This window comes from Melospiza melodia, chromosome 10, assembly GCF_035770615.1.
Source record: "Melospiza melodia melodia isolate bMelMel2 chromosome 10, bMelMel2.pri, whole genome shotgun sequence".
Lineage (NCBI taxonomy): Eukaryota > Metazoa > Chordata > Aves > Passeriformes > Passerellidae > Melospiza > Melospiza melodia.
Genome location: NC_086203.1, coordinates 30,161,587 through 30,304,183, shown reverse-complemented (window position 1 = coordinate 30,304,183; position 142,597 = coordinate 30,161,587). Strand labels below are relative to the sequence as shown.

The following is a 142,597-nucleotide window of genomic DNA, read 5'->3' as shown; positions in this document are numbered from 1 at the left end:
CATGTGCGTCCCACTTACACCATCAGAGTCTGATCACCACAGGAGAAATCCTGCAGCACCTCTGATGCTCTGCTTCAGCGGCACGTGCCTCCGGGCCTCAAACTGTGATGTGCTAACTCAGAACCATGGAATCACACACTGCCTTGGGTTAGGAGGGACCTTAAATCCCACCCAGTGCCAGCCCTGCCATGGCAGGGACACCTCCCACTGTCCCAGGTGGATGTGCAACCCGGCCTTGGGGATTCAGTGGCAGCCCCAGCTGCTCTGGGCACCTGTGTCAGGCCTCCCCACCCTCACAGAGAACAATTCCTGCCCAATATCCCATTTAAATGTACCCTCCTTCAGCTTAAAGCCGTTATTTGTTACTTCCTAAGAACCCTTTTCTGTTTGAACACCTCCTTTCCATTCTGCCTCACTGCATGGAGTCAGAGAGCTGTGATCCCCCTGCAACAGCCATTCCTTTCCTTGCTCTGGCCTCTCATGCAGAGCAATTTTTTATCTCCATTATTTAGCACTTACAGCATCAGATATTGTTTTCCAACACAGAAGAGGAACAAAACTGGTGAAACGGGAAAGAAAGGAAAAAAGAGAATTCCAGGTCTGGGTTATTATATGCCAAATTTCTACCCAGAATAAATTTTCACAATGGATCACATTGCAAATGCTGACAGACTCTTAATTGGAGCTCCACAGAGCTCACGCACGGCTACAGAGCAGCCATTTGGAAATGTCTTGTTTAAAATACATTGAGGTTATTCAAAGCAGATATTGATATTCTCGTGTAGTACGAGATGCCAACAACGCCTCGCAGGCATCGCGGAGCAGCAGAATCCTTTCCAGCAGCAGGTGGGATGAAATGCTGACAAATGGGGTGGAAGCAGCACACAGGAATAAACTCTATAATATCCTATTTGTTTCCCCAGCCTGGCTGCTGCTGCTGTTATTTGTCAGGGGCTGGCAGCTGAGAGCAGCCGGAGCTCAGCCCATTCCCGCAGCTCCGTCCCAAGGGAGCTCGGCAGCGATCTGGGCTCGCTGTGCTCTCCCCAGGAAAGCACAGAGTGTCCCTGGGGCCACTGCTGCTGAACAGAGCTCTGCTCTTCCTCCAGAGCAGCTTTATTACCCACAGCACCTCTGCCATCCCGACAGGGACAGGCTGCCAGCTCCCACCCTGCACTGCCCCGCCGTCCCTTGTGTTGGCTGGCACACGAGGGACAAACAGCTCCTGTCGTGCCCAGCCTCACAGGGCAGCAAAACCCCTCCTCTGGGCATGGGCTCAGACTCTGTCAGGTGTACTTACATCTTGGGAAGAGCCAAGATATAAAATCCTCACTCAAGCAGAATGAAATAGCAAATGGAAAACAAAAAATCGACACCAGGTTTTCAAAGCCTGTAAATTACCAAAAAAATTAGTTATTTTGTTCTATGAATCTTGTTTGGGACCCATGCAGGGAGGGCTTAAAACACCTAGAGAGAACCTCTTGAGGAGCACGAGCTCTTTGCAGAGCTCTGATTCTGCACAGTTTGGGCTCAGTGGGAGCCTCGCCAGTTCCTTGGCTTGGCCGGATTCTGGCCAGGCACCACGGCAGGTTTGCTCATCATTTATCATTGTGTTGTCTCAGCTCGTGTTGCCTTAGCCATGAAATGAGACAATAAATATTTGCCTGCCTCCCACAGCTGGGGGGAGGTTTAATGAGCTCAGGCCTGCTCGCTGTCTGTGGGAATGCCAAGCGTGGAATTGTCTTGGAGTGGGGGAGCAGCACAGCAGGAAATGCAAAGGTCGGGCAAACTGTGCTCCAAATGACCTCTGAGGGGTTCCCTAATCCAGGAGTGTTCCATCGTGGAAAAGGGGTTTGGGGCTGTCATCCCACACAGCAAACACAGGAGAATTGCCCACAGTACAGACACAGGAGTCAAGGGCACCTTGCCCTGGGTGCCAAACGTCCTTGAATGGAAGGGAAGCTCTATATTGGGATTTATTTTTTTAAATTCAGAAATCACAGCATCCCAGAATCACTGAGGCTGGCACAGCCCTCCCAGCCCATGGAGTGCCAGCTGTGCCCAATGCCCACCTTGTCCGCAGCCCAGGGCACTGAGTGCCACCTCCAGGGATGGGCACTGCAAACCCCCCTGGGCAGTGCCAAGGCTGACCCTCCTTTCCATGGAGGAATTCCTGCTGCTGGCCAGCCTGACCCTCCCCTGGCACAGCCTGAAGCCTTTCCCTCTTGCTCCTGGTGGCAGGAATGCTGCTCCCTGCCAACACAGGGGTGTAAAGTCAGACCAGAATCCTCATAAACAGCATTCTGCCTTCTTTAGTAAAATGGTTTCAATTTTTTTCTCTAAGCTGTCCATCTAAGCCTTCTTGGCACCCCATTTCTGCACTGCAGCAGCTCCTCACAAACACTGTCCGTGGAGAGGAACCTGGATTTGCTCAGTCTGAGCTAACACAGCATTTGTTACAGATCCCTGAGGGAATGTTCCTCCTCCCAGGTTTGGGGAGGGATGGGGGGCACAGGACACAATGGACATTGAGCATCCTCTCTCTTTCTCTACATAGAGCAAAATAAATTAAGCTGAGGAAAAAATGGAGCCTTTTTTGGTGAATTTCCAGAAGGGGGTTATGAATAATGCTCTTTGAATTCCAGGATGAAAAGTGACTGAGCACAAGAATCAGGGTTCTTCTGTCAAGCTGATTCTTCCAGGAAAGGAAGCACAGAACATTCATCCTCTCTGTGCTGGATGCACTGCAAGCCTCATCTTTAGGGAAAACATGGGTACATTTTCACCTTGCTAGAGAAATATTAAAGAGAAAACAACTCTCAGTGTCCTCTGTAGTGCTCCTCAAAGCCAGGGGCTGCCACAGCTCAGAAAACCCACCAGGCACCCACAGGCTCTGCCCTCCTGGAACCACTTCACTCCAAGTGCTTCTCCAGCATTCTACAGCAATTAAATTGAGATTTATCACTCAGATGTCCAGAAAAGCTGTTTCATGAGTGATTTAAACTCTGGTTTAAGCACAAACACTCAGAACCTTCCCAGACCCTTGTATTTAGCGTGCCACAGTGCAACCAACACACAGCCCAGAATAATGCAGTCAGATCCAGTTAATGCACTGAGATTCAGCTCGTGGGCTGAAGGGTTAAAGTGCCTTCAGCCTCTGCTTTACTCAAGCACAGAATTTTAATGCTGCCTCAGAGCAAACATCACTTATCTTGTCTTTTACTATTGCAGTTTTTAAGTCTCACCACAATCATTTGATTACACTACAAGATGTGCATTTAATGCTCAATATTACCTGTGGGTTTCTGAAACAAAAATCACATTTTATGCATTTTTACATCTATAAATTGCTCTTTTTTTGTCGCTGTGGTAGAAATCCTACTCACTCAGAAGCAGTTTGCCTTTGAGTGGAGCAAGGACAGATTATTCCCCAATGTTGGTGTGCCCTTGCACAAAATTCAACTCAAAAGTTTCCCAAATATTTGGGGTCAACTTCAGAGAAGTGTTTTCTACTTTGCAGGATAATAAAGTCCTTTGCAGTAACAACCATGGGACTAAGTGACAAATACAACTTAATCAAGGAAAAATCTATTTCAAACAGAAGACAAATTGCCTCAGGCCTTGGTAATTATCTCTCCGGGATTAATAATCAACTCTAATTTAATAATTAGCTTAATATTTCCTTTTTCAAGTTTTCAATAATTAACCTGCAGTCTCTCAAAAATAATATTCCCAGGCACTTCACAGAATCATGTTATTTAATGAAAATAAAGTTAGATAAGCTGTCACTGGATTAAAAATCAAAGGGTAAATTCTGAGCCTTAGAAGGCTTTCACAACCCACAGATGTGCAGGGAACAGGCACCAGGAGTGCTGCCATTCCATGTGTGTGGGGGCAGCAGGAGGAGGTGCTGGATGCCTAAAGCCAGGCTTGAAAAGCAAGGCAGGTGAACCTCCAGGAATGCTGGAATGCCCAAAGCCGGGCTTGAAAAGCAAGGCAGGTGAACCTCTGAAGGTGCTGAATGCCCAAAGCCAGGCTTTAGAGCAAGGCAGGTGAACCTCTAGGAATGCCCAAAGCCAGGCTTTAGAGCAAGGCAGGTTCACCTCCAGGAGCAGCGAGGCAAGGTGCAGTCCCACATCCCAAACCCCATTCCCACAGAGCACCCACCTGGCACGTCCTGCATGGATCTGAAGTTTGTTTGCCATCAGAGCCCCCTCAGTGTTCTCTCCTGGCCAGCTAAGGCAGTGCATCACAAACAGCTGAATTTATAAAATCTTTTCACACCAGAGCAGCGCAGGGGCTGCCAAAGGTCAGGAAATAATCAGATGGTGTTGGGAAGGTGCTGGCCCCTCTGCAGTGGGGTCTGGCCATTTTAAATACATTTGTGGCTGAACTGCTGAAGGTCATCCCTGGATATTTCAGGATTTTCTTTTCTTGCATGGGAACTTGAAGCCTCACAGTATCTCCTATGTGGAACAAGATTTGATAAAGCATTTAAAGATGCTCAGCTCAAGGCACAGCCAGAGCAGAGGCAGGCAGGGCACACCCTCAGCCTGTGGGGGCTGATCTGCTGCAAGCCCTGGGGCTTCTCCAGCATTTCCAGCCTCCCTCATGGCTCCTGACACTTGTGGAGGTGCCCATCTGAAGGGCTTTTCATTCTCCAGCTTTGATATCTCCTCGTGTTTACTAGAAAATCCCATTCTGAAAGCAAATCACAATGCAGAACTTCACATGGCTTTTCAGGTGTCACACATTAGCTCTAATTCTGCTGAGAAATGGGTTTTCCTTTCATGAAATCCCAATCCCCTCCAGCAGCATGACACAGAGTGCTCTGATTTCACGTGGCCCTTTCATTGCCGGAGCAGGGAGAGCTCCCACGCTGCTCTGAGGAGATTGGGATTGGAGCTCAGCATCCCCAGGCGTGGCACGGGGGCTGCTCAGTTCACTCCGTGTGCTTCTCTCACACTGGCATCAAGTAATTGCAAATCTGAAAAGCTGAGCTACAAATAACAGGCTGAAATAACACCGAGATCTCTGACCAAACTCACCCACAGGACTGAATTATTCCCTCCTTCAGCTTTGTGAAATCAGCCCAGATGAGGTATTTCAGAGCAGAGCGGCTGGATCCTGTTAGCTTTTTGTCATGGCTCATTTCAGGGAAGTTGGGTCTCAAGTCAGCCTCAATTTGGAACTTTGGCAGTACCTGCAAAGTTAAAATGCGCTGGGCAGAGAAAGTCTGTTCATTTATTTTCTAATATCATTATGGATCCAGAAATCAGTTACCACTGATTTTATACATAGAGAAGAATAATAAAAATAGTTTAAAAATCAGTCTCCTAGCCTCTTGGGATTTCTAGGTGTTTTTTTAAACCTGTTTTCTTTTCATAATCCTCTTTCACCCAAACACAGCACTCCCTTTGAAGGCAGCAGAGAAAGAGCTGTTCTCACACTGCTCCAAAGTCACCTTCCCCCTTCAGTTTGCCTGTTTACCACTTTATTACTCTTCTTACTCAAAGTTTTCTACCTTATTATTACCTGATTTTAAACAGAGCTAATCCAGAGCTGGAAATCAGATTCAGCTGATGTGGGGGCAGCTGCAGCCATTCCTTAAAAACCGCCCCCATCCCCATGACCAGCTTACCTGGTCCAACACCAAAACCTCTATCACTTTTCCCAGCTCACAAAAATCAGGGGAAAGCAGGATTTCAACCCATTACAAATCCAGATAACTCAGGGTCCAGCAGTCATTCCTTAATCTGCTTTAAACTCCATTTCCCTTCTGAGCTGTTCCTATCACAGTGCTCCCTTTGCCCAAACACAGCTGGTATTTCAGGATTCCTCACAGAAATGTGTTGCTTTTCCATTTTTTTACCTGTTTATGTTAATTTTCCCCTTGATTTGCAGCCTCTGAAGGGAAAAAGCATGCAGAAAAAAAGCTGAAAATGTTTTGAAGACCTCTAGCAATCAATAAAGGCAGGGCTCCAGAAAGCAGAGTGCTCCCTCCTGCACTGCCTGCCCTGGAAATATTGATAGTGTTGTGGGAGAGCTTTTCTCCTTCCTGCTGCCTTTTGAAAATACTGATAATATGAATGTTCCCATTAGCAAGAAATATGTCACATCAACATTAATGGCATCCAGCCAATAACAATGAGACTCTGGCTGTCACGTTAACTCAATTCCAGGACAGAGCAGTCCTGCCGTGCAGAGCTCACTCAGAGGCAGAGACGGATGCAGGTGATTCTGCAGGCTGCAGAGCCTCGAGGAGAGTGCCCATGTGCCAACGATGAACTGCAGCCTTCACAAAACCCTTTTACTGCTGCTGGGCACCGTCCTGACCCCACACCTGCAGCAGCCCCAGGGCAAGGAGGGAAGGGGGAATGCTGTCACTTCGCCTCCTCACAGCTAGGAAGGGTCAGACCTGCTCTGGGTGTTTGACCATCTTGCTTTGCTCAGTTTCAGGTCTTAAAAGCAGACCGGTGTCCTCTGCATAATATTTGACTCCTTTTTATTGAAATATTCAACAGCAAGTTAAACACTTGTAAAGACAACTGAGATAAAAGATTTCTTTGCTTGCTTTTCTTATTCAAAAAGGACTCTCAAAAGATAAAAATGTGTTAACAGCTTAGCTAAGCTGCAGCAGAACCAGACTGGAGGTATCTGCCACAGCCTCCAAGACTGACATTAAATCTTTATTCTGCAGAAGGTTATGGACAGATCAATGCTCCGGGGTGATTAAGTGACTAAATCATTTCAGATGAGCAGCAGATGTTTCACTGGCAGGCAGTGGACAAAGGGAATCTGAAATGAGGTTGCAGACTGAGGGGCCCACAATGACACTGGCACAAACCTTAAATATTCCAGGTACAACAAGAATGTGACATTGTGACAAATTAGCAATGCCAGCAGCTCCTGTGGTATGAAATTGAGCATTAATGACAATAAAAACACAGCTACCCATGCCCCAGACACTTTAACTGTTTCCTGGCATTCCCAGTGGTATTTTGAGAAATACCCAAGCATTTATCCTGTTGATATGATTAGATAAACACTTCTGAAAATTATATTTGGTGCCTTTAAGAACAAGTCTGCCAGAGCTGGTTTGATGAATGCAATAACTTTTAACTCAATCTGAATTTCCTCCCAGACTAAATTGCTCCTCACCAGGACTAACCTGGTTTAAATATTACAGCTTAAATTCAGAATTTATACCTGGAAAAAATCCTTCTGTGCTTAGCAAACAGGTTTTCTCTTCTAGCTCCAAATCCTGTGGCATCCCAGCCTAACTGTGGCCAGAGTTTCCTGCAGATCTCATTGCACTAGGCATTCTTGATGATTTCCTTTAAATTCCCATCAGCAATGTTTGGTATGGGCTGGGCCATGTCAGAAAAGATGTTTTCTCAGTTTCACTGCCAGTGACCAACACTGGTTCCCGTTCTCCACCCAGGCAGAATTCACAGGGCAAGCACAGCACTAAACCCCAAGGAGGCAGCCTGGCACAGCAAACACAGCTGAAATCACCTTGTCTGAGGATCCCTGGGGCTCTGGCTGGTTTAAATCAGGACACCCTGAATGCCACCTTGGAGGGGATGGAGAGCTGACCCCCCCAGCAAACACAACAAGCTCCCACAAGAGCCTGCTCAGGACCCATCACCTCACAAAGCAAAGTTGCATCATGTTATTAACAGGCAATATAACGAATTAATAACAAGAAATCTGAGAGCAACAGCTTCAAAGCAAAGACTGAGAGCATCCCCTTGGTGTTCTGTGAGCGTGTCCCCCCCAGAGCTCCTGCCCAAGGCCCCCAGGGTGTCAGAGCAGGCTCTGGAGATCAAACCTGCCCTGCCGCTCTCCCTTCCCCTCCATCCCTCTGTTGTGTCAGGGAAAACGCCTCCACCGGGCCCTGCAAGCCAGGCTGAAAACACGGGGAAAACAAACAGTAAATTGTTATGAGGAGAGCACAGAATTAGATGTAAAATTGCTGTGGACTCGCTGCACTTTCAAAAACCTATTTGGCTGCTACCACTAGAGAGTGATCTTCCAATATTTCCCTTGCTTTAGAACAAGCACGGTTTGTTTTGCAGTATTTCTGCAGAAAGAAAATTACTCCTGATTATACTCTCTGCAGGAATCTATTTTTGAATCTATTTCTTCTTTTTCCCCCCTCGACTCTTTTTTTCAAGTTCAGATATGCTCTTTTCAGGCTGACAGTAAAATCAGGAACTGATTGGAGCCGCTCTGAACAACAAAATCATCTCAGAAGCCAAGAGGTGATGGGAGAGGTATGAATGTAAACTAAGGAGCTCCTGGTTTTCACCTGTAGCACAGCACAAAACATCCAAACGAATCAAATGAGAATTTCATTTCTTCAATCAGTCAAATATATTTGTTTTTATACCAAGTGCTTGAGGTTTTTTGAGCTGCATTTGTTTCATGAGCCATAAAGAACAACTGTTTGCCATCTGAGAATAAGATTAAAACAAACAGATATTTAATCTATTTATTATATTTAACCACAAGCATTTCTTGAGTAATTGTTCACTATTTAGGATCTGTTTGACTGCTCTTTGACCCCACACTCAAATACAAATTAACTTCACTCACAGATGTCACTGGGATTGTTAGAACTGAGTGAAGGGATCAGGGCAATGCTTTGGAAGGTGTCAGAAATTATGGAATTATTAAGATTGGAAGAGACCTTTAGGATCATGAGTCCATCTCCAGAACAATGGAGTAAGTACTACAACAATATCAAAGTTGTAATATGCAAGAACTAACTACTGCTGTTGCTTCATGAATAGTTGATGGTAATATTAAAATATTATAATCACCTTTTCTAAACCCAGCTCTGCTGAAATGCCAATGAGATCAAGGTGATTAAAGGCACCACAATATTCATTAAGGCTCAAATACCAGCACCAATGGTTTCTTTTCCATCACAATTACACTGAATTATTAAAATATGTATTCCATATGTTGTACATCAAAGTTTTACCTGTGGAGACTTTGCTGGCATGAAAATGCAGATCTTAATGTTGGTTAACAGCACAAATGAGGGAAAAGCCCCATCAGAGAATGTGATCATTCAAAACATTTTTTCATTGCCATATTAAAACTTGGAATGAAGCTGCAAAGCAGCTCCACTTGCTCTTAAGCACAGCAGCCAAAATCCTCCATGGAGAGAGAGCAGGAACTGTCCAGAACAGTGTTCAGGGCACCACCTCCACACTGAGACATTATCTCCATGTATTTTCATTTGAAGTAGCCACAATTTTCAGACTTATTTTGTGCATGTGAACATCCCCTAATTTCAAAGAAAAAAAAAAAGGTCAGTTAAATTTACAGGAAAACCTTGTAAATATATATAAATTATTTATAAATTTATAAAGATATTTATGTAATCCATAAACAGATTTTGAAGCTTTTGGAAGCCTCAGCTCTGCAATGTTCTCGGGCAGCTCTGAGTTACAGACATTCCTGAAGGAATTTGCCGCTCCAGATCAATATTGGTGTAGGAGGCGTCTCCATTTCCCTGGGTCTGACACCCTCTATTGCAGGTGAATCCTGAGCCCGTGCTGTTACCACAGTGACTGCTCCAGACCCCTCCTGGCTCCTGCAGCTCCAGGGGATTTTGGACAGCTGAGTCTGATACAGCTCCTGGCTCACGGGTGGCAATTCCATCCTCCAATCCATGGTCACTTCTCAAAGTCTACAAATATTGGAGTTTGGAAACAAACTGCCCTCTTCTCACCTTGGACATCTCAGCTTGTGCCCGCTGTTCATTTTGTGTCCTATTGTGACCCAGCCCGAGCCCAGTGAGTGGCTGTGGAGCTCCAGCCAGCCTGGCCAGCTCCTCAGGGCTGCAGGGAGTCCCAGGCTGCCCTGGAGCAGAAGTGTCCCAGGTTGGTCACGTTTTCACTGGGGGAAAGGCTCCAGCTGGGATAAAAGGCTCCATCCTCTTGCTGAGCTCTGTGAGCTTTAATGCCTCTGTGTGGTGGTGCTCTTCCTTTGATCTTAAGCACGTCTTTTATCCCACAGCTGCCCAGGGGAGATGAAAGGAGGAGACAGGAGGGTAATCAGAGCTGACAGACTTGGTGGCGTTCTGGGAGGGAGCCCTGGTGTGGTGGAGAAGGGAGGAGCTGGGCTTGTACCAGCACTGGGTGCTGCCCACATGCCAGCCTTGTCTCCAGAGTGGACACTGGGCCTGGAGGGGTGTCACCCTGATTTTTAAGATTTTTTAAGCTTTCTGATGTTTACATTCTTGTAAGGAACTTTCTCACACTTTCTGTAAATAACTCATTGGTTTGCATTCCTTTATGGAAGAAGAGAAATTTGATGGACTGTTGGTTTGTGCAGTGTCATTGGAGAGGTGGCACCGTCACCCTCCAATCCACTGCCACTTCTGGAAATCTATAAATGTTGGAGTCAGAAAAGAAAAGTCCCTTTTTTTACCTTGGAAAAAGCAGCGAGTCCGCGTCATGTTGTTTTGTGTCCTACAGTGACAGAGGGACAGCTCAGGATGAGGAACTGTCTGCTCCAGGAGCTCCATGTCCATGCAGGGAGAGCAGAGGGCAAGGATGGCACTGGCACTGACACTGTGTGTGTCACACTGACACTGTGTGTGTCACCCTGACACAGGCAGGGGGATTGGAACACTCTCTCCAGGTGTCCCAAGACACCACAGTGGGTGCTGCTGGAGGGAAGGGATGCATCCAGAGGGATCTGCTGGAGGAAAGGATGGATCTAGAGGGATCTGCTGGAGGAAAGGATGGATCCAGAGGGATCTGGCCTCGCTCCCTGCAGCAGAGCTTTGTCTGCTCAGACATAACCCAGCAGAGACAATAGAAATGTCCTGGACTGTCACTCACTGACGTGCCACAATTCCACCCATTCCCACGGGGAACACTCTCCCTGCTGCCTTGAGCCTCCTTTTGTGTTGGAGTGTAAGGCAGAAAAAGTGAAGGCCATTCATAATTCAGAGCTGCAGAAACAAAAACATCCTGAGGGCTGCAAAGTCTAGACAGACAACAAACCAAGTTTGGGCACACCATCTTTTCTCTGAGCTCTCTTTAGGGACTCAAACATCCCACTTTTCCACAGAAATCCTTTTGACCTTAGTTTTGTACATCTTTAGCTCAGTTTCTGGAGACTTTTCCACAACTGTGCCTGTCTCAGGAATGAGACAAGTGCCAGAATTGTGCTGGGATGGGCCTGGAATATTTTAAATGGAAAAATTCAAAGGGGAAAATGTGGTCAATCTAAGGGGCACCAGGGCAGAACACCCCAAAGGGCCTTGGGTACTTCACACCCAGCAGTATCAGGCTTGAGTAGACAGAAAATCACCCAATTATATCCCTAGATCAGAAAAATCCTAGGCACAGCTAAAAATCACTTTAACCCCCACTGTGGGCACTCAGAGCTCCATAGAATTTTAGGCTTTGCTTTTTTAATTGCCTTTAGGGACACCTCCAAAAACCTGCACTAAAATGAGCTTTTTACTCCAAGCAAGTTCCCAGAGAATGGGGCCTTTCTACAACTGTATCAGCTACAACTTGTGCTTTAAGGCAAAAATGTTTTCTGAACAAAAATAAAGAGTTTAGTGCAGTGCATAAACGGCTGAAATACAGCAGCTATTACAGGAATGGAAAGAGGACTACAATGCCTACATAAATTGATGGCTCCATTTCTCAGTGAGATACACAAGCTGGTAAAATAAACCATGTATTACAGTAATGGCAGAGCAGAGGAGCACCTGGAGAGGTCTCTGTGCGTAACAAATGTACATGAACTCGTCTCTGCCATCTCCCAACACACAATTACTGATTTACCGAGGAGTTTCCAAAGGTATCCTCACAAACGGGAGCTGGTGGGGAAGGCTCTGTTAATTCAGTTTTATTTGCACCCGACAGCAAAGCAGTGCTGGGAAGGGCTCAGCTCCTCCCTCAGACTCAGGGCTGGCAGCAAACACGGGGTGAAGGAGCAGCTCCTGCTTCTCTCACCCAGGTAATCATCATTATCATGGGCAGCTACCCACAAGGACATTCCCTCTGATGTGCTGTGCCATGTTTCGCACACTGCTCTCCTCAGGCTTTTCTCCCCTTACAGGATTTCATTTTTTCACATGGCATTAGCCAGACGAGATAAAAATGGGATAATTAACACATCAGCCAGGGTTTTCTCTACAGAAAGCAGCCAGCTGCACTGACTGGGCTCTCTCACATTCCCTGTTTACTCCTGACTACAAATGCACCTGTGGAGCGCTGCAGTTGGGAGCTGGCAGCATCCCTCACTGGTGCCCTGGCAGCCAAAGGTCAGCAGCCAGCCTGGCAGCAGAGACCAGGAGCTCTCTGCCCCCTTCCATCAGAGCACTGCTCAGGAGCCTCAGCTGGGACCAGGGACCTGCCCCAGCTGCCATTTGCAACCCAAAGCAGCTGCATTTCTGCTGTGAATGACCCATTACAGATCATGTACAGCACAAAACGGGAGTGTAAGGGACTGAGGGCATGGCTCAGTGACCCTGTAAGGGACTGAGGGCATGGCTCAGTGACCCTGCAAGGGCCAGCCCCTGATCCTGCACGGTCAGAGCCCGTGGGCAGTGTTGTCTTACATAGCTCAGGAGTTCTATTATCATTATAGTGCAAGGATTCCATACTACCAGTTTTGTACCTGCTCCATGTCTCTCACAGGCAGCCCTCCAAGCACTGACTGCTCCTGGTCCTTGCAGCAGCCACCTGACTCCAGATCCCACCAATCCACTCTTTTATGCCAATGGTTCTTATTGGCTACAGCTGTGGCCTGTTGACATCAGGCCTGCTCCTAATCTTTAGTAGCTGGTCCAGCTGCAACTCGTTGGGGGCTAAGACTACATTCTACATTATCTTCATTTACCCATCCTGTAGGGCAGGGCTGGGAGGGAGCAGAAGCTGTGCAAGGGGCCAGGACCCTCCACCTAACACTGCCTGGGGCAGCCCATTCCAGCAGCCCCCAGGCTGGGCAGGGTCTGGCACCACTCTGGAGATGGTTCAGCATCAGTGACCCCCCAGGCCTGCAGCAGCAGCAGCTCCCACTCCCAAACCCTGCTACAGCCCCCCCAGCCCTGCCCGTGGCAGGCAAACAGGGCCAGCCCTGCACGGTGAGGGCCTATTCAGGTCTGTCCCCAAGGCAGAGCTCACCCACATCAGGGTCAGACTCACCCTGGCTGGGCTGCCCTGCAGGACCACAGTTCTGCCTCTGAGCTCTGCCCATCCTGCAGGATCCAGCTGGGTTTCATTGTCCCCAGGTCCCCAGGGCTTGGCAGGAATGGGGCTGGCTCTCCTATCATCCAAGCTGATTGCAGGGAGATCTGCAAATAAACAAGGCACAGGGTGTTCCAGTTTGCAGGAGTACGCAGAAAGGTGAATTCATGGGGTTTTCCTCCTTTTGCTCTGTTAAAAATGAATGTGAGAACCATAAACTGTTCCATTTGAATACTATTTCCCTTTTAATTTTAAATGCTGTTTTCTCCCTACCCCCAAGAGCCTGCTGTTCTACAGGATATTGTCATGGCTCAGAACTGCTTCTGTGGAAATGGTCTGCAGCTCTTGGCAGTGAGAGCAGAGCCCCAGAGCAGAAAGGCAGCAGCAAAGAGGCTTTGCTGGTTCTGGCAGATCTACCAGCAACCCCGGGCAGACCTGCTCTCATCAGCTGCTTAATTGTGTCCCCAGGGCTCACCCAGTGCCCAGCACTACCCCCAGCACATCCCCACCCCAGCTTTGCCCTCTCTCACCTGTGCCAGGACAAGGAGTGAATTCCTTCAGAGCCCCTTCAGGCACAAACTGGGGTAAATAACCACACACAGTCCTTGGGCTTCGTCCTTTTTCCAGTCAGTTTTGTGCTGTTCAGGATGTTCCAGTGAGTCAGAAGTGGCTGAAAGCACAGGAACATTAAAATGGAGCCTGCCATGGGAGCAGAGTGCCAAATCCCTGCCTGTCAGGAGGCAGTGGTGGGCTGGGAGCCATCCCTGCACACCTGCAGGCTCAGCACAAGGCATCTCCTGGGACCAGGCTCTGTCCTGCTCCCCCTTGTGCCCAGGAAAGGTGGGAAGGGGCAGCAGAGGGGCAGCACCACCTCCCTCCATCTAGGAATGTATAAAAATGAAGATATTTACAGACATCTGCTTTTTAATAGATCATTAAGCCATTTAGGTATTTGTATTTATCCCATGGAGATGCCATAGGACACACATTTAGCCTCAGCTCTGAGCTGTTCCATGCCTTCCTTCTATGTCCTGACCCTGCAGGTACCTGGGAGAGGCAAAGCCCAGCTCCAAACCCAGCATCTCACACACTCACACCACATCTTCTGGGCCAGGTGCTCCTAAACCTGCAAGAAGAGAGGGAAGGGAAAAAAAACTGACCTGAGGGGGCACTTCAGACAGTGACAAGGAAGCCCAAATTCCATAATCATTTGTTTCCAAGACAAAAACTGAAGTAGGAGAAAAAGAAAGCAGCAAATGGGCTTCTTAAAATATAAACTTCTTAAAATAAAATATAATCCTGTCAACTGTTGTCTCACTGAGAGCTCAAGTGCTATGCTAGGGCTGCAAGGTGTATTAAGAGTTGAAGAACCATAAACTGGACCATAACTCTCAGTAATTTATGGCTGCCTGACAGTTCCCTTCTCCTGAGCCATTCACTTGATGTATACCTGACGTCACCTCCAGCGCACATTGAGAGAGAAATACAATGGCAGGGGATAAACAAGTTTGCTTGGGAGACTTTCCAAAGTTGGCCTGGAAACCACACCTGGCTGAGGAACCTTCTCACTCCTCCCCATCCACACATGGCCCTTCCCACACACAGAGCCTGGGCCAACATGCAAATTCTGAATCTCCACTCCTCATCTATTCTAAATATATGTTTGTTTGTTTCCCAGCCAGGGAGAGATTCAAGAGATTTTCACCAGGGTTCTCTGTGAAAGCTGATAAAAACAACTCAAAAGGTGCTGGAAAGGGGAGCCTTGTCCCCATGGAGGGCCCATTGCCTCAGTCCAGCACCCAGACAATTTCCAGCACACAAATAACGTCACTGTAAACAGTGCTGAAAAGCAATTTATAAGACCAAGGCTAGAATATCCACAACCTTTCCTCATGAAGCCTCAAAAGTACAAGGGAGCCTATTAAAGCAGCTTCCTAATAGAACATCTCCCTGAAGAGCTGATCCTGACCCTTTTCCCTCTGCACAGCAAATGTTTATGGAAATCCTCAACAATTAGTGCTGGCAAGGAGGAAACCCTCACTCACGTCACCCTGCAGATAAAACCCTTGTGGCAATGAGCTGCTGCTCAGCACTGCTGCAATGCTCTGCCCTGTCCCTGCCCTGCCAAGGCTCCCAGGGAGGAGCTTGGGTTTCTCCAGGCATCGCCCCTGCTCTGCAGCACCCTGGCAAGGCCCATCCACAACCCCTGGCCAGGCAGGAGCGATGACAAAGGCAATTCCTAACGCTGCCACTGCAAAATCCCTGTCACCAGCAGCACAGTGCCCATTATTGGCTTGTCAGGAATCTCTGATTTAAAGGCCATAAAAGCGGTATTTTTCCTGGATTTTGCTATCCCAAGGAGTTTCTAGCCTGTGTAGGATGAAATTGCCAGGGAAGGAGAACTCTCCAGCCCTACCTGCTGCTGGGCACGTGGCTGTGCAGGCACAGGGTGAGGGAAATGAGACGTCCAGAGAAGCTGGAGTACTTCATTTCAGACACCTCAGTCCCTCCTCCTGCCTGCACCCTCCCTCTGGCACAGGACAATGAATTCCAAGAAGCCCATTGAGGTACACAACAGATTTCTTAGAAATTCAGAAAATGAGGTTAAAAGTGCCTGTTCCTTGTCACGGGCAGTTTTTCCCAAGGAGCTGTTTGCAGCAGATTTTGCAATACTGTTTTCCCATAACGTGGAGGCATCTGCATCCTGTTCTCACTTTGAAATCCAACAGCAGAACTCTCATTTTCCATGTGGCAAGAGAATGACTGCCCAGCTTCCCTTCCAGGAGAGCAGAAATGGCTGGGAGGGAAAGAATCTCACCAATTTGGACAGAGCTGCTTCCACCAGGGAAGAAAAGGGTTATTTCCCTTCTGTCAAATCAACCTGTCCTGAAATGTGCTTCAATTTTCTCACAGAATGGACCAGAAGGGAATGAAAAAAAAAAGCCCATATCAGAAAGACTGCTGAAAAGAGAAAATGCTCTCACTGAAGAATGATAATGTAAGGCAGAAATATTGGGAACTGTTTCAGGGAAAGGAGAGGCCTTGGAGCTGCCTGGTGCAGGCACAACCTTGGAGAAATTTGAATTATAGGACAGAAGCTTAAATCCCACCCAGTGCCACCCCTGCCACGGCAGGGACACCTCCCACTGTCCCAGGTGCTCCAAGTCCCATCCAGCCTGGCCTTGGGCACTGCCAGGGATGCAGGGCAGCCCCAGCTGCTCTGGGCACCTGTGCCAGGGCCTCACCTGACATGAAACACTCGGAGCAGATCAGGAACCCCTCTGAACCACCAAAATCCTTACTGGAACCACCGCTGGTTAATGGGAAGAAACATTCCTTGCTCCTGCTTGCTTGGCAGTGCCAGCCCTGTGGGTGACAGCCCTGGGGTGTCCCTCAGTGCCCCCCAACAGTCCCAGCTTTGCTGGCAATCCTGAGCACTCCAAGCTGAGTTTTCCCACCCTCAAAGTGAAATCCAGTGCTTTGTGCCTCCTGTGACACTCCAAGCACCAAGGAGAAGCCCCAGGACTTCCAGGAGCTCCCCAGCCTTGCAGGAGGAGCTGTGACCCCAGGGAGCTCACACAAGAGTCAGGAAAGGCGTGAAAATCCCTCCCGGGTACAAACATGTTCTGTTTGTGTTTTCTGTTGGGTTTTCTTAAAAATTCATGAGGTCTTGAACGCTGCACAGATCCAGCGAGCACTGAGCTATTAAAAACAACACAGAACATTAAAAAGTACTTGGGTTTTTTTCCCCCTCCATAAAAAAACAGTGCAGTCAAGTGGAAAAAAACCGGGAGCAGATCTCCTGCCTTACGAAGGCTCCTGCAGAGCACAAACCAGCCCTGCTCCTCTCCTTGTCCCCTCTGCAGGCTGGTCCTGCCGTGCCCTGGACCCTGACCTGCCCTTGGGCTGGGTGTCCTGGGAGAGGCTGGAGTTTGTCCCATGGAACACCAGGCACTGGAGCCAGGCACTGAGACACACAGATCTAAAATCCCATTAAGCTGTGAGTCAGCAGAGACAAATCAAACTATTTAAACAAGTATTTCTGCTTGGAAAGGCAGGGTGCTGGCATGCAGGGCTGGGCAGGAGGGGATACTCCCCTGGAGCTCTGTTGATGTGGAAATTCAAGAGTTTCACCAAATGCTCTGAGTTACTGAGTGAATTCCCAGCAGAAGGCAGAAGAGTGGGGAATTTTCATAAATGTAAAAGGAACTCACCACCTTTGGGACACTGATCCATCAGCACTCTGCTAGAAGCAGAGGGGTTCCTGGCACGTCCTGCCCCCTTTTCCCCCATGCCCAGCTGGGCACAGCCTGGTAATGCACAGTGAGAAAGGATTCCCACAGGTGCAATCAAGAGGCTCCTCCTGTCTGAGGCAGCAGCAGCTCCTGCCCATCCCATCTCAGCTGGAGCTTGCAGATCCTATGGGCAGCACAGTCCCACGGCTCTTTATGTGTTTGCTGAATATTTCCCTGAAAGCAATCCACCGGAAATAAATAAATAAAAGTAAACACAACCAGCAGCAGCGCACTGAGCAAACAAGGAGAGCTGAAGAGCACTGCTGCAATGCACTCTGCTGGAGGAGAGCAGAAATCCTGCACACAGGGAGGGCGATGCCAGGGGAGCAGCCCTGAGCCCTCAGGGCTCTGGCACCCCTCAGCTCCGGGTGCTGCCTTCCCAAAGCTCTGCCCTGAACAGGATAAACCTTACCCAACACACAGAGAGGGGCAGGAGCTGGCCAAACACCTCCTCGCCACCAGGATAGTCTCTGAAATATCCCTTCGCCAGGAGTTCTTCTCCTGGGAAGCTGAGAGGCCTCAGAAAAGAATGAAACAAGAATTATCTGATTGCTTGGGAACGTGGGCTGGAGATCGTTCACCAACAGGTGCATCTTTGATTGGTTCCATGTGAATTGGTTTTAATTAACGACCAATCACCATCAGGGTCAGACTCTGAGTCAGTCACAAGCTTTCACTATCATTCCTTTCCAGCCTTCTGATGTCTCCTTTCTCTTTAGTATAGTTTTAGTATAGCATTCTTTTAATATAATATCATAAAATAATAAATCAGCCTTCTGAGAACATGGAGTCAGATTCCCATCTCTCACCTCGTCCTGGGCACCTCAAACACCACACTTCCTGAGTGACAAAAGCCAGCAAGCAGGTGTAAAAGTACGAAAAACCAATTTGTTCCTGTCCCCAGGAGCCTTTAGAGCCCTGTGCTGCTCTGCCCATCAGCACCAGGGACAGCTCCGGGGTCTCGGAGGCCGCTCTGGGCCGCTCCAAGCTCCCGGGCCGGAATTTCAGGAACAGCTCCAGTTCCCAGCAGTGCTCATTTTCCTGCCTCCCAGGAAATTCCACCCAAATCAGGATTTTCTCCTGCAGAAGAGAAACCTCTGGCTGTGTTTGCAGGAGAGCCATGCTGGGGAAGTGGGACAGCATCAACAGCCCAGCATTGCTGCTGGAAAAGGGGATGATGAGCATGACCAAAGCACTGGAACAGCCATTAATAAATAATAGTGATGATAATGGGGGAATAATAACTTATTAACAGCCAGGAATAAAGAAAATTTCCATGCTCTAGGGTGCTACTCAATATGAGGAGCCACTCCAGACATCAGCTCATTAACAAATTGTCTCAGTTGCTCCCTGAAATGATTTGGAGGACGTGGTTTGGGTTTGAAAATGCTGCACTGGGTGATGGCAATCACGAACCTCAGTCATGGCTCCAGGAGAAACGAGCAGGTTTAAAATAAAAGAGCAACAAGCATTCAGGGGTATCACAGCAATGAACAAACCCAACACTGGTGATTTTTGGAGGGGTCCCCACTGCACATGGCAATGGCACAACACCCTTCCACCCCACAGAGGGGACACTTCTGAAGGACATCTGAATAAACCATAAATAAGCTGCAACATGGGAATAAACGCAAGAAATGTCTCAAAACTCCACAAATAAGGAGCTCTATTTCTTAAATAAATTGTTTCCTAAGCATTATAGTTAATAATTATTTCTCCAAATTTCATAATTTTCAATCTGTCCATTAAAAAAAAACAAAACATTTTTACCTGAAATATCCATACTATTTATATTACTTTGACACTCACTCACTATAAAATTCAACCCTTTTGGTGACTGGGCATGCTTATTTGCTGCTTAATAAATAGCATTTATATTTGTCACTATTTTTCTTCTAAATATTAAATCACAGACTGATTTTGTTAAATATACAGTGTGATGAAAAATTATATGTGATACTTAATCAGATCAAAATAAATTCAACCTAGCACTGACATCTCCACGAGATAGAAACATTCTTTTATTTTTATTTTCCAGTTCATTTGAGCTCTATTTATGTCTGTGGAGTAAATACCAGTAAAATTAGGCACTATTTATAATTTCAAATTATAGCTGTGCATATACAGCAGGATAATATTTGTGTTCCCAACAGCTGCTGGGAAGGAGGGGCAAATGGAAGGATGAGGTTTGCTCTGCCCTAATTCCCATGTAAAACAACCCCATTACCCCAGATCCTATGGAATGTGGCATTCTGCAGGAATAAAAACCAAATTTGGATAAATGGAGATTTTAGAATGATTCCCAGATTGGAACCTTTTTTTCAAACCCTGGCTGAGGTTGCTCTGAACCCATCACTGGAGTTACTTCCAACTGGAAATGAGCTTTAGGAAGGGTTTTCAGGCAAGTGTTCCCCAAAGTAATCCTCCCTGGGCACTGGGAAAGATTGAAGGAACTAATCTGGCTCTCCCCTCTGGAGCTCCAAATGTATATCTATTAACAGGAGATAATAAATCATCAAAGCCTGGCACAGCCAGAGACAACAGAATGAGTTGGACAGCGAGGATTAAATAAAGTTTAATAAAAAACTATTATGAAGCAGTGATAAATGGGAACCAATACTTATTGTGCAGTTCTACCATATTTCTCTGACATGAAATATCCCAAAATGTCCAAGTTACTCCCAATATTATCTGGTTTTCAGCTCAGAAAGCATTTCAGGGAGAGTCAGAGACTCTTACTGGGGATCCCAGTAAATGCTGGCTATTAAATAACTGGGAAGGGACAGGTCCTGCCTTGGCTTGTCTGGGGATGGCCACAGCAGCCTTGGGAGAAATTGTATTTACAGCAATCCAGGGAAAAGCAGCAGATGGATTCTCTGGGAATAAAAGAGCCAGGAAAGGGCAGGGGAGGTACCTGGAACCAGGGGAGGGATGGTCAGTCACAGGACACCTGGAACCAGGGGAGGGTCACTCACAGGACACCTGGAACCAGAGGATGGTCACTCACAGGACACCTGGAACCAGGGGATGGTCACTCACAGGACACCTGGAACCAGGGATGGATGGTCACTCACAGGACACCTGGAACCAGGGACAGTCACTCACAGGACACCTGGAACCAGGGACAGTCACTCACAGGACACCTGGAACCAGGGAAGGGATGGTCACTCACAGGACACCTGGAACCAGGGATGGATGGTCACTCACAGGACACCTGGAACCAGAGGATGGTCACTCACAGGACACCTGGAACCAGGGGATGGTCACTCACAGGACACCTGGAACCAGGGATGGATGGTCACTCACAGGACACCTGGAACCAGGGGATGGTCACTCACAGGACACCTGGAACCAGAGGATGGTCACTCACAGGACACCTGGAACCAGGGGATGGTCACTCACAGGACACCTGGAACCAGGGGATGGATGGTCACTCACAGGACACCTGGAACCAGGGATGGATGGTCACTCACAGGACACCGGGAACCAGGGAATGGTCACTCACAGGACACCGGGAACCAGGGGATGGATGGTCACTCCAGGGCTGCTCTCAGCTCCTCTCCCAAGGCTCTGCTCCAGTGAAAGCAGAAGGATCTGTTTAAAACCTTAAACCTGGAATTTAGCACAGCTGGCATCCTCATTTCTCCATCATCTCCAGCCTAGTGAGGGAAAACACAATATTAAACACGATGCATTAAAATTCAAACACAAATGAATATTTTGGGCAATTCTTGCTGAGATTAAAGGGATTAATTAATTATTTCAAGAACTGCCAGGAGGTCCCATACACTGAGCTCCCCCTGGAAAAGCCCAGCTGTTATTTTAGAGAGGATAAACCAATGGGAATGTCACAGGAACTGCTGGTGTCACCCCCCAGGTTCACAGCTCCATCCTGCTGGAGGAGCAGTGGACATGGCCCGAGTTTATTCCTGCACACTGGGAGCAGGCAGGAGGGGAACTGAGAAGCACAATCTCCTGAGGAGTGTTTTGTTGGGATGGATGGATGGCTCGTGTTTAAAGCTTAATAGAGCTCAGGCAATTTCACCTCGCTGCCCGTCCAGATGAGGAAGAGCTCATAAATGAGTGAACTCTGAGACAAAATGAGACCTTTTCCTCCATCCAGGGAGATTGCTGCACCTGAAGTGCAGGAGCCAGGGATATTTCCCGTTTGTAAGGAGCTATTCCCAGTGATCACTGCTGCATTCTGGAGAAAAATGCCTTCAATTTCCACCGCCAGAATGCACCAAGCGATTTGGCCAACTCAGATCCTTCTTTGTTAAACATTCCATTGCTCCTGGCAGAGCAGCGAGAGCCAGGCCTGCTGCTCAGTGGAGCCACAGCCCCTGGATCCAGGCACGGGGGAGATTTCCCTTGGGAATGACCATGGGCAGACAGGGGGTGCAGAGCCCCAGCAGCACCACAACGATTTCTGCCCCTGCCCTAATCCCAAGCACAAGGAGAGTGATGCCCTGTGCAGGCTGCCCTGGAGCAGAGAATGGATGGAGTTCCAGAATAAAGCAGGGATGTATTCAAAGCATCTCCTCCACGGACCCACCTTGGGCAGCACCAGAGCCCAGCCAGGGCTGCACCCAAGATGGACCAAAATGGTCAAAAAATGAATCCAAGATGGACCCAAATGGTCACAAAATGAGCCCAAGATGAACCAAAATGGCCCCAAAATGCACGGCCGGGCACGGGCTCTGTCCCTGGGATCAGTTCTGCTCCATTTGCACCTTGCAGTTCATTGTCCCATTCCAGCTTTAGCCCAGGCAGTCCCACCCTGCTTGTTTTTCTCTCTCCAGCCCACGGGGTTTGTGCTCCTGGGCTGAGATTTGGGTCATTTGTCCTTGGTGCCCAGCTGGAGCAGGAACTGTTTTGTGTCCCTGCTCTGTGCACAGAGCTCACACACTAAAGCAGCACAGAATCTGGAAAATAGAAAAGCCAAACCCGAGGCATCCAGAGGAGCCCACTCCCACTCCCAGCCCATCACTCGCCCCTCATTCCCAGCCCTGCTCCCTGCAATCCCTTTAAGGCTGTCAGGCAGCCCAGGCAGGGTTGGGATAATTCAGCTTCCTCTGCTCACAGCAGATTAGATACCGTGGTCAGTGAGTCTGAAAAGAAGAAATGCACGACTCATTTGCATCAATGCTTTCAATTTGCTCAGAATGTTTTCCCTTTTAATTATTAGCCCAGAGTAAACTACTTATCAATTAATTGCTAGAAAATGGAAGTGAGTGTGTGTTATTGCTTAAATCTCTAATTGGCTAGACTGTTGCTTTCTTGTTAAATGCTAATTAAAGTTTTGAAACAGGCAAACATTACTTAACTTTAAATGGCTTAACGAGACCCACCAAGGTATAAACATTTACATTACACATTAGTTTTATGCCAGATCATGGGAAACCCAAAGCAAAGATGACAAGAGTTGATTTTCACTAATAAATTACACAATTTATATGGATTTTAATTAAATTAAAAAGGTCTTTTTCTTAATCTCATTTGTCAACTAACTGGTAAATATTGCAAATAGGACTTATCCCATCAGTGTTTAGATGTATTTTTTTTCTTCTCAGAACCACAGAACAGTTTGGGATGGAAGGGACCTTAAAGAGCCTCTGGTTGCAGCCCTCTGCCCTGGTCATCTCATTGCCATGAGGATAAATTGGGATTTACCACCAAGTTTATCATGCCACCATAATCACCTCAGCAAGAACTTCATTTTTGACCTCCACACACTTTCTAAACCTATGGAACAATTGAAAACTATTCCTGAAAAAACATCAAACTAGATACTGATGTTAAATTGAGTTTGTGGAACTCAGCCAAAGTTAAGACTATAGGCAGGAGAAGAGCTGCAGCAGCCCCAAATGTTATTTTTAGTGTGGCATTTCAAGCCTCAGATTGAGTTCAGCGACTGGAACCAGAAATGGGAGAGATTAAAGCTCAGCCACTCCCTGAGGCATTGCTCTGTCTGGAAAAGCTTCAGTCAGAAAAGGAAGGTCCCACACGGGCAATGCCACCTTCTCAGGGCAGTCTCTGACCAAAGAGGGAGGTGTTGACGCAAAAAAATGAGATGCAAACAAAGCAGTTTGCAGCCAGCACAAACACTGGGGCTCCTTCTGATGCTTCCAATTTGGGAGTTACAAATTATTTCATTATAACCCCAGATCTCACTGAAAATGTATCAAGGGTTCGTTTTTCACTTCAAGCAGATCTGCAACCTCCATGTTTAATTAGACTTTGGGCAAGGCTGATTTATTTAGATCCTGGAAATCAGACAGCGAATTGAGGCCTTGACAAAGAGGGATGAGGGAATAACACAGAGCTTCACCTCTATGCTCTAGGTTGGTATCAAAATGTGATTTAACCCCCCAAGGTGTGCCCTGAGCACAGCAACCAGAACCTTCCTCACCTTTAGGGGAACAGAGTCAGGCCCAGGTGGAAGCGAGGAGCTGCAAAACCCAACCACAGCCATGAGTACTCCTGGAAATGAGAGACTCATTTAGAGCCCTAAAGATGGGATTTCTGAGAGTGCTTCAGTCATTAGAAGTGTAAAAATCCCATTGATTTTCAGTGGAACTCGATCTCCCTGGGCAGTGACAATCCCGATCTGAATGCCAAATAAAGAGGCCAGCAAGGAGCAAGTTCTGGCTGAGATCTGAGTGCCACAATCCCACCTGGATGTGCCCTGAGCACCTGCAGGGCCATCCAAGCTCCTGGAGCAGTTTCAAGCTGCTCTTTGAAGCAGGAGCCTGTGCCAGAGGGTTTATTAACCTGGAAAGGATGAGCAGGGACTGCTCCAGAGCCGTTCCACACCCCACTCCCAGACAGCTCATAAAGCAAACACTGCCTGCTTACAGCCAATTATTGTCACTGCTCAGCACTCTCTTCCTTTCCTGAAATCAGCAGAAATAGAAAACTCCTTTTTTTTTTTTTTAAATCCCAAATTGTTCTGCAGACTGACTGAGCCATTAGCAGGCCCTGGATGCCCCTTCCCTGCCTGATAATGAGCATTTTCCCAGGTTCAGTCCCAAAGCCAGCCCTCGAGGCTGTGCTTTGCAGGGATTCAGGCGCACGGGGAGGCAGCTGCAGCTCTCACACTCACTCTGGGGGCACCAGGGAATTCAGCTCCATTCCCAGCTCCTTTCATTAACCTGATACACAGCAACAAATTAAAACTTCAATTACCTGCGAGTCAAAATGGAGAAGCTACAGAGACTGAGGAGATAGGGGAAAGCAGTTAGTCTGCTGAAGTGATAGCACTTTTTTCAGCCTTAATTGATTCCTAATTTCAGGCTGTTGCCATGGCAGCCACGCTCCTGCCTGGTCCATGAGCCAGCCGTGTCCCTCTGGATGCAGCAGCACCTCTGGATCAGGAGCACTGTGGTGGCAGGGATGTTGGAGCAAATTCAAATACTGGGCAAAATCACATCCTCCCGTTGAGACTGTCAGCTGCTTGTGGTAAAGCTGCACAGGTACAAAGCAAAGGCTGGAGAGCTCCAGGAGGTGGAAATGTTCTCCATGTCCAGGACACTCAGTCAGTGCATCCATGAGAGGCAGCAGGGACAGAGCTGCTGCAGGCTGAGCTCCAGCATGGGTTAAAAATCCCTCCTCTGGCACAGCTGATCCCTATTTAAGATCATCACTGTGAAAAAATCTCTCCACGTTGAAGGTCCTGCAGGGAGAAAGGAGAAAGTTCATGAGAAAATTGCCTGATAAAATAAGAGGGGGGAAAAAAACCAAAAGAGATTTAGGGAAGAGCTGCCATCCAGGGATATTAGACTGAGCTTGAGAACAGATTCTATCTGATCAAAGCTCATTCCTCTCCTGGAATTTTAATAAGCCTGAGGCTTGTCTGGCTATTTGCATCCCCACCTTTCCCTGGCAGAGAGGGGCTGGGGGTCTCAGCCCCAGGCTGGGGAGAGATAAAGCAAATCCCCGGAGCCCAGGTTAATTAGAGAGAAACCTCTGTTTGCTGTTTAACAGAAATAAACCATCCCATGGGACAAACTGCCCTGTTGGAGGGGAGCACAAACCTTCTGGAGGCTCTCCTCATCCGCACCTTGTGCTGGGCAATGACGAAAAAACATATTGGAGCATTGAGAGGGTGACACTGTCTCAGAGGGACACACTGAGGGCTGGCCCAGCCTGCAGCAAAGCCCCTTTGGCCCCAGCAAAGCCCCTTTGGCACCTGCAGGCAGCCCCACCGAGAGGGCGAGCTGGAAGAGCTGCCATGAGAGGTTCCTGAGCAGAACAGATGTGATTCAGGAACCGGAGCCCAGGCGAACAGGAACCTCGAGTTCAGCTGGTTTAGAGGAAGCTCAAGGGTAACAGCCTCCTGCAATGCAGAGTGATAAACAAAATAAGCACATAAATGAGTGATTTCTGTTACAAACAAGCTCCCCAGCACATTTTGGGACAAGCGCCCAAACCTCCCCCTTAAACACAATTCCAAAAAGAGCCAGTTGTGAGCTGACAGTGTTTGGTGGCATTGTCACATAAATGTTTATGCCCATTTCTACACATATATTTGTTTTGTTTATAGTTCTGGTTATGATTTTACATTTAAAATCCAACTCCTAAATAAAATGACAAAACAAACAGCATCAAGTTCCCACCAATATCCTCCAAAAACATCAAAATACCTCCACCAGCCACACAGCTGCCAGCAAAAAACCACACCATGCTCTTTTCACTAATAGTTCTCATCTCTCCTCCCAGCCAAGGGGATGCAGGGGGAGAGGGGACCTGGTGGCCATCCCTGCCTGGGGAGAGAGATGGCACCTGAAAGGAATTCCCCACCTGCCTGAAGAGCTGAAAAATGGAGCTGCAGTGGATATTGTTCATGTGATATAATATCAATGGGCTGCTAAAAACCACCCTGCCATTGGTAAAAACAATATTTCAATATTAACTTTGTTATTTAGATGGAATGTCTGTGGTGTAACAGCATTGCCCTTACAGCTGTGTGGGTGATGTATTGATGCGCTGCACATTCTGGCTGAAGGAAAAAATAGTTGTGATATTTTTAATAAAAACCTCATTTTCCTGTTCATTTTTGTACACAGCAAACAGATTTCACCGTAGGTGGTTGGATCTAATTCATTAGCTCCATCATCACTGATACCACAGAATAATCTCCCCATCAGCCCAGCTGCCTCCTTGCAGCTCTCCTGAAGGTGCTTGGAAATCCAATTTCCATGTAGAATATCCATCAGCCCGTTGTGACTCGGCCAGGGAGGCACAAAATGGGGTTTTGGACCCTTCCCCTGGGTCTCCCTCTACTTGGGCTGGGACACCCTGGGCTCTCCTTGGCCTCCAAAAACCAAACCCTGTGAAACAAAATGCTGCAGGACTTCCCCCAGTCGTGCAGGGGGATTGCTCCTGGAACAATCACTGAGGCTGGAAAAGCTGCTCCTGGTCATGGAGTAATCACTGAGGATGGAAAAGCTGCTCCTGGTCATGGAGTAATCACTGAGGATGGAAAAGCCCACCAAGGCCAGGGGAGCGGAATTTCCTGGAGTTCAGCTGGTTAACAGGCAGCTCAGGGGTAACATTCTCCTAGAGTGATGAACAAACTAAGCATATAAATAAGTTATTTCTATTAAAAATGAGCTCCCCAGCAAGTTACCAAGGCCATCAGTTCCAGCCACACCCAGCAGTGCCACATCCACAGGAATTTGAAAGCCCAGCAGGGAATCCTGCAGGACGAGCACGGGGATCAGGCAGCTCCCACCCTGCAGGACAAGCACAGGGATCAGCCTGTTCCCAGCCTGCAGGACAAGCACGGGGATCAGGCAGCTCCCACCCTGCAGGACGAGCACAGGGATCTGTTCAGACCCAGCCACTCCGTGCCTTGCTCCCCTCACTCCAGGCACGGAGTGCCACCCAGCCTGTCCCCTCTCCTGGAGGAGCATCACCCCGCAGGGCACCTGGGTCTCTGTCCTTTCCTTTCACCCTCAGATAATTTAGATGGGGGAAACAACTCAACAAAACCACAGCTTTTACAAGTGTATCCTCAGCCCCAAAAAAAAAATATCCCATAACCTTGAGGAGATGAACTTCCCCAGCAGAGATTTCAATGCATATTGCTACAATCAAAAGACAATTTTGTTCCCTGACAGTTATGATATTTCTCAGAGAAAATATGGCCTATCACTTCCATTTTCACTGATTCATAAATCACATTGTTGCATTCTGCAATGCTCTTTCCAAAACATTTCCATGCACTCTGGCTCCACCCTGACTAACCCTTCCAGAAGGGCTTTCAGTGCCCCTGGCATCAGCAGGTTCTACAGAACATCGTGGCAGGAATTCTTTGGCACTGGGCTGTATTTTTAAGGACATTTGCCATTTCAGCCCACATTTCCCACCAGTAAATCCCACCCAACCATGGCACTGATCCACTCTGAACACCCCAAACCTTACCAAAAATGGGTCTGAGTGGTAGAAAGGTCATTAAATAATAACAGGAATTTCATCTCTGAGATAAGCAGCATGGGGAAAGGTGTGTCCTGGGTTTGGGGAGAGGGAGCACTACAGGGAGAGGGCTGAGCCTGAAGGACTCAGGAGAGGAGCAAACCAAACCACATTATTGGGATGTAGCAGCGGCCTTGGAGCCCACATCCCAACAGTTACTGCACCCCCAGGAAAACCTCCTGGCTGGTAAAATATTCTTTCCTGGAATTGCTGCAGCTCACAAGCAAGAACCAACACAAAGAGAGAACAACGGCATTTCAAATTGAAAAAAATAAAATCTCAGGTTCTAAACCAGTTTAGGAAACACTAAACACATCTCCACATTTCTAAATCCCTTCCAAAAGCAGAGATGGAATGCTGGCTGTGGCAGCTGATGGGCTTCCCCAGGGACCAGGAGGGTGTTCCAGCATCAGAACCCAGCCCTGGAGCTCAGGTTCTCCCCCAGCCCCCAGATCTGAGTGCATTTAAGGGAAATTTACAGCACCAGCCTCACGTGCACAGGGGAAAATCCCACCGGAACAAGGGTTTGCCAAGTGTTTTCAACCATCCTGTTTCAAGGGATGAGCCTCAGTGGTTGGTGTGCAGGTCCAGCCCCACAACAGAGGGGAAGTTTGTGAGAGGGAATTTCTCCACAATTCCTGAATCCACGTGGATCCAGCTTTGGCAGTCTCCAAGCTGGAAGTGGCAGCAGGCAGAGAGGTCGGAGCAGGACATGTCTTCCTCTTCTCTCTCAGATCCCACAGGTGGCACTGCCACACCAAAACACAGAACAACCCTTGCAACCCACAGGTGACCCCTGTGGGCACCTCAGAGCTTCCATAAGGAACACAATCCATCCTTCCACCACCCCTGGGGCCTCATTCCCTGTGGGCACCTCAGAGCTCCCATAAGGAACACAATCCATCCTTCCACCACCCCTGGGGCCTCATTCCCTGTGGGCACCTCAGAGCTCCCATAAGGAACACAATCCATCCTTCCACCACCCCTGGAGCCCCATTCCCTGTGGGCACCTCAGAGCTCCCATAAGGAACACGATCCATCCTTCCACCACCCCTGGGGCCTCATTCCCTGTGGGCACCTCAGAGCTCCCATAAGGAACACGATCCATCCTTCCACCACCCCTGGGGCCTCGTTCCCTCCGCGGTGGCCACAGAAGGGCAGCAGTGGAGCTGGTCCCAGCTGAGGGGCCCAGTGCAGAGCCCAGGGGCACTGGGAGCTCTCTGGGGATTTCTCTGTGCCTGGCAGGGGCTGCGGCTCCATCCCCGCAGCGCTGTGCCCGCTCCATGCACCGATCACTGATCCCAGCAGCCACTGATGATCACTTCAGCCCCTGGCCTGCTCAGCAAAAGGGATTTATACCCAGAGCTCCCTGTTATCTATTATTAATGCAAAGTTCTGTGTCCTCAGCAGTGCAGCCCATGTCACCCTGCCACTCTCCTGACCCAAAATGCAACATTTTATTCCTGTTTTACTCTTTCAGTTGATCTCAGAACCCAATCAAGCGCTCAGAAGCTGCCATGTGTGTTGTACAATTTAAATGAGCTATACTCTAAATTACATGATGTACAAAGCACAAGCCCAGCGTACAGAAATGATGTTGAATTTTGGGTTAGCCTCTTTGGGGGATTGTTCCTGTTATTTTATCCCCACCTAGAAATGCAGCTTAGACTAAACTCCAGACACTGATTGGAGCCAGCAACTTCATCCTTTCTCAAGAACTGAAGGAAAAGCTTTGCTAAAAAGGGTTGGAATCAGCTTCATCCAAGCATTTAAAACTGTGAAAAGACAAAGACAGAGCAGGCAATTGTCTATCTGTTAACTCATCGTGGAACAAGGGGACAGAAATAGCAACAACCCCAAATAATCAGCAACCAGCCCCCAATGGCAGAAGAGGAGAATTTGTCTGACATGCACAGAGCTGGGTCTGCCTCCTCCCAAAATCTCAGTCCCTTATTGCAGTCAGGATTCCTCAGGAATGCTGGACTGTCCTGCTTGTGGCTTTGCTGCTGGTTTAGAAATAACTGATATTAAATAAAACAGCTGAACGTTGAACTGCTCTGCCCACCCCAGCCCTGCCAATAACAGCCATGTCCAAACTGCTGGTAAGGTCTGGGCTTTGGGGCTCCCATTTGTTCCCACTTTGGGAATCCAAGGGATTGGGCAGGACAGCAGAGTGGCAAATATTACAGAGCAAGCTAAGGATATAAGAAAATGTAAAAGAAAATAGTCCCTAAGCAATTTAATACTAAATTAAAAATTGAATCCTAAACCAATTCCCCAGTAATGGACTATTTCTAATTAATTACCTTGTGTGTCTATAAAGATTTTTGTGGACCTCCCAGGCACGAGTCATTTTAGCAGGGCTGTTTCTATAGGAACTCGTTTATCTCAGTGAATGGGGCTCAAACCGCATGGAAACAGAGCTGAGCTTCACAAGGGCAGGAACATGTGCTGGGGGAAACTGAGGCACGGGAGGGATCAGAGGGATTTGGGCTCTCCAGACACACAGGACTCTGCTGTGTAAATAAACCCAGGGTAAATCCTGCAAGTCCACAGAGCTGTGCCTGTCTCTGCAGGGCTGGGATTAAAGCCTGCTGCTCAGGAGAGGGAAACTCATCCAAGGCAACAACACCAGTTCCTAAACTTCAGTTTGACTCCAACTCACAGACAGCAACAGTGACCCTGTGCAGTCAGGAACAGCAGGGATCAAACAGCTGAGCAGAATTTCACAGGAATTATTTCTCCACTTCACCTCTGCAGAAGGGCAGGGATGTAACAAAGCCCAAAGATCAGCCAAAATCCTGATGAGAGCACCAGAGCATCCAGGAGAGCTCAGGCCCATGGAAGCAGCAGGAGCAGTTTGCCCCACTGAGAACTTCCCTGAGAGCAATTTCCTGATTGAAAATAAAAAATCCTAGGAATTACATTGTGAGGCATCTGTTAAGCAGTTATAACAGGGCTCTTTTCTCCCTCCTCATGTGCAGGTTTTTCAGGAAAACACCAAATCAGAGATCAATTCCCTGTGATTTCCCTGAAGAGAGAGCAGGTGCTGATCTAACAGCAGAATCCCACTGAACCAGAATTCCAGCCCAGTCAGGAGTGGGCACAGGATAATGGGAACACTGGTGGGTACAACAAGAAATTCTGCTTCTAAAAGGACAATTAGAAGGGCTCAAGTGTTGCCTCAGTGGGTGAGAGCCCCATCCATCCTGCAGCAAAGCAGAATTGAGCAGCACTGAGCTGCACTTTGCAATTATGGCCAAAGTGAACTGATAACTGCATTTGTTTGCCAGCTCCCTGCATGCCAGCTATCCACAGCTGAACAAGGGGCAATTGATATTATTGATATTGATGTTATTGTTGATATTACCATTCCTGACCCCTCTCAGCTGCCCCTTCCATGATCCCAGCCCAGGATATTCCATTTCCCACAGCCCCAGGCCCTGATCCCACCTCCCTGCAGGGCACCAAGCACAGGTGAGGCTGCTTTGGGAAGAACCAGGGAATTAAAAGCTCCAGAAGAGCAGCAGTGATGCTCCTCAGGCTGCTGTAACCCAGCAGGGTTTTATGGACACGTGTCTGAGACAATCCAGGGAGGAATCCATAAAATGCAGGGTTCAGCCTCACTGACACATCACACCAGGCACACAGGGAATAAACAACTCAGAGTAAGCTCCTTTATGATCCTACAGACTCTTCCCTTTCTTTACAATCACTTCTTCTCTTCTAAAAGATGTAACCACAGGTTTTGTTTGCAGGTGCTTTGTGCTTCTGAGCGATTTTCCATTCTTTAACTTATTTATAATTAAAAGGTGTGTGAAATGCCAAGAGATTATTTGCTGTTCCACGAGGGATTTAAAGAACCATCACAATAAATCAATGAAAGGTTCACTATAAAGGGAGGGAGATGGACACTGTCAATATGAAACAGCAGTGAACTGTAAAAATAAGAATTAGGCTGCTGAGCTGTTTGTCAAACATGCGGAGGCACTGACAGGGAAGGCAAGAAATTCTATTAGAATCACAAACAGCTTAGGTGGAAGGGAACTTAGAGCCCATGCAGTGCCACGGCAGGGACACCTCCATGTCCCAGGTGCTCCAATGCCCAGCCTGGCCTTGGGCACTGCCAGGGATCCAGGGCAGCCCCAGCCGTGCCAGGGCTGCCCACCCTGCCAGGGAACCATTCCTTTGGTACACAACCTCCATTTCCCCTCTTCAGTTGCTCTCCAGGCGCCCTGGGTCTCTCTTGCACCCAAAATCCCAGCAAACTCCCCCCCTGCTCCCTCCAAAGCAGGCAGGGCCGGAATTCTGCTCATCCCAGCACAGCACAAGGGCAGGGCTCACATCACTGTCTGCCTTCAGGGCTCACCAAGCTCCCCAACATCCCAGGAACTGCAGGAGGACAATCCCTGCACAGGGTGAGGGCAGGGCTCACATCACTGTCTGCCTTCAGGGCTCACCAAGCTCCCCAACACCCCAGGAACTGCAGGAGGACAATCCCTGCACAGGGTGAGGGCAGGGCTCACCAAACTCCCCAACAGCCCAGGAACTGCAGCAGGACAATCCCTGCACAGGGGCTCCTCTGGGCCAGCAGGCTCTGGGGGCTTTGGGGCAGCCTGTGGGGCTCATGCCAGGCACATCCCTGCCCGAGCAGGGAAATCCAAGCACTGGAGCGCCAAAGAGGCTGCAGGAAATGCAGGGACAGCTCCCTGCAGGCTCCCCTCTCCCAGGGATGGGTCACTGATGGGCAGAGCACTCTGCTCAGGCCAAAGTGAAGCATTTTGGGGTGTCCATCCCCCTCAGGGGCAGGAGGGTCACTGTGAGGAGCAGATGCCACGTGCAGACACACAGACCCAGCCCAGAGTCCCTGAGGAATCCATGATTTACACAGGAACCCAACCTCTGCTGATCCCATGGTCCCACCAGAGGATAAAGGAGCAGTAACAGCCTCAGGAGACTCCTTAGGGCTGTATTTCTGCAGAGGAGAACATCTCCACTGCCTCAGACAGCTCACAAATCACACGGGAGTGAGCTCACTGATCACAGCATCCAAAGACTTGAAAATTCCCTCAGTGGGCACCAGAACCATTCACCAAAAGCTCCACCAAAGAACGAGCCACAATTAACTCCTTGCTAGCCCCTCCTGGATGATCTCCTCATCCCAATAAAAGTCAGTTTTATTCCCTGAGTCAATGCTCCTTCCCTCAGACCTGGCACAAAGGCAGCGAGGCTGGAGTGCAGTAACAATTTATGATGCACGTGAGCCCATTCACATGCACACATCCAGTACTTAAATTATCCTCCCTGCCATCTGCCACTGGGTTTGAGCAGCCCCAGATTGACGGGGATTGTCCCCAGCGTTTCAGATCTGTTATCCAAGCAGAGCCTTCCTTCCTTCCTTCCTTCCCTCCCTGTCCTGCAGCAGCCTCCCCTCTGGTGTTTATCCCTTCCAGGGCTGGATGCAAACCAGAGCTCAGACCCACAGGGCTTCAGAGGGGTTTGCTGCTGATAGAAAAGGGTTTTTTATGGCCTCCAACCCCAAACCCTTTTGGGGTTTTGGGGATGGCAGATTGCTTTATGCTGTCCCACAAACAACACTGAACCTGCTCGCAGTTAGCGCTGATGGAGGCAAGAGCAGCAGGAAGGCTCTCACAAAAAGGAGATTCAGCAGGAGATTTTATTCCAGTTTTGTCTTTTCCAAGACCCCTAAGACAAATGTAAATCACTCCACACGAGCTCACTCCCTTCCCCCACAGTTTATCCCAGATTATTTTTCCCAGCCCTTGAAGGAACATGCCACACCTGTTTAAACCTGAACAATTCAGCAACAGCTCTGATGCTTTACAGAATCTTTCATTTCATTCTTTACTCACAATTAGACTTCACACTAATTCCTGTAGCCCTCAATTACGAGCACAGTTTAACAACATACCTGAAAGAATTTGAGAGACATTTTATCTCCCGATGCAGCCCTGAAAAAAGGCCGTAATTGCTTGTCATTCAAAGGAAATTAAAAATCATTTGGGGAACGATGTGAATGGAATTTGCAATTAATCTCAGGGTTTTTCCCTCTCCGGGAGGAGCCCTGTGCATTGGAGGGCCCTTCAGCAGCCAGATGAAGGACAACGACTGCTCTGGGTGTGGATTCCACCGCACCAAGGGCTCCCAACACAAATTTAGATGTTCAGCTTTACCCTCGGATGACCTGGACCTAATCACGCTGCAATTCTCCTCCCCTGCATGGGAATGAGGCTGTCAGCAGCCTCTGGAAGCTCTGGCAGCCAGCAAAGGGCAGGAGCTCACATGTGGCAGCCGCTCATCCCATCTCCTCCCAGCTGCTGGGAGCCTCAGAGCACTGACCATCATTTCCCTGATGCCACCAGCACAAAATCATGGCCAAATTAATTCATCCTCAAGCAGGTGGGCTTTCAGGCACACCAGGGGATGTTCTCATATTAATAAAAAGAAAACCCAATCAAAAAACCCAGTTTTAGTGCCTGTCTACATTTATTTTTCTCTTTAAAGGTTCAATTGAGAATAAACCATGTATTTTTTTCCTGTAGAACATCTGTCCCTGTAACCCATAACACATTTTCCTATCAGAAACCACCCAGAAATAATAAGAAGATAGAATTTCACAGGGAAATATTTTTCCTAATTGAAATTTAAGTGGTTCATTTTTTTAAATAAAAGTGTTCGTGTTTTTAGTACAAACTCAGGGCAAAACCAGCCAGAACATCTCATTTAAGGCCCTCGATAATTACAGGAATTAGTGACATGGCATAACTTTGTCTTTCCATCCTCAGCCCCACCTGCTCCTTCATTTGCAAGTCTTTAATTACATCATCAGCCCTTCCCACTGCTCTGAGCACACCGAGCTCCATCCTCCCTCCCAAACCAGCCTGGATTTAATATTTTGGGGTTGCCTCATTTCTCAGTGTGTGCCTGAGCCTTATCTGCCGCCGACTGTCCAAACACTGCTCCCAAGAAAGAATTTTTCATTTCCTTTGGGCTTTTCTCGCCTGTTTGTCGCTATCTGAATGCTCCACAACATTAATTAAACTGACAAGGTAAGGCAGCAAAATTATCTCCACTCTGCACACAGGGGGCTGAGGCAGAGAGTTCAAGTTGAAAGGAAAGCTGGCCATAAACTCCACAGAAATATTGTGGCTGAAACAAACTCCAAAAGCAGCATTGCCTTTCCATGAGGGCACGGGAGGAGGACCTGGACAAGCCCAGGTTTCAGGTGAATGCAGAAAAAACCAGCCTGAACACAGAAAATTTCCATCTGGCCTTTGAAGGCTTGGGTTTGCACTTTGAGCCTGAAAACAGAGTTTGGATCAGAGCAGCCCCAACCAGCCCCACACTGGGGGGCAACATTCCAACATTCCATGCTGGGCTTCCCGTGTCAATGCATGGATGGAACTGGAAGTGAAGCAGCCCCAAAATACAACACTAAGGGATCTAAAGGAAAGGTTTCAGAGCTGAGGAACAAGCAAACACCACACTCCAAGTTCAGGTAATGAGGGATCCACACAGCCCCAAAAAGGCAACATTAAGGGAACAACATTAACCTTTCTAAAGGAAAGGCTTCAGTGATGATAAAGAAGCAAACACCACTCTCCAAGTTCAGGTAATGAGGGATCCATGCAGCCCCAAAAAGGCAACATTAAGGGATCTAGAAGAAAGGTTTCAGTGCTGATAAACAATCAAACATCACTCTCCAAGTTCAGGTAATTGGGGATCCCCTGAGCACCTGCACAGCTCCTGCTCTGTGGGGTCAGCACTCACTTTCCCTGTTCTCCACCACCAGAATAAAGCAATAACAGAATACAGGGGCTGCTTGAGCCCCCCCAGCCCTGGGCAGCCCCTGAGAGTCACCCCAAAGCCCCAGCTCTGGCTCCAGATGGATTCTGCTCCTTCTGCACCCACTGACAGCTTGCTCACATCCCAATTCACTGAATCCCATCAGAGCCACCCAAACAAGGCTCAAAGGAGGCATCTAGACAAGGACAGATAATTCTGGATGCTCCTCTTGCTGTGCTCTCCTCTTGGCGAGGCAGAGCTTCGTCAGAGTCCCAACGTGCCAGACACAGCCCCAAAAATAATTTATAGGCTTTCAAAGCCAATATTTTCAAAAAATAAATGACAAATATAAAGACAAAATCATCAAAACACTTGCAGAAAGCAAGGGTTTAAACTGCCAAAGAAATGTCATAACATTTTCTCTGAAAATTATTCATAGCCTTCCAATCAGTTCCAGAATCTTCTGCTTCTTTCCCTCCCTACCAACTGCTATTAAATGCAGCAAGGTACTGACTGCAGGGCTGTGCCTCTGCTAAATCCCTTCCCAGCATGTCAAGTGTATCAATATTTGAACAGGCAATGGCAAATTCCACAGCCTTACAGATATATTTATTAATTTCAATCATCAGGCCGGGGAGGTGTGAATGAGGGCACTGTCATTTAGGGCTGTAATTAATCATCCTGGACACTTCCCTGTCAGGGCCCATAAATCAAGAAGCAAAGTGTTTCTCCTCCTGAGTGATATGGAAGCAGCATTAGCAGGGTGACAAAAATCTAATGCTGTCAGTGAGTGGGAGATATTTTATCTGCCTTTGACACGGGGCTGTTCCACACGGGTGCCCTCCACCTCAGAATTTATTTTCTGCCTGTAGAGCACACATCTTAAAAATATGAACAGAGCAGAACAACAAGGCTGAGGTACGAAGTTGCCAAATGCCAAGACAGAGGAAAGTTCCTGAAGGAAAAGGGGAGAAAAGCCCTGACACATCAATCCAAGGAGCAACAAACACATGTTGGGAATAAGAAGGGACAAGTCCCTGTTAACAGGGTGTGGTGGTGTTCACAGGGGTCCCAGGATGAGGAGAGAGATGAGAATCTTGACTCCATGTTTCAGAAGGATGAATTATTATTTTATGATATATATTATATTAAAAGAAAATGATATATTAAAACTATACTAAAATAATAGAATAAAAGAGTCATCAGAAGGCAGGAAAGGAAAGGAATGATAATAAAATCTTGTGACTGACCACAGAGTCTGAGCCAGCTGACTGTGTTTGGCCATTAATTAGAAACAACTACATGAGACCAATCCCAGATGCACCTGGTGCATTCCACAGCAGCAGATAATCATTGGTTTTCTTTTCCTCTGAGGCTTCTCAGGAGAAAAAAATCCTAACAAAAGGATTTTTCATTAAATATGTCTGTGACAGCAGGGCAGTGCAAGGAATCTCCTGGACTGAACACCCCCTGAGACCTTTCATCTTTAAATATTTGAGATCTCAGCACTTCAATTCTGCCAGTGACAATTCAACCTGCAACTCCTCACCCCACTTATTCGCAGGCTACAAACTTTACAGCCAAAATCAAACCTAAATATACCGATTGCAATCTACCACGGGAAAAGAAATCATAAAATTCCTTATTTAATCACACAATTCTATCACCAATCTGCTGAAAAAATAGATGCACAAGGGCATTACTGCCTGTGCTCTGAGTGCTGAGGTGGAATTCTGCCCACAGGCAGTAACTATAAACCCAGGTCTGAGATAATCCAGCTGTAAACCACTGAGCATAAACCACATGCTTTTAGCCTCTGATGGAAGCATTCTTCTCCAAAGCACAATTTACATTTAAATTGATATTGTAGGGAATCAAATACTCAAAATAAGTGTCAATGTTTTCTTCTTCACCGAGTTGTTTCCTAATTGGATTCAAGTGTTTTGCCTAACCATTTCATAGTCTTATTTTGTTCTGGAAATTAAAAATAAAATCTTTCATTATTCATGATCCCTACCTTCTGGGAAGTGCCTCGGAATGTTTTTGTTAAGAAAATCAGACCAGGCTGTTCCCATTTAACTGCTGACACCCAGCAAGCAGAAGGGAAGCAGCAATTGCTCCTGATGCAGTAACAGCAGCGAGTTCTGACGGGAGCCAGCAGAAACATCCGCACCCAAAATGCCTCTCCTGGCCTTCCACTCCAGGGGGACAGAACCCCTGGCACCTGGGAATGAGGTGCTGGAGTCACCCCTGCCTTTCCCTGGCTCTGCTCCTCTTCACGCCAACCCCAAAATCTCAGGGGAATGGCAAACCCACACTCTGGGCTCCCCTCAGGACAACTACAATGCTTCAAAAGCAAGCTAAAACAAATGTATTTTCAGCAATAAAGCAGCAGTTCCTGAAGGGAGCTTTGTGAATTAATTATACAGCTGAGGAAGCTGAAGAGCATCCGTGAGCAGGGTGAATCTGGTGCCTCCAGGAGCAGGAGGTGCCCACCACACTCTGCATTGCTGCCAGGGCTGGTAGGGAACAGAATCTGCTCAATTCCTCCTCTGCCTCTGCAGGGACAAAGCACAGGTGCTGCCATACAAATAAAACACATTCAGTGGTGAAAGAAACCCCTTGAGCAATTCCCCACCAAATTTTGTTGTTGTTGTTCTGGCAAAAGTCACGGTGGGAACAAAGCTCAGTGAGAAAGTTCTTTGTGGCTAATGTAGAAAACCAATCAAGCACTGAGATCTCCCACAGAAGCCACACGAGGTCAAGGTGGCTGCAATTACAAACCCTCGAGTCACAAAACCCTTCCCAGCCCCAGTTCCTTAATTTCTGTCCCAAGTTTGAGGAATGTTTGAGTGAGCTGGGGCTGTTTAGCCTGGAGCAGGCTCAGAGGTGCCCTCACTGCTCTCTACACCTTCCTGCAGGGAGGCTGCAGACAGGACCAGAGGACACAGCCTCCAGCTACCGCAGGGAAGGGACAGGTTGGATATCAGGGAGAAATTTTTCACCAGAAGAGCAATAAAGCACTGGGATGCTCTGCCCGGAGAGGTGGTGGAATCACCATCTCTGGATGTGTTTATAAAAACACTGGCCATGGCACTTGGTGTTGGGGCACAGGTTGGATGATGCTCTCAGAGGTCTCTTCCACCCTCACCATTCTGTGATTCTGTGTACCCAGGAGCAGCCCCAGACATGGCCTGGCCAGGCTGGGCTGCAGCTCGGAGCTGTTCACAGCCAGGTGTGCTGAACCCCCCGGGCCGGGCAGGTCCATTCCCAATTCCCAAAATCTCCCCCTGCACCCGGCTCCTGCCAAGCTCTGCCTCTGTAATTCCCTCCCAGCCGATAACATCAGCAGGGAAATTCCACTCGTCGCCTCTCCTTAGAGCTAAATGTGCCACTAATTTGTGAAATATTTCACCTGACCCGTCAAACCAACCCGACACTTCCCTGGCCTTCCTTCCCTTAGCGTGATAACCGATTCAAAACCACTTATTCCACTTCATTAAAATCAAAAGTCGACCTGAAAAACAATAGCTGGGGCTTGAATTGAGTCAGCTACACATCAGCAATGCAGCAGGAAAACAACAGCAAAAACCAGAATATTGTTTGTCTCTAAATGGCCATCACCTTGGTAGGGATTTATTTTTTACATAGCTCTTTTGCTGGTTTATATTGGATTTACACACCCATCTCAGCAGGCCTGTCCAAGGGAAGGGAACATCCCATCCCATCCCATCCCCATGGAGCAGCCCCATCTGCAGTGTCTCCAGCTGGGATGGATAAATGGGGTCACATTCAGCCCCCCTAAAAGCAGCCAGACCCTGCACAGCCCCATTCAGCCACCCAAGGCCAAAAGCACAAAGATTCCTTCCCAAAAATTCCAACTCTCCCAGAGGAAAAGGAAGGCTAAAATAATGATTTCTATAAAACCCAACAGGCTCAGCAAGCTGCTAAACACAGTTCCTAAATTAAGGAGTGGAGAGGTGAAAGGAATGAAGAGAATTTACTTTTATTGGCACAAGAAAATCCTTCCCCGTAACCAAAGGGCAACGGCTGGGTGCAGTTAGGTTTTTAAACACATTTATGAAAACCTTTCATTCGGGAGACATCTATATTTTCAACCCAAATTCCCAGCTAATAAATTTTTATCAAATTGCTACAATGCCATCAGGAAAAAAGAAAGTTTTAGGACCTCATTCCCTTTTCCCTAGAGGGTGACCTACACCACAGAGCTGCTTGCAGGGGGGCAGAGCAGGCAAACTCAGGCTACAAAAATGGATTTTGAGAGCACAGAAATTAAATACTACTATTCAGTTTGGGTTAAATAAATTCACCCCAGCACTTGGGTTGGCTGACACAACTTAAGACCTAAAAAATTACCTGTGGAAGGAGCTGGATGAGGTCCTTGGCTGGAGGGAAGCCACAAACAAGGTTCCAGCCCAGAAAAAAACAGTGGAGGAGGAAATTGGGAACCTTAAATTCGCTCTGCCCCCACCCCTGGGAGGGACCATCCCGTGAGGACAACAAGGGAATGGGGAACACCTGGGATGCGCCCAGGATCTGCCAGAGCCGGGCAGGGATTTGTGCCATGAAATGGAATTCTGGAATTCCCAACCCTGCTCACTGATGGGGCTCTGCAATCACAGCGTGTGAGCTCCTGTCACACACATCTTTTATGAAAATCCTTCCCTTAGGATTTCTCCTCCTGAGGAGCTGAGAGGCCTCAGGAACACAATGCAAACAATGGTTATCTGCTGCTGTGGGATGCAACAGGTGCATCTGGGATTGGTCTCATAGAGTTCTAATTTAAAATTAATTTGTAATTAATGGCAAATCACAACCCAGCTGGCTCGGGCTCTCTGTCCAAACCACAAACCTTTGTTATCATTCCATTCTATTCTATTCTATTCTATTCTATTCTATTCTATTCTATTCTATTCTATTCTATTCTATTCTATTCTATTCTATTCTATTCTATTCTATTCTATTCTATTCTTAGCCAGCCTTCTGATGAAATCCTTTCTTCTATTCTTTTAGTATAGTTTTAATGTAATATATATCATAAAATAATAAATCAGCCTTCTGAAGCATGGAGTCAGAGCCTTGTCTCTTCCCTCATCCAAGAACCCCTGTGAACACCACCACAAGCTCCCATGCTCTGAAACAGGGAATTCCCAACCCTGCTCAGTGATGGGGTTTTGCAATCACAGTGTCTGAGCTCCGTGCCAGCTCTGAAATGGAATTCTGGAATTCCCAACCCTGCTCTCAGTGACGGGCTCTGCAGTGACAGTGACACCGTGTGAGCTCCCATGCAGGGCATTCCTGCTTGGAAAACTCCCTTGCAGGACAGAGCAGAACTCTTGAGCTGCCTCTCAGCAGCCCAAGCCAGCAGCAGAGCTTGTTGGAATTGTCATTTACTCGTTTGACAGAGATGAAATAATTCGAATTAAATAAAGGTTTAAATTAAACTGAACCTCTGTGCAAACCCCACCTTCTTGGAGGTGTGGAATTCCACTTGCCCTGGGGCAAAATGTTCTGTTCCAGCTGCCTGGAAGTGAAATAAGTGGCACAAATGGGTCAAGATTTTCTGTGGTCAGGTGTGATCAGATTTATTTCCCTCAAACTGGAAGCTCAGAACTCCTTACATTATTCCTCTGGGAAGGGTAAAGTCAGAGAGGCCTCAGACACTACCAAATTATTCTGCAGTGGTTAAAATATAACAAATGTTATTATGTGTCACTTAAAGAGGAGGCCATCATTATAATAAGTGTACAGCATGCACACATCACATAGATTTTTATTCAATTGTGTTGGAAATTACAGTCACACCTTTCAAACATTGAAGTGACAGATTTCTCTGCCAGCACTGTCTCAGAGACTGTTCAGAAACCCCTACTGTTGTTCATCAACCTGTGCAGAATAATTGGCACTATAATTTTATACCTGTCAGAAATGCAATGTGCAGCATTGACTAATTGCTATTTTGTGTGCTCAGAAAGGTATAAAATCAATGTAACCACTGTGGGAATCAACAAATCCTTTTGTGAAGCTGCAGAACACTAAACAGAATTATGTTTACTAGCGCCAGTCTTTGGGAGCTCCAGACTGGCTTCTATCACACAGAGAGCAATCCTGTAAAGCTCTTAAACCCCCTCCCCCTGGTGAGAGACCTCAAACCTGGCAGGTTCTCCACGAGTTCATGCTTTGCACGGCTGTGGAAATAATGGAAGCTCTCCGAATCCCCAGTGATTCCCTTTCTCCTCTCCTGGCCCTTGTAATGTTGCCTAAATGAATGAGCATCAAAAATCTGAAAAGCCTTTGTAGGTTTGGAATGAGTGGGTACGTGGCAAGGCTTGTGAGATGGAAAAACCCTGCAAAACGCTCCCTGTTCCCTGTGCCTCACGTTAGAGAGCTTCACCCACTGCCTGTGCATGAAATAAATGTTATTTTTTCTCTTGCTGGGCCCCCTGCTCCCACTGAAACAAACAACAGAACTCCTCCTCCAGAAGCCTCTCCCATGAACGCCACTTTTATCAGGCCCTGGAAGGAACTTAATGAAGCTGGAAGTGCTGCCATCAAATTTCATGTCTGTGTGTTGCAGAAAACAAAGGCTCTGTCCTGGTTTTACAGCAGGTTTGGGCAGAGCGTTCTCTCTGTGCAAACAACCTTCAGCCCCACCAGCGGGGTTATTGGCAGCTGGGCTGGGTCCTTGCAGAGGCAATAAAGGCAGAGAAAAAAAAGTTACAGCCCAAATAAAAGGGTTTTAGCAACAGGTAACTGCAGAGGAAGGCAGTGCCAGCCCAATTCCCTCAGCTTGCAGTAATGGATGTGCAGGGAACAAACAAGCAGAGCCCTAACGAGCTGATGGCTGAGCAGGAGAAATGCTATGGACATTAAATAAATCTAATAAATTTAAATGGATTTATTTGGTTTGAAATGCAGCTGTGTATTCCTGCACAGGTTTCTGTTACATCAGTGAATTTCACATGTCCTGCAGGAGCTGGGGTTGGAAGGCAATGACCAGAGGGTGGGGACTCCAAAACCCACCGAGGTCACCAGGTCCACGTCCCCAAGTGCCAAAACCCACCAAGGTCACCAGGTCCACGTCCCCAAGTGCCAAAACCCACCGAGGTCAGCAGGTCCACGTCCCCAAGTGCCAAAACCCACGAGGCTTTTAAGTCCCTGCAGGGATGGGAACTTGGATGCAAGGCATAAAACCATGGAGGCCAAATGGCACCAAATAAAATTGCTTTGCCCAGACCTCCCTCAGCTCAGCTGTGGCCCCACTTTTCAGCAGCCGTCACCTCTTCCAATAGGAAACCACATCCTTCTGATATAACCACAGTGAGTGGCTCTTGCTTTTGCATTTTTTGCATAAAAAAAAGCATTTGCTTTTGCATCTTTGCATTTGCTGTCTTAATACATTTAATTAATCCATAACATGACAGAGGCAGCACGAGAACAGACTTAAGGCTTAGCCTTAATGAGCATTAACTCAGTTGGGCTGGGTTTGGCAGAGCAGCCCCTCCGAATTCTTCTCTTCCCAGATTGCAGCCCTGGAAATTAATGATGTGTCACTGGACTTGCCTGGGCTCTAATGAAACAGTTAGTCAAGTACAAGTAAAGTCAGGTGGAAGAAGCTGCCTCTTCCTGTTTGCAATGAAGCCTTTCCCCCTCTTTTGCTAACAAATTCAATTAGTTGAGAGGAAAAATTTAATTACTCTCATGCACCATCTTCATATTTGTGATCAAAGAAGTGCCAGTCTGGGGAGCTTTGTAGTCCCTGCTCTGCTGGAATGGGAGAGAAGGAGGAGAAACTTGGCTGGATATCAGGATAGATTCAGAATTTGTTTTCTCCAAGTAAAAAAAAATATATATATATATATATATATATATATATATATATATATATATAGGGGAAAAAAAGTTTTATGTCTTCCATTTAAATTAAAAAGTTTATTTTAGCAGAACAGTGAGAGCAGCACTGCTGTCATGTCTAAATGAGAGGAACTTAATTATATCTGTCTGATGCACTGTCCCTAAGCCACAAAGGGACAAACCCCTTCCACCTCCTGCTTCTGAAAATAATTCTTGTTTGATGACAGAAATACAAATGTTCCAATCTTCTCACCAGCTCTGATAGCATCACACAAAATTCTGAAATGCAGAAATGCAGGTGACTGGCACTCCAGTGTAACATGGTTATATCAGAAACTCAGGATTGTCTGAATATTTTCTACTTACTGCACCTTAAAATACATTTCCTTTTCTTCACAATAAAGCCAGGATTTTGCACTCTTTTGTGCCATTTTCTTAGCAAGCTCTCATTTAAAAAAAAAAAAGCCCAAGCAATTCTAAACCCTTCAGTTTCCTGGCCTATAATCCTGTGGCAATGTTTCCCTTAACCTGTTTTCAGTCCTGTTTTCTCCTGAAGAGTGCCTGAGATCTCAGGCAGGATGTGACACAAACACTCCTGTGCCTCCAGGAGCCAGGCTGGGACAGGTGGGAGGATCCATCCTGATCTCCCTGCTCCTTGGATGGGACTTGGATCCTCCAAAGGGATCAGGAGGTTTCTTCCTTGGAAATGCCAGAGTCTCAGGGATGCTGAGCTCAGCTGACCCCCTCAAATGTGTGTGACACCCCCCAGGCTTTCACGGCCCAGAGCAGGGGACAAATTCAGCTGGGCTGGCTTGGATAAGCAGGTTTCGGTCAATAACATGGCAGCAAACCTTCCAGCCCGTGCACAGCTTCCAGGAAAACAGGGAAAACAAAAAGGTCCTTGCTGATAATTGATTCTGGGGCTGCCAAGGTGCCACGCATCAATGAAATCCATGGCTTTGCTCCCCTGGCCACCAGCAGGAGCTCCCCAGCCCTGTTTGAGTTGGGGTCACCCCCAGCCTGGTGCCAGGGCAGGCTCAGCAGGTCCAGCAGGGCACAGAGCAGGGTGGAGTGAGCAGCACAGCTCCCAGCCTGGGAACAAACCCCAGCAAAACCCCCCAAAAAACCCCAACAAAAACCCCAGCACAGCTCCCAGCCTGGGAACAAACCCCAACAAAACCCCCAAACAAAACACCCAAATGAAACCCCAAACAAAACCCCAACAAAACCCCCAACAAAAACCCCAGCACAGCAGCCCCCTCCTGAACCCCCTCTGGGGTTAAGCTTCCCCTGAATTCTGGGGCTGAGCTCCACTGCCCCCAAACCCACAGTCCCTGCCTGCTCCCAGGCAGATCATACATCAAACAAACCCCCAGGGCCACTCCAGACCCCAGCAGCCTCCAAGATGCTCTCTTGCTTTTTGCATCTGTAAGCTGGAAAAAGTTATGCAGTTGTGGGCACTTTCCCTGCTCTGCTGTTAATGATTTCTCTCTTTTTCCCCCAGAATTGATGTTCAGCATCCCTCAAGCCCTCTCTGCAGGAGGAGGAGCTGTTTTCCTTTGGCAGAGCAGAACTGATCCACAACAGAGGGGAAACTTGAGGTGTGCTCTGCTGAAAGGAAGCCTGAAATTTCATTTCTTTGCTTTCTTCATTGTTTGTGCTGGCAGTGGAGAGGATGGGATGAGATTTGTGGGCTCCTCATGGCACTGGCAGTGCCAACACCACCTTCTGTGTGTCCTGATAATTAAAATAAACAGCAAGCAGGCTTTCCCCTCCTGGTCTGTGTAAAAGGAATTTTTCCTTAAACCATGGGTATTTCAATGCTATAAATGAGTTACCAAAGGACCTTTTTGTTCCTAATGTCACACGTGGATTGACCTCTGGAAGCTCCTCAGGACCCCCAAGGGCAGCGGGACCACATCAGCAGCAGAGCTCTGAGGGTTCTGCCCCAACTCTGGTTGGTTTTGGGCACTGAACTCTGCAATGAGCTCTTTGCTCCTGGCCTGCAGCCTGGCTCTGAGGGTTCTGCCCCAGCTCTGGCCAGTCAAACACTGAGTTTTGGGCACTAAACTCTGCAATGAGCTCTTTGCTCCTGGCCTGCAGCCTGGCACTGCCCCTGGGCACACCTGAGCTGCTCAGCTCACCTGCCCTGGCAGCCAAAGTCACAGAGGTGCCAGGTCCTGCTGCTTCCCCAGAGCCCAGCACCTGCTCCAGGGCTGTCCTCTGTCCTGGCCATGCTCTGAACCAGGAATTTCCCTGTGGGCTTCTCCTGGGGCTTCCACCAGGTGATATCTCAGTGCTCCGTCATGGAAATATTTTATGAAAAATCCTTTTGCTCGGATGTTTTCTCCTGAGAACCTGAGAAGCCTCAGAGGAAAAGAAAAACAGTAATTATCTGCTGCTGTGGAATGCAACAGGTGCAGCTTCGATTGGTCCATGTTGATTGTTTGTAATTAATGGCCAACCATAGCCCAGCTGTCTCAGACTCTCTGGTCAGTCACAAGACTTTATTATCATTCCATTCTTTTCCTTTCAAGCCTTCTGATGGATCTTTTCTTCTATTCTTTTAGTATAGTTTTAAGATAGCATTTTAATGTCATATATATCATAAAATAATAAGTCATCCCTCTGAAACATGGAGTCAAGATTCTCATCCCTTCCCTGGTCCTGGGATCCCTGCAAACACCACCACAGCGCTCCATTGCCTTTCCTCATTTATCTGCACACCCACCCTGTGTGGGTTATGGTCCCCAACAGAACCCAGAATGAAAGATCCAAAGTGCCCCCAAAGGTGGCTGATGAGGTCTGAGTGCATTTGCAGAGCATTTCTCATCCTCTGGAGCCCCACAAGCAGAGAGCAGCAGCAGGCGAGGTGAGAGGACAGAGGGAAATGCAGACTCTCAGCACCTCCTCAGAGCCAGCAGCAAAAATTACGGAGAGCAGTTCTAAATGAGCTTCCATCCCTGCAGCTCCTGGGGGAAGCAAACAGTCCAAATCCATCTGTTTGCTAAAAACACCTCTCCCACCTTAAACAAACACCAGTTAATCCCAACAGCACAACAAACACTCGCTGTTTGCACAGCAGCACAAGTGAAGCAGTAGGGAAAAAATGGAATTTGTAATATTCTCCTCCATCTCCAGCAGCAAGAGCACAGCAGTGTATTTTTCAAACTGCTTCTTTGTGAATATGCATGAAACACATGTAGTGGTGTGGAACAGGCTCTTCTTTCAATGGGCAACTCATTTTTCACACACAAAGGGAAAAAAAGAAATAAAAATAGATTTTTAGGGTTTTTTTGAGTAGCCACAGAGCCTGCTGCTTGTCTTTTAAATTCAAGTAGAGCACGGGGCCAAGCAGGAAACTCTGAAATCCTAAAATTCTGAGAGTTTCAGGAAAGTTCTGAGAATTCCAGAGTGGGTCAGGCTGGAAGGGAACATGGGGGTCCCCCACAGCTCCCTGCTCCTGGGAGCTGGGATATATATCATAAAATAATAAATCAGCCTTCTGAAACATGGAGTCAAATTCTCATCCCTTCCCTGGTCCTGGGAGCCCTGCAAACACCACCACACTCACCCCCTCCCACCCAGAGCATGGGGGCAGGCTCTGGTCCCTGACTCCTGAGGAATGGGAGCCAAAGCAGAGCCTGCGGCTGGAAAAACCTGCAGGGACCCCTGCCAAACCCTACTGGGCTCAGGAGGTCACGGCTGAGCTGTGGGATGATGCCAAGATGTTGGATGCTGGATGTTGGGTGTTGGTGAGCTGTGGGATGATGCTGTGATGTTGGGTGTTGGTGAGCTGGTGGATGATGCCAATGATGTTGGATGTTGGTGAGCTGTGGGATGATGCCATGATGTTGGATATTGGATGTTGGTGAGCTGTGGGATGATGCTGTGATGTTGGATATTGGATATTGGATGTTGGTGAGCTGTGGGATGATGCCTGGATGTTGGATATTGGGTGTTGGTGAGCTGTGGGATGATGCCTGGATGTTGGATATTGGGTGTTGGTGAGCTGTGGGATGATGCTGTGATGTTGGGTGTTGGTGAGCTGTGGGATGATGCTGTGATGTTGGATATTGGATATTGGGTGTTGGTGAGCTGTGGGATGATGCCTGGATGTTGGATGTTGGGTGTTGTGTGTTGGTGAGCTGTTGGATGATGTTGAACTGCTGGATGGTGCCATGGGGTCTGATTTGCACAAGCAAACAACCTCAACAGCTTTGTGAAAGTTGTAAAGCCTGTATGCTTATTACAGTGCTGGACACATGTGGAGATTCCTCTCCTTAAAAGACAAGTGTACTTCTGGGAACTCCAGATCCTTTTTTATCCCCCTCTCAAATCCATATGCATGCAATTTCACAATAGGTTAATACATATTCATTTTTACTGATTTTGCCCGACATTTGCTGCTAATTCCTCTTTATCAGAAACAATTCCTAGGTCAGGTTGGCCTGCTCTCACAGCAGTCTGTCTGTCTCTCTGTCTGCTCCTCTCTTATTTCTTGATCTTCAGCTGCAGCAGTTTTTCTGAGCACAGGCTTTTTACCAGAACAAGCAGTCAGACCAAACATCTACGTTTTCAAACCACAGACTTAACTCAAAGACGCACATTTCACCTAAATCAGAGTAGATTTCTACTCTAGAAAACTTGCGCTCTGTCTCAGGTTCCTGCAGCCTTTTGGAGTTGGTGCAGCTGCCCCAGGGTGTCCCCATGCTGCCCTGCAGGAGATGCCACCATGTCACACAGAGCTCTCTCTGCTCCCTCCCTGCAGCAGCAGCTCAGTGCCAGGCTCAGAGCCCTCCCTGTGATTTATGGCACTCATTACAGCCACAGCAAACACTGCCTGGGTGCACACACAAACATCCCATCTCCATCTCAGTTATCTCCCTTGCCCAAAGCCTCCTCCTCTCTGGCATTGCCTCGCCCGTTCTCAAGACTCCTCCATTCAGAATATTCCACAAATTGCTTTTCCCTTGTCTGTTGTCACCCTGAACCAAGCCTGGGGTTATCCTTTCCCTTATATCCTTCCTTCCTCTTCTTCCAAAATGTTGGTTTGGGGGTTCTTTTTGTAAATTAAAATAGCAGTTCACAATAAATTCCAGGTTACCATCACTCAGAAACTCAGACTAAAACCTTTCACCTGTCACAGTGCTGGACTCCACAAAACTTCCTCCTTCATCTGCATTTGGGGTTCCAAACCAAACCTAACCCCAAGGGTCCCAAATCCTCACCCCTGAAGTCTCATGGCATCCTGAAGTTTTTCTGTCTTTAACTTTGGCTTTTTAAGCCTCAAACAAACCCTTCAGCTGTGCCACAGACCAGCTCCAACCACCCATAACAAACTGGGTTCCTTCGAGGGTCCTCCCTCCTCATCCTCACCATCCTCACCCCCTGCTGCCAGCAGGGCAGCTCTCCAAAAGATAAAGGGGGGATTCCTCCTTATCACAGCAATTTCAGAGTTAAGAGAACAAATTACTGATTCCCCGAGTATAGGAGCTGCTTTCCTGAACACTCTTTCATTTTGCCACGTGCCTGAAAGAACCCACAAAAATCAAACAAATAGGGCAGGATTCCAATGACCATGTTTTTAAACCATGTTTTTAAACCCTTCTAGTTTCAAGCAGGTGATTTAACAGGAACTTACACAGCAGAAAGGGCCTTTCAATATTTCACTTCCCATTCCTACAGGGGAGTGCATGGCCCTGATTTTCAGCTGGAGTGATGAGGACAATAAATAGAAAATTTTCAGAAATTTTTCCAGAAATCCCCTCAGAAACTCTGGGAAGTTCCTTGCTGGGAACAGTTTAACTCTGTATTTATCACACGAGGAGCTATTCATGATTTTGGGCTGCACTTCATTTAACCAGTAACCACTGAGAGATGACAAAGCCTCCTGGATCTCGGGATCCCAGAGTGGTTTGGGTTGGAAGGGACCCTCAGGACATCCCATCCCAAACCCCTGGCACAGGGGAAAACTTCCACCCTGCAGAATCCAAAGCAGCCCTTTGGGATCTCGTGTGAGCTCCTCAGCAGGAAAACCAAACACCAAACACTAAACTACAACCATCAGCCAAGCAAAACCAGAAACTCTTCAAAAGGGTATTTTGACATCGTTGTTTAAAGTTAATTATCCGTTTGTTGAGGAAGATGTTCCACCACTTTGTATTTTGTAGGGAACAAACATTCCATGGCGGCTGCTGTTCCTCAGCTGACATGTGACAGCTGTAAAGATTAATTTGTGCCACGTGTGCTCCTCGGGGAGAGGGATGTGGGGGGGAAACATCCTGAAACATTCCAGGCAATTAATTAACAACAGAACGCTCAAATCTAATTAGGAGCCCATCAGCTCGTTTGTGCTGGGGCTTACACGGGGTGGATGAAGGGATCTGCAGCGAGGGGAGCCTGCAGGATCACACCTGGACACTTTTGGGGTGTCCAGCCTCCCCTCAGGCCCTGCTGCCCCACGCTCAGGCACTGGATGCAGAAAAGCAGGGATGAATGCAGGAACAATAATCTGAATTCTTGCTGAGCTGGGGGATAATTCTCAGCCTGGGATGACAGCAAGGCTGTGTTCAGAGCACGGCCAAGCTTTTGGGGAGTTTTACAGCAGAAATGCTGCTTTACAGCAGAATCAGGAGCAGGAATGAAGTCCAGGGACACACATTCCAACCAGGATTGGAGGGATTCAAGGCACCTGCTTTACCCAGGCTCAGCACATCCACAAAACCCTGTGCAAAGCCACAGAAAAGCTTTCCCTGCCTCCTCTGCTCCCAGAGCTGCTCTGGGACTTCCCATCCCGCATTCCTGTCCTGCCCTCCCTGGCTTATCCCCCTCCGTCTGCTGAACACAGACAGATTGCTGAGAATGGGCAGTAAATTTCCAAAAGTGCCTCTTTGCTATCAAAAACCTCTGCCTAAGCACCACAGACAACACTTAAAAAACCTCCTCAGTAAATCTTGGATCTCATCAGAGCAGCCAGAAGTATTTACTGCCTGTGTTTCCAGTGGCAGCCTCAAACCTCCCAGGTCCTTTCAGCCTCACTCCCTTCTTCCCCAGCCTCGGAATTCACATCCTGCAAGAGGAGGCTCCAGCAGCCTGGGGCAGGTGCTCCAGAGGTTCCTCTGCAATATCAGTGCTGTGGGGCTTCTCTGGAGGGTCATTCCTCAGCCTTGGAGGGCTGGTCCCTGCCAGGGGATTCGCTGCTGCCTGCTGGATGGTGCTTGTGCCATGGAATCATGGAATTCCAGAGCGGCCTGGGTGGGAATGGACCTTAAAGATCATCTCATCCCATCCCATCCCAACCCATGGATCCCACTCCATGAATCACATTCCATTCCATCCCATCTCATCCCATCCCATGGATCCCATTCCATTCCATCCCATCCCGTGGATCCCATTCCATTCCATCCCATCCAATCTCATCCCATTGATCCCATTCCATTCCATCCCATGCCATGGATCCCATTCCATTCCATCCCATCCCATCCAATCTCATCCCATGGATCCCATTCCATTCCATCCCATCCAATCTCATCCCATTGATCCCATTCCATTCCATTCCATCCCATGGATCCCATTCCATTCCATTCCATCCCATCCCATGCCATGGATCCCATTCCATTCCATCCCATCCAATCGCATCCCATTGATCCCATTCCATTCCATTCCATCCCATTCCATCCCATGGATCCCATTCCATTCCACCCATGGCAGGGACCCCTCCCACTGTCCCAGGCTGCTCCAGCCCCAGTGTCCAGCCTGGCTCTGGGCATTTCCAGGGATCCAGGGGCAGCCCCAGCTGCTCTGTGCCAGAGCCACCAACAGGCACAGAGGCCATCCATGGATCTGAGAAAAGCTCCAAGGGAAATATGATCAGAGGAGCTTTCTTCTACAAGGGACACAAAAGCTGATTTATGCCCTTAAACAGCAATAATCATGGCATGTAAGGTGATATTCCAGTCAACAGCATTTTTCCAGCGAATATACTGGAAAAATAATTTTTTTCCAGCAGCAAAAATGCTGCTGAGCTGTGTTCAGATCCATGCAGGTTCCACGGAAATGCACAAAATAAGCATCAAATTTAAAGCACATTGGAACTGGACATGACCTCAGCCATGCCTGTAATGAGCACAGCACACAAAGTGGCACCTTGTGCTCCAAAGGAGGATGGAAACAGAGGGAAACAGCAATTCCCACCTCCTCACCCCCGTGGGGATGGTGAAGGTGCTTAGGCACCCCTTTGCACCCCACTTCAACTCCATGGCCTCTGTGGGAGCTGCAGCAATGTCTGGGGGCACACCTGAACCACAGCAATTAAGGAAATTAAATTTAAAAGTTGCTTTTTCACAGGAGCCATGGTTAGTTAGGAACTGTTCTTTTCACTTCTACAAGAATTACATGGCTTTTAATTGAAATATTCCTGCCTAAGTGGTCAAATGTTAATATTTTAATGATCTTTACACGTTTTCCTACTTCCTCTGTGCTTTTTCAAACCCACATTACCATCCATTGGGCCCCTTATTTCTCCTATTTCTTCTCCTAAACATGAGTTGCTCTGAAAGATCGCCAGTAATTTGCATAAAATATAGAGCTGTTACTTTTCTTTTCTTAAAGGAAGCAGAATAATTGCAAGCTGCAACTACTGGAGCTGAAAATAACTCTCCAGACAGTTGCACATGCAGAATTAGATTAAAATGAGCTCATTTCTTTAAATGACCTGATAATTTGTGAAGGGAAAGGAAAAAAACAACCCTATCAAAGTATTTTCATCAGCAGAGAATGTTACAGCCCTCAAACCAAGGAGGAGGCGCCTCCCTGCATGCAGATGAGGCCAAAATGACCTAGAGAGGCCAAATTAACAGAATTTTGTAGATGATGTTGAAATAACCACCAATCCCTTCTTCTGGAAAATGCAGCAGGGGCAGATGTGGGACATTGTGGTGGTTTTGGGGTCTCCCATGGTGGGGAGAAAAGATGGATTTGATTCTATGTTCTTAGAAATTTATATTATATTATATTATATTATATTATATTATATTATATTATATTATATTATATTATATTATATTATATTATATTATATTATATTATATTATATTATATTATATTATATTATATTATATTATATTATATTATATTATATTATTATTACATTACATTATAGACTAGAGAAAGGCTACATACAGAAGGTTTAACAAGATACTAATGAAAAACTCATTATTCTCTCCAGAGTTTCCACATAGCTGTGATTGCTCATTAAGTAAAAACAATTCACATGAAACCAATCAAACGACAACCTGTTGGATAAACAATCTCCAAACTACATTCTAAAGCAGCAAAACACGGGAGAAGCAAATGAGATAATGTTGTTTCCTTTTTTCTCTGAGGCAACAATAAGTTCTGGCTGGGTTTATGGCTGACCTCTAATATTGTCAATATTATTGGAACCCCCTTGAGTGGGCTTTGCAGGTTTATAAATACACCCAATTATCATGTTTTTGATGAGATTTCATTTAAATCCAGCAAAAAATATTCCCAAGTGAATTATCTATTATTCATAACTGAAGATGAATTCAGCCTCCCTATCACAACTTTTCCTCCTCCTCCTTTTTCAGACCCGTTGCTTCGACATAAATTAAATCCTTCACTACATGCATCCCAGTCAGATTTCCTTTTGGAGAGCCATATTTTAGAGAAAGCAATTACATTTGGTCATTGATGTATCACCCAGGCTTTCAGGGCCCCCCAAAACAGGGGAGGGGGCTGAGATGGCAATCTGAACAAACGTTCCACTTTGGTAATAGCTCAGGGAGGAATCAGAAATCATCATCCCGAGGAATGTCACCCACCCCAGGCACTGCCAGGGCAGCTTTGGGCTGGGCTGGAGGTGCCACTGGTCACTGCTCACCAGGGTGGGAGGAATGGGGGCAAAGGGAGAGGAATGGGGACAATTTGTGCCATCAAACCTCCCTGCACTGGGGCTGGACCATCCTCACCACAGAGCTGAGGGGAAAGGAGCAGGAAAAGCTTCTGCTTTGGAGTTAAACCCCACAAAATCCCCACCTTCCTTCTCAGAGCTTTTTCCCCTCGTTTCCTGGTGCTTTCCACATTGATTTGTGATTTTGCTGTTCCTGTGCCTGCCCTGGCCCAGCCCTGCTCAAGTGCTGCTGTTTGCTCTGGGTTTCTCCTGACTGAAGATCCCTTCAGGCTCCAGCACCAGCCCAGAGCAAGTTAATTAACCCCAGTGCCCCGGGCTGGCTGGGGGATAATGCTCAGCTAAGCTGTCCAAGGCAGGCAGCTTGAGAGGATTTTTAAAATTATTATCATTACCATTATTATTATTGTTATTACTATTACCATAATTGTTATTACCGTTATCACTATCACTCCTAATTAAGCAGTGCCTGGCCCTGGAAGGGCAGAATCCCCGAGCACTCCTGCAGCCCTGAGCTCTGTGCAGAGGGCAGCAGAGGCAGAGGAGAGCCCCTCGTGCCCCCAGCCCAGCACTGGTGGGGCTGAGGGGGACAATTCACCCCTCACATGGGGGAACACCTGGCCCTGAGCTTCCACTGCACCCCAAAAGCACATTGCAGGGAGCCAGGGAATGGTGGAGGCTGCAAAACACCTGGATCATCCTGCCCAGACCTCAGTCACCAACCTTTGAGCAACTCTGCTTTAGCTGCTAAACCCAGCACAGATTTAAACAGGGATGCAGGGTCTTTAATTTAATTAAGAACTGCTCAGGGATGGGATTTATCTGCAGCCTGGGCTGCCCAGACCTCCATGTGCTGCTCCAGGGAGCTCCAGCACCTGGGACCTGTGTGGGGCATCCCCACCAAGCACAGCGGGGCTCCAGTGGCTCAGAGACCCCCAGACCATCACAGAGACCCCCAGACCAGCTCAGAAATGCCCCAGACCAGCTCAGAGGCCCCCCAGACCATCACAGAGATGCCCCAAGCCAGCTCAGAAATGCCCCAGACCAGCTCAGAAATGCCCCAGACCAGCACAGAGACCCCCAGACCATCACAGAGATGCCCCAAACCAGCTCAGAAACACCCCAAACCCGCTCAGAGACCCCCAGACCATCACAGAGATGCCCAGACCAACACAGAGACCCCCAGCCCAGCTCCACTTCAACACCTGAGAGCAGGGGCACGTGGATGCCATTAACATTAAATCACAAGTCAATTAAATAAGGCAGCAGCTCTGTGCTTTTTGATGATCCTAAATCAGAGGCAATGATTCACTCTCAGGCCTCTTAAGCGAGGATGTTTAATGACACGGTGGGAAATGGAGCCTCTTTGTAACAGGAGAGGAAACTCTGCTGTCCTTAACAGCACTTACTGAGTAATTAACCTGCACCCCTGTCATTACTTAAGAGTGATTGCCATTAACCCAACAGAAAAACCATCTGAGGCATGAATAGGAGGAATAACAATGAAAATGTACAGCTTAGACCACATTGCTGGGATAACGCCCACATTTCTGTCCGAGCCCAACAGAGGCTGTGCAGTTGAAACCAGTGAGTACAAACAGAAAACATTTGCTCAGTGCTTACTCCAGCTCTGATTCTGGAGCTGAGCCCGACCCTCTCCTGCCATGGCCATAAATCACCCAGAAACAGGTGGCTCTCCCCTCCGCTGGAGTTCAGCTCCTCTGTGCCACACTTGACCAGACACGATTATTCCTTTGTGCTGCCAAGATTGCGACCTTTTCCTGGCCACGGGCTCGGTGAGAATGTCACCAGTGACAGCTCTGAGAGTGGCCCTGGGATGTCTCTGCTCAGCTCTGACACTTTGGCTCTCTGCAGCAAAGGGGCCCTCCTCCCTTTCCCACAGAAAAAGGTGTTTTTAAATGCCCTCTTCCTTTTCCCACAGAAAAAAAAAGGTGTTTTTATTGATGGATGGAAGGTTTTTGACTCATCTGCCAGTTATCCACAAGGAGGCTCCTCAGCACTGCAATCTCTAATCTCACTCACCTGATTGAGAATTATTGAGGAGCTTTGAATTATTGATGAACTTTGTGTCCCGTTCATGCTTTGCCTCAGTTTCTCCCACTTCAGGCTAAGGCCTGTTCATTCCTGGAAAACCATCTGAGAGTCAAACATTGTCCGACTGGAGGCAGTTATTAGCTGGGAACACACACCTGATTAATGGACACACAAATTAACAGATCCCACGGGTAATTATCCTCCTCCTTCCCAATGTTGCCAGACAGAGCTTGTTGGGTGCTGTCTGTGCAGCTAAGTGACCTTCAGCGGGGCTGTTTAAGGTGGCCTGATAATGATTTGATTATTATTTCATGCAAATTAAGAGTTACCTCTCCTAAAAGAGCTGATTTTCAATTTCATCCTTATTTGCACACTGCATGAAACCATGACATTTCAGAGCTCTCCAGAGTCTGTCACCCTGCCTGGCACCGTTTCTTGCTGTTACCCAGCTCTTTCTTTCTCTTTAATTTATTTCCTAACTCTTGGTTCTCCCCACAGTGCAATAGGAGCATCCATCCCCCAAACAGAGCAGGTCCTGGGCAGGCTCCTGGCCATGGAACCTGCAGCTCCACACAGGATCCATCACCTCCATCCAGCCCCCAGAGCAAACCCTCAGCAGCCACAGCACTCAAACACATCAACAGCTGCTTAGGGAAAAGCAAACCTTACTTTCTACTCTTAAAATAATATTAAAAAGGGAGTAAGAGAGAAGCTGTGAGTCTCTGACAACCCAAAACCTGGCTACTCTGTCCAAGCTCTCTAAATTCCACTTTCTGCTTGGGAAAAGTCACATTTTTTTCTCTAGTTATTTTCTCAGTATTTGCATTGGATTTGAACAAGAATCCAAAATAAAGCAAAAGCTTCAAGGTCAACAATCCTTTTATAGAAGCAAAAACCCAAGAGAGAAATTTAAGCAATTATTCTTAGCCAAAGGAGCAGTCAGTTCAAATAAATGTATCAAAGCCTCCAAATTATCAGCAATAAAATCTTATGTCATCTAATAACCACAATGATGACAATAATTACTGGGACAATGATTTAAAGCTTGGCATTTTTATAGTGCCTAATTTAACAAGTACAGGTTGCTTATTTGTGCCTTTGCAGACTGAAAAAAAGCGTTTGTCTGGCTTTGTTTATTGTCTAAGACGAGGCTTGGGGAAGACAAAAAGCTTCCAGAAATTACCCAAATTCCTGCACAAGGAGATGCTGATGGAGGCAGGAGCAGGGAGCCTGGGTTGAGGGGAGTGATGGAAACAGCTCTGCAGGATTACTGAGATTCTGAGATTCTGAGTCCCTTCCTTTAGACAGATCACAAAATCACAGTATTGAATTGTTTAGAAGAGCTCTAAGGTCAAACCCAGCACTCCAAGGCCACCACTGGCCCGTGTCCCCAAGTGCCACACCCAACACCCACAGAGGATTTTAATCCTCCCACTCTGCAATAGGCTCAAAATGATGCCCACAGTGCTTTGGTCTCTGTTTTAATCTCCGTCATTTTTTAAATGAGCCTCGCTCATCAAACAAGGAGTTCAAAAAGGCTTTTTTTTTCTTTATAAACATGAGGAATAAAACGCATTAAAAGCTGCAGAAATTCCCTCTTGCTCTGGACAAGGAGACATCAAAGACAGAACATTTCTTTGGATGGATCCTGAAAGGTCAGATTTCTGAAAAATCTGGAAAACACTGAAAAACACTCTGTATTCGTCTGGAACCAGCAAAACTTCTGAGATCACAGAATCCCAGACTGGTTTGGGTGGGAAGGGACCCCAAATCCTACCCAGTGCCACCCCTGCCATGGCAGGGACATGTCCCAGTGTCCAGCCTGGCCTTGGCACTGCCAGGGCTCCAAGGGCAGCCCCAGCTGCTCTGGGCACTCCCTGAGTAAAGAATTCCACCCTGACACCAATGTTAACCTGCTTTTTCGGCTTTTACAGCCATTCCCTGTGTCCTGCCCCTCCATCCTTGTCCCCAGTCCCTCTGCAGCTCTCCTGGAGCCCCTCTGGGTCCTGGAAGGGCTCTGAGCTCTCCCTGCAGCTTCTCCTCCCCAGGTGAGCTCCCCCGGCCGGGTGTGACCCACTGAGGTGTCACCCACTGCTGCCTCCCCCAGCCTTTCTGAGGGAAATGCTGATTCTTCTGATTTCTCAAATTGCTCCTCATTAACATGAAAAAGATCATTTCCATGTGGCAGCATTAGCATGAATAAAACATCCCTGGGATAATAACCTGCCCGGGGCTGGAGGTGTTGACCTTCAGAAATGAGGACAGACCTGGGGCTGGGTGCAGGAGTGACAAAATCCAGGGACTTTTAACGTTCCTCAGCTTGGAGGAGAAGAGAGAAAATTTTCCATTGCTGAATATTCACATTAGGGGCAGTTTTGAGCTAATATCATATGAACATTCACATTAGGGGTGTTTTTGAGCTAATATCATTGGAATATTCACATTAGGGGCGTTTTTGAGCTAATATCATTCAAATATTCACATTAGGGGCATTTTTGAGCTAATATCATTGGAATATTCACATTGGGGGTGTTTTTGATCTAATATCATTGGAATATTCACATTAGGGGCGTTTTTGAGCTAATATCATATGAACATTCACATTAGGGGTGTTTTTGAGCTAATAGCATTTGAATATTCACATTGGGGGTGTTTTTGAGCTAATATCATATGAATAGTCACGTTAGGGGCATTTTTGAGCTAATATCATTTGGGTTCAGAATTTCTGCACGCTGGCTGCCAAAAATAAATGATTGTGAGAAGGGGCTGCTGCGAGGGGATGAGATGCACACCCTGCACATTCTGCACACTGGGCACACTCAGGGGATGAGCTGCAGACCCTGCACACTCAGGGGATGAGCTGCACACCCTGCAGGAGAAGGGGAACACGAGCAGCCAGCCCAGACCCAGCCCTGGCAGCCTCCAGCACGTGGAGAGAAGGGCAGGATCCCAAAGGATGAGGAGGGCAGCGGGTCAGCCAAGCATTTGAGGAGGTCTCACCTTGGTTTTTCCAACCACAGAGCTCAATATCCTCTCTAAAATATTTATCCCTTTAGGTTTGCACATCGCATCACTGCAGACTTTTTCTTTTCGAGCGCCAGGACCTCAGTGCAGCAGGAAGCTGAGCTATTGATTACAGGCTGGCTCTAATTAATGAGGCATTCTGATACTGCGATCAGGGTCCTTATTGGGAAAAGCTCAATCTCTTCCCTTCAAGCACAGCTGTGGTGGTGCCTCTGCTCTCTGGGTGCCCACAGGCACACACAGAATTGCTGCTGCAGTCCTGCACGGGCACCCAGAGGCTCCAGCCCTGCATTAGTGCCATCCTGCCTCCAAGCAGCTGGGAATGGGCACCATCACCCCCTGTAACAGACCGTGCCAGCTGTTTGGTGCTGGCAAATCCCCAGCAAGGGTCAGGGACCTGCCCCAGGCGCTGCTCCCATCCCCAGCCACTCCTCCACACCATTCCCAAATCCCATCCCTGCCCCGGCCCTCCAAGGGTTTCAGAGCACTGCAGTGCATTTGCCTGGCCAGAGGAAGCCCAGAATGAATTCCTCTCTGAAAGCCAGCTCTGCAGAGTGTCCCAGCACGCTGTGACATCAGTGATGTGTACAAATGGGTATAAATATTGAACCTGGAGCCATTCTGCACTGTCACACCAACAGCACCTCCTCCTTGGATGGGCAGGGCAGGGCAGGGCAGGGCAGGGAGGATTTCCCTCTGCACGGCACCCTGGCCATTTGTCATGCAAGGGCTGCCGATGACCAGCGAGGAGCTGTGGGAAATTCATCATCATAATGAATGGCCACGAGTGCAGCTCCCTCCCACAACATGTTATCATTGCAGTAATTAACTGCCTGCTTGTTCAGTTGTGCTCCAGAGTTGCTGCACACAATCCATCACAGTTTCCAGGGGTAACAGCACATTTAACACATCCTCAGCCATGGAATTCCATGGCCTTGGCACCCAGGGAGCTGCTCTGAGACCCTCACCAGCACAGCCCATGCTCTGTGTGCCTCACAGGTGAGCACAGAGCTGCCCTGGGGTGTGGGAGGAGCTGCGGGATTCCCTGCCTTGCATGACCACAAACACAGCCTAAATAATAAATAATAAATAATGAATAATAAATAATAAATAATAAATAATAAATAATAAATAATAAATAATAAATAATAAATAATAAACAGTAAACCTTCCCACTGCAATCAAGGGCAGATAGGTTTGCTCTGAGGGTGCCACTTTCCTGTGCTCTATCAGTGCAGAGGAATTGCTCCAGGCAACCCCAGCAATTACACTGGAAGGAGGCTCAAACCCCATCCTGAACCTCCTAAATAAAGCCAAAAATGGAAAATAGATTTGGAATGTGCATCCCAAAACAAGGTGGGCACCATGGGCAGCACAGGGGCTGTGGGACAGACCTGCTGCTCCTTTATCTCTGGGCACACCGGGCTGGGGTCACAGCTGGCACAGCACTGGCAGTGTCACCCAGCTGTGGGGATGCTCCAGCTGCAGCCCATCCCACAGCTGGGAGAGCACCAGGGAGCTCAGGAAGAGTTTTGTCCTTCACATAATGCATGGAAAGTCAATGACTTTCATCTCTCATGGTTCTTGTTTTAACACTTCTTCAAATTCTGGAATTCCGTGCGTCCTTCCTGAGCAGGGGCACTGGGCATGCACCAGCACCCATCCCCTCCGCATCCAGGAGCTCCCCAGCTCCTCCTCTGCCCTAACGCTGCCTCCATCTCTGAGAGAATTCGTTCTGATGAAAGGATTCACTTGGCAGAGAGGTTTTAAATATCCCAGCTCCTACACATCTGCTTTATTTTCCATAGTGCTTCTTTGCACCCCAACAGGAGGAGTTAAAGCCCAGGAAATTCCCAAGGGACAGTGAAAATCCAGGGATGGGGAGGTGGCTGCACTAAAGCCCCCCCAGAACAGCTGCAGGGCTGCAGGGATGAGAGCAGGGCTGGTCACTGCACACAAATGAGATTAGCACAGCAAGACACTGCATGATTAAAACACTTGTCCTTATGCAAAATTCAGCAGATATTCCCAAATGTCCGTGGCAGACAAATTGCACCATCTGGTCAGTGAGATAAAGTCTTTAAACAAGAACTTTGCAGGCCGAAGGTTCTCAGCTGTGAAAACAGGTCAGGCTGGTGCCCTGTGATTGCCAAACCGAGGGCAGCCCACTCTTCCTCTCTCTCCCACTTCACTGCAACGCTAAAAACCACACATGGTGCCTTCCCACAGTGACACTGCCCAGAACAACAAAGGATCTGATCTCAACTCTCTCTTTCTTGCAGGGATAATTCCCTATTTTGTCTGATTCCAGATTGTTGCTAAAACACCATTTTTCCTGCTAGGAAGCTATCTAATTAATAAATACATTTATATGTAAGCTAATTAATAAATATGGTCTATCTCAATTTATTTACCACGTATTCAGCAGGGTCTGAAGCCCTTTGAGCAGATCCCCAATAAAGGATCTGATCTCAACTCTCTCTTTTTTACAGTCATAATTCCCTATTTTGTCTGATTCCAGATTGTTGCTAAAACACCATTTTTCCTGCTAGGAAGCTATCTAATTAATAAATACATTTATATGTAAGCTAATTAATAAATATGGTCTATCTCAATTTATTTACCACGTATTCAGCAGGGTCTGAAGCCCTTTGAGCAGATCCCCAATAAAGGATCTGATCTCAACTCTCTCTTTTTTACAGTCATAATTCCCTATTTTGTCTGATTCCAGATTGTTGCTAAAACACCATTTTTCCTGCTAGGAAGCTATCTAATTAATAAATACATTTATATGTAAGCTAATTAATAAATATGGTCTATCTCAATTTATTTACCACGTATTCAGCAGGGTCTGAAGCCCTTTGAGCAGATCCCCAATAAAGGATCTGATCTCAACTCTCTCTTTTTTACAGTCATAATTCCCTATTTTGTCTGATTCCAGATTGTTGCTTAAACACCATTTTTCCTGCTAGGAAGCTATCTAATTAATAAATACATTTATATGTAAGCTAATTAATAAATATGGTCTATCTCAATTTATTTACCACGTATTCAGCAGGGTGTGGAGCCCTCTGAGCAGTGCCTGTGGAGCCACGCAGGAATTTCTCACATCATGTCTGTGAAACGAGCCCAGGAGCCACAGGGAGCCCCAAACCCCAGTAAATAAATGAACACCTGGGCCAAGGCGGGGTCGTTCCCCCCGTTTATCTCGGCCCAGCAGGGCCAGCCCCCGTGCAGGAGCCCAATCACACACCTGTACCTGTTGGCCATCGCTGCGGCAGGGGCAGGCAGGGCTCCAGCCCAGGTGATCTGGGCACAGCTGGAGCCTCTCCCCAGGCTGGCAGGGCCGGGGCACCCAGAGACAGCTCTGAGTGGGGAAAGCACACAATCCATCCGAAAGAGAGGTGAACTGACACTGCACAATGGCCTCAGTGCCCGGACACAGCCAGGAGCCCTGCAGCAGGGGAAGGTGTGCCTTGGCAGGGTGAGTTCACACACCTAGCAGCCTTAATTACTGCTTGCTGCATTGTACTAATTTCCTTGGTTGTGCTGTGAAATCAAAACACGTCATGAAGGCCTTTTCCCCCTCTAATAAAAGCTGTCAAAGTAAATAAATATTCATCCCCATCTGCCCCTCTGGATGAAAGGAGAATTAATTGATAATTTTCAGAGCTCTGTAACCTCCTGCCCGGTGCTCTGCTGCTCCCCTTCCAGGAGGGCACAGCCGAGCCTGGAGAGGCCCTGGGAGGAAGTGAGGACATTTAAAAATCCACTTACGGTGCAAATCCAACTCCTCCTCGTCACCCAGGATGCTGGAATGGAAGCGTGCACGCCGTGCCAGGATGGGAGGCAATAATCACAAAGGCAATCACAATAATAATCACAAAGGCAATCACAATAATAATCACAAAGGCAAATGCCACTCCAGGGATTTATTTCCCGTGACATTTGCAGGAGCAGCCCTGGCTGGACATTCTGCATGTCCACACTGCTGCAGCCTTCCAGGAGCTGCAGGGGAGGGACCTGGGGGTCACTGCAGATGGGCAAACATCAATGGAGCTCAGGACAGGGCCCATGGAACGAGGAGGAGGTGCAGATTCCCAGGAAAGCCAATCCACATTTCCACAGCTGGCTCGGGAGCACATCCCTGCCCAGCCCTGCCAAGCAGGAGCTCTGGGGCTGGGGGATTTCAGGACAATCAATGCAAAGCCCAGGAGCAAAAGCTCCAGCTCCAAACTTTGCAGGCAGGTGCACTGGAACAGTCAGGAGTGCCAGGTTTGAGAGCAGTGGTGTGGGGGATATATACATATTTTATATCCATATATTCTCACACCTATAGATCTCCTGAAAAGGAAAATCCATCTCATTCAGAAGCAGACGCTGGACATGAATTTATTAAGATGAATGAAGCTACTTCATTCCCCTTTAGTGCCTGGAGGATGGAAACTCAGGCAATATTGCCTTTCCCTGGCATCAGAGCACTCCATTTCTGCCCGAAGTTCTCAACAATAATTCATGTCTCTGCATGGCATTGATCAGCCAGGCTTTGAGATCCTGTTCTTTTGTCTACATCTCCTCCTGCACTCAGCTCCTAAGAGCACGGGGAAGGAAGGTTTCTGGCAGGAAAGATAAAAACTATTTATTGTACTGACCTTTTTGATTAATGGGTGGAGTTAGGTGTGAAATCATTTTTATCAGGTGAACATAATGACTTGCAGGACAACAAAAAGGGCATTTCAATTTTTTATCAAACCCTCAGTGAGAGCACAATCCCCCAAGGTGAACGTTGGGGACAGCCCAAGTAGGCAGGAGTGAATAAATATCTTATAAGTGTGGAGCTGGCTGAGGAGCGCTCATGAATCAGCAGGGATCGTTTGAAGGACCAGGCTCTCCTGCTCCCTGCCACGGAGCTGTGCTGGGAGATGGAGCAGGCAAACCTGGACTCTGCATTTCCTGAATAACCCTGTTATCAACTCCCCCTCCGCTGGGCTTCCTGCTCTGAAACCATCCGCTTGAGCCTAATTAAGCAGACATTCATGAGATCAGAGTGTCTGACTGCTGTTGGTCTCTCAAAACATGACAGAGCCATTCCATGTTTAGCCACAGTCTGCCCAGTGTTCATCAGCACACAAAGCCCCAGCAAAACCATGGAAGTGCTTCCCTGGACCCTGTGACCCGACCCTGGGCTCAGACACTCCATGGAAACCAACTCAAACCTGCACACACAGCTATACCAGGCACTCACAATACACATGAAGGCTTGTGTACATTAGAAAATACATTTTGGACCGCTGGGTGAATTAATGAGCCCTTAAAACTCGTTCAGAATTAACCCTCCTGACCCCCGCCTGATGGTGTGTGAGCTCTGTTTACCCAGCACCGAATCCTCCCAGGCACTGCAAACTCTGTCTGACACTGAATCACCTCCCATTGCCCTGCTCTGCTTACACCAACTGGAGCACACAGACCTGGGTGCCTAAGGCTGTAAAAGTGGAAATGTTTCAAGGCAGAATGGCCTTTTAATGACACTTTTTAAGCCCAGCATGGCTGAGATTTGCAGGCTGTGGTAACAAAGCAAGGATGTTTTTGGCAGAGGGCTGGAAAGAGCAGACAGAGTTTTATTATCCTTGTACCTCCAGCCTTCTCCAGCCAGAGGGAGACGATTTGGTAGCAAAAACAAGGGTAGTCTGCAGACTGAGAGGGTGAGGATTGTCTCCAGAGGGTTTGGAGCATCCCTGGGCTTTGGGCTCTCTGCGGGATCTGGTTCTCTCTGGGGTGCAGGGATGGAGCTGCCTCTGTCCCTGTCCCTGCTGCACCCCAAGTGTTTCCTGGGCTCACCCACCCCAGGGCATCATTACGGGGAGTGTGGAGCTCATTTCTCCCTGCACGATTTCAAACAAGCCTCCCAGGCAAGCAGCAAGGAGAGCTCCATGGAAAGCAGTGGCGGCTTTGAAGTTGGAGCCTCTGTTCTGTTTCCAGACAGATTTTGATTTAATGATGGATGCCTGCCCTGCCAGGGAAGAGATTTGGTAATGAATCAAGCGGTGTGGGTATAAATAGAGCCCAGGAGAAGGGGATGGGCTGGGCTTTGGGTGCAGCCCAGCTGGGCTCAGGTCTGGGCTCAGCCGCCCTCAGGCTTTGCCCTGGGGTAAAACCCTGCTGGGGATCGTGTTCTTGGTAAAGCAGCAATAACCTGGGCACAGCTGGAGCCAAAATCCAGTGCCAGCAGCCAGCCTGTCCCACAGCTCTGACTGCACAGGGCTCATTCCTGAACATGGAGTGCCCATATCTCACTTATCCCCAGGGTGGGATGCCCACAGGCTGTCAGCAAATATTTAAAGGCTTCAGAACCATGGAATGTGTTGGAAGGGACATTAATGCCTATCCAATGTAATCTCAAAGATTGTGTAGTATTATCTGGTTATTATAAGTTACTTTTTGTTACTGCTCCAGTAACTATAAATTCCAGTTGGTGACATCAATTATATTAACAAAGCACCCTCAATTTACTCATTATCACTTAAGCAACACTTAAACAACTCAGTTAGGATGTAAATACATTTCTTACCCCAGACAAAGCAGTGCCCGTTTTTGCTCTGCCTGGGCATTCAGTGATGTTATCAATGCCCAGCAGAGCACCCCAGGCTCATCCCCAGCAGCAGAGGCACCGTCCCACAGGAATTGCAAACACCCCGAGTAACCTGAGGCTGCAGGGGTTTCACCTTTCCAAAGGCATTGTGCAGCTTCACCCAGACAGATGCCAGCAAACAGGGTTAAAAGGGTAGTGAGTGGCCACTGAAGGCTTTCACTGAGGATTTGGGGCTTACCCGTGATGAGATCACTCTCAGAGCCACCTTTCCCCCCACCTTCTGGTGGACAGTGTAGGACAAATGCCTTCTTTAAAAGAGCACCTGTGGAGGAAACAAAGAGCCCTGGTGGAAGGTGCAATGAGCAGCCCAAGCCAGGCTCAGCCAGGCCAGGCTTTGTTCTCATCTGTCATTAATTCCTCTGCTCCTCTCAGCTTCCCCTGCCCTGGGGCACCTCTTGGGTTTAGGGACCTGTGTCAAATGCTTTGGCCAGGAGACAGGACCAGACGTGCCAGCCCCAGCCAGGTCTGAGCTGCAGAGCCAGAGGTCAGGGCTGTGTCCCCCTGCTTTTTTAAGTTTTTTTGAGCCTTCTGATGTTGACATTCTTGTGAGGAACTTTCTCGCACACTTTCTGTAAATAACTCATTGGTTTGCATTCTTTCATGGAAGAAGAGAAGTTTGATGGGCTGTTGGTTTGTGCAGTGTCATTGGAGAGGTGGCACCGTCACCCTCCAACCCACCGCCACTCTTGGAAATCTGTAAATGCTGGAATCAGAAATAAAAAATTCTCTTTTTACCTTAAGAAAGCTACGTGTCCTCATCGTGTTATTTCATGTCCTGTAGTGCCAGGTGCAGCACTGGGTAATGGCTGAGAACACTGCATGCAGCACCCAGCAGCACCCCTCCCCTTGGTCACTCTGCTCAGCTGAGATTGCAGAGATCCCCTCACACATTCTGGGGAAATGGCCCAAGAGGGGGGAACACTGCATGCAGCACCCACAGCTGCCTCTGCCCTCACCCTGCTCAGCTGAGATTGCAGAGATCCCCTCACACATTTTGGGGAAATGGCCCAAGAGGGGGGAACACTGCATGCAGCACCCACAGCTGCTTCCATCGCTGCCAGCCCCCAGCTGGAAGGAAGCTCCTCTCCCAACTCCCCACCTTTGCTCACCCTCAGCCACGTGCAGCTGTAATTCCTTCTGGAATGGTGCAAAACGCATTTCCTTCCTCTCTCAAGATTTATCTTCCAGTTCATGCATGTGGTGCTGATATTCATCTTAAAGAGCAGCAGCGAGATGAACCCACTGTGACTTCCATTTCTCAGATCCAACATCCTTGTCAGCACTGGAGAGCTTAAGTGCTCTTCCTTTCACACCTATTAGGTTGGAACAAGCCTTAAAAGCATAAATAACCTTCCCCACAGCATAATGAAAGACCTTATTACAGCCTGGGATTAATTTTTTCTAATCTATTTACAAGCAAAAAGGTCGAACTGAAATTTGACAGTGAGGAAGGGAGGCAGGACTCATTATCTCCAGAAAGAGTGGAGAAAATGGATGAGCATAAGCAGAAGATAGTTTTGGAGCTTGAATCCATGTCCCAGCCTCTAATTAAAAATTACCCAGCAAGGCACTGCCTCGCAAACACCATTAGCCACAGGAAAAATGAAATCCCTAATTACTGAGCAAAAATATTTTGATCTCAACTTCTTTTTTTCTTAATTTTAAAAAAGCCATCTTTACTGTTCAAACCCACTTTCCACTCCTTTTCCTTCCCCATGTAACAGCTCTGCTTTATCCTTTTATTACCAAAGGACCGCACATGGAGCACTGATTACTTTTGCCATTTAGCTGCCCTCACAAACCTCACCTTGCTGCCCACAACTCCCATCCCATCCCATCCCATTGATCCCATCCCATCCCATCCCATCCCTCTGGCTGCAATCGTGGGCAGGAGAGGCAAAGCTGGGGTGAGGATGTTCCTTACTCAGCTCTGCTGTCACAGCTCTGGAGAGCAGCCTTGGAATGGCCAAACTGGCCAGAACTGGTGGAGAAAAGGGGCAATTCCTGCAATTCCTGCAATTGCTGCAATTGCTGCAGTTCTGCAGCTGGTTGAGCCGGCTGGGGAATGGGCAGGAGCAGGCTGGGTGGTTGGTGTGGAGCCTGGGGATGCAGGGAGGGATGGCAGGGAGGGATGGCAGGGAGGGATGGCAGGGAGGGATGGCACGCACAGTGCCCACTGCAGGCACACAGAGCTCGCTCATCCCGGCATTTGGGGAGGGCTGGGCTCTGCCTGCAGGCTCCGCCGTTCCTGAGGCTGTGCCTCCCTCTCCAGGCAGCCCAGGGGCTGGCACTGCTGCTGCTCTTCCATCCAGCCCCATTTCCTCCTGATATCCCGTCCCACCCTGCCCTCGGCCGGTGTGAGACCATTCCCCCTTGTCCTCTCACTGCCCTTGTAATTATTTGCTCTAATAATTACCATTCTTGTACTATTTGCATTGATGCTCCTTGAGTGGCTGGCTGCACTCCCTGGGCATCAGAGGAGTCAGTGGCCAGAGATAATTTGTATTTATTCCGTGTGCTAACTGTATTTGTACGTGTTTATTGCATTTAAGTGTGCGGCCAATTTATTTATTTAACTCTGTGAGGAGAGTGCCAGGAGGTTTTTCAGTTTGTTTCCATCTTCCCCAGCTGTAAATAAACCCGAGCTCATTAAGAGCCCTGCACTGCTCCGTTGGTGCTGGGGCTGGTGCTGCCAGCCCGGGCAGGATCTCACTCCTGCCTCAAGAATCCCACGGAATCACAGTGCCTAACAAAGCAGGAATCAGTGGAGAGGGGGAACAGAGCTCCTGGAGCCTGCCCAAAGCACCACTCTGGGCAATTCCTGCTAGAAAAGCATGCAGATGCCATTATTTTTATGAGGTGTTGCTTCCCAGAGCCAGGCAGAGAGGCTGTGGGCACTGGAGGATGCACTTTAATCTCAGAGTCAGCCTGGGGAATCAGATCCCAGTCACCCAGTGCTCTTTCCAACGCAGAGAGAGGTTTGGTGTGCTCAGAGCTGTTCTCTGAAGGGATGGCAGAGGATGGCTGCGTGCCTGGGCACTGGGAATAGGCAGCACCAATCCAGAAACCTCCAGCAGGGCGAGCCCAGGGAATTCCATCCCTGCTGGGCTGCCCCAGCACAGCAAACCTCTCATCTCTCCTGAAATGCTGTGAGCACAGAGCTCTTGGGGCACCTGCAGCAGAGCAAACTGCAGCCAGACCCATCCAACATCCCTTTTACAGAGGCTCATTCCCAGGGAGTTCCAGTACCTGCAGAAAGGGAACGGGAGTTCAGAGCTCCATCCTCGGGCAGAAAGGCTGGGGTTTGCTCTGAACGGCTCTGGGGATTCCTCAGTGCTCAAGAAAGGAGGATTAAGGAACAAAGAAAAAGGGGAAAAAAGGGGAAGCAGAAATCATGAGGAGTTTTAAATCCCAGACTAAATAAACAGGATTATTGACACCACCTGAGCTGAACAGGTTTCCTGCCTGGGGCAGGGAAGAAAAGGGAGGTGAAAAAGCTTTCCTCCAGCTCCAGGAGGGGCAGGAATGGGAGCAGGTTTGGAAATGGCAGGAATGGGAGCAGATTTTGGGAATGGAAGCAGATTTGGGTAATGGAGGAATGGGAGGAGATTTTAGGAATGGGAGCAGATTTTGGGAATGGAGGAATGGGAGCAGGTTTGGGGAAGGGGAGCAGATTTTGGGAATGGAGCAATGGGAGCAGATTTTGGGGGTGAGAGCAGATTTTGGGAATGGGAGCAGATTTTGGGGAATGGAAGCAGATTTTGGGAATGGAGCAATGGGAGCAGATTTTGGGAATGGCAGGAATGGGAGCAGATTTGGGGGGAATGGGAGCAGATTTTGGGAATGGAGCAATGGGAGCAGATTTTGGGGATGGGAGCAGATTTTGGGAATAGGAGCATATTTTGGGAACGGGAGCAGATTTTGGCACCATCTGTTTTTTCAGACACCTCAGAGCCCCGAGCCCGGCCCCGTGGCTGGGGATGGAACTGCAGAACCACGGAGCCAAAATCCCTGGAATTGCTGCAGAAACGGCGCTTTTGAAAACCTCCTCCCTGCTGCGGGCTTAATCAAGGGATAATTGGGATTGAGTGAAGCCTGTGCCCTTCCTGCTCCGCTCTCTCTGTGCTCCCCATGAAAGGGAGGGATGAGAGGAGAGCAGCCCAGCCTGCAGCCCCTTCCCTCTGGGTCTGCTCTCACCTTGCTCACACCTGTGGGTTCCAACCAGGCTCCTTCACCCCCTCCCCACCCTTCCAGAGCACTGCAGAACGCCAGCAGGTTCCTCCTGATTCTCATTTTTCACAAACGTAATTATCAGTGGATGAGTCTCAGCAACTGTTCAAAAGGATTTTCAAAAATCACTTTTAAATAAGGCTTATGAAGCCCTTATAAAACTCCTTTCCAAAATCCAGGCATCCATTTCTGAAAACAAGTCTGGAATAACCTGTTATCACTATTTATGTCTTCATTTTTTGGGTTTCGGCTCATTTTCTGACACTCACAGGGTGTTTAAACAATTTGGCTGCATCCTCTGGATAATTATAATGAGCTACAGCCTCCCAAACCCCCCAGAAAATGTGATTCTGCTCATGCTGACTTAATCTGGCTGCAGCACTCATGCTCTCCCCTGGGAATGGTTACAAGATGCAGAGGACTCCTTGCCAGAACAGGGGAAAGGAAAAGCAGTGATTGTGCCAGTTGTGACTGTGCCCTCACCTCTGCACCCCCTGCCTGCCTGGCACCCGGGGCTGGGGAGAATCCCTCCAAGCCAGAGCCCTGGGCCTGCAGCAACACCTCTGCACTTATGCCCGTTAATTCGGGGTAGAGACCCCTTGGGGCTTGCAAACACCCAATGGCAAGTGGAAATAAATGTGAATTATTGCCCTGGGATAAACCTGAGCTGCCCGTGCACGGTGCTGCCAGGGCAGGGCAGCGCTGATGGTGCCAGGGGTGGCTTTTCCATCGGGGCTGCTGAGCAATTCTCCCAGCACAGCCAAAACCAGACCTTTGGAATCCAGGACATCCCTCTGGAGTGCCAGGACCCTGCCAGGGGCTCAGAGACCCTGGCACAGAGCCCAAGATGCCCCTGTGGGTTTGGTTATGACCCGTGGAGCAAATCACCAACCTTATATGAGGATCTGCAAGCCACGACAGTTTAAGCAGAATGATAGTGAATTTATCACAGGGTGAAAAATTGATTTTTGGGGTTTTAGAATGGGGGTTCAGGGGGCAAGATGGAGGAATCTGAGCGTGTCCAGCCTTTCTCCTTCTTCTTCTTCTTGCCCTCCATCTTCTGCTGTGATGGTGGCACTTTTGGATTGGTTTAGAGTAGAAGCTGACTGTCTAACACAGGTGATAGGTATTGGGAAGTAATTGTAAATATTGTAGAGGTAGTTTTTAGAATAAAAAGATAACACTACCCCAAGGATGGGCAGAGTGGAAATAAATGTGTGTCCTGCTGAGCAGACCTGGGCTGGACAGGAGAAAGAATTTTATAGATAAGGAACAATAAGCAACCTTGAGACCGAGAAATGAAGAGCTCTGACTCCTTCAACCATGGGGCTAGGATATTATTATTATTATTATTATTATTATTATTATTATTATTATTATTATTATTATTATTATTATTCCATTACTATAATATTAATAATACTATTAATATTATTAATATTATTAATATTATTAATATTATTAATATTAAATCCCACATGACCATGACAGAGCTGGGGGTGATCACTGCTGGATTGGGCAGGTGGGGCCCTGCAGAACCATTCATCAGCCCTGTCCCTGCCCAGCTGCAGGGGCTCCTCACCATCCCTGAGCCATGGAATGTTTGCCTGAACAGCTGCCAGGCGGGGAACAGCCAATTAACTGCTGTAATTAAGGCTGATCAGGCGGTGATTTGAGCAGGACCTGGGTGAAAAGGGCACCAGGAGTCTCCCATCACTCATTAACGCTGATAAAACGCTGCAGCTCCTCACTAAACAGGTGCCCATCGAGGCTGCTCTGCCAAATTGCAGCACAAGTTGTTTTAATTAATGCAGGGCAGGTGCTGCACGGGGACAGACAATGGAGGGGAGCTGGGGTTAGGCATTGAGAATTGGATTGGTACCAGAGATGAGATGGTTTCCACCCTGCGTGTCAGCAAAGGCAGGTGGAAAAGGCTTGTCCTCATTCTATTAACAGCACACAATGCACCATTAGTAAGGTAAAGCCTTCTACTTACTAAACAAATTTTCCTACAGTCCTAAGGTCTATCCTAACCAAGCCTAAAACTCGAGCTATTGTTTTATATCCTTGCTTACCATACCATTGCAACTTTCTCTACATTTAGACTCTGCAGCTGCAGCTAACTCTGAGTATTTTGTTCTTTCTGTTCCTAAAGCCTGCTTTTACAGCTCCCTGCCAATCTTCTTCCCTTTGCCATTCCCCACAGGGTGACACTCCACGAACAGCCCAGAACAGACCCCGAGGGGCCCGTGACTGAACTGAACCAGCTGTGGGTCGGGAGGGAGCCCAAGGGTGATCCCGTCCCAGGGACACCTCCCACCATCCCAGGCTGTCCCGGCCCCATCCAGCCCGGCCGTGGGCACTGCCAGGGACCCAGGGGCAGCCCCCAGGTGAGAGCCAGGCCTGTCCCACCTGGGGCACCCCAGAGCTGCCCCTGCCAGGTGGGGATGCCAGAGCCCCACGCTGCCGCCAGCCCTGCAGCTCTGCTGCAATGACACATCTGAGACGGGAAAACAAAGTTATTTATTGCTTACACTGAGCAATAAATCCACTTTTTCGAGTGGATGCTTTGATTATGACGCAACTGTATAAATGCATAAAAAAAGCACCAAACAAAAACCAACACAAATCGGGGTTTAACGTGGGTAGCAACGCTCAGCTGGGCGCAGTGGATGTCCTGCACCTGCCATGACCACACTCTGAGCTGTTCCCCACCTGCTCCAGAGGGAACGAAGAGCTGGGGTTCCTCAGGTGCCCCTCCTGGATCCAGTCAGGCCTCCCCAAGCCTGGATCCCCCAAAGGGGTTTCTGATGGGGCCGCAGCCCTCAGCTGCCCCTGGGCCAGGTCTCACCCCTGGGATGCCCTGGGAGGGTGCTGAACCCGCTCAGCTCCTGCTCAGCTCTGCTCACTCCCTCCCTCCTGAGCAAATGCTCCCTTGTCCTTGGGATTTTCCCATTAAACCCACCCTTGTCTCCTGCAGAAAGCAAGCCTGACCTTTCCCACCGAATCAGGAGCCGATTTATTGCATATTTTAAACTCATAATGAGATCAAAAGGGATAATGCTCGGATGACCCAGAGATCAGCCCGGGACACGGGAGATAATTGTTCCCTTAATTGCCACGCCTGAATTCAATCCATTGTGCAGTGTGTGTGTGCTCAGACGGGACAGAGGAGCATCAGAGCCCTGATGGCTCCTGCTGGGGCTCTGTTTGTCCCAGCCCTGCTCACCTGTGCCAGGGCCACACTCCTGCAATTCAGACGGGCAAGGCGGGCAAAGACACCAATCTGCTCCTTACTCTGCTTTTTATGCATTATTTATCAGCGCTTAAGGAGCTGGGGCTGTTACAAACAGCAGCAAATGAGGGTGGCATTAATTTTAAAGAGTCTGTAATAGCTATCAGGTGGTTTCAGGATTTATTATAAATAACTCAGGGATTTGCTGAGTCCTCAAACCTGCACCAACAGCTGATCACTGAATAAAAACATTCGAGTGAAGTGCAAGTGCAGGTTATTAACCTGAGTATGAAAACCTCTTTAAACCTGCTAAGGAGGCCCAATTAAAGGCAGAGCCTGTTGCTCTATTCCAGGGTGGGGGATCCAAAGAATTAAAATGTAACAGTAAAATGAAAAATGCGTTAAGAACCTCCTGCATTTCCAGTGCAAGGTGGGAGCTGCTGTTGCACATTCCCAGCCATGGGGAGGAGGAGATTGCATCTCCAGGCAGCTGGGTGAGCACAAAGGGGATTAATGGCAGGTCACTTAAAGGGTTTGTGGGAGGTTAATCGGGAAAAAAGCACTCAGGTAATTCCCATCAAAAAATCCCCAAAGCCTCTCCTGCAAGTCCAGCTCCAGGAGAGGAAGAAGATGGGATCAGGGCAGCAAACAGGATTGGGGTTGTACAGAGAGCACAAATCTGCTCTAAACCAGATAAATAAAGATGCTGAGGTCCCCTCTGAGGGGACAAAGAGGAGATGATTGCTTTGGAGGAGGTCAGGGCAGAGCTCCCAAAATCCACTGAGCAGCAGAAACAGCTCAGGGCTCTCTCCCAGGGCAGGATCCCTCCCAGACCCCGGCTAGCCCTGCCCTGCCCAGCAGATTTGGGCACTCACATTTATGGGGACACCACCTCATCTCAGCCCGCCTGCATTTGCAATGTCAAGAGGAAAGGAAAATGCTCCTTTTCCAACAGCTTTGAGAACTTTTTGCCCCAGAACTCCCCCGGCCCAGCTCCTGTGCCCAGGCAGGAGCAGCTCCGGCTCCTTCCTCCTCTCACCGCATTGCAAACAATTTCCATAGAAACTGGAAACATTCCCCAAACCAACAGAGGCTCCCTTCTTTCCAGCAATTATCTTAAGGTCTGATTTGCATTTTAAATGTCACCTGTATAAATTAAAACTGTTTACTGCTCGCAGTGTCATTATTCCGAGTCATCTGGCAATAGGCGGCTACAGACGGGCTTTGTTTGCAGCACAAAGCTGCACATGAGAGCATCCCCGGGAGCACTGCGGGGCTGCTGCCCTGCCCAGGTGCCTGGCAGCTCCTCGGGCTGGGAAATGTTCCCCCTTGCCCTGATCTCGCTCGTTGTGGCAGCGGAGCCGTGGCAGAGCATCCTTGGGGCCCGTTCCAGCTGCTGCTGCTGTGGCTGCACAGCTGCTCTGTCCTGGGGACCCCAGCAAGCAGAGCCCCCGTGCCCCAGCTCCGCATTCTCCTGCACTCATTTTTTAAAACTTGCACTCATTTGTAGGTTATAAATGACTTTTTTGTTGTTATAGTAAACTCCAAGGACAAACAGAACATCTGTGCATTAGAGGAGTTTGAAAAACACTTTGATAATCCAGGCTGCGCTCCTGATGGGTCACTGGCAAACTGGGAGGCTCCCAGTTCAGACTGGGAGTCCTCTCCTGATGCACAGAGCCCTGAATTCCAGTCCCTGTCCTTGCCAGGCAGGCTCTGCTCCCCGGATCACAGCCCCAGTTTGGCTGATGGATTCCTCATTTCTCACCTCACTTCTCATTTCACTGAGCTGGGAAAACGCTCCCAAGGCCACCAGCACAGCCTTTGACCAATCCCCACCTTCCCAAACCATTCCCAGCACCCAGGCCAGTGAAAGGCTCTGAAATCTGCCATGCTCAGAGCAATGGTCCCAAATTTTAGGTGGGAAAAGCAGAGTCCAGCCAAGTTACCTGTATGGAGGGATGGGAACAGGCAGCAGTGGTGAGGGACAGTTTTCCAACATTTCACCCCAAAAAGGCTTTATGAAACGTCCCTCAAAGCCAGGAGAAGCTGGAAGGGCAGGTCCTAACCTGCTGCAAAACCCCTCTGATAATTACCTGCTAATTACATTCCCCTGGTTCTCATTATTTCATTGTAAAAATTCCCAACCATTTTCTTCCATTATTTTCCCATTTTTTTCCATCCTTCAAATTCTGGCAGTTGAACCCAACTACACTTGGGATTGGAAACTGAAGAGGAGCTGCTGAAATCACAGTTCCTGCTTGGAAATTAAAAACTGAGAGAATAAAGACACTTCCCTTAAATATTCCCCAAGCAAACCTTCAATAAAATAAATAAAGCAGAAACATTGAAAATCCAGGAAACCTTTCCCCCAGGCATGAGCAGGGGAGACAAAACATTCTCACTCCTTCCTCTCAAAGCAGCAGCTCCATTTTCCACCTTCCCTCCCAGGTGAGGCACACCTGGAAAGCAGAGCCCCACAAGGTGATGTCCTTCAGCAGGACTGTCCAGGAGAATTATTATTCTGAGGAAGTTTATGGAGTTATTATTGTGTCCAACTCTCCAGTTCAGCTTGGAGATCAGTCTGGGTGAACTAATTCCATCTCCCCAATGATGAAATGCTCCACATTAATCCAGCCCCGAGCAGGCAGGTTCAAGCAGCCTGCCTGCCTCTCATTCCCTGCAATAATTACATCTCGACAATCACTTGGTGCCTCCTCGGCTTTCTCTGAATTTGTTGTTTCTTGAAAGGAGCTCTCCTGCCCTCCCAGTTGCCATCTGTGCCCACGGCAGAGCGTGGCCTTGGCAAACCAGGGATTTCCAGGCTGGAAAAGCTGCAGGAGGGAATCCCTCAGGACACAGCCACAAACCAGGGAATCACAGCTCCTGCCACGCTGTGGCCAGAAATGTTTTGGCACAAAATGTGAAACTCAAATGGAGAACCTCTGGATTCTTCCTAAATAAACCTCTGAGCTGCTCCTGCAGAGAATTCCCTGAACTTTCCTCACAGGGAATCCCAGAGAAATCCCTCTGCCCTCCTTACTTCTTATCACATATTCCCAGCTGGGAAAAAAAGGGGGGAAAAAGGAAGAAGGAAAAGGAAGAAGAAAGGAAAGGAAAGGAAAGGAAAGGAAAGGAAAGGAAAGGAAAGGAAAGGAAAGGAAAGGAAAGGAAAGGAAAGGAAAGGAAAGGAAAGGAAAGGAAAGGAAAGGAAAGGAAAGGAAAGGAAAGGAAAGGAAAGGAAAGGAAAGGAAAGGAAAGGAAAGGAAAGGAAAGGGAAAATAAACCGAAGGAAAAAAGAAAATTTAAAAAAAAAAAAAAAAACCAACCTAACAAACAAAACCACCAAACAACAACAACAACAAAAACCCCAAACCCCAATCCCTGACAGGGGGTTTTCCTCCAGCCCCTCTGGGGTTCAGGCAGGCTGAGGCTGTGTCCCACTGGAGCTGCCCCAGGGGTGCAACCAGTTTATTTACAGAGCTGGTTTTTATATTTAAACAGGTGTAGGGAGTGTGAGGCAGGAGTTTTTAATGATAAAACCACCACAAAATGCCCAGAACGAATGGCTTTTGCTGCTGCTGTATTCATTATGCAGGCAGAGCTGGCCCTAATTAGATAATATGAGATTTCTTGGCTCACACCAAGCAATCCAGAAGAAAGAGCCTCGTTATTGATGGGACAAACCACACAAAGCAATGGAGCAGAGTTTAATAAAGCAGAAAAGTATCAAAGAGAGAAAGGTTTTAATTCTTAATAAGTAGATCCATGGGTTTCATTAACCAGCGTTCAAAGGGGTTTTTTTAGGGTTGCTTTTATTACCTAATTAATTAAAGCCTGACCAATAAGATAGATTAATCCAATGGAATTGCATCTTGCATTAATGGCAATACTAATTAATCACTGAGCTGAAGCATTCCTCTGCACTGAGGAGAAATCATCCCAGGGTGAATCTGGAGAGAGAGAGAAAAGAGAGGGGAAAGATGGGCTGAGCATGGCTTTGGGATTTTGGTTATCATGGCTGACAAAGTGCAGGAATAAATGTAAAATAAACATTTCAAATGGCATTTCTGAGGTGTTAAATGTACTTTCTAACCCCTTCCAGGGACCATCCTTGCTCTGCCCCGTGCTCCATCTCCTCATCCCCAGGGTAAGCAGGGAGTGATGAACCAGGAGTGAACCACAGGGGATGATCCCAACATCTGTGAGCTCCCACAAACAGCCTGAACCCCAGGGAATCCCAGATGGGACATCAGACCTCCTGCTCTTCTCCTCATCACACATTCCCAGCCAGGAAAATAAGGGAAAAAAATAATGAAAGGGGAAAAAAGAAGGAAAAAGGGAGGGTAAGGAAGGGAAGAAAAGAAGGGAGGAAAAAGAAGGGAAGAAAAAGAAGGAAAATAAAGAGAAAGAAAAAAGAAAAAAAAGGTAAAAAACCCCAAACAACCCCAGTTGTGTTGAATCTGATTTTTCTGCCACCAATGATGGATAAACATCCTGCCTGCTCTCCTCCAGCTCCCCCAGCTCCCAGCTCTGCCATGGTGCACTCAGCTGCAGGCAGGGAAGCAAAAGGAAAGGAGAGGAATCATTTGCACATAAATATTAGAAAAAGAGAATCTGTAGCTCCCACATAATTTGTTTTTTCATTAAGCAGCGTCTGCGAGCACGGGGATATTTGATCTATTAAAAATGCTTATTTAAATACTCCTTCTAGAGTTAATTTTTCCTCCTGAAGCTGCTGCAAAAGCTCCACCTCCTCTGGAACACAGCAGGGGGAACAGCAGTGTTTGTTCAGGCCAGAGGTTTGGATTCCACACCAAGTTCTGTGCCAGAGCCACGCTGCTGTCACAGCCCAGGATGGTGATCCATGGAGCTTTCCAAGAGCCATTCATGTCAGCAATGACTTCATCCCTGTGAACATTATAAATAATTAACAGTATGCAGATTGCCATTATTGGAAAGCCCCCGGGCCTTACTCAGCAAGTAATTTCAATTATTCAAAAGTATTAATAAACTGAAATATTCCTTTTTTTTCCCCCCTCACTTAATTTGTCTGGATTTTTTGTATCTTAGGGCACCTGCCTCGAGTGGGGAAAAGCCAAGGGAGTTCTCCCTGTGATCTTGTAATGCCAAGGGAATTCTCCCCACAATCTCCAGATTCCAGGGAGTGTTTCCTACAATCTCCAAATTCCAGGGACATCTCCCCATAACCTCCGGATTTCAAAGAGTGTTCCCCAAAATCTCTAAACTCCAGGGAGTGCTCCCTACAATGTCCAAAACCAATAGAGTTGTACGCATGATCTCCCAAATCCAGGGAGATCTACAACATCCCAATTCCACAATATTCCAAATCCACAATATCCCAATTCCACAACATCCCAATCCCACAACATCCCAATTTCACAATATCCCAATTCCACAATATCCCAAATCCACAACATCCCAATTCCAGGGAGTTCTCCCATGATCTCCACTGTCCCCAGTCTCACCAGTTGCTCCCCATGGGGACTGGAACTCCTCCCTGGCCCCAGTAAATCCAGCCGTGATCACCAAGCAGGGCTGGGGCTGCTCCTGAGCTCTGCTCCTCCCCATCCCTGCAAAAGGCAATAAAACCTTTGGGGGAAAAAAGTGCTTTTCAGTAAAACGGTTCCAAAGCAGCGGGCTCTCATCAGTGTGGGCACAAAGGAGGCTGAAGGGCACACAGCAGCTCCAGGGAACATTTATTGGTGCTTTCAGGTGGATAAACCACACAGAGGTGATCAGGGGCACAAAATCCCTCCCAAAAAGCAGTTCCAAGCCCGGATAAAGGTGAACATCTGCAGGAATGAGAAGCGCCATGTCCTTTCCCTCTCGGAGATGCTTGGGCAGTGCTGATCCCGCATTTTCCCAGCTGTAAATCTGCTTTTCCCAGGTGTAAATCTGCTTTCCCCGGCGCTGGGGCCAGCGGGGTTTCAGCGCTCAGCCGAAGGCTCGAACTGTGGCACAAGGGAGGGCTCTGCTGGAGCCAGCCGGAGCTACAGCATCGCGCTCCTCTGGCCGGCTCTGAAACCCGCCTGCTCCCGAGCAATTCACCCTAAAAATGCCAGTTTTCGATCTCATCTTTGGATTTTAAATCCTGCATCACCGGCGATCTTACTCCAGTCCAGTCTCCCAGGAAAGCAACAATGGCAGAGTGGCGTTTTTGGAGATAATTTCTGAAATGTGGGCTGGAAAAGCTGCAAGTAAAGCACTCAGAGCTGCTCAACCCTCCGGGAGCAGATGAGGCAGGTGACAAGCTAAGGAATGACAGCAAATAGAGACTCCACTGCTAAATGTGCAGCCACAGGGAGAAAACCATCAGAGCTGGGGTGCTTGCCCCAAAATCAGCATTTCAGCCCCTTTACACCCACTTTGGAATTGACTCTTGGAAATCTGAATGCAGCAAAAGTAAAGCAAGGCAAAGATCTCATTATCCAAAAACCCAGAGGAACTTTAGATCCACTGCAAAATCCCCATCCCCAGCGTTCCACAGACATTTCCCAGGAATGTGGAGCTTGATCCAGACACAGCAAATGTCCTGCCAGCCCCAACAGCCCCTGCACCAGCGCTGCAAACCGGGAAACAGCACAGAGATAATGCCAATCCGACAGAAAACAAATCCAGGAGGGAAAGGCAGCAAAGGAGAGCCAATAAATCACAGCGATGGTCAGACAGCTCATTTCCACATTCCTGCTCTCAAACCCAGCACCAGCTGTTTCCCAGGCTGGTTCTCCATGGGCTGGAGAGAGCTCAGCAAGGCTCTTGGTGCAGAATTCCAGGTTTTTCATGGACTGACTGGACAAAGGACTGGGAATCCCAGCAGGGAGGTCAGGACCTGCTCCTGAGTCCACTTCACTTATCCCACACCAAGCCCTGCTCTCAGCTGCCCCCAAACTCTCAAGGAGAGAAAGGAACAGAGGGAGAAGAGCCCTGTTGTTTTGGAGTGGGTTTATTCTCCTGCAGGAAGGATAAATGGAACTGTCCCAGCTCTAACCAGATGAAATCCCAGTGTTCAGAAGGTGCAGAGAGATCCCCCCTACAGGACAAACACACATCAGAGTAGTCAAACATGCTATTTTTTAATGAAGATTTGCAAAAGGCAAGGCAAGTGTTGAAAATTCAGGACATTTCATGAAAGCACATTTGGTCCTCTTCCAGGTTTCCTCAGTTAAATACTTCATGGATAAATAACAATTAAGCATACATGGCACTTTCAGTTCAGAAAACTTGATATTGCACATGATACCAAGAAATACAAGAGTCTATTTCAGCAAACGATTCCAGCACTGTTATCAGCTCCATTTTGATGCCATTGACTTATACAAAAGCTCATTTTAGTGCACAACGGGTGCCCCGTCCTTACAGAGTAAAAACGTATCCAGGCAGTTTTAGAACAAAGAGGGAGAAAAGTTGGCTCCTGAAGGAACACAGAGTCTTTTACCAGCAGCTTCTGGGAGGATAAAAGCATTCCTATGGAAAGATGACTGTCACATCACCTGGCAGCAGAAATTCCACAGCAATTCCCAAGGGAAGCTGACCCTGTCTGCCTGGAAGGCTGCAATTCCTGTCTGGGCTGCTCTCATTCTCACCACCTTTCACTACTCCTGGCAATCACAAGGAAAACACAATGGCAAAGCACTTGTGCAACTTCCTCCCAGTCCTGGAATTGTCTCTGGAACGCTCTGGAATGGATTCTGTGCACAGTGCTGGGCTGGGAGCCTCCCTGGGTTCAGGAGTTCAGACAGCACAGTCACAATCACAATCACAATCACAGGGAGAGTGGCCAAGTCACAGCCAGGGAGCTGAACTGGGAGCCAGGGACAAACTGGAGCAGGAGGAGCCACCAGAAGCCTCAGGGTGGGTCTGTCCTGGCTATCCTGGCCATGCCCACACTCTGCCCACCCTGTGAGCTGACCCAGCCCGTGTGGGTGCTGGGCTGGGCTCCCTCTCTGCTCCCTGCAGGGCTGGCCCAGGAGCAGCACCGAGAGCCCAGAGCTCTGTGAGGGCAGCAGTGCCCCTGCCACCCTCCTCACCCTGCCCTCAGCACTGCCTGACCCTCCCTGCATCACAGCACCCCCAATCCTGCTTTCCCTGAAACACAAACTCAGACACTGCAGAAACACCTTTGGCAAAGCCAATGCCACAGGAGCTGAATCACCAGCTGACTCAAACACCAAGGCAACCCATTCTATTGCAATATTTTGGGAAATTTTAACCTATTTCCCTGTCCCCCCTCCAACCCTTCATCCCCTCAAACACACATAATAACACTAAGAAGACTTGATGATTATTTTGTTTTGCCTGAATAAAAGATTTAACTATCATGGAATAGAAGATTCTACAACAAAGTCCCTGAGATGCATCTGTACATTAAAAGATTCCAACAATAACCTCTCCAGCACAAACTTCATATTTATTAGAAATGTTTTGAGTTGCAACACGTGGTTTATGAAAACCAATGTTGTTGTAAGAAGGTGAAAATACAGCAGATCAAGTTGCCCTCGTATTTATGCCTCAATTTAAAAGTCATTAACCCAAAAATGAAATTCTACTACTTCAACTGTAGTCAAAAGTTAGAAGTATATAAGCAACGACCAGAAAAAAAACCCAACTTGGTATATTTTAAATAGTTGTTTTGGCCTCAGTTTGTTGTCATCCCTCAAGCCCTTAACTGCCTTCTTCCTGAAAGTTCACAGATATTTTTCCAGTATCTTCAAAAAAACTCCAAACACCTCTTTTTAAGTGACTTTGGGTTCCACTGTATTTTGCAACCCACTCATCAGAAATACTTTTCCATCTTCCCAAGGAAGCTCAGATTTCCCTGGTAGTGAAGAGAACTTAAGGCACTAACACATGAATCCTGTCAGGAATGTGAAATAGTTTGTTCTTCATGTACTGTGACACCAGTTCTTAGCAGCATCTCTCCTGAAAAGGCACTGAAAACTTGGCAAACAAGGAAACTTTGGGAACTTCTGCCTGAGCGGCTCTGCAATTCCCCCTTCCAAAAAGGCACCTGGATTGGTTTGATCACTGGTTTCTGCAGCCACAGGCTCCCACAGCCCTGCAGCTTCTATCAGCTGGGGCTGGGAGGGATGTCACACTGCCAGCAGCTCTCACACCACCAGCAGTGATCTCTCCAAGAGTACACAGAGCAGTTTTGTTTCAGCAAACCCAGTGGGTTCCTACCTGAGTAGACCTTTAGGTTGTGTATTGCTAGTCAGAAAAATTCAATAGTTCAACTTGGTGTAAAAAATTGCACTTCCCCACTCCTTCCCCAAGCCCCGAGATCATTTCAGATTAAACAGCAGACCCTGCTCTAGAGGGACATTTGTAACACAGCTACAAGGAGGTAGCTAAGTGGCACAGGCCAATTTGCCTTCTTTTTCTTTTAAAATAGATTCAGCCTTCATTTGCAACAACATTTCTCATAGAAGTCTTGAAACAAGAGCTGTTTGTTCAGGTGGCACGGGAGGTTACCCCAGCTCAGAGGAATGAGCTCCATCTCCTGGGTGTCCACTGGGGACACTGGGGGACACCTGGGGGACACCTGGGGGACACCTGGGGGACCCAGCCTTGCAGGGAGCAGCTGAAGGGGAGGAATGTCTGCAGAGGATGCCAAGCTCCCCCAAGTTCCCCTGCAGAGTCCCTCAGATCAGCCCCACCATTCTGTCGATCTGTCTCATGTAGTTGCTCTTCAGGGGCAGCAGGTACCTCCTTTCATCAGGGACTCTGTTACACTGTTGAGAAAATTTACATCTTTTTAAAGACTCAGATCCAAACCCAAGCAAGCCCATCCCCTCTGCAATCGCCTCAGATCCTCCCAGTACAGAAAACTGTACCCAATAACACTTTTTCCCCCAACTTTCCCTTGTTCTGTGCAGACTTGCAGCACAAATCCCACAAATGAGCAGCAAGTGTTTCTTCAGTGCAGCTTCCAAACACACAGCACAGCTTGTTGTGCAACTGAGATTTCCTTCACTATGACAACTGTGAATGTTTAAAATAATGCTCTTTTCCTGGAGCTCTGTGGGGAGGAGGAAGGAGCCACACCAGCACCTACCAGGAGATATTTTTTAAATTGTCCTTAACTGCTCTAGTGGCAGGTGTCCCACTAGGGGTGGAATGAGGTGATCTTTAAGGTCCTTTCAACTCCAACATTCTGTGATTAAACCAGATCTGTTTTGGTTGGTGATGGGCACTGGAGCCACAGCTCTGGGGCCAGCTGAGGCCTTGCTGAGAGAGGTCCCCTTTTACATCCCCCAAAACCCCACTGAGGAAGACAAAGCTGAGTTTGGATGACCCTCTGCTTCTCCCTTTGCCCCTGACAGAAACACTGGAGAGTTTTAAGGGCAAAGAAAAGGGGAAAGGAAAAATAATTGGAAGTAAATTAACAAATAACAAAACAATCGCTGCAAAACACTTCAAAGGGGACAGGTTTCACCTTCACCAGCATCCCACACATGATGCCATTTATGCTGCTGCTGCAAGTGCTGTTCAGGGGAGCTCCTCAGGTGTTTGACATTTCCAAAGGGAACTCTCTGCAGCAGTAGAGGAGCTCCTTGGGTGTTTGACATTTCCAAAGGGAACTCCCTGCAGCAGCCCTCCCAGAGGCTCAGTGTGTCCTGGCTGCCCCTCCCCAGCCCCAGGCAGTGTGTTGCTTACATTGGAGCTGAAGTTGGCTGCCTTGGGCTCGGAGGGCTTGGCTTTGAGGCTGTGCTCCCCTGCAGGCAGGATGTCCTCCCACAGCGAGCTCCGGAACCGCTCGTCCACAGACACCACGTGGCCCTCGGTGGTGAACATGAACTTATTGCCAGACCTGTGCACTGGGTTCTCTTCATCAAACAGCTGAAGGAGAGACAGGAGAGACAGGGACTGTACTACATCAGTACTAAACATGAACTTATTCCAGATTTGTGTACTGGGTTCTCTTCATCAAACAGCTGAAGCAGAGATGGGACAGACAGCCACTGCATGCCTTCATCATCCTTCACCTCCCAGCAACAAGCAGCTGGGAACAGGTACTCACACTTTGAAGGATCACACAAAAATACCTTTTAGTGCTAAATAATGCTGGAGCAAATGGAAATAAATAGTCTTAATGCAAGGGACTGATCTGAGCAGTTAGAAGAGGAGAGCAGAAGAAAAACTTCTCACACAACTGAAAGTGCCCTTACTTTTCTAAGCTGCTCTGTGAGGCATTTCTAGGTTGGCATCCACTCAGTCACAGATTTATTTGGTTTTCTGCACTAAAGGAGATTGAGAACAGGGGCTTAGGCAATGCCAGCCCAAATGCTTTCTCCTGTGAGTGCCAAAGCCCAGCAGGGAGAAAGCAGAGGCTGTGCCCCAGGCAGGAGGGCTGCAAGCAGTACTTAGCTCAGAGCTGAGCAGCAGCTCCCTCCAGTCCTGCTCCCTCTCCTTCCCAGCCTCTTCCCAAAGATCTGCAGCTCTCCAGGTGCAGGAACCACACCTGGGCAGCTGCTTTAGCTCAGAGAGTGGGGTGAGGTCAAACAAGAGGAGCTCAGCCTGAATCATCCCCATAGCTCAGCCTGAACCACCCCCACACACAAACCCCAGAGCCCAGCAGGTTGTCATTAATGATGCCCCATCCCCAACCCAGTTTCTAATTAATAATTAATAACTCCTGCCCCCTCCTGTGCCCTTTTTGTGCAGTGCCTTGCAGTGAGGAGCACACACTTACCAGGTACAAATATTTACAGGTTTCACTGAGGAAAAAGCTCTCCATTCGATCCTCCTTGGTCTTGTCCACCACGTGGTGCAACGTGGCATAGCCACACCTGCAACATTGGGCAGGGTTTGGGATCAGCTCCAGCCCTCCTGCTGGAGACACCCCCTCACCTCAGAGCATTCCAGCTGCCAGGGCAGGCTCAAATGGAACAGCTGTGTTGTGCAGCACTCACTGGGTATTGGTTTGTGATCACCTGAACCCCACTCACCAGCAATGCCTGACCTGGCTAGCCATCACACATTTGTCTAGAAAATGAGTCAATTAATAAAAAGGAATAAAAATGCACTGTCTTCCCCCTGAGCCTTGCAAGAAGTTCAGCTACTCAGTATTAAAGGATTCACTGCTGCTGTCTTGAACTGGAAGCTGACACCCAGCAGCATCTGCCTTAGGGGCCATCCCTCAGTTCAGCTAAACACCAGGAGGGGAGAAATAATCTTGCAGGATCCCTAGGAAAAATCCCAACCACTGTTTTCAGCAGTTTTTAGCAGCTGATCATCAGCAATGCATTTTGAAAGGCAGTGATAAAATTCCAAATGTATAAAGTTATCCACTGGACTGTAATTTCATTTTCAGATGGGAAAGAAAGAAGTGCTCAATAAATAAATCATCACTTGTGGCTTTCAAGGAGGACTGGGTTTTCTGGTTTACCTACATGTGGCAGACTGGATTCTATACAATATTTGTAGAATAAAATATAGATATATAGCACTGAGAGAAGAAAAGAACATTGAAGACTGACTTTGCTTTTGTATATTTTTCCAAACTCTGCAGAATATCCATTCCCACATGAAGGTAAAACGGGTTCTTTGTGGCCTAAATAAGGAAGACAGACAAGAGTTAGAGTCAGCAGTTTTGAAATCCTGTAAAAATAACACAACAAAGGCCTATTGGTACCAGAGTCTTGTATCAGCAAACTTATCTCTATGGGAGCATGACTTGGATTAGCCAGTGCAAGCTTCTCACATTTGCTTTAGAGCAAATCCTAGAAAACCTGCAGTAAATCCAAACTCTCTGATCCCCTCCTTGTAGGGACAGTTATTTTAGTTTATTGTATCTGTGCCTGGGCAGCATTGCAAGGAAAGCTCTTACATTTAATTCAGCAATTTTGGTTGAGCAGTCACAGGTCTCTGCCTTATAAAAATCTGCCAGCAGCTTTTAGAAAAGGTGGTTTTGTGTTGTTTTTGCCTGCCTTATAAAAAAGGCTGTTTTTGAAGCAAACAGCAGAGCAACAACATTGCACAACACTGCAGTGCCTGCCCAGAGACTCCACAGGACAAGAGGCAGCTGCAGGGCTGCCAAAATTCAGGGGGATAAAGTGACTTTCTGAACAAAAGCTTTTTGGCCCAGCCAGGACGTGCAGCTCAGGGAAGGCAGATACCTGGTACAGAAGATATGTGGACTCCACCAGCTCTGGCCTCAGCGGGTAGAAGGGAACATCTGGGGCCTGCAGCTGCCAGTTGTACCTCTCTGGGAGAGCCCCATAGCGTTTCCAGATGGCATAATAGAAGGCATGGAGGCAAATGGCATCTTCCACATCTCCTATCAACACCTGGGCACCAGAGCAGCCAGAGATACACACACTTAGTGCTGCAGGCCAGCAAAGATGAGAGTGTGGCACCTAAAACAACTCTTCCCCCATAAAACACACAGAAAACAACCCCCCAAAAGTACTAATGCATTCACTCTGTGCAGTAAAAGCTCTAGCAGAGCCTCACAGCACAGAACACAAATGCTGAGGCTAAAAGAGGGAAGTTGAAAATCTCAGATCTAGCAGAGAGCAGGCCAGGGCTCCCCACACGGCTGTGTTAATGCAGGGCTGAACTGAACTCTCCAAAGCCACAGGTGGGAGCTCAGCTCAGGACTCAGGCTCACCCCAGGCCAGGACTGGGATGGGCCTTTCCAGCAGGAAAACTCACCCCCAGCCCAGGACTCAGGCTCCCTCCCAGGCCAGGACTCAGGCTCACCCCCAGCCCAGGACTCAGGCTCACCCCCAGTCCAGGACTCAGGCTCATCCCCAGGCCAGGATTAGGATGGGCCTTCCCACACGGCCTTTCCCAGCAGCAAAGCTCACCTGCAGCCCAGGGAAGAAGGCCTGCAGAGAGTCAATCCAGGTGTTCATCAGCTGGCCCGTGTACATGTTGACGTTGACGTAGAGGGGAGGGTCCCCTTCTCCTTCATTGCAGGCCTCCCTGCTGCAGGGACAATGCAGGAACAATGCAGGGACAATGCAGGGACAATGCAGGGAACAATGCGGGGAACAATGCGGGGAACAATGCAGGGAACAATGCAGGAACAATGCAGGGACAATGCAGGGCAGTGCCTCTGCCTGGGCAGCACACAGCACACTGCCACAGCTCAGGCAGGCACTGCTCTGCTCTGCTGGGCTCCTTGTGAAGGGAACCCAAACACTGTCATGCTCTCAGAGGAGTTAATTCATACAGGGATGTTAATTCATACAGGGATCATATCTCAGAGCTCTGCCAGCAGAATTTCTACCAAAAGTCATGCTAGGCAAGATGAGGCTTTCAGAACAAAGCAGCCAATTTAATACATTTCTTTTGCAGTGCCAGACTTTTCTCAACATTTATAAATGGGACAGTAAGCAGTTTGGCTTCTCTGCACCCCATCAGTTGCTGAGGAATGAGGAGACTACCATGGAAAGGAGATTTAAGAACAGATTTTCTAGAGCCTGACACAAAGCACCACAAACAGATGTGTTTCAGATCCTGCTGGAGGATTCACTGCTCAAGGAATTGATGCTGACATGAATCACATACCCTCTCCTCAAGTGGTTCTGAATGTTCTGATAAGCAGAGTTGAACATGTCCAGGTCTTCCTTTTCCCCAAAGAGGATGTAGGACTTCAGCAGGTACTCATAGAACGAATCTGACCCTGCTCCCAGTCCACTCTGCTTTCCAACCCAGTGACCAGTCTGGATATTCACAACATTTCCTTTCAGAACAAACAACAAGTTTAGTCTGAGATTGCTGAGTATATCAGAGAGAAACAATCCAGTCAAGACTTGGCAATATCACAGGTTCAGAAATTCCCAAGGAGGAAGAATCAAAGATTAACATCAGATGAAGTGCTACAGTGGTGGATTCATCTGAGGAACACCCACACACATGCAGTTATTTTAAGTACTTTGAGTCATCTGCCAATCTGAATTATATTAATGGGGACACAAATCAGGGCCTTCAGTTCCATTCCCCAGTTTTGTGGAAAATTTGAGTTGAAAACCTGTGCCCTGAGGAGTCTTTCAGAGACTCCATTTTTCTTGGAAAGCCCCAAAGTGCCGTTAGTTCAACACAAGCCCTGGGTACACAAGGAGAACGCGACTGAACAGCTACAGAGGGAGCAGAAGGACAAAGGTGAGGACACATGAGGACACAGAGGCACTCAGACTTTACCCAGCAGTCCAGTGTTATTGCTCCTGAGGCTCCACAGGGCCTTCACAGCTCTCCTGGCCACCCACTCGAAGGTGGAGTCTCCAAGCAGCCTGCTGAGGATCCCAAACTCCACCAGCAAGGACCCAGCTCCTGCAGTGCAGGTCTCGTTGTGGCTGTCTGGGGGAACCCCCTTCTTCAGGTTCACCTGTGGGCAGGGACAGGCTGCACTCCCAGCTGTGCTCACAGCTGCACCCTCCCTTCAGCACAAGCCTTTCAAGGTGCAGCATGGAACGTGCACAGAGACACAAAACCAGCACACTTGGAAAGCTTTCCTGCAGAATTCCTGACGTTCTTCTTCCAGCATTACAACACCATGCCTAAAGTGGGCAAGCCTCATTTTCTCTTATACTTGCTAACCCTTGCAAACTTCACTTTCTCATGCCTTCCACTAAACATTCAGGCTTTTCCTTCTTTGCTGGCCTCAGTTTGTGCTGGTGAAACCAAGAGCTTCCTCAGTGGATGCTCCTCCCCTTCCCCATGGGACAGGGTGCTGAAGGGAAGTTACAGCACCCTCAGCTGCTTTACCAGGCTCTGAACAGAAGTGAAAATTCACATTTCTACAAGGGGAAAAGCAGTGCTGCTGTCTCCAGAAATTAAGAGCAGCCAGGCAAGTGCTAATTATACTTTTGCAGTTTAGGATTGTTCCAGTAGTAGTGACATCCTCGTCCTTGCCAACTGCATCTGCTTAAAACAAGAGGCTGCAGCATCCAGCAATCCCAGAGTACTGAGACACACTGAGCAGTCTTCAGGAAAATTATAAATTGCAAGCCCAGTATGATAAATATTTCAGAAGAATATAATTGTTTTAGTAGCAAGTCACCAATAGAGTCACTTTTCTGCTCTTTGCTTTTACAGTACTCCTTGTTACTGACAGCATTGTTTGCTGCTGTGTGACACAGGGCAGGGAATGCTCCACCAACCAGCAAGGGAACAAATGACTCCTGACCCACAGGGAACAATAAACACAGTGAAAATCAGCCCAGGGAAAACATTCACTAGACAGAAGCAGCAAACTGTACTATACACATCACCACAACTCAGGGCAGTTTCCCCTGTGTCACTTCAGAATACCTTGGGGCAGGCTCAGTACCCCAAGTGCACATAAAAGGGCACCAAATTGAAGGTGCAGCACAGGTGAAACTGCTTTGAGCCTGTTTCCCCAGGGCTGCTGTCACTCACCCGAGGATAGGGAATGCCAGTTTTGGTGTTCTCAAAGGCTGGCAGCAGCCTCACTGCCAGGTCATGAGCCAGGTGCAGCAGCTCATTGTCATAATCCTTGATGGTCATGTCACCAAAGGGCTGCTTGGTGTCTGTAATGATGATGTGGGCAGACAGCAGGCTTCCCAAAACCCTGTGGGAAAAGGAAAACTCAGGTTTTCATTCCTCACCTGAACACCTTACTGCTGTCACGTCTGACAGAATTATGACTTTGTGCTCCTTACAGGCACTACACAAAATGACCTGGCTTTTCCCCCAGCAGTAGTGAACACATGTAGAACTCATGCTGTTGTCAGCCACTGTTCCAAAACATGGTTCTGCAAAATTTACCTAACCCAGGAGTTCTTGGAACAAATCTGTTTAGGAGTGAAGACCTCCTTGTCCCTGCAAATGGCAGAAAGGGTGTTGCATAAACTCAGTACTCAGAAAAAAGAAAGCCTAGCCATGTGAAGCAGGAATAAACACTGCTTGAGGCACTCAGAAAACAAAACTCTTTAAAATCAGATAGTATCTAAACCCACTTCCAACAAAGAAGAGTCTTTTTCATCTAAAATGAAAATGAAAGTGAGCAGAAGTCCATGAACCAAAAACAGAGCAGGGAAAAGCTGTCCCAGGGCTGTTTGCTGATCAGGGCACAGATCTGAGTCTCTGCTGCAAGCACAGAGCCAACCACTGCCTCACTGCTCCAGGTCACACAGGACTGATTAAAATTGTTTCCTATATGAAAGGATGGAATATTTTCATAGGAGATTAAGAAACAGCTTACTTGAGGAACCATTTAGGGAATAAAGCCTGCCAAAGACCTCCTAATCAATGATTTCACTGTGAGTTACACACACCAAATCTTTAACCTTTAAAGACAGAAACTCAGCACCACATACCTGATTGTTGCCTCAAAAACTTGGACTGTTGAGTCTTTGTCAAATGAAACTGTGTCAATCACCAACTTCACTGCCTTCTGGAATTCTGAGGAGTTTCCCATTACCTGTTACAGAAAAACAAAGCTAGTTTGTACAATTGTTGCCTCAGAAGAGGCTTGGGGAAGAGAATGGCAAGTTCACATCTCAGCCCAGCAGTCAGATTTAGCACACTGAGTATTCAAACTGCCTGAACTATCAGTTCAAGAGTTAAATTCAGCTTAAAGCATAACACAACTTGCAGAACACAATGAAGTTTGATTGAATGTTTATCTGACCAAAGGCCAGTCCAACCTTTCAGGTTCCTGACCCAGCACTGCACACCCAGCAGTTCCCTTGTGCCTGCCTCCCACAGGTCTAACCTAGGAACTGATTTCCACTGCATCCAGAGACAGATGTAAATTCAGCCTGAGCTTTGGGGAGCAGGAATGTGGAAGGAAAACACACGTTCCTGCTTGCCTGAGCTCATGAAAAGGCTGGGACATACCTAAATTTCTAACCAAAGCACCAGGTGCCAGCTGTCCCCATCACCCAGACCCAGTGGGGAAGCATCATGTGTTGGTCTGAGCAATGGGGAGCAGAACAGGTTTGCCCCATGCAGCAGCTTCCGAAACACGGGAGATTTAGCAACCAGAACCTTTACATGTGAGAAAAGAAGTTAAGCACAGCCCCAGTGGTGATGAGGACAGGAAGGCACTGTTATCAGGCACGTAGCACAGATCCCAAACTTCTCTGTCAGTAAAACCCAACATCTCCCTCACTTCTGCTTTCAGTTCTGCTCCAGCAGCTCCTCACCACTGCTGCAGCCCAGGGTGGAGTGGGAAGGGTTTTATACCCCAAAGAGCCAGAGGAGATACACATCCCTGTGGCTCCTGCACATCAGTGAGCCCTGCCACTCCAGAAGGCACAAAGCCTGCCCTGGCTGCACAGATGAGAACAGTGAAACTGCTGGGGTCTCTGGAAATGCTCCTCCTCGTGACCCCATGCCCTGGCACTAACACAGAAATGAGCTGCTCCTCATATTATCTCCCAGTTCTGGCAGAAATGCAGCAGAGAAGCAGCTGTACAGGTTTTCTCCTCCTTCCTTTCACCACTTCACACAGATCTGTGTGTAAGTCAGGCCCTCTCTGCCAAGTGAAACAACCAGAGCTCTTCCAGCCACTGTGCACACAATGAACCCTCCTCCTGATGGACCTCTCAGCAACTCACAGCAGCTCAAATCCACCCACCCCGGGCAAATCCCAAAGAGATCTCGTCTGAACCTTGGGGAGGAGCTCCAAAATTTCCTCTGTCTCTTCAGGAAATCTCTGCTGCCACCTCCAACTACTCTCATTCTGTTACCCCATGTGACACTGCTGGTTTCTGATCCAGCTGTTAGCTCATGATCCAGCTGTTAGCTCGTGATCCAGCTGTTTGCACCACCTGGGCAAGCCTTGGGGAGCTGCCCCAGCCAGGGCAGTCCCAGGGAGGCCAGGGCAGTGTCCCACACCAAGGACTCACCGCCAGCGTGTCCAGCGCATCGATCAGCGTCAGGGAGTAATTCCCCAGCACATCATTGATGTTCAGGTTGGAGCTGGAAGAGCAGAATCACAGAATTGTTAAGGTTGGAAGGGACCTGTGCAGATCATCCAGTCCAACCCCCTGTGCAGGCAGGGTCACCCAGAGCAGGTGACACAGGAACTGTCTAGGTAGGTTTGGAATGTCTCCAAAAGGGGAAGCTCCATGACTCCTTGGGCAGCTGTTCCACAGCTCTGCCCCAATATGCAAAGTTCATTCCAGTACCTGAAGGGAGGCTACAACAAATACAGAGAGGGACTGCAGTGACAGGACAAGAGGAAATGGCTTCCAACTTAAAAGGAATAGGTTTATACCGGATATTAACAGGAAATTGTTCCCTGGCAAGGTGGGCAGGCCGTAGCACAGGTGCCCAGAGCAGCTGTGGCTGCCCCTGGATCCTGGCAGTGCCCAAGGCCAGGTTGGACATTGGGACTGGAGCACCTGGGACAGTGGGAGGTGTCCCTGCCATGGCAGGGGTGGCACTGGGTGGGCTTTAGGGTCCCTTCCCACCCAAACCATTCCACGATTCATACGGAGATGAAACTTGCTGTATTTTAGAATATGGCCATTACCAACTGTGCCGTGGCTGGGCCCAGCCTGACCCCCAGGAAGGCACACAGGGAGCGATGCCAGCCCGGGGCCGTGCCCAGCCCGCAGGGCTCCAGCAGCCGCTCCCCACCGGTCGGTGCCCCACAGCCGGACCCTAACAGCCGTTCCCATCCCGGCCGGCCCCCCCACAGCCGTTCCCCCCCGGCCCTTCCCCGCTGCCGGCCGCACTCACGGGTCGCGGCGGTCGGGCCCGCGGCCGCGGCAGTGCAGCGGGTCGAGCTCGTCGCGGGGGAAGGCGTGCTCCATGTAGCTGTCGTAGCCGAACACGAACATGCCCCGGGCCGCGTCCCGCAGCCGCGCCCGCAGCTGCGGCGGGAAGGCGCCGCTGTAGCGCCGCTCGTACTCATCGCCGCCCGCCGCCGCGCCCCACAGCCGGGCCCCGCGGCCCGCAGCGCCCGCGGGCGGGCCGGGCAGGGCTGGCGGCCGCGGGCCGGGGCAGGGCAGGCGCGGGTGCAGGCAGAGCCCGCGGGCCAGCGCGGGCAGCAGCGCCAGCAGCGCCTGCAGCCCGAGCCGCAGCAGCAGCAGCCCCAGCACCACCGACCGCCATCGCATGGCCGACCGCGCATAGCGCAGCGGCGCCGCCCGCGCCGCGCCGCGGCCCCTTTAAGAGCGGAAGGGAAACAAGCGTTGGGAGGGGCGCAACGCCCGCCCACTCTGCGCTGCTATTGGTGGAGATGGCGCGGAGGAGGGAGTGGCCTCCTGCCATTGGGCGCGCGGTGTGTCACTCAAAGGCACCGCCCCGCGGCGTTAAAGGGGCGGAGCGGCGCGGGGCTGTCGTGGCACGGCAGGCGCAGGGTCAGGGCGGGGCCGGCAGCGGCGCGGCCTCCCCGGACGGGCCCGGGCCGGGAGCCCTGCCCAGCGCTGGGCCCTGCCCTGCCCGGCGGGCACTGCCACAGCGCTCCCGGAAACGCCCCGGGGTGCCGGTGACAGCGCTGGGCAGCAGCAGGAATTCCTCCATGGAAAGGGCGCTCCGGCCTTGGCACTGCCCAGGGAGCTCTGCAGTGCCCATCCCTGGAGGTGTCACCTGGAGGTGGCACTCGGGGCTCTGGGCCGGGGACAGGGCGAGCATTGGGCACAGCTGGCACCGCCTGGGCTGGGCGGGCTGTGCCAGCCTCAGTGATTGCGGCTCCCGCAGCCGGCCCAGAGCACAGAGCGTGGCAGGGAAGGAGGCGGCGGGGCAGGAGCCGCGTTCCGGGAGCTGCGGTGGGAGGGAGCCGAGGCACCGCCCGGGCCGGGATCCTGGAGGAGACGGACACAGCGACTGCCATCCCGCAGTGCCAGCGGGGACAGGACGGTGCGTGGTGAGCGGAGCTCACTCCAGCTGTGACCGCAGCACTGGTGGCCCCGGGCACTGCTCAGGGACAGCCCCGGGGCAGCTGCAGGTCCCGAGAGCTGCAGGAAGAGAAGAGCTGACAAGTGCCAGGTGTGGATGTGGATATGAGTGAACACACTCCGGCAGTACTGGTAAAACCTCTTGAAGATAAACAAAAGAACAGAAAGAAACCACGGTCAGGGGAGAGATAAAGAGGAAACCCGGCTCTGAGGTACCCCAGCACCCTCAGCAGCATCTAGGTCACTGGCTGTGAACTGGTCACCTGTCACCGAGCTGAGCTGTCCTTCCACGATGGTGCTGCATCCTTTTACCAAAGTGCCTGGTTGGTTACAAGGAAATGGGACAGAATGAGAAAAATGCCTGCACAGGAAAAAAAAATAAAGGGCTTGTTATGCATGGACAGACAAGCAGACAATAATGATCTGTCTTCAGCCTGTATTGGAGAGTAGTTCAGGAGTCAGGTCTTGGTTTTCCAGTTATTGCAACAGGAACACTAGAATGAATAAATCCAAACCAAGTATCACAACTCAGTGGTCCATCCAAACTTCTGGATGCTGACTTTGGATAAAATCCTCTAGCCTGGACAATCTTTCAGTTCCCTTCCTCAGTCTGCAGAATTCATGGATCTTTTAAATGTTATCCAAACCAAGAAGGAACTTCATTATTGATTCTAAGAAGAGGAAAATTCCATCTTGCTGCAAAGACTGAAGTATCCACACCCCAAATTAACATTATTACACAAAAGCACCTTAACAGTTTACTTACTCTTCAGACTCTTGAGAAAACCAAGTTCAGCTTTAAATTTCACACACCACAATTTTTTCTTCCTCTACTGACAAATTTGCTGTTGTTTGTTGAATAATATAGTTCAACCCAATGGGTCTGTTCAGAGAAACACCAATGAGACCAACCAATGCTTCCAGCACCAGAACATAATCAGGAATGGGAATTTCACAGCCTGGCCTTTCAAAGTTGCCCCCACTGAGCACAAGGTTTCCAGTCATTCTCCAGATGAAGTTATGTAGTTAAATTAGGTAATAAGGGTTCTTAGCTATTTCTAACAATAATAAATCAGCTATCCTACTACAGATGAATATGCAAAAAATTGGTTTTCAACAACACTTTATTGAAGCACTTCAAAATTATCACAATGATACATGTTGCCTTTAACAGAATAAAACCTGTCATGTCATAATTAAAAGGCACTAATCCTGGCACAAAGGTCTACTTACCCACCTTCCACTGGAGGGAAATAAAAACATCAAGTATTTCACTTCTCCTTTTACAGAGTATGTGCAAAGCCCCCGTGAGTGCCGTTCTGAGTTTGCCATTGGAGTGGCACACAGAGAGAGCCCCTGTTCCACCAAGACATGCTGAGCAGCAGCAGCTGCAGCCCTGAGCAGCAGAGCCCTCTCGAGGGTCATGCTCTGGTGAGACACGTGCTGCACTCACCTTTTGGGAACTGAAGCCCTGAAGCTCAGGCACTCACACACATGATTTCTCCTGTAACACGATTCACTGTCCATGTCACCTCAGAAACACAGCTAGATCTGTTCTGCAGCCCTTTTGGGGATCCACACTGTCAGGTCAGTGCAGGAGCAAGGCAGGGGAGCAGTGTGGGCATGCGGGGGAAGCACAGTTCCTGCACAAAGCAAACCAGGACGTGCCACTGCACAGCCACAAACGACAAGGGAAACCTCAGGGAGTTCAAAGCTTGATAGTCCTGCTAAGCCATGCCTCAGGTTATTACAGATCCCTGCACAACACTCCTAGATTCCACAGACAGACTTTAAGGCATTTTCTTTGGCCTTTACTTCTACCAGAAAGTGAAGATTATGCAGTTTGATTTGTCAGCACCCAAAATCTTTCTAACCTGTTTCCATCAAGATGCAAAGGGAAAACATAAATCATTGAGGAACTGGATTATTGGTTCCACAGATGATGGAACAGCTGCACATTTGTGCACCTTTCCTGTTGCCAAGTGGGGGGAAGGAGCTGCTCTGTGCAGCTGCCCAGCCCTCAGCTGTCCCTGGGTGATGGGAGCTCCCCTGCTCTGTAACTGCATCTATGGAACCACCACCCACACTGCAGCTGGAGGACAAGGACACTCCAAGGGAACTCTCCTGCAGAGCTGTGGGGGCAAGCACAACCCTTCCTCATCCATCTCTGCTGCTCCAGGAGCACCTGCACTGAACAGAGCCACCACCAAGGGCTGAGAGCTGAGTTAAAGCCAGGACAGCACACAGTGCCCACAGAGGCAGGATTGCTGTGCAGCTCCCAGCTATTCACCACCACACAGTGTCTGCCTTTTCACAAGAGCTGCTTTTCTGAACATGCCAACAGTCAACACCTGCATCAGGGGAGTTTCAGGACTGTGTGACATAAGTATGGCTATATTGATGTCAAATGCAATAAACTAAAATGCGTTCCCAAAAGCAACTCTTGTGAAGAGAATGGGAAATTGAATCAGCCTCTTTTTACTGTCCATGCTCCCTACAGAGCCTGAGACAAGTAATCCTGGTGAGATTACATTTCTAGAACACAGCTGCAGCACTCAAGTTCAGCAAACACCACTAATGCCTGTGCTGGGCTCCACACCTTTATTAGGCCAGAAAAGATTTAACCTTGGACATCAAGTGCCAGATGAATGTTGTTTTCAGTCCAAGGCGGAAGGTGTTGAGAAGGAAACAATTCCTCCTCTTTTCCAAGAAAAGGTACCTGGCAAGTTACTCAAGGCCAGAACCAGAACAATGCAGCCCCTCTGAGGGCTCCTTCCTGCCCCAGCAGTAGCCAAGGGCAGCTGGCAGAGCAGTGCCACCACACTGTGAAACCCAGCTGGGCATTTGGGGTGTTGCAAATGGACCTTTTAGAGCACACACATCATGGGGGGTCCTGTGCCTCTCCCTGCTATTTACACCTAGAAACTGGTACTGAGATAGCACATCAAGCAAAGAGCTGTGGGGCAGCTCATAGCACAGCTGATTTACTGAATGACTGGTGCTGCTATCACACCCACCAGGCTGACAAGCCTTAGTGCACTGACACTGTGTTCACATTTGTGTCTAGAGACATTTTACTTTGACCATGACCTGCAGGGAGCTTGTTTTGCATGCAGGAAACTCCCAAAGACATTTGCACAGCATCTTTAACAGGTCACTAGTCCTTTGCCCAGCTGAGTTACACATGAAGGATGCTCCAAGACCAGCACTCAGGACTAAAAACTGACCTGACACAGCCCAGTAAGTCTGAAAGCTTACATGGAGACAAGCCTGAAACAAGACATCAATTTCTTAGCATTAATTGGAAGATGCTGACAGACACTTTTATTAATTAATCAGTGTCCTAAGAGAAATTAATACAACAAAAACCTTTGGGAAGAACAGTCAGTGAAACTTCAGATTAAAATCACAGCAAAGATTTTGTTCAAGACCTCAGTCAACAAAAGCCTCACTTCCACTGAGATAAGAATCCTTCTGCTTTAATTGGCAGTGAATGATCAGGCACTACAAGATCTGACACTTGCGTAGAAAAACAAAGGTTTTACTCTAGGCTCAACACAAGAACCAAAGCTTGCAGACACATGCATTTCTACCTCTCCTGAAAACTGAGCTCCAGAAGGCTGCCCCTGCTTCAGACCCTGCAGCTGACCAGTGCTCTTCACACACATAAAAAAGCCCTGCAATCTGCTCAGACTGACTATCCGAGCTTGCTCAGGTAAGGTGAGCAAGCCCCAGGCTTTAAAGGTAGTTTTGTGAGCATTTCACTGGAATAGTTGAACCACAGAATATAAATCAGCTCAGGTATTTACCAATCCTTCTTCCCCCACTGGAATCTTTGGCAGAGGAGACAAACATCCCATTGTGTTTTTCCATGATTTCAGCCACACCAACTCAAGTCAGGCAGTTAAGTGTCAATACAACCCTCAAAACATAAGTTTATTGAATAAAGCTGAAGAGCAGTAAACCAACATATGCATCCACCTAAATAAAAAAAAATCACGTATTTACAAAGTTCAGTAATTGTATAAGTTGTTCACATGCAGAGAGTAATGCACAGGTTAACAATTGGTAGTGTTTGGATGCCATAAACGCTGAAAGCAGTGAAGTAGATAAACACCAAACACATTAAGTTTAGCTATAGGCCAGTTAACTAAACAGTGACCTGGTCCCCCACAAAGATTCACACATTCTAGTTTAGTTTCCTCATGATAGGCACAAGCAAGTTTGCTAAATAAAAGTAACTGTAGCAGTTCTGGAGAACTCGGGACTACAGTAGCAAGTTAATACACCCTCTCCTCTACAGCACCAGAGTATGGATTAATTGAAACCATGCTTCAGAGAACTGAAAGGGGACAGAAAGTACAAATGTAACTTCAGACTGAAGGCAGGCAGCGTGTAGTGTCTGTGCAGCAGTGCCAGAGCTGGGACAGGACAGTAAGGCCATGGCAGGCTGCAGTAACACTGGCTCTCAGGACAGAGGGGACAGGACTGCTCCCAGGGCTGCAAACCACGTGAGGTGAGGAGTCACACACAGTGTGAGGCAACACAAGCAGCTGCACATGGATCTGCACACACCAGGAGCCACACTGACACTGCTGATGAACAAACCAGTCTCAACAAGGCTGTCCCTTTAAATATGCTGAAGTCACTGAGAAAGTAAAGCTACAGAAACGTTGAGTCTTGAGTTTATACACACTTCCCTAAGCTGCAGGAGCTAGTCAAGAGACAGGATCGATTCATTGGCTCTCTTGTGCTTTGACACAGCAAAACATTTCATTGCATGTGACAGGCTTTGCACATGGTTACATGAGAAAGCAGGCGGGTCTAGAGTTGTCACAATAGCCCAGGTATTCCATAGCACCAGGTGAAACTGTGCCCAGCCATTCCAGGAGCAGGAGAGACACTGACAATTACACACAGATTGTGCTAAAGGTCAACAACTGCCTCGATACAAGAGCATCGGTAATTTGGGTGTCATGCAGCTGCTCAGAATGCATGTTCTGGTTTCAGAGAGAGACCACGAGAATCTGGAGATAGAAAAATGTGTTTGAACACAGCCTGATGTTCCTAGCAATTTGTTTTCATGCTGGAATACTCCAATTTTTGAAAGTTTGACAGAACAGTCCATTCCCATCCCCCACGTAAATGTTAAACAGAAGCAACAGAATGATTTTAAACAGATGACTTTCCTAATTCATCACGAGAGTTTTCTTTTTCAAGTGACAGGATCTCAGCTGTAGATTAGTGATGCTGATCTATGCCTTGTGCTCCCCTCTGCAAAGTTTCAATTTCTCTGCTTACATACACACATCACATGCATCTGTGAGATCAATCAGTATCCCACAATTCACGCTTAAATGTTTTCTAACTACTGTATGTGGCATCTTACAGAATCTTAATGCTGTCAAGCATCAGCATCTTCAAGCCACTAAACACTAGAAATAAAACACTTGCTGAAAATCATATAAAAACCTGGCCCTGAAAAACCAGAACAGAGTGTACCATCGTAGTTAACATGGTAGAGATATTTCTTTAAAAAGCCCCCCCACAACCCTCCCACCACAGATGGTTGTAAAATAAATATTTGTGCTGACTTTATCATGACAACTCTAGTTGTTTTGTGACAGAATAGGAATACAAGTCTTCAGCAGTGCACATGAGAAATGAACCGTGAAAAGGCAGATTCTTGATACAGGATTTTGGGGTAGTATCTCATTATGGAGGGAAGTGGACAATTGAGATTATGGCCAACTGGTACTGGAGATTCCAGGAAGACTTCAGCTTCTTCTAGATTTTGAATGCTGAATAAGCCACTGAAGCGTGATATCTACAGGAGAGAGAAGAGAAGTTCCACATTCAAGTGTCTGTATTGGTGTAAGTGATAAGGCTTTGGTATTCCAGTGTCCCCAACACAGGACAGGAATATCCCAGCCCTTCTCTAGAGGATGGCCAGGGCAGACGAACACAATGATTTTCTGGATGTTTGCTGTCCTTGCTTTGATCCTGTAACTGCTCAGCATCCTTTAGGTAACAATGAGAGGCACTGCCCCACACATCCTGGTTCCTCAGTCCAGCCCATTTCTAGGAATAAGATATTCCTTCATGGGACACTTCACTGTGGCTCCAATAAGTAGTTTTAGATCAGCAGTGCTCTGTTCAGCCAGCCTGCAGCTCCTGCCCTGATGAGCACAGAGCTGCTTTAGCCTGTGGTACAAGGCATTGTGCTCCTCCCTGCCTGGAAGAGGCTCTCCTAAGGAAGGGAAAGGCCCTGCCTTTTACCTTGTGTTAAGCCTTGTGTGGATCTCCACAGAAAGGAGCCTCTGCTTCCATCCAGCATGTCTGAACATTTAACTGATGCTAAGGTGACAGGGGCTTCTTGGAAGCCACAACTGCTCCACAGACTATTCCATTTTCCTAGAAAGAAGCTTTCTTCCCTATAAAGCCATCCTGGTATCCTTTAGAGCTTCTCCTGAGAGCATCACCCTGAAGTTTCCTCATCAGCAAACTCCTGTTACCCTGGCAATGCACCAGTGTTAATCCCATGGCAGCCATGGAAGGCACCAGGAAAAGGGTGGAAAGTGTTGTTAAATTCTGTTTTCACTCAGCTGAGATGACTCAGTTGACTCACAAAGCTTACGGCAAATACCAGAGATTACAGGACATGGTTTCTGTTTGAACTCCCCAAGTTCTGAAGCACAATATGATGTCTGTGCCAGAAAAAGGCACTGTTTGGCTGCAGGGGACTGGCAGATGCCACAACACAAACTGCTCTGATAACACAGCAAGGGAAGGTGATTATTTCAAGGGAAATAATCTTGGGGAATAAACTTGAGGAAAAACTTGCTGTGAGGACTTGGCATCCTGACCAAGTGAGGCAGAGGTGAGAGCACCTGACAGAAGTATAAAATCATTCAGGCCAAGGCAATGGACTAGTCAGCTCTTTCCTGCAAGCTGACTGAAGAAAGGAGCAGATTTCACAGGGACTGGCATTTTTGGTAACTACAGCCCCTAAAACTTTAACTCCAGTCAGGCTTCCTCACTGCCATCAGGAGTCATACTGAATTTAACTGGTCTTTGATTTGTTCCTGGTTTCCTGAAGACAAGAAGTTTGTTCAAGAACTTAAAGTCCCCCCAGTCCACCCTGTGACAGCACTTCATAATTCTCAGTGGTTTGGGTTAATAGTTACCTATATTATCTTTCTCTTTGCAAGAAATTGAGTAGCAGCAGATTTCTCTGTCCTGAATAGCAGCAAGATTCCTAGGAAAGAGAGAACAGGTCAGCACACATTTCACTGACACAAGGACTCTTACTGACAGTCTGAGCTGCTCCTCCTCCCCTTCCCCACACAACTTGTTCTGTACAATATTCAGTTACCTGCTGTTGCTGGGTTTTCCACTCATAAATGCGAGCTTCCTGATCTAATAACAACCCTATGTACACTAATTTACTGAGGAAGAGAAATGTTTCTTAGCAAGGGTTACACTTACATCTTTTCAATTAGCTGTTTCTCATCCAAAGCATTAGGAAGGTCTCTCTTATTTCCGAGTACTAGAACCTGAAATCCAGAGAAGGAAATGATTGTAGCTTTGCTTTAGAAAACCACAAACAGACAAAAACCCCAATCAAAACCAGAAAACCAACAAACTTCAAGGGAGTCTCATGAGCAGTGTGGATCTGTCTATTAAATCTAATGGAATAAGATATTCACAGTTAAACCAGATCAATAAAGAAGACTGACCTAGTCACAGGGAAAGAGGGGGTACAAATAAACTGTTCTGTGCAAAGAGCAAGCAAGAGAATATGTCAGCTGATAAATCTGAAAACATTTGCAGCACACTCATTGAGATTCCCCAAACTTACTCTACAGTTCTGTACTACGCTGTGGTTAACCTTTAGTCAACAGCACAAACTCATACTGTGGAATCCTCTAAACTTCTGCCTTAATTGTATTTATTATGTTTTGGGAGCACTGAGTGAAATAAGACCACTGAAGGTCAATAATTGGTTTGAGGCACTGGGGTCAGGCACTGTCCATGCCTATACTGACCAGTAAGGTTGGGCCTTATAATTCAGGGTTCAAGGCAGACTTCAGAGTTGCTCAAGTGTGCACATTCCTCAGAGACATTTAATGGTGTCTAAGGTGATGTTACTTACAGGGATTCCTTGTAGCTGGGGCTTATCTAGAAGATTGTGCAGCTCATTCCGAGAGGCTTCTATTTTGTCACGATCTGCAGCATCTACCATGTAGCTTTAAAGAGAATTTCAGGTTAGGTCAGCGACACTGAGCTCCTGCAGAAACATCACTTTTTTTTTTTTTTCCTTTACACTGCCAGGTTTGGGCACATTCAACAAGGCTTTCAACAAAGCTAGGCCTTCTGAGCAAAGAATTTAGTTCTTTAAAAAAAAATTCTCTAAGAGCAGAGCAGAAGGAAGATGCTTTGAGTCAGCACTGCCACCCAGTTCAGACAGGGAGGAGTTAGTACTCCAGATCAGACACTGATAACATAACCCATCTGAGCCCTGAACTGAAGGGTGAACAAGGTCAGTGTGGTTGCAGGGCAGGCTCAGAACCACAAGGAGAACTACAGAGTGAGGCATGCAGTGTTAGGGAGGCTCCCAGAGGAGGAAGCCCGTGTGAAGGAAGCAGAGTTGAAGGAAGGACACTTACACAATAGCATTAACTCCTCTGCAATATCGCTCCCACATGCTCCGGAATCGGGGCTGCCCTCCTATATCCCAAATCTTAAGGCAAGGGGAGAAAGACAATTTAGCCATGCACTGTGTTCAAACATGTCAGGCAAAGATAAGACAAGAAATCACTACAGTTTTTCCTTTCTCCTTAAGCAGCTGCTTGACCCCTCCCATGCTAAAACGGGAATAATCCCCTGCACAGCTGCTCAGAGCTTAGGGCCAGCAGCAGGAGGTGCAAACTGGAGCACCTAGCACCAGATGTAACAGCATCCTGTGTATGAAGGTTACATACTGAGCTACACAAGAAAACACAATGTATTCACTTCAAAATCCTTCCCCTAAGCAAACTGATGAGCAGGAAAGCAGCATCTCTGGGCCTCAAACACTCAGATCTAAGCCAGACAGCATCATCACAACAGTGCTTTAGCTAGTCCATGAACCTGGGAATCACACACAGATTCTCATTTCAGAAACCCCATAAATAAACATAAATGTCTTCTTAAGCTACTGACAGATTTAGCTGAGCCTCTTCAGTGTTCTATATTTGCCTCAAGGCTGGAAGCAAAACAGAGCAAACATGTAAATTTCAAACTAGAACCTAAAGAAAACAGTCAACAATGGCAACATACCTTTATTGTAACATTACCCTTTGTAACCTTCCTCATGTTGAAGCCCACAGTAGGAATCATATCTTCACTGAATTGACCTGACTGGAAAAAAGAAAAACAGAGAAAGTTAAATTTAGCGCTTATCTGACACAACTGGTTTACATAGTAAAATATCACAGGCTTTTTCTAACCGTTCACCTTCCAACTGAAGGTTTTACAGCCAAGAAGTCGTGGATGTTAAATCCATGTGTACTGGAGCTTGTGTGCAGTCAGACAACTCATTTCTTACAAGCACTGAAATCGTTTTTCAAGCCTTGAGGCAGCCAGAGGAGCAAAGTCACCTGGAGAAGAGCTTTGCACAGCTCAGCAGATGGACAGCCAGGGCAAGGGAGGAAGGAGCCATTCACCTGCTGGAGCCAAGGCCTGCCTGTGGGGATCTCCCAGGTATCTGGGAGCTAGAAATATCCAGAAGGGCTCCCTGTGATGCAAGCTGCTCTCTGGCCAGCCTTTGCAGCAATAAATCACTCCTGTGGAGGAAGCCTCCAGCCCACAGGTATGGGGTGACTCCCTGAGGAGCGTGAGAGGCTGCAAAGTGGAAGGACCTGCTGTGTCAGCTTCCTGCCAGGCCAGTGTCCAGCGTGTGCAGCAGTGGCAAACGCAGCTCCAGAGGATGTGAGCTTGTTTCCAGCATCACTCCCAGCTGGGACAGAGCTGCTGCAAGCACCACTGCACTGGAGAGCTTCTCCAGCAGCAGATGTTTTACTGTCTGTAACATTTCCATCTGCAGCAGCTCGAGAGCCAAGTTCCCAACTAGCTCCTGCAGCCACAACAAGAGTTTTCAACACTACTACAGATTTCTCCCTTGGCTGTTTGGCAGAAGGTGAATCAGCCACAGTGGCCATTATGAAGCTCACTACATCCATTATGTGTAATAGAACCAGACAGTCAAGCACACTTGGAAAAATTAGGGTTGATCCCAAAGCATTCAGTTGTTTAATTAGGGTTTGGTATCACAGCAGCAAAGTCTGCATCTCTCCCCTGACACTGGCCAGAGAAGCTCCCTGGGGCTCAAAGCCCTTTGGGATCTCTGAAGCAGGCACACCAGCCCAGAGTTAGGGCCTGACTGCCCACAGGCTGCAGGGAGCAACTGAGCCAGACCAAGTGGCCATGAAGGGCAGCAGGACCAGGGCTGCACGAGGAGCTTGGGTCAGACCTGCAGCACTGCTACAGAAGCCACTCTTCTACCCCTTCTAACGTGGCAGGGTGGGTGCCCAATGGGAATGCCAGCCCAGGAGCTGCCCATTCCTGCCCCAAATGCCAGGGCCTGAGCTGCCCATTGCAGCCAGAGTGACCAGCACAGCCCAGAGCCCATGGTCAGCTGTGCTGCCAGGTCTGGGCCAGCTCAGCTCAGCTCCTCAAACCAACCTCGCCTCTGAAGGGTCACTTGCCAGTTGCTCAAGCACCACAGCATTCCTGCCTCCACATTCCTGCCTCCAGTCACACCCCACACCCACAGCTCCTGTCCCAGTGTCTCCCAAGCACTCCCTGAGCCTCCATCTCTGCTGCTGAGCCTTACCCCAGATGCTGCCAACTATTCCCACTCAGATCCTTCTCTCGAGAGCTGTTCTTATCAATAGGAACACACATTCCAGGAACCTGCAGGACTCATCACCTCCCTGCTGCATTTATTTCCAGCAGACACGTGGGAAGCTGAGGTGTCCTATGAGAACAAGGCCTAGCCACAGTGAGACTGCTCCCAGCAGCTTGAGGAGGATTTTGGTGCCTCTTCATCCTGAGCTGGGTGGTCTAGAGGAGACTCCCACTGGGATATCTGCCTTGTTGGCCTAATTCCTACCCATAAACCACCTTATCGTGATCCTCATCAAGCTCTAGGCTGCCCAAACACTCCCTGCCCATCCCTGTGAGGAGTTTACAGCCCTCCCTTGCAGCACTCGCTGTGCCAGTCATCCCACTAATTGCAGCACCCATTTCATGTTTTCCCACTGCTCTTTCAGGACACAAATTCCTGCAGATTGGAGCAGCACTTCATTTGCTACATCTTTAATTTAATGTTGAAATTACTGTGACCCACCACAGGGAAACTTTTACAGCATCTTCAGGAAAGCTGCTGCATCTGACTCCTTCCCAAGTGCTCACTACCCACGCTGCACATCCCCTAACTTGTTTTGACTTGCTTAAAACCTCAAACCCTTAAACCTGCAGTCACCCAGTTGAGTTTCAGCTGTTCTCTGCTTTGCAGAGGGATGATCCAGAGCTGACATGAACACACGGGTCAGCTCAGGTCTTCATTTGAAAGACCTTCCCCTGACATGAGTGTGGGTGTTCCTCTGCTCACTGGACCCAGAGGAAGCTATTGGAAGTCCCCTTCTCTTTTAAGACAGGTCAAAAATTGGTTAAAACGATTATAAAGGATTTTAGCAGCAGACGGTGATCTCCTTTGATGGATTCTGCTACCACATTCAACCGCCTTGGCCCAGAAACTGTTCTCTACACTCAGAATTTAGAGGGCTTTTGTTTACTACCTCCTCAGAGGAAAAAAGCCAGGAATTCAGCTTCAACTTGGTCTATTCATATGCAAAAGCTACTCGAAGAGCAGCACAAAAGGAACATACTTTTACTAGCAGTCACTTGGTTTGAATCAGCCTTCCCTCCCAGAGCAGAGTGCTCAGTTCTATCACTGTGTGCTCACAATAAGATGCTTTCTGCTGAAACACCAGCTTTAAAACAAGTTTGATATGCACAGCAATATTGTCAATTCCCGACGGGAAAGCCTTTGGCTGCTGTCACACACAGCAGCACTGCTCAAACACTCATCAAGGACAGCAGCCTTGTTTCCAGCACTGCAGCCCACCGCAGCGGGGCTCCAGAAGGGCAGGAGCTGTCCCAGCAGCGACTCTGCTGCAAGCCTCAGCCCCGAGCTCACACACACACAGCACCAGCACAAACCGAAGGTCACCAAACAAAGTTAACTCCAAGCCTGTGGGAGATAAGGGACGGGGAGACTAAACAGAGCCATTTCAGAGGCCACCAAGAGCCCCCAGGACTAATCCTTCAGCCTCCTGGTTTGAGAGATGCTCCCTTCAAAGCTCCTGGAGAACCCAAACAAGAGATTTTAGTGCAGCATGAACCCACTTATCCAGATGAGTACTTATTACTCAGAGCAGCAAAACTGCATCCAGACTGAACTAAGGGACTTTATTCCATGGATCAGTTTGGGTTCAGCTCACCCAGTATCAGTGGCAGCACTAAAGCACAGACTGCAGCATTTCTGAACAAGCCAGCTACAGGTACAGCTCATTTCCCAGAGGAAAACTTTGGACAAGTGACAACTTGTCACCCTCTGACATTCCAGAAGTGTATAAAGGATGCAAGTTTAGTCTCTTTTATAATTTAATTAATATTACAACAACCTTATTAAACCTACCATTTCCAGTTGTCTCGAGTCAAACCATAAACCAAACAAAACACATTTGGGTTTCTTCATCTGCCTCTCCAAAACCATAAGCTACAGCCAGAAACTCAAACTCCAGGGAGTTATGGAGCAGTAGAGTGGTTTCAACTGGGAGGAACCTCAAAGCCCATCCAGTTCCCCCCTGCCATGGGCAGGGGCACCTTGCACTACCCCAGACTGCTCCAAGCCCTGTCCAGCCTGGCCTTGGACAGCTCTAGGGGCTCTAAGCAGCTTGATTCTGATTGCACAGCCTGCACAAGGACATTGTTTGTATCATCAGAGAAGGTCAGGGCAGCCTTTAGTTTGCATCTCATAAAGCTGACATGATTCACTACTGTTACAGGACCCATTTCTTCACAGGGACTCTGCTATCACACAGGAAAGATTGCTTTATCTTTAATCATAATACCTTTCATCCAGCTAGATGAGATCACAAACAAGCTTAACCAACTAGGAGACAACACCATTGGAGTATGGAATCCTGCCAGGACACTCCCAATCCACCTGAACCAGAACATTACACTAAACTCTGCTGCTCATCCCTAAAAATTTCTCTTCGCACTAAGAAAAAATGCTGCATGTCTCCAAAATGTCTTCTTAAAAAATTATTTTAAAAGCAGTGCAATTTTAGCATTATATCAAGCTACCCCTACACTAAGCCTCCTCTGCAACACTCATAGCCTCAACCAAGCAGTGCCTCATAAATGGACAAATCAACTTTCTACAGTCCAGCTTCCTTCTTTAGGAAATACTTCAGTGTTCCAGCCACTTGTGATCACGATCAGAAGCCTGAACTCCAGATTAGAAACTTAATCCCTGAAAGGCTTCCCAACAGCACTTCCAGGAATGATTCCTGCAGAAACCAAAACAGTGGTATATGACAAGAAAAGGCATTTTTATTTCCCCAGCCCTGAGTTTAACTGAATATTTAACAGGACATGGACTGCTTAGCAAATATTGACCATAAAGAAGGCATATGTCTGTCTAGAAGACAGTCATGTAAGAGCTCAGGATATTTCATGTTTCTGATAGTCAAGGAAAATGTCCTTATCCAGATGTTACCACTTAAAGCTCTGCCATTGCTTACCAAGTGCTCTAAAGGAACTCAGTACCAAGATGGAAAAAGGAGATTCTGATTTCAGTCACCTGTTTTAGCCCATCTAGGGTACAGGCAGCAGGACCTCAAAGAAAGGGTCTGAGTCACCTCCTAGGAGCTTTATTAGCTAATGAAGTGATGCAATGCATTTCAAGAGACTTCTGCCATTAAGAAACACTTCAAATTTTATCAGCCTTCTCCCTTAGCCACGGTGTGTATGAAGTGACAACACACGGGATTTATGGCCTGCCTGGGTGTTCAAGAGGCATTAAAACAGCAGTGCAGCTCTTTAGAGCAATATTTTCCTGCACTACTGTGGTGCGACTTCTTCAAGCCTAAGTTACTTTTAACAGCCATGAGAACAGAAGGAAGTTGCAGCTCCCAGCTGGCCAAACGAATCTTTCCTTGAGAGGCACTTCAGGAATTGCCTCTCTCTAGAAACCACAGTCTCATTCCAACGCTTGCCAGATATTCCAAAGTTAAAAATCCAACCACACTAATTCAGGCTCTGACACAAATCCTAAAGAGGGACCTTATTTACCCTGTCACCACAAACAGGTTGAGTTTAGCTCTTAAACCTGATAACCATATCAGAAAAGTCCAACTTCTTCCACTCCTCCAGATCTCTGCTCACTGACTACCAGGCTAATGAGCTTCAGTGCCAAACACCTGGATCAAGGATCAACCTGCCAGGCATCAGGAAATACTTCTACAGAAACCCCAGCGCATGCCACTGTTCCGTGCAATAGGCTGTGGAGGCTGCAGGGGTGCCCTGTCCCCCAGCTGCAGGGGTGCCCCGTTGTTCCCCAGCTGCAGGGGTGCCCTGTTGTCCCCCGGCTGCAGGGGTGCCCCATTCCCTGGCTGCAGGGGTGCCCCATTCCCTGGCTGCAGGGGTGCCCCGCTGTCCCCCAGCTGCAGGGGTGCCTCACTGTTCCCCATCTGCAGGGGTGCCCCACTGTCCCCCAGCTGCAGGGGTGCCCCCACTGTCCCCCAGCAGCACACCTGCAGGGCCGTGGGCAGGCTCAGCTTACTTGAGTTGTGTTTCAGTGGCCTCACACGGCCCCAGCAGCCCCTCGTGCTCCCCACAGCAATATTCCCAGTTCCTGGGCTGAGGGAATGGCCACGAGCTGCAAACACCACCAGGTCCTGCAGAGGCTGTAAATAATGGGCATTTGCAGGGCTCGGCTCAGGAGCCGACAATCCCAGATGCGATCCTGGGGATGACATGCAGTTTCTCTGAATAAGAGCCACAGGCCATCCACATTAGGGAAATTAGGACCAGGAAGAAATGATATCCTCCCTTGTGAGCAAGTTTACTCACACACATGGAAAACTTATGCTTAATATCTAATTAGAGACAGTGACTAATGCAGAGCCTTAGAAAAGCAGAAGCTGCATTAGCTGATCCAGCTCTAACGAGATTTCACTGCTAACGTTGGGTTTTAAACCTCCTAATCAAACTGAACACAGGAGGGTTGGGGTTGGGAGGGACATTCAAGCCCATCCAGTGCCACCCCTGCCATAGCAGGGACACCTCCCACTGTCCCAGGCTGCTCCAGCCCTGTCCAAGCTGCCCTTGGGATCCAGGGGCAGCCACAGCTGCTCTGGGAACCTGTGCCAGGGCCTGCCCACCCCCACAGGGAAGGATTTATCCCTAATATCTAATCTAACCTTTCCATCTCGCAGTTCAAATCCATTCCCTCTTGTCCTCTCTCCAGGCCCTTGTTTAGCCTGATTACAAATGAAGTGTTTGTTTACACTGGAGGAATAAACGTGATCAAAACCCACCACCAATCTAGAAGAGGATTATTCTAGAACTGGACTGTCTGCCTCTTGTGGCCTGTCCACTTCAGCAGCAGCCAGGCCCTGTACCAGCTTCCCCGTGTAACTGGGTGAGTTTTCCCTCTAGTTCCATATGCCTGATTGGATGGGCAGAGATTACATTAGACATTTATATTGGATTAAACTCACTGTTGGCAGACTGGCAGCAGCCCTTTGTTAGGCAGCACACAACCTCCTGAGCCACAGCAAGCTCCTGGTGAGCACTCCAGCCTTCAGAGCTGTCCTACAGGACATCTTGCTGTGTCATTCCTTTCATTTCAGTTTTGAGGAATCCCAACAGCCTCATCCACCCAAACCATTAACTGGCCTGCAGAGAGCAGTTGTTCTTTTCCTGCACTCATCCCCAGATGCAGACTCTGAACTAAAGTCAGTCAAGGAAGCAAACAAGGAAACAGCTCTGCATGCCATGAACTGCACTGTTCTGAAAAGTGATTTTGCACTGGAAACTGAAGCTTATGCCATTATTTTGTTTAAACAAATAATACAGACCTGGGCAAACCCTTTCCCTCTGCTTTTTTTGTGTAAAGGCTCACCAGATTTCCTAATTAAAAACTTCAGAAATGTGACCTGATGCTTTTAAACTAAACCAGCTAAGGAGGCTGTGTCAGCATGCTCAGCAGCTTCCTCCCTGCCCGGGGTTTTGCAAGGCTCCCTGAATGGCACTCACTCAGATAAATGCCTGGGTGTGATCCTAACATGTGGCTGAAACCGTGCAAGATCCAACCCCCGCAGAGGAGGCTGGAAACAGCTCCAGCTTTACTTGGGGAAACTTCTCCCACTGGAGACAACTTAGGTGGACTCAACTGATGTGCAGCTACTACAGCTCTGACTGCTGCACATACCTGCAGTGAGTTGCACAGGTTACTCCCCAAACTCGTGCTGCTGCTACTATACAGAGGGAAAGCATTTTCTTGTTATGGGCCATCACCAGGAGGACTCCAGATGATTAACAGCCTGCCCAGAGCCCCCAGCTGCAGAAACACTCCAACCAGTACCAGCTCAGCAGCCACAGATCGAGGCTGTACAACACTCTCAGAGCTCCATTTCTACAAATCCGAGCCAAGATGTATTGGCAGAGTGTGAAAGAAAAGGTTCCTGGCGTTCCTGGGTCACTCCAGCAACTTTTAGCTGACAACAAGCCAGAGAAGTTACCTTTCATGAAGTAACCCATTTTCCACGATCATCAGGAGCCCACTGAGTGCTCACACCTGAGCTACACGAGGGCTTGGTTATGGTTTGCCAGGATGTTTGTCAGTGTGCAAGGGTGATGCACAACTGCAAGAGAATGAAAGTCCTTTTCCCAGCCACTAACTCAATCAAGTGGCACTTAAATAAACACAAACTTACAAGAATTCCATGGTGCTAAGGACACAGCCTCAAAAACCAAGAGACAAGCTGAAGGTGTGCTCACTCTAAAGCTGGGGACATCAGCTTTCTCCTTCCAGGTGCACTGCACTCAGGTCACTCACACTCCCTGAAAAACCAAAAGACACCCTGGCTGCCCATTTCAGGAGCTCCAAAAGTCCAGCCTGTCTCCTGGAATGTTTTCCATCCCATACATCAGCAGAGCAGGACACTGATGAAGCTGAACACGCCTGCAATTTAGGCAAAGCCACTCTTTATCTCGTTCAACAATGGAAAAGCTTCGTGTAGGAGTATTCCCACACCCTTCCTTTACCTGCTCCAGGCACATCACCAGATCAGCAGGCCCCAGTGCTGATGGGCTGCTGATGGGCTTGTGAGCTGTACTTCTCAAGTAAGTTACACCTTAAGAGAAAGATTATTTGAGATGGGTTCCAGCAATCGATAAGCAAATATTTGAGAGGAGAACCGTGAGTAGGTGCTGACACTTAAGTGATTTAGGACTACCGAAAAGCAGCCAAAGAGAGGCGGCAGCTGAAGACACACAATGTTATCTCCACATCTGCTAAGAGAGCCCCGCCACACCGACACCCTGACTGAAAGGCGCCTTCCGAGCCCGCTGTGGGGCCGACGCTGCTGGGGGATCGGTGTCTCCACGGGTTCCCAAAGGTTTACGGAGGCACGGCAGCCCCTGAGGCTCGGCCATCCCCCCAGCGAGGGCTCACACCCTGCTCCCCGCGGCCCGGCCCGGTCCGGTCCGGTCCGGCCCCGCTCCATCCCCGCGGCCCGGCTGGGCCTGGCCCGGCCCGGCTCCATCCCCGCGGCCCGGCTCGGCCCGGCTCCATCCCCGCACCCCGGCCCCGCTCCATCCCCGCGGCCCCGGGCCCAGCTCGGCCCCCGCCCGCCCCGCTCACCGCGATGACGTTGACGAAGGTGGTCTTGCCCGAGTACTGCAGCCCCACCAGGGTCAGCTCCATCTCCTCCTTCCAGAAGAGCGAGCGGAACCAGTCGAGCAGCCGGGACAGCAGCGCCAGCATCGTGGCGGCGGGCGGGCGGGCCGGGGGCGCTGCGGGCCGGGCCGGGGGCGCTGCGGGTCGGGCCGGGCGATGGCTCCGGCGGGCCGGGACGCTGCGGGCCGGGCTGTGCCGGGCTGTGCCGTGCCGGGCGCTGCTCTCGGCCGCTCCGGGACAGCCGCGCTCGTCCGGGCCCGGCTCCCCCCGCCGCCCTCACGTGACGCCGCGGTCACCCGGCCCCGCCGGCCCCGCCCCGGCCCGCAGCGCTCCCTGGCGGCCGGAGGACCCGCGGCGGGAGAGGGCGGGGCGGGGCCGCCATGGTGGGTGTGGTGAGGAGTGACACCTCCCTAATCCCGCCATGTTGGGTGTGGTGAGGAGGGTGTGACACCCCTGAGCCGCCATGGTGGGTGTGGTGAGGAGGGTGTGACACCCCTGAGCCGCCATGTCGGGTGTGGTGAGGAGGGCTGTGTCCCCCCTACGCCCACTATGTTGGGTGTGGTGAGGAGGGCTGTGTCACCCCAAGCCCGCCATGCAGCAGGGTGGGCGGTGGTGACACCCCTGACCCTGCCATGGAGCAGGCTATGCCCTGCCTTCTCCATCACAGGCTCCATTAGGCTGGGGAAGACCCCCAAGGTCATCGAGTCCAACACCACCTTGTCACCCAGACCTTGTCACCATGTCCAGTCGTTCCTTGGACACCTCCAGGGATGGAGACTCCTCCACCACCCTGGGCAGCTCCTTCCAGCACCTGACCACTCTTTCCATGAAGAAATTCCTCTTGATGTCCAACCTGAGCATCCCCTGGCACAGATTCCATCCGTGTCTTCTCGTCCTTGCCTGCCGCGGTGGGGATGGGGTGATGGTGCCAACCCTCACCGCTCACACACCATCCCTGCAGTGCTGTGAGGGCCCCCCAGGGCCACCCACAAATCCAATCCCAGCTCGCAGAGGAGTAAGGATTAAAAAAACTTCAACTGCAATATTCCCAGTTAGCCCAAGTATGTTTTAATCTAGTGAAATACAAAACCTTTTGTGTGCTCACAGAACTTCCAAAACCAAAAGGACAGCCCACTTCACCTCATTATCCCCAGTTATCTCACATAACCAGATGTTCTCCAAAAGTTCTTGCCTTTTGCATGGACTTTGGTAAACTGACTTTCTGCTTGAGCCAAATAAACTATGAGTAGGTAAGTGGTATCTAAATAGGTAACACTGACCAAACCACTCCACGAGGTGCATTTATCACAACTTACTGAGGTCACTTTAGTTTCCAGCAGGAAGCAAATCCAAGTGGAGTTGAAGGAGCAGCACGCATTGCATGGACTTTTTGGATGATTTACCAGGGTTCTTGTCACTGTAACTGGGGTTATTTCAATTCCCAGTCAAAGTAAGCCCAAATTCACAAATGTTGTGGCCTCAGCTCTGTGGGGAGTTACACAGTGGTTTGTGCACTGTGAGGCCAGGCAGGAACAAATAGAGAGGGAGCAGAAAAAAAATCACAAGGAAGCTGCAGGATGGGACTAATTGGTCTCTGCTCACAGGGCCTTGCACAGGAGGAGCAGCGAGTGCTGCATGCAGAGAATAAATCCCATTTCCATCCCTCCTCAGGCTCACAGGGCTGGGGAAGGCACTGCCTTCAAATGCCAGAGCCCTGCCACACTGAAATGAGGAATTCCCTGCTCCCAGCGGCAGGGAAGGCATTTGTGCCTGTGCTTTTCCACCCCAAAACACGGCTTTCCTTTGTAGCCATAAAAAAAGCCAACTAATATACTCCTTCCAATTAAGCTGAGATATGAACTGGACTTTGAAAGTTCTTAATCCATTCTCTGCTTCATTAACTCAGAAAATTTCATCCCCATGGTTAGCCCTATCAGAGAGGATGGAATGCCCGGCACCAATTAGTTCTAATAACGAGCTAAGTTGTGCACAGATTTCGGAGCCTGTCATTAGTATGAGAAAATAGGACAGCTCCTCTCAGAGCAGAATATCTTACAGGCCCTTCCTTTAATTTGTGTCTGGCTGACGCCTCCTCCGGCAGACAAAGGAGCTAATTGATTTGATGAGTTACAGAGCCTGCTGCGTGGCACCTCCCCTGCTGCCCAGCAAGGAGCTGCAGCCAAAACACAGTGACAATATTGCTCTGAGCTCCTGCTCCCCTGCTCCTTCACACTCCGTGCTCTGAGGAGGCAAACACACGCACCCTGGGAGTGCCCTCTGCTCCTTTGGGCACTGATTTTCTTCCAGGATTCAGCTGGGTTATAAAATGTTATAATAGAAAATGATGTAAATTTCAAATTCATAATATATTTATATTTATATTTATATTTATATTTATATTTATATTTATATTTATATTTATATTTATATTTATATTTATATTTATATTTATATACTCTTATATCATTTATATAATATAAATTATATTAATTATATATTATTTAAATGTTACCTATTATTATAATAATTTATACATCAATAATGATGTCATTAATATAATAATTTATAGATTAATAAAATCAATATTTATAGACATCTATATTATAGAAATTATTTCTATTATATAAATTATTATAAAATATATAATATTTTAATTTCATAATATAAATTATGTAAAATGTAATAATATTGAAGATATTATAAAGTGTAGTTATATAAAATTATAATATTAACAATATAGATTAAGAATTAGAATTATTTAATATATTATATTACATTATAATGTCTTAATTTATATTGATAATAATAATATAAATTATATATATTATATTATATGTTATTATATATATATAATGCAAAATGTAATAATATAGAAAATATTATAAAATGTCTTAGAGACTGTGGGTGCCTCCCAGGTGAGGATCCTCCCTTGTGGAGGGAGGGAGGGAGAAGCTCTCAGATCTGGGGAATCTGAGGGCTGTGAGGACAAACAGGAGCCTCGCTCTGCAGTGCCAGCAGGCAGCTGGGGGCTCTTTCCAGCTCTGCTCTTTCAAGGCTCACTCAAAATAATATCAAAAGAAACGGAGGCAGATGATAGCAGATACAAGATATGTGTCTTCTTATGTTACAGCCTCTTAAAGGAAAGGGTAAGGTTAGTGGTCACCTCTAGAGAGACGGACATTAAATAGCTGGTTCCTAAACCTGCACAGCCTGTAAGGCTCCTCCTGTCATTCTATACAGCATTTTAGTACTGCCACAGCATAAACAGTCATTAAATAACCCGAGGAGGCAAAGGAAGGACTTCTCTGTGTCTTCCTCACTTCTGCCCTGAAAAAATAAATGTGTCAGTCGTGCTGTTACTGCTTGAGTCAAACCAGAAGTATTCCTTTGCCATGAAGAGCGAGACACACGGTGAAAATTAAACCATAACTTCTTCCCTCAGAGATGTCTGCACGCTGCCAGCATGCCACAAAATGCTGCCTGTTTCTGCAGCCCAGGAAAGCCCCAGGTGGGGAGGGAGGAGGCAGGGGGGAGCCCAGCCCTGCTCCCCCAGCAGCCAGGGCAGCAGCGTGACTGCTGCGTGAGCCCTGACGCCAGCAGCAGGATCCCATTTCCAGAGCCACGGGATCGCTGCCCTGCGGCGGGGTCGGGCTGTAGGTCAGGGGTGCACGATCAGACACCAAGGTGTCTCCAGGAGTGCCTGCAGGTGAGAATCCTCATCCCAAGGTGACCTGGTGTCAGTTCGCTGTCCACACGCCTCCCTCACCTTGCAGCAAGGCTGGAAACGTGGCAGCTCGGGGGCTGGCAGGCTGTGCAAGTGTCTGTCACTGCCAGGGACAATATAAATGATGGCTCTCGCTCCAGCATCTCGGTTTCGTAGGTGCTGGCAAACACTCCCCAGCAGGAGCTGCTGCGTGCAAGTGATGACCTTTAGGAATGCTGGCATCTCCCAGTGCTGAAGGAGCAGGAGCATGAATCAGCAGAAGGGAGCAGGGGAAAAAAAAAAAAAAAATATAGTTAAAAAGGAGGCTGCTGTTAGCAGTAAGTTAAATAAAATTCTCCTGGTCCTCCAGTCAGATTTATTAGCAGTGACCTTGGCACTTGCAGAGCCCCCTGCACAAAAACCAGGCCCACGCTTGCAGATTTAGTGCACACTCAGGGCCTTGGCCAGCCCAGTCACCACATCTCACCCTTTCTGTGATTTAAATTTTAAACCTGCAAGGAAACAAACCCATTCTTCCAGCCTGAGCACAAACAGCCTCCAAGCGAGGCTCTGAAAGGCGGGCACAGAGCGCTGGGCTCCAGCTCTGCACACACACCTGTATGAGCAGATTCAGGGGAGCAGCGCCTCGGGAATGCCACAGCAGGGACTCCTTGGTGAGACTGAGCCCGGGGCTGCCCACCAGGCATCATGCACACGTGCCAGGCCAGGGGAGGCATTTCTGCAGCCCCTGCTTTGGGGCAGAGCTCCCTCCCAGCTGCCAGGCATTATCCAAACAGTGCTGCAGCCCCTTTCCCCACGAACCCCAGTGCCCACAGTCCGGGCTGCCCTGTGTATTTCAGTCCCTCCAGGTGTTGTGCAGCTCATGCCCATCAGCCGTGGCCCCTGGGCACACCTGGGCACCCCTGGGCACACCTGGGCACCCCTGGGCACACCTGGGCTCTGGAGCAGCCCCGAACCCAGCAGCACAGCACTGAGCCCGCCTGTGCAATTCTGTTTATTCCAGCCAGCATTCTGTGTTTGAGGCTCTGCCACACCACCAGGACCAGCCTGAGCCACCCACGGCCCTGGGTGCTGCCCCTGCCTCACTTACCCCTTCCCACCCTGGGAAGCGGGGTTGTGCCTGGCACAAAGGGGATGTGTCCCGGTTCTGAACAGCCTGTCCCACTGCGGCGGGCACGGGATGAACCCCGGCAGAGCCCAGGGATGCTGCGATGTCCCAGCGGGTCCCACTCGTGCTCCTTGCACTCTAATTTCCCCTTTTCCTCTCGGGTTTTCTCCTTGGCCAGCGGCTCTGCTGCCTTTGCTTGGATTTTCCAGCAGAGGGGGATGCAGCCTCAGCAAAGCCGTCCTCCTTCCCCGAAGGGTTTGGCTGCGTCCTCACCTTCATCCTCACCCTCTGCCTGCCCTGGCTGGGCTCCCTGCCCAGCACAGCCCCTGGCTGGCAGTGCCAGCACCCTCACCCGGCCCTGCCCTGGCACATGGGCACCGCAGCAAATCTTCCTCTCTATTTTTCGGGATAAATCCAAGGTGAGGGATGTCATCAGCCGTTCCCGAGAGATGGACAGCAGAACAGCAAAGCCAATCCCGTGTGAACCCTCCCCTGACATCTCAGGGGAGCTGTCCCCAGAGGTGTCACAGGTGTCACCAACTCTCACCTTGTGCTGAAGGAGCATCCAACCTGCGTCAGATTCTGTGAGGGGCAAATCCCAGCTGGTGCCTTTAGTGAGGGAAGAAGGAACAATCCACAGGTACAAAGGGGCTCCCAGGATCCCAGCCAGCTGAGCTGAACTCATTTACTCCAGCCAAACACACAACTGCTGCCTCAGCACCTGGTGACAATCCTGAAGTGAGCAGGGGACCTTCGTGTATGTCAGTGCTGAAATCAGGAGCAGAAGGTACCCAGCCCACTCTGCAGTCCCTCTTGCACTGGATTTTGGGTACTCTGCTTGTCTGTATTGCCCTTTGTCATCCCCTCTGCAAGTCCCCTGCTGGCATTTCACGGAGTGGGGCCATCACAAGGAACTAGGCACCCCACACCATCATGCCAAAGCTGGCCTTCAAGGTTATTTCCTATCAAATGCTCCTCTCCCGGCCATCCAGTTATTTTCTCCTTGGCTAAATCATCTGAAAATAGACTGCAGCCATCCTAGCTCTTCCTGCTTTGTATGCATGAGCAGGAAGGGGAATTTAGGATTTTGCTGTAATGCCATACACAAAAGCCTGCTGGAGAGCATCACTTTGATTAGCTCTTATTGTACATCCAAGAAAACAGAAAAGAATAAGAATAAGGGAGAGCCCAGCATGTGGCTGCTGTGCCTTGCTGCTTCAAGGCTGCTCAGAAAATCTGCCTGCTTGCTCAGGGCCCTCATCAGGAGCATATTTGTGCATATCCCAAAATGGCTTGGGTTTTATCCTCTTGATAACAAGGGGCAGAAGGGCAGGAGCACTGTAATGATTTGCTCCCTAGCACATCCCAAAACTCTGGCAATGAAGCAGCCTGACCCTGAGGCCTCCCTTCCCTTCCCTTGGTCACCTGCAGGCAGGTGTACCTGTCCAGCCCCCCACACCACACAGGGCACTGCAAAGCTCCCCAGCTGCCCACAGGGCATCCCAGCTCCTGGGAGTCTGACACGGAAAACTTGATTTAGATCTGGGAATTAAATTAGCAAAAGGGATGAAAAAGAAGAAAAATGTCTCACATCCAAGCACGCATCTTTGGCAGAATTTATGATTGGAAAAAAGTATTGGGATGTGAATTTTGCAGACAGCTCCGATGAGTGATGGAATGGACCAAAGTCCTCGCTCCAAACTGCCTGAGCTTTGAGGATTTGATGCAGATCCAGATTTTAAATTTCCATTGGGGCCTTTCCCAGTAAAACCAGAAGCAGAAGGATCTCGTTTGCTTACAGAGGCTGTACCAGACACTAACTTGCACCTTCTCCCCCTGTGTCCTGGCCACCCCCTTTTTACTCTTTCTCACTTTAGGTGAGTCTCTGTCGCAAGGCACTGACAAACTGAGCAATCCTGGTTCTCACAAGGGCACCATAGTTCTGGAAAACAGAATTCAGTGCAAGCATCTGCATATGGATTTTTTAAATAAACCTCATCCCAAATAAAGCTCATCCCAAGCTGTGGGCACTCCAATCATGTCTAAAAACACCAGAACACAGGAGAGACAGAATGCAATGGATGCTTCCCTGCTTCCCACCAGTCATGAGACTCACACAGCTCAAATCCCACTGTTACGCTTTCCCAGCAGACAAATCCTGCTTTATTAAACCAAAGTGCAAGGGAATTAGCAAAACCGCCCCTTTCCTTCACACTGCAGTGTATATAAGCAACCTAATCCATACGCCAAAGCTCGCCCCGCTCTCAAAAGCTCTCAGCTGGGAATTCCCGTCAGCAGCTCGCAGTCTCCCTCCTGTCAGCTCGGGATTACCTTTCCCTAACAGGGCAGGGAAGGAGAAAAACACGTGGGCACCTGCCAGGCTCATCCCTGCGGCTGCCCTGGCACCGTGACCCTGCCTGCAGGGACGGCCGTGGGGCAGGGGCTGCGCACCGACTAATTAGCGCTCTGCTCATTAAAGAGGCTCCTTTGGCTGACCCCACCGAATGCTTCCCATTGTTTCCCTCGGTCCCGTGGCTGCTGGGGCTGCTCAGCGGCGGGGGAGGAAGGGATTGATGGGCCGGGAGGGATCCCCATGCCCCGGCTGTCACCCTGCCCAAGCTCTGCCCAGAGAGAACGGGGCTGCGAGTCAGCACCGTGAGATAAGAGCTCACTGCAGCAGCACAAACCAGGGCTAACCGGGGACTGGGACGATGGAGCCTTTTGTCACACCAGGCTTAATGGGCCTCTTCAGAGGGAGCAGGAACCGGCGAGCATCGCAGCCTGGAATAGCGATGTGCTACATCCCATTTCTCAGGAGGGAGGAAGGAAGGAAGGACACGTGAAAAGAAAATAGCAGTAAATGATCCCACTTCATAATTTTTCTTCCTGTAACCCCTCTGGCCTTACAAACAGGAACTTGGTGTTAAACTAAAAATAAAGCGCGCTGCCCGTGTGGCAGTTGCAATGGGCGTTCCCGAGCGCCGCTGGGCTCAGCCCTGCTCTATAAGCAGCCTGGGCCGGGCACCCTAGCAAAGTGCCTGGCTTTGCATTTGCTATATTTACATATCATCAGTTATCAGGAGAACAGGATGTCCCAGGGGATCTGAAATAGGATACAGCACACTCCATCTCCCGGCGGTCCAGCCGCGGCCAGGCCCTGTGACTGATGCCGTTTGCCCGTCTGCCAGGGCTGCCCGGTGCTGACACCCACCCAGCCCGGCCAGCACGCAGGCCAGGCTGCTGTGGCATCCCCAGCCTCCCTCCAGACACGTGTGGCTGCAGCAGAGCAGAGCTGAGGGGTGGAAAGCTCCCATTTCTCTTTCTGCCACGCTATTTTTTATTATATTCTGCCCTCCAAACAATCGGGTCTGTATTCTCCTCCACACCTTGCTCCTTACACCGAAGCCCCAGCAGCCATTTCAGTGCAGGGTGATGGAGCACGAGCAGCCCTTTCCAGGTGGAGCAGTGCCAGGGCAGAGCAGAACCCTGGCACAGCTTCCTGCAGGCCATGGGGGGCACACAGGGGTGCAGAGAGGGCAGGGGGCAGGCAGGGGTGGTACCAGCGCCCTGGCACTGCACACCCTGCGAGGCACGGGCTGTCCTGTGGGAAGCACACGGGGTGCCCTGCCTACCTCACCACCTTGCATTTAAATGCCTTTCTCACACGCTGGGCGTAGCTGCCAAGTATTGTGCCTTCAGTACATCACTCCACCTTGATTTCAAACCACTTCAGCTCGCGTTTGGGAGTGGTTTCCAAGCATTCAGCTCACCCATATCTTATCCACACTGGTTTCCTTTATGAGCTGCACCCACTACAGGTCCAGAGCTTTAAATGCAAACCCAAACAAATATGTGGTAGCGCTTCCCATTCCCACTGGACTGGCCTGGAGTGGGAGTGGAATGAGTCAGGAGTACCATAAAGGAAAGTGAAATAGATCCACCCTGAGCAGATGATAGGATCAGGGCAGATTAGTAGCCTTGGATCAGATTCAAGGGTCAGCATAAATCTTTAATCTTTGCAAAGTCCTCGAGCCTCCCTCCCCTCGCTGTCTCACATGCACACACACCAGGCATGACTAAACAGCTCTCTGCGGGGATGGCAGACGCTTCAGAAACTCCCGGCTGGTTTTGGTTTGCAAAATACAACAATAAAGCTGCTCTCTGTTCTGTGAACGTGAGAACTTCCCTGCGCAGGCACCTCGCCCCTGGATGCTGTGGGATGCTGCCAGGGACAGTCACAGCACAGCCACGGCTCCCACCACACAAAACCATATAAACACCAGGGGCCCCTCTGGCTCGCTCTGACCCCACAGCCAGGCTGCCCCAAGCAAGCGAGAGCCAAGGACAGTCCCCACCTTGTGCCTTATTAGGTCCCGACGTGGTCTGCCAGCACGTCATTGCTCATTATTCCTCTGTATTCCCTTCCCACTGCACTGTGCTCAGTGCACATAATCTGGATAGTTCCCAGGTTTTCACGTGGAGCTGCAAGTGCTGGCTCAGGGGGTGGAAATGCCAGGCTGCCCTGGGAAGGGGCTGTGTGGGAGCAGAGGGGCTGCAGGAGAGGTGTGTGCCAGCTTTGCACCCAACTGATGCACTAAGGGAAAAAAAAAAAAAAGAAAAAAAAACATAGCAAAAAGCCCTGGCCTAGTTTTTGTTTCACTGTGCTGGGCTCAGGCTCGAAGGATGTGGTTTGGTGGTCAGCACATAAGGCAGCAAATGAAAAAAAAAATTCCTTTGATTAAATCCAGATCAGGTCTGCGCAAGCTCTTCCTGTGGCCATCGGGAAATCACAGAGGGAAAACCCTGCCCAGGCTGCCTGGGGCTGGCACAGGGGATGTGGCACAGCCTGGGGCGGCCTGTCCTGCCCACGGGGACACCGTGTCCCACGGAGCAGGGTGTCCCACGCTGGCACCTGCAGGACTCAGTGCCCAGGGGGCTCTGAGACATCCCTGTGCCCGTGCTGACGGCTCCATCCCAGGCTGTCTGGATGGGTTCATAACAATTCAAGTCACTCTCGCCACGGCTCCGCGCACCAAGGGCCAGGCGGGCTCTGTATAAGCGAATATTTATATATTCCCATAAACATTTTTAAATGGGAAATTGCCTAATGTGCCTTATTAAAGGGAAAGCACGAACAGCTGGCCGAGGGCGCCTGGCAGGGCTGCTGACGGTGGATGTGCTGTTGCTGCTGCACCTCGCAGCTCTAATTGTTTCAGGAATCCTTTGACTCATCCTCCAGGATCTGAGCAGAGATCTCTGTCTTGCCGGTCTCCTTCAAAACACCTTTGCCTCGCTGTGGGTTCGAACAGCTGCAGATGCCTCCTGACCTCAGGTGCTCGCTGGAGCCCGGAAACCCCTCTGTGGTTCCTGCCCCAGCCGGGCCCTGCTTGTCACACGTGCAGCACATCCTGGGCACTGCTGCCGGCACTGGGGACAGGGACCTGCCACCAAACCTGCCCCGGGGACAGGGACCTGTCATCAAACCAGGGACAGGGACCTGCCACCAAACCAGGGACAGGGACCTGCCACCAAACCTGCCCCGGGGACAGGGACCTGCCACCAAACCAGGGACAGGGACCTGCCACCAAGCCGGGGACAGGGACCTGTCATCAAACCAGGGACAGGGACCTGCCACCAAACCTGCCCCGGGGACACGGACCTGCCACCAAACCAGGGACAGGGACCTGCCACCAAACCAGGGACAGGGACCTGCCACCAAACCTGCCCCGGGGACAGAGACCTGCCACCAAACCAGGGACAGGGACCTGCCACCAAACCTGCCCTGGGGACAGGGACCTGCCACCAAACCTGCCCCGGGGACAGGGACCTGCCACCAAACCGGGGACAGGGACCTGCCACCAAACCAGGGACAGGGACCTGCCACCAAACCGGGGACAGGGACCTGTCATCAAACCAGGGACAGGGACCTGCCACCAAACCAGGGACAGGGACCTGCCACCAAACCTGCCCCGGGGACAGGGACCTGCCACCAAACCTGCCCCGGGGACAGGGACCTGCCACCAAACCTGCCCCGGGGACAGGGACCTGCCACCAAACCAGGGACAGGGACAGGGACCTGCCACCAAGCCAGCCCCTAGCCCAGCACGGTGCTGCCACGTCCCGGCCCAGCCAGCCGACAATTCTCCGCTTTCCCAGGGCCACAGGGATGCAGTGAAAGCGTGACAGGCTCAGCAAAGCTGTCCCCAGCCCCTGCACATCGCCGAGGAGTTGGGGACACGGAGCACGCAGGTCCTTGGCTTCCCCCTGGGGACAGGGATGTCACCGAGCGCTGCAGCGCCAGCCTGCTCTGTTACTATGGGGACAAGCACCGCGGGGCCGACAGGAATAAATGTATAAAAATCAGCAGCTTCGCCCCGCGGGTGGCACTGGGATCACCAGGGTGCCCGAGCTGCCGTCCCTCCCTGCCCCGGTGCCCTCCCAGCCCTTGTGACACATCCCGGGGCTATCTCGGCCGGATCTGCCAGCTCAGGGCTCACTCACAGCTGTGGCTGTGCCGTGCCCGCTGCCCGGAGCACCCCTGGGCAGCCCGAGCTGCGGGCACAGCACGGGGGCACCGCACGGGCACTGGGCTGGCATGGCCGGGCACAGCGGGGCCAGGCAGCCTCGGGAGGGGAGCGGAGCGAGTCAGGCATCACTCACTCACTCACTCACTCACTCACTCACTCCCTCCTTATTCACCCGGCAGCGCCCGAATTCCCCGTGACCTTTGGACACTCATTTCAGCCACGGAAAAGGTGATGGGCAGCCAGAGGGCAGGGAAAACGGGCAAATGGCCCGGCGGGATGGCAGCGGGTGCTGCCCTGCAGCCTGCACCGGGCTGGGGGCGGCACCACCGCAGAGCCCCCAGAGCAGCTGCGGGCACACCTGCGGCTGGGGGTCCCGGGGCACACCTCGGGCTGGGGGTCCCGGGGCTGTCCCGCCTGGGGAAGGGCGCTGCTCCCGTGGGAAGGGGCCCGAGGGAGGATTGGGAGCGGCTGTGCTGATTGAGGGAGCTCCAGGCAGGCCCGGCAGGGAGCAGGGACGGTGACAGCTCTCCCGAGGGCATCGTCTTAGAAAGCGGCCCTTGGGAGGCCCGGTGATTCAAGGGGAAAGCTCTGCAACACTCATTCTGGGAAGTTTCCGTTTGAATTGCTGCAAAGAGCCGTTTTTCCATGATAAACAGATTGCTTCAGTTCCCCAGCAGCACTGGGGGGGTCAGTGCCACCCCCTCGCTCCCTGCACGGGGCCCTGAGTCATCCTCCACCCCAGGGCTCAGCCGGGCCCGTGTGCTGTGGCTGGGACAGGCTCTGAGAGCTGCCCCCGCACCTCCCCTGCCACGGGGGAACCCAGCCCCGGCACAACTGGCACCTCTTTGAGGTCAAACGTTCGTGTGAAATGGAGAACCTGAGAAAACCCCTCTCCAGCCCTGTCCTGAGCAGCGTGCAGAGCCAGGACCCCTCTGTGGGACCGGGCTGCTCATTGCTGAACAGGACTCCAGCCCTGCAGGGTCAAACACTGGTGCAGGCAATGCCGATGAGAACCCTGCCTCCTTTATCCCCACGCCACCAGGAGCCCTGGATCACAGGGGTGCCCAGCCCCTCGCCTTTCCCAGAGCAGCACCCCAGCCCTGGTGACCTTCAGCAGCAAACAGCACTCATCTCCTCCCGGGGCTGACATGAAAACCAGCCCGGGTGCTCCGTGTCCCAGCCAGCTCCAAGGCAAACATCTGAGCACAGAGATCGGTGAGAGAGAGGAATCCCACTCCCTGTGCCTCTCTAATCCCGGGGAATAATGCATCCCATGCAGGGCAGCCCGGATGCAGTCCAGCACTCACCAAGGCAGGGACAGACCTCCCACTGACTTCAATGGGAGCAGAGTGAGCTGGGGTTTAATCAGCGTGGTACCAGCAGCAACAGCTCGTCAGCCCTGGCCTTTCTGAATACATTAGAACATGTTGCCTATGCCCATAGGTCACATTTCATCTCAGATCACACCAATTTCACAATACGTGCACTAATAGCACGAGATAATCATCAGTGACTGCTCCCATTGGGGCTGGAGCTTTGCCCTGATCAATAGCTGCAGCCAAAGCCAGCAGCAGGTCCCCAGGCCTGCCACAGCAGGAGGAGGGCACTGGGAAAAGCCCCCAACACAGCCATAACCTTACTAATGATTCAGTGTCGAGAATAGAAATAAGAGTTAAATCTTCCCTAAGCTGCTCAGCTGCACTCTGGTGGTGTCCACATCCTCAGCAGCAGCACAAGCAGAGCTCTGTGCACACCCCGTGACGTGGATAAGCAATATTTCAGCCCTGAGAGTTTGCATATTCATCAGTCCTTTCAAAGCAGGGGAGAGCTCGGCCTCTTCTCTCTCTCATGGCACAGAGGCGACCGGAGAGGAGGGAGAGCTGCTGCACTCCAGGGGCTGAAGGGAGGATAAAGCTGTGCTCCAGAGAGAAACTAATTATTCCTCTGGTGCGACAGCTCTGGCAGCCACAGACCGTGGGCATCATCCTCGGGCTGAGCTGGTGCTCAGAAAACAACAACATGGGAGCCCCTCCTGGGTACGGGAATAAAGAGCAGAGGTCAGAGAGGAGGAAAGTGCAGCACTGGGGGCAAGGCCACGGCTGTAATGGGAAGCCAGCCCTGTCCCATCAGCACTGGCACCCATGGACATGGGCAGGGCTGAGGGTCCCCGCAGAGCAAACACCCACCTGCTCAGCCAGGCCTGCCCCTGTGTGGGTGCAAGGAGCTGGATGCCAGGGCACCCAGCCCAGGACAGCAGACACCAGAGCCCAGGCAGCTCCCAGCAGCCCAAGGACAGCAGCAGACACAGGAGGAGCTGGGGGAGCTGCCTTTTATTTCCAGGCATTCCTGTTTCCGTCAGCTGTGTGGTATTACCCAGCCTGCTCCGTTTGCAGTTTTAACAGGGCACATGTGGTGAAAAACCCTTCCCATGCAGAGCTTTCCTGTTTGGCCATTTCCAAAGGCCCTGGCTGTGATATAACTGTATGATATAACATCCACGGGGTGATGTGCCTGGGGCAGAAACACACCTGCGACAAAGACACATGTCTAAGAAATAAATAATTCCAAAATAGGTAGAAATATTACCCTCCATTTCTTACACCGGGGAGGGAGGGCACAGGGCACGGGCACCCTGAGCCGTGCCCAGCGCTCCCAAGGCAGAGCTGCCGTGCCCAGGGCCAGCAGTGCCCGCTGCAATTATCGGCTCTCCTGGCACCGGGAGAGCTCTCGAGTGCCGTGAAGCGCTCGCAGAAGGGCAGCGCGAAAGGTCTGGAACACGAGGGAGCAGCGGCAGCCGCATCTCCCGGCCCCGGCAGCGCGCCAGGGTTACAAAACACGGACGGCCCGTGTCGCATAGCCGGGGTCGGTGTCAGCAGCCCCGGGCTACGGTTACACGGGCTGAGCCCAGCAGAGTCATCCTGCCGGCTGCCCCGGGGAGCCCAGCCCGCTCTGCCCCCGCCGCCCGGGCATTCCCGGCCCTCTCCTCCCATCCCGAGCATCGCACCAAACGTCTAAGGGGAAAAAAGGACTTGCTCAAGACCTGCTGCTTTTTCCACGCTGAAGCAGAAACAGCAATTATCTGGTTCAGTCTGGTGCTGCTGGCCTGGAACATGCCATGACAACGTGTTTCTCGTTTCAAAGCCTCTTTTGTACTAGGACACAGTTCAAGGGATCTTGCAATGCCTGCATTTGTAAACACGCCGCACTTGCAGCTACACGCTCCGCAGATGAAAGCCGAGGCGGAGCGCAAGGGCACTTCTCTCCTCTCTTCTGTTCTCCTCTCCTGTCCCTCGGTGTGTCGGGGCCGGGGCAGCTCCCCCGGCTCAGCCCGGTGCTGAATCAGGCCGGGCAGCCCCGGGGCTGGGCAGCCACGCGTGGTCCCCAAAAGTCACGGCACGTTCAGAAAAACGGAGTCCTGGAAAAGGATTGGGGGGGTACGGGGTGGGGGAGAATCTCAGCAAAAAACAAAAGTGCGTCACTGCAGATTATTTTAGGCCCTGGTCCATGCATAATGCAAATAAGCAGCTCCCGGGGTACATGCCTGTAAAAACCATCCAGTCCCACAGCGCCCGGCTACGGGAGCTTTCCAAACAGGTGGTGAAAAGCTAAAATTATGTGTCTGTGTGTCCTCACCGGGGTTAGGAAAGGCCCTGGCTCTCAGGAAGGCTCTCCCTGTGCCTCCACTGGGCTGGTATGAAACAGGACCGAGACATTAAAAAATTCAGGAGCATTTCTTTCCTTTTGAGGCAGTCCTGCTCTCCCACTCAGCAAACCTCACTCAGCACCTCCACGGCACCCTCTGATCTGCCTGACCCCGCTGCCCCCTCCCAGCCGCTCTTCACGCACACTAACTTTATTTATTTTTAATTTTTTGCCCAAAATCATTGTATCCTCCTTGTCTGACTTCAAGGAGTCGCTCGGGAAGCCCTATTTATGGGTTGAAATGCTGCTGAAAGAGTTATTGCTGTGTTATTCAGCTGTTGTGCCAAGCCTGCATTGGGGATCGGGTTTCTGCTGAAAGGGTGCCAGGCACGTCTTTTTCCAGGAACCAGCAGCCGTATTTAGCCTCCGGCTGCACATGAAAGACTGCAGTCGGAAACGTGACATTGTGTCAACATTTGAGGCAGGTCAGAGCTGGGTGAGACCATGAAAACAAGCCCGGGAACTCAGCACACCCCGGCGGGGCGGGCGGCACGGGCTGTCCCGGGCTGGCACCGCGCCGGGGGTCGCCCCTGCATCCATCCATCCATCCATCCATCCATCCATCCATCCATCCATCCATCCATCCATCCATCCATCCATCCATCCATCCCTCCATCCCTCCATCCTCCCGGGCTGGGGTGGAGAGCCCAGGGATGCAGCTCTGACAGGGCTGAAGGGGCTGTTGGGGTCCCCCCACGGGTGCAGCCCCTGCCCCACTGTGCCCCACAGAACTCACCCGTCCTGCTGGCACCAGGCCAGGGGGGCAGGGAAAATTCCCAGCCCATAATAATCGTTGGCTTCCTGAGTAAATGTTCTCTCTTCCACTTTTTCTGCATTTTTTTTTCTCTGAGACTGAGGATCTGGAAGTCCTGCAAGTCGTCCCACCACAGGACAATGGGGGCAGAATATGAGGACCAAAGGGGAGTGAGAGTCATGGAAAGGAGCCAGAAATCCAAGGGGTCCCGGGGCTGGAGACACCTCTGCTCTGAGCACCAAATGCTGTCCCCAAATGGGGTTGTCACAGCCAGCCTCAGTAAGATCAATATTTAGCCCTAATTAAAGCAAACATAACATGAACACTGGGACATGTGGAGACCCCAAATACATTAAACCAAGCAGCACTTTTTTCAAACACATTAAACCAAGCAGCACTTTTTCCCAGCAATACTTAAGCTAAGGTTTCTTTAGTTCTAACCACAGTCTAACAGAAGCGTCAGCCCCTCCATGTGGGGTCCTGGAGATGCTCAGCCCAGACCTGAGCAGTGCTGGCCCAGTTGGACACTAAAACTTCTCCCCACATTTTGTGACTCATCTGCACAGTGAAAATCCCAAATTCCCTCTCAGAACTGCCCCTGCCCATCCACACACAGGCAGCACCACTGGGAAACAGAGTCCTCCCACCCATCCCTTTGTTTCACCCCTCTTTGCCTTTGGGGCAGGTTTGGGGCTGTTGTCATTTCATCTGGAGACCAGAAACCAGCATTGCTGCTGGGAGGGAGCTGTGCTGGGATGAGGACCCTGCCCGCGGGGAACGGAGGCAGCAGCTGCTCCACCACCCACAGTGCCAGCTGGAATTCCCAAATCGGGGACACCTGGGGCATGTGGGGGTGGCAGGCATCACTCCACAAAGGCACGACCCGACCCTGGCACCCCTCAGCCCCAGGGGCTGGTGGGCACCATCCCTGGCAGTGCTTGGGCACCTCGGACACAGGGTGCTGAAGTAAAACCAGTTTGCAGCAAGTCCATTTTCCTCCAGGAACTGGGCAGAGCCTCTGGATTCCCTGCATGCTCCGGGGTGAGGGGCTGCCTCCTCCCCACAGAGCCTGGGGCCCGGGGGTCAAATGCCAGACACAGGGAGCACAACGTGACATCAGGAGAGAGCAGGAAAGCCAGCCAGGCTCTCCCGGCACCTCCCTCGAGTCTGGAAGGAAAAAAATCCCTGGAGGTGCCAAGGGAGTTAAAATAAATAAATATCCCTGGTGACACGGGTAACGGGACCCTGAGCTCCTTCAGGAACCAGCAGAGGAGCTGTGGGGGGAGCAAGGAGAGCCCTGCTCCCTCCTGCACCCCAACATCCCCACTCCTCCCTGCACCCCAGGATCCTGCTCCCTCCCCTGCACCCCAAATTCCTGCTCCCCGCCGTGCCATCCCCTGCGGAACCAGACCATGCGGAATGACCCTGCTCAAACATTTCAAAGCAAAGGAGGCAAACCCTTATCTTCCACAGGAAAAGAATTATTTTATTAAGCATTTTTAAACAGCTACTTAACATTTACTCAAGATAAAAATATGTACAATATCCCACCTTGAAGGCGGCTCCAAAATATAAACACTGTACCTCTCCCGAGAGAAAAACGAAATATTCTTCTCTTCAAAAAAAAAAAAAAGACAACCCAGAAACAAGAATACATTCATATTTCTCACTTCTTTATGCTCAAGTAGTTATACAAATAATAGACATCTGAAACGTTTTAACTTTTAATATATTTATATAATATATATATATATTTATAACAGGATTTTACAAATAAAGGCAACGACTTTATACCAAAAAAACCCAAAAAACCAACAACAAAATAAACGTTAGAACACAATCTGCAATCAAGCAATAGTGCATCTCAACAGCTGGTGCAATGGGAGGGCGACATGAGGATCCAGATAGGGGCTCTGCTCACCAGTTCTCAAAACCAGTAAGAAAAAGCCACCAAAGAGCACTGCCTTTAGCAGTGCAGTTTGGGGGGTTTTAATTAAAAAGAAGCTAAACTGGAGAGGATGTTCCTCTGTGGAGAAAGCCCTTGCAGCTCACAGGACAAGAGTCACCACCCGGCCCCTCTCCCCTTAACTCGGGACGGGAGCCAGGTGTGCCAGGAGGGCTCCAGCCCTGCCGGGATCGGGCTGCTGGGCAATGCCAGCCTTGCCACTCTCCTGGGGCACTGCCAGGGGCGCGCTCAGCAGGGATGGGCACGGATGGCGCTGCCAGCTCGGGCTGAAGGGCTCCCTCCGGCCGGGAAAGCCGCGGTGACTCCCGGGGGAGCGGCAGCGCAGGAGCCGGGGACACCAGCGAGGCGAGCCCGGGGACAGCACAGCTCCTCCCGACCCCTCCATCCCGGGACAGCTCCTCCCGACCCCTCCATCCTAAGGACGGCTCCTCCCGACCCCTCCATCCCGGGACGGCTCCTCCCGACCCCTCCATCCCGGGACGGCTCCTCCCGAGCCGGCCCAACGGAGCAGCTCAAGTTACAGGAAGGGCGCAGGTTAACTTATTTATTAGATGTACGCCATGGAAAGCTCCAAGCAGCAGCTACCTTTTATTTTGTAAAAAAATATCTATGTATCAGCAAAGGTGTGGAGAGAAACCCGCCTTGGGTCTGTCTGCCTGATCTGTGTGTGACCAGGCAGTGACCGCTGCCCTGCTCCTCCTGTGCTCACAGTGGCATTGCCACCACTACAGCACAATGACCACTGCCCTGCTCCTCCTGGACTCAAAATGGCATTGCCACCACCACAGTGGCCACTGCCTTGCTCCTCCTGGTAGCATCGCTGCCCCTGCAGTGACCACTGCCCTGCTCCTGCTGTGCTCACAGTGGCATTGCCACCACCACACCACAGTGACTGCTGCCCTGCTCCTCCTGGTGACATTGCTGCCCCTGCCACCACCTCAGTGGCCACTACCCTGCTCCTCCTGGTGACATTGCTGCCCCTGCAGTGACCACTGCCCTGCTCCTGCTGTGCTCACGGTGGCATTGCCACCATCACCCTGTGGGGTCACTGGGACAGCAGCCCAGCTGAGATAAACCAGCAGAGCCGTTGCCTCCAGAGCTGCTCAGGGAAGTACCGTGGTTTATATTAATCTATTTTGTATTCACAGACCCTCAAACCAGGCCTGCCCAATGGAATATTTCTTCACAGCTTTGCAATAGAGTCACAGCTGACTGAGTCAACTGTTGCTCTGTAGATGTGGAGAGGGAAGAAGGGAAGGGGCCAAGCGCAAAATCCTTCTTTAATCTTTTGGAAGTAGCTGTCAATCGCTAACCTGGGCGCATCCTTCATCCTTCTCCAAGCTACCTGACAAGTCAGAGAAAAGGGGATTTAGCTTCCTACGCACAGTGAACCTCGTCCCCACACCTCAGTCCAGCCAATATATAAAAGTGAAACAGTCTCTCAAACTAAAAAAAAAAAAAAAAAACCAAAAAAAGGAAAAAAAGTAAAACCAGTCACACTGTGCTCAGTCTTTGGTTTCCAAGTTCAAAGGAGGAATCTGCTTCAAAGCTTGAAGCAGAGCCGAAGAGTCGATGGGGGAATGGGCCGGTACAGGAGAAGGGAGTCTCTGGGGCATCAGCAGAGGGGGGGAGATTTTGTCGGGGTTCATGAAGCCCGTCAGAGCTGCGGCAGAGGCCGGCAGGCTGGGGTACAGCACGGGAACCGAGGCCGGGTACCAGCACTTCTCCAGCATGGGCAGGTAGGCGGTGGCGGACGGCGGGATCAGGTAGAAAGGCAGGCACAGGGGAGGCTGGTGAGCGTGGGGGCCCAGGAAGCCGCTGGCAGGGCCCATCATGTCACTGCCAAAAGGGCCCTCGTCCTGCGGCGACTCCAGCCTGCTCCTTTTGGCCGGCGGGTCCTCAGTCTCTTGCTTAATAGAGCTTATTCTCTCCTGGACAGCGTACTTGAGGTCGGTATCCCGTTTGAAATAGGGCTGTTCCGATTTGGAGTCGCTTTTGTCCAGCTCTCCCCCGTACCCGCTGTCCGTGTCCGTGTCGCTGCCGCTCTGCTCCCCGCTGGAGTGAGCGAATGTCCGCTGGATCACGGGCACGCAGTTCTTCCCGTGGCCCTCGCCCGCCGCGCCCAGCGGCGCCGGCTTCTCCTTCAGGTCCAGCATTTTGGGAGGGGTGTCCCCGGGCTTGCGGGCCGCCCCGCCCTGCAGCACCTCGCTGGCCATCCGGTGCAGGTGGCTGACCAGCTGCGACGACTTCAGCTCCTTGCCGTTCTCGTGCTTTGCCAGGTATTGCAGCATTTCCTTGGCACACATCTGGAAACCGGATCGAAACATTTCCTGGCTGGAATCGAGGTTTCTCGATGACAGGTCACCTAAGGAAACATTAACAGAAAGAAATTAAAAATTAACAACATGCTAAATAGTTCCATTTCCAGCTCCGAGGCGAGCCGGAGGCAATGTTAGACTTGGGTTACAGCACAGCTAGAGGGGAACACGATGGCCAAGCTGGACTCTATGAACAGAAATCCCCAGATTTCTGCAGCAAAGGACAATTCCATCGGAACATCCACCTGTCCACTTTTACATAATAAGTAAAAGTGCTGCCTGCTCGTTTTTGCTATTTACTGTAAAATCCATTTTCGACAGGTACTGGAGTGCGGAGAGGGGAGTGAGTCAAGCTGTGGCCTCTCCAGGAAAGCCCCGGGGAAGGCAGGGCGCTCCTCGGGGCAGGGAGCTCCAGCCCTGCCGGCAGCTCCGCCAGCCCCAGGGGACGCGGCTGCTCCCGCAGCTCCACTGCACTCCCTGTGGCTGCCGGGGCACGGACCGTGCCTCCAAGAAATTCGGGTCTGCTGTATCCGATTCACGTGAGAGCCACATGTGAAATCAGCAGGAGGAAGTGCATCTGAGGCTGATAAGCTGAAGCACCAGGTCCCCTCTGCCTGCAGAGCACAGGCCAGCTCGGTTATAAAGAAACTTAAAAAGGTGTGTATAGAAAGCAGATTTATATCTATTTCCAGAGAAAACAGCCAAATAAACCAGACTGGGTTATCTAAAGCTCACAAACACCAACGGGGAGAACCAAATTGCTTTAGAGAGAACCTCACAGCAAACCTGGGCTGTAACTAAAACTACTTCAAACCCAGTTTAATTTCAAACAACTCCCAGGGCACTCTGCACTGACCATCTTGAGCAATGCATCTTTTTTGTGAAAGCTCACAAGCAAAGCCTGAGAAAATGACAGCATGAAAGGCCAGGATTCCTGCCTCCTCCCTTCTCGGGAACAAGGTGTCACAACCGCATTTCACAGGCTCCCGAGGGAAAGCCCATCACACACACACACAGGCTCTCGCCCTGCCGGCTCAGCACTCACCCGCCTGCAAACCGTTCTGCAGAGCGATGATCTTCTGCTGCTGCTGCTCGATGAGATTGGTCAGTGCCTTCACGTGCTTCAAGGTGAGCTCCAGAACCACAGCCTTCTCCAGGTGCCCTAGAGTCTGGGAGCACAGGGACAGGTTGGCACCCGCCGCCGGCTCGGCCACGCAGGCAGGAGCGGCCAGCGCCGTCCCGGGGGCCGCGGGAGGACGGGCACGGTGAGACCTGAGCGGGCAGGAGCCCCACCGGCAACATTCCGCGGAAATAAGTTAAAAAGCAGGCTGCGGAAAAGGCTCACAGGGAACCCTGTGGGTACTTTCTGACCACCGCATAGCCCCGAGAGACGCGTTTTATTTATCGGTTCTGCTGCCCCTGCTGGCACCGCGACCAGGGAGCCCGGCCGGGGACGGCTCTCGGTGCGGCGGGCAGCTCCCGCAGGGACCCGCAGCTCCCGGGGAACTTTGGGACGCGCTTACAGCCTGCCCGGGCGTGCGGCACCACGGAAAAAAATTAAAATAAAACCCCATCCCGAATCGGCGGTGAAGCGGCAGCAGAGCGCCGGCCGCGGGGAGCCCCGTCCCTCCGCTCGCACCTACCGTCAGCTTGAGGTGCTCGGGCAGCAGGTCCTTCAGCTGCGCGATGCACTCGTTGATCCTGTCGCGCCTCTTCTTCTCGATCAGCCGGTGCGGCAGCTTGTAGGTCTCCTGCGGGGCCGCGGCAGCGGGTCAGCGGGGGGACAGCGCAGCCCAGCCCAGCTCAGCCCGGCCCGGCCCCGCCGCTCCCGTCCCGACCCGAGCGCGCCGGGAGCGGCCGAGCCCCCGCCCCGGGAGCGCTGTCACGGGCGCGCACCGGCCGATTCACCCCGCTAACCCCAATTACCTTATCGCCCCTCGCTGTACCCCGTCACCCCCCATTTACCTTGTTGTCCTCGCTCCTCTTTAATCCCCTCCGGGGCTTGTACACCTGGTACATGTGCGCGAAGTCCAGCCTGCACGGGCGAGAGGAGAGCAGCGCGTTACCCCGGTGCCGGAGCCGGCGGGGCCGCTCCCCGGAGCCCCCCGAGCCCCCGAAGCCCCGCTTACCCGGGCAGGTCTCCGCTCTCCAGGGCGGGCAGCTTGCCCAGGCAGCCGGGCGGGGGCTGCGCGCTGGGGATGCGCTCCATGGCGGGGGGCGCGGGCGGGCAGGGGCGCTCAGGGCGGGCAGGGGCTGCGGGCGCTGCCGGTGCCGGGGCCGGTGCCGGTGCCGCTGCTGCTCATGCCGCGCCCGCGCCGCGCGGGCTGAGGAGCGGCGGGCGGCCGCGGGCCGGGTTAAATGCGGGCGAGTGGGTGGACGGGAGCGACGTGCGGAGCCCTGTGACCGCCGGCACGTCTGGCGGCCCCGGCGCCCCCGCCCCGCCGTCACATGAGCCTCACGTGGCGGCGGCGCGGGGGGAGGCGGGGCCGCGCCTCCGGGCCCCCCCGCACGTGTGTCCCGGCGCGGCGGGGCCGGGGCTGGCGCCGCGGGGCCGGGCCGGGCCGTGCCGCGCCATACAGTGCCTTGCTATACAGTCGCTTGCTGTGCCATACCATGCCATAAAGTGTCATACTGTGCTCTGCCATACCGTGCCATGCTGTGCCATGCCGTGCCATACCATGCCATACAGTGTCATACTGTGCTCTGCCATACCGTGCCATACCGTGCCATGCCGTGCCCTGCCATACCGTGCGGTACCGCTGCTGAGTCCCGAGATCGGGGAGGGGAAAAAAAAAAATCACCCCCCCCCCCCCCCCCCCAAAGCAGCACAGGCACAAAGCACGGACTCAGAGAAAGCTGCAGCCACGGAAGTTTGGAAGTGTGGGGGAAAAAATTAAATAAGTGAGAGTTGATAAAATGTGGCTCTGGGGAACTGCTGGCGCTGCAGGGAACTCTCGGGGTGGTAGGAGCCCATCACTGGGGGTATCCAGGGCTTGGAGTAACTTTCTCCAGTGAAAGGCATCCGTCCCTGCCCATGGCAGGGGGTTGGAATGAGGTGGGCTTTAATGTCCCTTCCAAGCCAAACCATTCTGTGATTCTATGATCAGCAGGAAATTCTCCCCTGTGAGGGTGGGGAGGCCCTGGCACAGGTTCCCAGAGAAGCTGTGGCTGCCCCTGGATCCCTGGAAGTGTTGCATGGAAAAACCCGGTCAAGTGGAAGGTGTCCCTGTGCATGGCAGGGGTGGAATGATGACAATTTAAGGTCCCCTCCAGCCCAGACCCTCCCATGAGATGCCATGCCCGTGCCAGCCCGTGGACGCCAGCGGTTGCACAACGCTGAGCAATGATAATGGTTTGTGTGTACCTGCCAAGGCAGAGCTCTCCTGAAGGGCCGTGGTCACTTCCCTGCTGAGTGCTGAGCGAGTAGAGACAGGCTCAGCTGATAAAAGGTGCATTTACCGAGATAAGGGAACAGCAGAGCTCCAGCACTGAGCTGCTGCTATTTCCTGCGGAGTCCTGGCTGCTCCACCTCGGGACGAATCCGAGGGCAGGAGGTGCTACATGAGAGCACAGAGAGGTTTTACAGGGGTGGTGGAGACAGGCTGTTTAAGGCTTACCCCCGTCCAAAGGTGTCTGCTGTTACCAGGAAGAATCCCAAGGGAAGCCAGAGCCTCAGAAAGATGCTAGCTATAAATGTAAGGTCTATAAAAGCCCAAAATCCCCTCCAGTGTGAACACACAGCACTGTATCAGTGACATGGGGCTCCCACAAAACAGATGCTTGGCTTGTCCCACTCAGCATGGTCCTCTCAGTGTTTGACATCCAAGCCTGCAAACCCGATGATTATGGCCAGGATTGTGGAATCCCAGAATGGTTTGGGTTGGGAGGGACCTTAAAGACATCTCAATCCACCCCCCTGCCCTGGGCAGGACCCTGAGGGTCTCTGTGTGCCACAGCCCTGGTGCACCATGGAGGAGAGGAGTTGGGGCTGAGCACGGAGCTCAGAGCAGCACAGACCCACAGCTCCGAGCTGTGCCCTCTCACAGCAGAGCTGCTCCTTCCTGCAGGCACTGAACAAACTGCAATAACCACCAGGAGACGTGGGGGTGATGTGTTTGTCCCCTGCTGCAGCTCAGGGGATCGTATCCAGCCTCAGGAAGGAGCCCTGGAGCAGACGGTTCCTTCTCTCTGTGCCCCCAAGACCAAAGATGTTATTTTCCAAATAAAGGGTGAAAAAAACACAGACATTTTTTCATCTGTCCCATCACTGACCCTTTGTCCAAGGCAACAGAAATAATTAGAGCTTGCTGCAGCCTTTTGCTAATGAAAAATGAGGTTTGGGGCCAACCTGCTCTGCATTTAAAGTTCAGGCTCCAAGAGTACGTGGACAGCTTCATGCCCGTGGATTGTCTGACTCTGGCATGCTCCTTCAGATATTCGGTACATTCCTGCAGTGGGTGGTGAGCCACAAATCAGGGTCAGAGGTAATCCCCAATTATTTAGCCCTTTTACTGTTCTCGTGCTTGCCAAACAATTCTCCATATCAGGATTTGCTCATGACCTTAAGGGATGTTGCCAAGGATTTAGGAGTCCCCCTAAAAGGAGGATCCAAATGAAGTTATTGCATTCTTGGGCATCAAGTGAGATTGCTCGAGAGTTGAGTTACATTTTCCTGGGGATCAGCTTTCCTGAGCAAGGACTGATGCAATCATCAATTCGCCTTCTCGCTTGTGTTTGATGAATTATTTCTACATGGAGGGCTCCCTTACACCACACGACTCAGGCAGTAACAAAATGTTTAAAAAGGCTGAATTCCCTGCAGCCATCCGTGGAGCAGCGGCTCTCCTGAGCGCTCCTCCAGCAGGGCTGGGAGTCACAGGACCGTGACAGCTCGTGTCCAAGGGGATTTGCAGTTATTCACAGAGGCACGAGAAGGTGAGAGTCTGGGGGCTGGTTTGGTGGGCTGGGAATCCGAGACTCAGGATCTGCCCCTTCCCCGGGACTGTCCCCTTCCGACCGCAGGGATTTGGGGGAAAACGTTCCAAAAATCCCTGGCACTGCTGTCTGATGGAAGCCTATGTGGGCAGCGCCGGGAGTTAACAGATGGGTTGTGGATTCGAGCTTACGATAAGGTTACTGAGGGTGGTTTTGTTTTAAAATGTCTCTTACTTAATATATCCATGAAGGCCAGGCATGTGCCCGTGGCCTGTAATCAAATCGCTGACTCTCCCTCTCTCCCGTTTCCAGCAATCCCGGCTCGGGTTACTGGCACCGGAGGTGAAAGCTCGGCCCTGCCGAGGCTGAACGCGCCGGGATGCGCTCGGCCCGAGGCGGCGGCAGGAACAGCCCGTGCTTTCCGCACCAGGGAGAGCTCCAGCGGGAGCCCGGCTGCCTGTGACAGAGCCGGGGCTCTCCTGTGCTCAGCAAACGTGACGGCTCCGCTGCGAGCCCGGCAGCGCCGCAGCTGCTGCTCCCGCCCCCGGCACGGGCGGGAGGCTCGGGCGGGGGACAGCGGCTGCATCCCCATGGGTCTGTGTCCTGCACAGTGTGGGCCTCCATCCCCATGGGTCTGTGTCCTGCACAGTGTGGGCAGTGTGTGCCTCCATCCCCATGGGTCTGTGTCCTACACAGTGTGGGCCTCCATCCCCATGGGGTCTGTGTCCTGCACAGTGTGGGCAGTGTGGGCCTCCATCCCCATGGGTCTGTGTCCTACACAGTGTGGGCCTCCATCCCCATGGGGTCTGTGTCCTGCACAGTGTGGGCAGTGTGGGCCTCCATCCCCATGGGTCTGTGTCCTACACAGTGTGGGCCTCCATCCCCACGGGGTCTGTGTCCTGCACAGTGTGGGCCTCCATCCCCATGGGGTCTGTGTCCTGCACAGTGTGGGCCTCCATCCCCATGGGGTCTGTGTCCTGCACAGTGTGGGCAGTGTGGGCCTCCATCCCCATGGGGTCTGTGCCCTGCACAGTGTGGGCCTCCATCCCCACGGGGTCTGTGTCCTGCACAGCCCTGGTGAGTGTGGGCCTCCATCCCCACAGATCTGTGTCCTGCACAGTGCAGTCAGTGTGGGCCTCCATCCCCACAGATCTGTGTCCTGCACAGTGCAGTCAGTGTGGGCCTCCATCCCCACAGGTCTGTGTCCTGCACAGTGCAGTCAGTGTGGGCCTCCATCCCCACAGGTCTGTGTCCTGCACAGTGCAGTCAGTGTGGGATGCAGCCAGCCAGGAGCTCCCAGGAGAGCTGCACATCTCCTTTCCCACCCGCAGTGTCCAAGGCAGGCGTGGGAGAGCTCACACCCCTCAGCCACTGCCGTTCCCAAGGGACACCGTGGGACCTCACAGCGCAGGGTGTGAGAGCACTTTGACACCCACCAGGCTCTGCCTCAGCCTTCTGGGAGTTGCAAAAGCCCAATTTGGTGTGAAGCCGGGCGGTTTCAGCTGTGTGTGACTCTCAATAGCACAGCTGGCCGCGCTCACTGCTGCGGAACCGTCAGGAACCGTCACGAGTCAGAAGTCGAGATTTAATACTGCAAATATGTGCATCCATCGCTGCTTAATTGCATTGGTTTAGGCTGCCATGGGCTCTGGCTGGATAAAGCACTGGGAAAACACAGCAGGAGCTGTTGTCTCTGTGCCCTCCCTCCGGCACGACCCTGGAGCGCTGCCGGGCACGTGAGAGCTGCGGGAACGGGGAATGACACTGGCATCGCTCAGCGAAACTCGCCCGGGGACTATTCAAATGAAAGCCATTCCCCTCTTTGAGCAGAGATGTTTGCCAGCACCCAGTGCAGCAGTGGGAGGAACATGTAGGTGGAAACTATTTGGAAGTGACAGAATTTGTGGACATTAATAAGAGACTTTAGCCCACTTTGATAGTGTGTTTAATAAAACACCAGCTTCCCGGTGACACGCTGCCCTGCCAAGCCCAGCAGCTCACGCTGTTTAACCAGTTCCCCCCCGCTCTTGCACCATCTCGTGAGAAAGAACCCCGGGCGTGCACACCCGGCACACCCCGGGGCTGCACAGCCTCAGCTCTGCCTGCACACGGCCTAACCACGGAGTCAGGGACTCGTGGAATGGCTGCCTTGGAAAGGACCTTAAAGTTATGCAGCTCCACCCCTGCCCTGGGCAGGGACACCTCCCACCCGACCAGGCTGCTCCCATCCAGCCTGGCCTTGGACGAAGCTTCCAGGGATGGGAGTGCTCAACCCAAGACCATTTCAGAGGTGTCACCCGGGCTGCTGCAGGTGGGGCAGGGGACAGCGAGGGGTGACAGCAGGGTCTGGAGGGGCAGGGAGGATGAGGAATGGCTTCTCCTCCCGCTGCTGGCGTTGTCTGGTGGATGCTCTGCACAATGGGATCTGATCACATCCCTCCTCCTGCCTCACATCAAACAGTGAGTCAGCGCTGGAGCCCCATCAGATGTCTCTGCCTCGGCTTTCAGATCTGGGAAGCAGAGAGGATGGTGCTCTGTGAGTATGCAAAGCAAGGAAAGCAGGGTGCCTTCAGATCTGCCACTTGGAAAATACCACGTTATTTATTTTCCACTGGCACCCACGTACCCCGGCAGGAATCAACACCACTGAGGCTCCCAGGCTGGGGAGATGTTGTTCTTTCGGGGGATGCAGGTAACAACAGCTACGGGGCTGAACTGCATCATGTCTGACTCAAATATTAACACAGAGAATATTCTCAACTTGCTAATTGAGTCAAAAAAATTACACACCCACCCCTAAAAATAATAATAAAATAAAGCTGGGACAGGCAGCAGAAGAGGCCAAGAGTGTGTTGCTCCTGCAGTTCATGTGAGGACATGAGTGAGTTAAACCCTGACCTCTCAATCAAGGCTTTGAGACAAGGTCTGTGTGACCTCCCTGCCCATGGGGTGTGAGGGAGCCGAGGGCCAGGCTGGGGGGAGTTGGTACAAGCTGCAAATGCCATCAGCACAGCAGGGGCTGCTCCTCAGGGCACGGGGCACAGGTGGGAATGTGGCAGGCCAGAGTGGGGAGCTGGGGCTGCAGTGCTGCCTGGGAGATGGTGGAGTCACCACCTCTGAAAGTGCTCAAGAGCTGTCTGGGTGGGGGTCATGGTTTAGGGGTGATGTGGGACTGGAGGATCTTGAAGATCTCTGCCAGCCTTGCTGATTCTGTGATTCCATGTGATTCTGGACAGGGGTACGCCAGGAACCCAGTGGGCTTTGCCAAGGTGCCGCCAGCTCCTGTGGCTGGAGCCAAGGGACAGCAAACCCAGGTGCTGCACGTGGCCCTCCTTGGCTCGGTCTGGTCTTTGTGTGATCCCAGGGGACCTGCTGGGAGGGCTCGGGATGTCCCTCAGCTGGCTGAGGGTTGCAGTTGCCTGTGTTAACGGGGGCTGCTTAAGGTGGGTGGGTGGCTGTGTTGGGAGAGGAAAAGGGGTTCCTGGCACTCCAACTCATCAGCACTTAATGAATATTTGGCCCCTTGGAATAAATGGGATGCAAAGACAATGAAGGCAAAGGGGAAGTGCAGGTGCACGAGGCCAGACAAGCCACACGCATGACATTGTTTCCTCGTCAGGCAGACTGAAAAAACTCTTGGCCAGGAATATGACAGAGCTCTGGGGCAGTCTGGAGCAGCCGTGGGAGAATGCAACCCGTCATTTTCTAAGTAAGAAGCCAAACCTCTGAATCCAGATCCACCTCCTCCCAAACTCCCAGTCTGATCCCATGTGCCTGACGAGCCAGATGTGGCTTGGGCATTACTCCTGCTGCAAATTCAGCTGAAATAAGCACAAACAGGAATTAAATGGAATAGGAAATATTCATGGTGGATTTCTGCCTAATCAAGATCACACATAGTTCTGCTGACTGTGAGGACCCTCCTACATCACTCCTGGACCCCTCCGTGCCAAACACAGCCCTGACTCCAGCCCCCAGAACACCACCTGGAGGGGAACGTTTAGGTTTAGGTAAAACACAGCCCACCAGGACAGAGAGAAAGGCAAAGGACACCCAAGGCATCCCCACGAGGAGTAGTATTTGACAGGAATGTCTCTCATAGTGCCCTTCCCTCTGTATCAGCAGGGATCTGGCTGACAAGTCCCGGAGCAAACCACAACTGAGGGTGTTGCTGTCTTCCCCAAATACTTTCTCTAATGAGGTTTTTAAATAGTTTTGCCCCGCCTACACTGGCAGCCGGAGCACTTTCATCTCCAGGTGAATGGGAACCGAGGTGGGACTCAGCTGTCTGCCGGGAGGATCATTTCCATACGCACGGCAGGGAAGAGCTCCAGCTGCTCTGGGAGCTGATCCCGGCGCAAATATTCACCTGGAGCATCGGCGATAGAGATGCGGGAGCGGCGGGGCAGCGGGGCTGGCAGCACGGGAGGGGCTGCGGGCTCCACCCGGGCCGATGAGAGCGGCCCTGAGCCCGCAGTACCCGCTGGCAAACGAGCTTTGTGAGCAGGACTCGTTTGTTCCAGCCTGCTGGGAGTAACCACGGCTCTGGCTCTGGGGCGGCAGGGATCGCTCTGTCCCGGAGCTCGGGTGGGCGTGCAGCGTTCCCGCAGTGCCGGAGCCGCCTCGCCCCTCTCCTCCCCTGCCAATGCTGCTGCTGCTGCTGCTGCCCGAGCCGCGGGGAGGAGAGCGCTCGCCCACCCGCACCAGCGCAGCAGGAGCCCAGATTCACAGGATTCCTGAACCACCGAGGCTGGAAAAGGCCTCCGAGAGCATCCAGTCCAAGCCGTGCCCGATCCCCACCCTGCCATGCAGCCCGTCCTTGGACAGCTCCAGGGATGGGCGCTCCAGAGCTCCCTGGGCAGCCCCTGCCAAGGCCTGGCCACCCTTTCCGTGCAGAAATTCCTCCTTAACTGAGGCTGTTCCCTCTCCTCCTGTCCCCGTTCCCGGGAGCTGAGCCCCCCCGGCTGTCCCCTCCTGGCAGGAGTTGTGCAGAACCACAAGGTCCCCCCCGAGCCTCCTTTGCTCCAGGCTGATCTCATTCCTCTGCAGGGGTGTCTCCCACAGGCATCAGAAAATCATGGGATATCCCGAGCTGGGAGGGACCACAAGGATCACCAGTCCAGCTGCTGGCCCTGCACAGGACACCCCAACCATCACACCACAGCGGCCACCGAGCTGGCCTCACACACAGGGCTGCAGGGCTGGGGGCTCTGAGAGGTCAGACAGGGCTCTGAGCTCCTCTGCTAAGGCAAAAGGAATCATTTCATCCCCAAATATTCACATGGGCTGTACTGCAGTAGTCTGGGGAAACAGAAACGGCCACACAAGCTTATTCCAGCTGTCCCTTCTGATTTTATAAACTGCACGTCCCTATCATGGAAACAGAGCCCAGCCCTGAGAGCTGTGAACATCTGCAGCTGCTGCCCAGATGTGGTTGCCCGGAGCCTGAGCAGAGGTTTCAGGGGAAAACCCCCGTCTGCCTCACACCAAATGCCAAACCAGAGGGCACAGGTTTCCCTTTGTAACCCTCCACCAAGGAGACATTAGGTGCCTTTGATCTCCAGATAGAAAAATGATCTTTTGATTTCAGATTATGAAAATGAGGAACCATCTGCTGAGAAGCAGCTCCGGACCCACGTTTTATTGAGGCCAGATGGTGGCCAGGGCTCCTACGTATGAATTCAATTAGCTGCCTGTGCCTGCGTCAGCGAGTCTGGATCCACCCAGTCATGTTTTTGGAACAAATATTGTAATATTCCCATGGATCCTCCAGACAGTGGGAGGTGTTTCCTTCACTGTGAAGGTTTTGGGAAGTGGTGACTTTGTCTCATTTTCATCATTTTCATCCCTGCTCTGCATTTCTAGTCCCTTGGTTCTCAAGGCT

The 142,597-nt window shown here is 50.1% G+C and overlaps 3 protein-coding genes across 3 annotated transcripts; all 3 read right to left on the bottom strand.

The window, feature by feature from the left end:
• Nucleotides 1–79,888: 79,888 nt before the first annotated feature.
• EDEM1 (ER degradation enhancing alpha-mannosidase like protein 1) lies at nt 79,889–92,877 on the bottom strand. The gene is made up of 12 exons (XM_063165056.1): nt 92,498–92,877; nt 91,660–91,732; nt 90,124–90,227; nt 89,204–89,375; nt 87,986–88,169; nt 87,353–87,527; nt 86,647–86,767; nt 85,954–86,124; nt 85,315–85,388; nt 84,528–84,624; nt 83,492–83,674; nt 79,889–82,566 (listed from the first exon to the last, which is right to left on the bottom strand). The coding sequence occupies exons 1-12, from the start codon at nt 92,875–92,877 to the stop codon at nt 82,477–82,479; spliced, it is 1,824 nt and encodes a 607-aa protein (XP_063021126.1). The 3' UTR covers nt 79,889–82,476.
• A 1,886-nt stretch (nt 92,878–94,763) lies between these two features.
• Nucleotides 94,764–111,805, bottom strand: ARL8B (ADP ribosylation factor like GTPase 8B). Its single transcript, XM_063165055.1, has 7 exons — nt 111,644–111,805; nt 102,979–103,059; nt 102,327–102,400; nt 101,813–101,906; nt 101,146–101,213; nt 100,845–100,915; nt 94,764–99,484 (listed from the first exon to the last, which is right to left on the bottom strand). Exons 1-7 carry the CDS (start codon nt 111,764–111,766, stop codon nt 99,435–99,437), a joined length of 561 nt encoding a protein of 186 aa, XP_063021125.1. The 5' UTR covers nt 111,767–111,805; the 3' UTR covers nt 94,764–99,434.
• Nucleotides 111,806–130,029: 18,224 nt separating this feature from the next.
• BHLHE40 (basic helix-loop-helix family member e40) lies at nt 130,030–134,017 on the bottom strand. The gene is made up of 5 exons (XM_063165054.1): nt 133,908–134,017; nt 133,744–133,813; nt 133,422–133,529; nt 132,824–132,947; nt 130,030–131,825 (listed from the first exon to the last, which is right to left on the bottom strand). Exons 1-5 carry the CDS (start codon nt 133,985–133,987, stop codon nt 130,966–130,968), a joined length of 1,242 nt encoding a protein of 413 aa, XP_063021124.1. The 5' UTR covers nt 133,988–134,017; the 3' UTR covers nt 130,030–130,965.
• Nucleotides 134,018–142,597: the final 8,580 nt, after the last annotated feature.

What these genes read in the sequence shown, in the direction of transcription:
- EDEM1 (XM_063165056.1), bottom strand. Translation starts at nt 92,877, where the DNA reads ATGCGATGGCGGTCGGTGGTGCTGGGGCTGCTGCTGCTGCGGCTCGGG. An exon ending in CCACATATCTTCTGTACCAG is followed by an intron (nt 85,389 to 85,953) that starts GTATCTGCCTTC and finishes TTCCTTATTTAG; the next exon opens with GCCACAAAGAACCCGTTTTA. An exon ending in CAGCCAACTTCAGCTCCAAT is followed by an intron (nt 82,567 to 83,491) that starts GTAAGCAACACA and finishes TTTTCTCAACAG; the next exon opens with TGTAACAGAGTCCCTGATGA.
- ARL8B (XM_063165055.1), bottom strand. Translation starts at nt 111,766, where the DNA reads ATGCTGGCGCTGCTGTCCCGGCTGCTCGACTGGTTCCGCTCGCTCTTC. An exon ending in AGAGGAGTTAATGCTATTGT is followed by an intron (nt 101,907 to 102,326) that starts GTAAGTGTCCTT and finishes TTCTCTTTAAAG; the next exon opens with CTACATGGTAGATGCTGCAG. An exon ending in AAACAGCTAATTGAAAAGAT is followed by an intron (nt 100,916 to 101,145) that starts GTAAGTGTAACC and finishes TCTCTTTCCTAG; the next exon opens with GAATCTTGCTGCTATTCAGG.
- BHLHE40 (XM_063165054.1), bottom strand. Translation starts at nt 133,987, where the DNA reads ATGGAGCGCATCCCCAGCGCGCAGCCCCCGCCCGGCTGCCTGGGCAAG. An exon ending in AGAGGAGCGAGGACAACAAG is followed by an intron (nt 133,530 to 133,743) that starts GTAAATGGGGGG and finishes GCGGCCCCGCAG; the next exon opens with GAGACCTACAAGCTGCCGCA. An exon ending in CCGAGCACCTCAAGCTGACG is followed by an intron (nt 132,948 to 133,421) that starts GTAGGTGCGAGC and finishes CTGTGCTCCCAG; the next exon opens with ACTCTAGGGCACCTGGAGAA.